Source organism: Eubalaena glacialis, chromosome 7 (assembly GCF_028564815.1).
Source record: "Eubalaena glacialis isolate mEubGla1 chromosome 7, mEubGla1.1.hap2.+ XY, whole genome shotgun sequence".
NCBI lineage: Eukaryota > Metazoa > Chordata > Mammalia > Artiodactyla > Balaenidae > Eubalaena > Eubalaena glacialis.
The window spans coordinates 14,326,327-14,470,505 of NC_083722.1; the positions used below are offsets into that span (position 1 = coordinate 14,326,327).

General features: G+C 39.7%; 1 protein-coding gene across 1 annotated transcript; it reads left to right on the plus strand.

Annotated features, from left to right (window-relative positions):
• Positions 1 to 24,025: 24,025 nt before the first annotated feature.
• Positions 24,026 to 103,335, plus strand: RNF144B (ring finger protein 144B). Its single transcript, XM_061195758.1, has 8 exons — positions 24,026 to 24,382; positions 36,651 to 36,854; positions 67,182 to 67,286; positions 77,102 to 77,162; positions 92,317 to 92,521; positions 94,441 to 94,585; positions 97,960 to 98,049; positions 99,557 to 103,335. Exons 2-8 carry the CDS (start codon positions 36,687 to 36,689, stop codon positions 99,695 to 99,697), a joined length of 915 nt encoding a protein of 304 aa, XP_061051741.1. The 5' UTR covers positions 24,026 to 24,382; positions 36,651 to 36,686; the 3' UTR covers positions 99,698 to 103,335.
• Positions 103,336 to 144,179: the final 40,844 nt, after the last annotated feature.

Below are 144,179 nucleotides of genomic sequence, written 5' to 3' on the forward strand. Positions count from 1 at the left end.
GAATTCACTAGCTTTCTTAATACTAATTCCCCTGTATTTCTCTACAGTTTGATAATCTCTGGACCTCCCTTTTTTTTTCTCACTCTAAAGAAGGTAGGGAGAAACCATGGAGGTGTGCAGATGGACGATAGGTGTGGGCTCCAAGTGCTGAAGGATGCAGGGGTACCAGATGGCACAAAAGGAAGGGTAGGATGGAGAGTAGTGAGTTTGATGTCCTTAGTGACTCTCACAGGAAAGATAGGGAAGTCTTGTGGGGCGAAGAGTAGAAGGGGGAGAATAACTGGCTGCAACATTTGATAAATAGGTATTGTCATTAGTTAGTCAATGCCTGCGTGTAAATATTTTTTCTTGTATGCAGTTGAGTCGTTCTTTGCCTTCGATCAGCCTGTAGTAAATTAATAATGAATTTTACAGTATTCCCCATTGGTTTAGCTGAATTCCTGAACTCCCCTCCCTGGGCTGAGGCAACATGACTGGATAGAAGTCCAGCCAGATAACGGAAGGTGTGACCTGGCCTCTAACTGCACGGCCATGTTAGGTAATCACTGTGTGCCTTCGTGGGGCTCCTGCATATGCGGCTTTAGCAGATGATTTCATCCCCTTTTTTGACTTGGACCCAGACAACTTTACATTCTCGGCAAAACAGATGGACAAGGGTGAAACAGGATCTTGTACTAAAATAGTCTTTGAGTCATACTCTGACTGTTCACTCTTCCAGGAAACTTGCCCCTTCCTTCTTGCAGAAGGCTACTGCTGAGACGTAATGCACTCAAGAGTTGCAAAACTCTCAGTGTATGTTTTCTGTTTTTCTTCTTGGTCGAGATTGGGCTTTTGCTAAGATAGGAGTATTGTCTAATTTGTTTTGGTACAACACCTGGCTTTTTGCCCAAAGTAGAGGTTTAAATAGGAATAAACGTTTTACATCAACCTTCTATTTTTGTCCTCCTTCCAAAAAAGATCCTGATATGAGAACAAGGGGAGCTTGATTTCACCTATAAGTTTATTTTGGGAAGCAAGTGATGCGCTAGCAGAAGATCACGTGACTTGGTTATTAGGTTCTAGTCCCTGTTGTGCCAGTAACTGCCTCTTTGACCCCAGGAGGGTCAGTTCATTTTTCAGTGCTCAGTTTCCTCATCTGTAAAAGGGCAGTGATACAACTTCAACTGAGAGGCGGCTGTGTGTATTCAGTGAGAGGATGTTTGTGAAAGCACTCAGATGAGGTCACATTGCTATAGTAACCTAGGTTTTGATTAGTTTTTAGAGATTAGAACTATCTTTCCTCTATAACAAAATACTTTATATTATATTGTAACAAGGATTAATTTGCTTAAAGGTTTATTTGTTTTAAACCTAGGGTATTGTGCTCAACGCCTTTTATTCAGTCCTTGCAGAAAAGAGGTAATAATGTTCACTCCTTTGTCATTTCATCTTCCATTTGACTGTCTTTTTATTTATTTATTTATTTATACATACTGTAGTATAATTGACATAGAGCATTATATTGGTTTCAGGTGTACAACATAATGATTTTTAAAAAAAATTTTATTGGAGTATAGTTGACCATTTGATTTTCTTGAATGCAGTATAAAATAAACATAGTATAATTCAGGGCATGATGCGGATCGGTGCCTCTGCTTATTTGGGGCATTGATTGTTACCATGCTTTCTGATAAGAGACATAAGCTGACGTGATGGCAAAGGAACATCTGGAGCAATCTGTACTGTTCAACTGAAACAATCAGCATGAACGGGGCAGGCGGCCACCCAAGTTTACCACATTCTTTTGGGGATGATGTTATCTGATTTCTGCTTCCTCATTTCTAATTTTGGTAGCTGTAGGTAAGTACTGCAACATCTATGTTGTCCAAGGTAGGTCCTTGACAAGCCCCCCCTCCCCACGACCCCAATCCCAACAGAATGGTCTAGGAGCCTTGCACCCAAGTTTCTACCATTTGTCTTGATTTGTTCTCATCCTTCCATAGAAAGGTGAGTGACTCTCTCCTGTTTAGCCCGTTTCTCAGTTTGCTATGTTAATATCTCACATGACTGAACGATTTATCTTTATTCACTGATGCCTATAAGAGCAGTCATAAAATACCCTTTTTTTGACATATATACACTACTGTGTATAAAATAGATAACTAGGGACTTCCCTGGTGGCACAATGGTTAAGAATCCACCTGCCAGTGCAGGGGACATGGGTTCGATTGCTGTTCTGGGAAGGTCCCACATGCCGTAGAGCAGCTAAGCCCGTGCACCACAACTACTGAGCCTGCGCTCTAGAGCCCATGAACCACAACTACTGAGCCCACATACCACAACTAGTGAAGCCTGCACGCCTAGAACCTCTGCTCCACAACAAGAGAAGCCACTGCAGTGAGAGGCCTGCGCACTGCAACGAAGAGTAGCCCCCGCTCACTGCAACTGGAGAAAGCCCGTGCACAGCAACGAAGACCTAACGCAGCCAAAAATAAAATTAATTAATTAAAAAAAAACATATAACTAATGACAACCTACTGTATAGCACAGGGAACTCAGTGCTCTGTAGTGACCTAAATGGGAAGGAAATCTAAAAAAGAGGGGATATATGTATACACATAGCTGACTCACTTTGCTGTACAGCAGAAACTAACACATTGTAAATCAACTATACTCCAATAAAAAAAAAATAATCTTGGGAGGAGCTTCAAGATGGCGGAAGAGTAAGACGCGGAGATCACCTTCCTCCCCACAAATACATAAGAAATACATCTACATGTGGAACAACTCCTACAGAACACCTACTGAACGCTGGCAGAAGACGTCAGACCTCCCAAAAGGTAAGAAACTCCCCACGTACCTGGGTAGGGAAAAGAAAAAAGAAAAAACAGAGACAAAGAATAGGGATGGGACCTGCACCAGTGGGAGGGGGCTGTGAAGAAGGAAAGGTTTCCACACACTAGGAAGCCCCTTCGCGGGTGGAGACTGTGGGTGGCGGAGGGGGGAAGCTTCGGAGCCACGGAGGAGAGCGCAGCCACAGGGGTGCGGAGGGCAGAGTGGAGAGATTCCCGCACAGAGGCTCGGCGCCGAGCAGCACTCACCAGCCCGAGAGGCTTGTCTGCTCAGCCGCCGGGGCGGGCGGGGCCTGGGAGCTGAGGCTCGGGCTTCGGTCGGATTGCAGGGAGAGGACTGGGGTTGGCGGCGTGAACACAGCCTGAAGGGGTTAGTGTGCCACGGCTAGCCGGGAGGGAGTCCGGGAGAAGTCTGGAGCTGCCGAAGAGGCAAGAGACTTTTTCTTGCCTCTTTGTTTCCTGGTGCGCGAGGAGAGGGGATTCAGAGCGCCGCCTAAACAAGCTCCAGAGACGGGCGCGAGCCGCGGCTATCAGCGCGGACCCCAGAGACGGGCATGAGACGCTAAGGCTGCTGCTGCCACCACCAAGAAGCCTGTGTGCAAGCCCAGGTCACTCTCCACACCTCCCCTCCCGGGAGCCGGTGCAGCCCGCCACTGCCAGGGTCCCGTGACCCAGGGACAACTTCCCCGGGAGAGCGCACGGCGCGCCTCAGGCTGCTGCAATGTCACGCCGGCCTCTGCCGCCGCAGGCTCGCCCCGCATCCGTACCGCTCCCTCCCCCCGGCCTGAGTGAGCCAGAGCCCCCGAAGCAGCTGCTCCTTTAACCCCGTCCTGTCTGAGCGAAGAACAGGTGCCCTCAGGCGACCTACACGCAGAGGCGGGTCCAAATCCAAAGGTGAACCCCAGGAGCTGTGCGAACAAAGAAGAGAAAGGGAAATCTCTCCCAGCAGCCTCAGGAGCAGCGGATTAAATCTCCACAATAAACTTGATGTACCTGCATCTGTGGAATACCTGAATAGACAATGAATCAACCCAAATTGAGGTGGACTTTGGGAACAACAATAAATATATTTTTTTCCCTCTTTCTCTTTTTGTGAGTGTGTATGCATATGCTTTTGTGTGTGATTTTGTCTGTATAGCTTTGCTTTTACCATTTGTCCTAGGGTTCTGTCTGTCCGTTTGTTTTTCTTTTTTAAATATAGTTTTTAGCACTTGTTATCATTGGTGGATTTGTTTTATGGTTTGGTTGCTCTCTTCTTTCTTTCTTTTTTTTTAATTGAAAAATATTTTTTTTAATAATTATTTTTTATTTTAATAACTTTTACTTTATTTTACTTTTATTTTATTTTATCTTCTTCTTTCTTTCTTTCTTTTTTTTCTCCCTTTTATTCTGAGCCGTGTGGATGACAGGCTCTTGGTGCTCCAGCCAGGCGTCAGGGCTGTGCGTCTGAGGTGGGAGAGCCAAGTTCAGGACACTGGTCCACAAGAGACCTCCCAGCTCCACGTAATATCAAACGGCGAAAATCTCCCAGAGATCTCCATCTCAACACCAAGACCCAGCTCCACTCAACGACCAGCAAGCTACAGTGCTGGACACCCTATGCCAAACAACTAGCAAGACAGAAACACAACCCCATCCATTAGCAGAGAAGCTGCCTAAAATCATAATAAGGCCACAGACACCCCAAAACACACCACCAGATGTGGACCTGCCCACCAGAAAGACAAGATCCAACCTCATCCACCAGAATACAGTGACAAGTCCCCTCCACCAGGAAGCCTACACAACCCACTGAACCAACCTTAGCCACTGGGGACAGACACCAAAAACAATGGGAACTATGAACGTGCAGCCTGCGAAAAGGAGACCCCAAACACAGTAAGTTAAGCAAAATGAGAAGACAGAGAAACACACAGCAGATGAAGGACCAAGGCAAAAACCCACCAGACCTAACAAATGAAGAGGAAATAAGCAGTCTACCTGAAAAAGAATTCAGAATAATGACAGGAAAGATGATCCAAAATCTTGGAAATAGAATGGAGAAAATACAAGAAACGTTTAGCAAGGACCTAGAAGAACTAAAGAGCAAGCAAACAGTGATGAACAACACAACAAATGAAATTAAAATTCTCTAGAAGAGATCAATAGCAGAATGACTGACACAGAGGAATGGATAAGTGACCTGGAAGGTAAAATAGTGGAAATAACTACTGCAGAGCAGAATGAAGAAAAACGAATGAAAAGAATTGAGGACAGTCTCAGAGACCTCTGGGACATTAAACGCACCAACATTCGATTTATAGGCGTCCCAGAAGAAGAAGAGAAAAAGAAAGGGAGTGAGAAAATATTTGAAGAGATTATAGTTGAAAACTTCCCTAATATGGGAAAGGAAAGAGTTAATCAAATCCAGGAAGCACAGAGAGTCCCATAGAGGTTAAATCCAAGGAGAAACATGCCTAGACACATATTAATCAAACTATCAAAAATTAAATACAAAGAAAAAATATTAAAAGCAGCAAGGGAAAAACAACAAATACCACACAAGGGAATCCCCATAAGGTTAACAGCTGATCTTTCAGCAGAAACTCTGCAAGCCAGAAGGGAGTGGCAGGACATATTTAAAGTGATGAAGGAGAAAAACCTACAACCAAGATTATTCTACCCAGCAAGGATCTCATTCAGATTTGACAGAAAAATTAAAAACTTTACAGACAAGCAAAAGCTAAAAGAATTCAGCACCACGAAACCTGCTTTACAACAAATGCTAAAGGAACTTCTCTAGGCAGGAAACAGAAGAGAAGGAAAAGACCTACAATAACCCAAAACAATTAAGAAAATGGTAACAGGAATATACATATTGATAATTACCTTAAATGTAAATGGATGAAATGCTGCAACCAAAAGACATAGACTGGCTGAATGGATACAAAAACAAGACCCATATATATGCTGTCTACAAGAGACCCACTTCAGACCTAGGGACACATACAGACTGAAAGTGAGGGGATGGAAAAAGATATTCCATGCAAATGGAAATCAAAAGAAAGCTGGAGTAGCAATTCTCATATCAGACAAAATAGACTTTAAAATAAAGACTATTACAAGAGACAAAGAAAGACTCTACATGATGATCAAGGGATCAATCCAAGAAGAAGATATAACAATTGTAAATATTTATACACCCAATATAGGAGCACCTCAATACATAAGGCAAATACTAACAGCCATAAAAGGGGAAATCGACAGTAACGCAATCATAGTAGGGGACTTTAACACCCCACTTTCACCAATGGACAGATCATCCAAAATGAAAATAAATAAGGAAACACAAGCTTTAAATGATACATTAAACAAGATGGACTTAATTGATATTTATAGGACATTCCATCCAAAAACAGCAGAATACACATTCTTCCCAAGTGCTCATGGAACATTCTCCAGGATAGATCATATCTTGGGTCACAAATCAAGACTTGGTAAATTTAAGAAAATTGAAATCGTATCAAGTATCTTTTCCGACCACAACGCTATGAGACTAGATATCAATTACAGGAAAAAAATCTGTAAAAATTACAACCACATGGAGGCTAAACAATACAGTACTTAATAACCAAGAGATCACTGAAGAAATCAAAGAGGAAATAAAAAAATACCTAGAAACAAATGACAATGAAAACACAACGACCCAAAACCTATGGGATGCAGGAAAAGCAGTTCTAAGAGGGAAGTTTATAACAATACAATCCTACCTTAAGAAACAAGAAACATCTGAAATAAACAACATAACCTTACACCTAAAGCAATTAGGGAAAGAAGAACAAAAAAACCCCAGAGTTAGCAGAAGGAAAGAAATCATAAAGATCAGATCAGAAATAAATAAAAGAGAAATGAAGGAAATGATAGCAAAGGTCAGTAAAACTAAAATCTGGTTCTTTGAGAAGATAAACAAAATTGATAAACCATTAACCAGACTCATCAAGAAAAAAAGGGAGAAGACTCAAATCAATAGAATTAGAAATGAAAAAGGAGAAGTAACAACTGACACTGAAGAAATACAAAGGATCATGAGAGATTACTGCAAGCAACTCTATGCCAGTAAAATGGACAACCTGGAAGAAATGGACAAATTATTAGAAATGCACAACCTTCCGAGATTGAACCAGGAAGAAATAGAAAATATGAACAGACCAATCACAAGCACTGAAATTGAAACTGTGATTAAAAATCTTCCAACAAACAAAAGCCCAGGACCAGATGGCTTCACAGGTGAATTCTATCAAACATTTAGAGAAGAGCTAACACCTATCCTTCTCAAACTCTTCCCAAATATAGCAGAGGGAGAAACACTCCCAAACTCATTCTACGAGGCCACCATCACCCTGATACCAAAACCAGACAAAGATGTCACAAGGAAAGAAAACTACAGGCCAATATCACTGATGAACATAGATGCAAAAATCCTCAACAAAATACTAGCAAACAGAATCCGGCAGCACATTAAAAGGATCATACAGCATGATCAAGTGGGGTTTATCCCAGGAATGCAAGGATTCTTCAATATAGGCAAATCAATCAATGTGATACACCATATTAACAAATTGAAGGAGAAAAACCATATGATCATCTTTATAGATGCAGAGAAAGCTTTTGACAAAATTCAACACCCATTTATGATAAAAACCCTCCAGAAAGTAGGAATAGAGGGAACGTACCTCAACATAATCAAGGCCATATATGGCAAACCCACAGCCAACATCATCCTCAGTGGTGAAAAACTGAAACCATTTCCACTAAGATCAGGAACAAGAAAAGGTTGCCCACTCTCACCACTATTATTAAACATAGTTTTGGAAGTTTTAGTCACAGCAATCAGAGAAGAAAAAGAAATAAAAGGAATCCAAATCAGAAAAGAAGAAGTAAAGCTGTCACTGTTTGCAGATGACATGATACTATACATAGAGAATCCAAAAGATGCTACCAGAAAACTACTAGAGCTAATCAATGAATTTGGTAAAGTAGCAGGATACAAAATTAATGCACAGAAATCTCTTGCATTCCTGTATACTAATGATGAAAAATCTGAAAGTGAAATTAAGAAAACACTCCCGTTTACCATTGCAACAAAAAGAATAAAATACCTAGGAATAAACCTACCTAAGGAGACAAAAGACCTGTATGCAGAAAATTATAGGACACTGATGAAAGAAATTAAAGATGATACAAATAGATGGAGAGATATACCATGTTCTTGGATTGGAAGAATAAACATTGTGAAAATGACTCTGCTACCCAAAGCAATCTACAGATTCAATGCAATCCCTATCAAACTAGCACTGGCATTTTTCACAGAACTAGAACAAAAAATTTCACAATTTGTATGGAAACACAAAAGACCCCGAATAGCCAAAGCAATCTTGAGAACGAAAAATGGAGCTGGAGGAATCAGGCTCCCTGACTTCAGACTATATTACAAAGCTACAGTAATCAAGACAGTTTGGTACTGGCACAAAAACAGAAATATAGATCAATGGAACAGGATAGAAAGCCCAGAGATAAGCCCACGCACATATGGTCACCTTATCTTTGATAAAGGAGGCAAGCATATACAGTGGAGAAAAGACAGCCTCTTCAATAAGTGGTGCTGGGAAAATTGGACAGGTACATGTAAAAGTATGAAATTAGAACACTCCCTAACACCATACACAAAAATAAACTCAAAATGGATTAAAGACCTAAGTGTAAGGCCAGACACTATTAAACTCTTAGAGGAAAACATAGGCAGAACACTGTATGACATAAGTCACAGCAAGATCCTTTTTGACCCAGGTCCTAGAGAAATGGAAATAAAAACACAAATAAACAAATGGGACCTAATGAAACTTAAAAGCTTTTGCACAGCAAAGGAAACCATAAACAAGACCAAAAGACAACCCTCAGAATGGGAGAAAATATTTGCAAATGAAGCAACTGACAAAGGATTAATCTCCAAGATTTACAAGCAGCTCATGCAGCTCAATAACAAAAAAACAAACAACCCAATCCAAAAATGGGCAGAAGACCTAAATAGACATTTCTCCAAAGAAGAGATACAGATTGCCAACAGACACATGAAAGAATGCTCAACATCATTAATCATTAGAGAAATGCAAATCAAAACTACAATGAGGTATCATCTCACACCGGTCAGAATGGCCATCATCAAAAAATCTAGAAACAATAAATGCTGGAGAGGGTGTGGAGAAAAGGGAACACTCTTGCACTGTTGGTGGGAATGTAAATTGATACAGCCACTATGGAGAACAGTATGGAGGTTCCTTAAAAAACTAAAAATAGAACTACCATATGACCCAGCAATCCCACTACTGGGCATATACCCTGAGAAAACCATAATTCAGAAAGAGTCATGTACCAAAATATTCATTGCAGCTCTGTTTACAATAGCCAGGACATGGAAGCAACCTAGGTGTCCATCATCGGATGAATGGATAAAGAAGATGTGGCACATATATACAATGGACTATTACTCAGCCATAAAAAGAAATGAAATGGAGGTGTTTGTAATGAGGTGGATGGAGTTAGAGTCTGTCATACAGAGCGAAGTAAGTCAGAAAGAGAAAAACAAATACAGTATGCTAACACATATATATGGAATCTAAGGGAAAAAAAAAAAAAGAGGTCATGAAGAACCTAGTGGCAAGATGGGAATAAAGACACAGACCTACTAGAGAATGGACTTGAGGATATGGGGAGGGGGAGGGGTGAGATGTGACAGGGTGAGAGAGTGTCATGGACATATATACACTACCAAATGTAAAATAGATAACTAGTGGGAAGCAGCCGCATAGCACAGGGAGATCAGCTCGGTGCTTTGTGACCACCTAGAGGGGTGGGATAGGGAGGGTGGGAGGGAGGGAGATGCAAGAGGGAAGAGATATGGCAACATATGTATATGTGTAACTGATTCACTTTGTTGTAAAGCAGAAGCTAGCACACCATTGTAAAGCAATTATACTTCAATAAAGATGTTTAAAAAAAAAAAAAAAAAAAGAAAAGAAGAAGTAAAGCTGTCACTGTTTGCAGATGACATGATACTATACATAGAGAATCCTAAAGATGCTACCAGAAAACTACTAGAACTAATCAATGAATTTGGTAGAGTAGTAGGATACAAAATTAATGCACAGAAATCTCTTGCATTCCTATACACTAATGATGAAAAATCTGAAAGTGAAATTAAGAAAACACTCCCATTTACCATTGCAACAAAAAGAATAAAGTATCTAGGGTTAAACCAACCTAAGGAGACAAAAGACCTGTATGCAGAAAATTATAAGACACTGATGAAAGAAATTAAAGATGATACAAGCAGATGGAGAGATATACCATATTCTTGGATTGGAAGAATCAACATTGTGAAAATGACTATACTACCCAAAGCAATCTACAGATTCAGTGCAATCTCTATCAAACTACCACTGCTGTTTTTCACAGAACTAGAACAAAAAATTTCACAATTTGTATGGAAACACAAAAGACCCCAAATAGCCGAAGCAATCTGGAGCAAGAAAAACGGAGCTTGAGGAATCAGGCTCCCTGACCTCAGACTATACTACAAAGCTACAGTAATCAAGACAGTATGGTAGTGGCACAAAAACAGAAATATAGATCAATGGAACAGGATCGAAAGCCAAGAGATAAACCCATGCACATATGGTCACCTTATCTTTGATAAAGGAGGCAAGAATATACAATGGAGCAAAGACAGCCTCTTCAATAAGTGGTGCTGGGAAAACTGGACAGCTACATGTAAAAGAATGAAATTAGAACACTCCCTAACACCATACACAAAAATAAACTCAAAATGGATTAAAGACCTAAATGAAGGCCAGACACTATAAAACTCTTAGAGGAAAACATAGGCAGAACACTCTATGACATAAATCACAGCAAGATCCTTTTTGACCCACCTCCTAGAGAAATGGAAATAAAAACAAAAATCAACAAATGAGACCTAATGAAACTTAAAAGCTTTTGCACGGCAAAGGAAACCATAAACAAGACCAAAAGACAACCCTCAGAATGGGAGAAAATATTTACAAATGAAGCAACTGACAAAGGATTAATCTCCAGAATTTACAAGCAGCTCAGGCAGCTCAATATCAAAAAAAAAACCCAATCCAAAAATGGGCAGAAGACCTCAATAGACATTTCTCCAAAGAAGATATAGAGATTGCCAACAAACACATGAAAGAATGCTCAACATGATTAATCATTAGAGAAATGCAAATCAAAACTACAATGCAATATCATCTCACACCGGTCAGAAAGGCCATCATCAAAAAGTCTACAAACAATCTGCTGGAGAGGGTGTGGAGAAAAGGGAACACTCTTGCACTGTTGGTGGAATGTAAATTGATACAGCCACTATGGAGAACAGTATGGAGGTTCCTTAAAAAACTAAAAATAGACCTATCATATGACCCAGCAATCCCAGTACTGGGCATATACCCTGAGAAAACCATAATTCAAAAAGAGTCATGTACCAAAATGTTCATTGCAGCTCTATTTACAATAGCCAGGACATGGAAGCAACCTAAGTGTCCATCAACAGATGAATGGATAAAGAAGATGTGGCACATATATACAATGGAATATTACTCAGCCATAAAAAGAAACGAAATTGAGTTATTTGTAGTTAGGTGGATGGACCTAGAGTCTGTCATACAGAGTGAAGTAAGTCAGAAAGAGCAAAACAAATACCGTATACTAACACATATATATGGAATCTAAAAAAATAAATAAATAAATAACCTTTTTGTCTTTAGATAAAAGTTGAAAGTTTTAACATATCAGTGATAAGCCTCTTTGGGTTTAAGAAAGCCCTGGATATTAACAACAATTAGGAATAAAGTTAGGATTGACTTTCTCTGATTTTCTTTTGCTTTTATAACAGGTTGAACAAAGTTTTATAAGTGAGTCATTCTAGTTTTTTTTTTATAATCAAATGCCTTGTCTAGCTATTTTTTTCTGCCATTAACAAAGCTTATCTGTTATCCATCTCTATACCATTACTCATGCAATTTCTTTTTCCCAGTCTCTCACACTTCTACCCATTCAACTCTTCCTGTCCTACAAGGTGGGGCTCACAAAACTGCCTTCCTGGATCCCGTGGCACTGCTCTGACTCGTATAGGTGTTGTCTTTTCCTACACCACTTGAAGTCTGATGTTTTATTTATTTTTATAGTCCCAGTGCTTAATAAAGAACCTGGTCAATAACAGGAGCTTAATGAATGTTTACTGAAGAAAGGAATGTGTGCTGTAAGAGGGTGAGAGCATTGTACTAACGGAGGAAGACCAGAGGAGGCCATCTAACTGGATGGGAGAGGAGTTAGGTAGAGGGAGGTGGTCCCAGAAAAGATACACCGCGAGTGACATTTTGGGAAATGAGCTCTTCATTCGGTGAAAAAGTGGGGAAGAATGGCATGGGCTAATGAAGGACCGGAGGAACATCTGAGTGGGAAATTCAGAGTGCCTGAAAATAGCTTAGTATGGCTGGAATTTAGATGCAAAATGAAAAGGGCAGAAGATGAATCTAAAAGGGTAGGCAGGTTATATGTTACTTTGAATTTTGTGCCAATTAAAATTATTTAGGGTATTAGCCAGAGTTACCTCTGTAATGTGCTGGGTCAATTGGATAATACCAGATGGGATTAAGTCTCCTGAGGTCATTTGATTAGATGACTTATTATTTAATTAATTTTTTTGTAACAGTTATTTCAAAGGAAATGGATGGGCATATCGGTCCGTGTTTGAAACAAAAGTTTGCTGAAATCAAAAAATGAAATCTTAGAAGTTTTAAGGGGTTCTTCTCAACTTAGAGGTAAAAATATTGGAGTCTTAATTTAATTCTAAATGGACTATATCATGAGAGAAATTTATAGCCGAATTTATGTTTTATTTATTTATTTTTATATTTATTTTTGACTGTGTTGGGTCTTCGTTTCTGTGCGAGGGCTTTCTCTAGTTGCCGCAAGCGTGGGCCACTCTTCATCGCAGTGCGCGGGCTTCTCACTATCGCGGCCTCTCTTGTTGCGGAGCACGGGCTCCAGACGCGCAGGCTCAGTAGTTGTGGCTCACGGGCCTAGTTGCTCCGCGGCATGTGGGATCTTCCCAGACCAGGGCTCGAACCCGTGTCCCCTGCATTGGCAGGCAGATTCTCAATGACTGCGCCACCAGGGAAGTCCCGAATTTATGTTTTAATGAGCCTTTCCTATATATCCGTTACTAACCATTTAAAAATGCACGCACATAAATGTAGATTATTTTCTGTAATCATGACTTTTGTGCAGATTAAAAGAGATAATGTATGCAAAATGCTTAGTACCAAGTACCTTGCCTGGCACACAGTAGATGCTCAAGAATATAATCTATTTATTCCTCAAACACACCAGGCCTGGGGGAGTTTCCACTTTACCTTTATGAACTTTCAGGAAAAACTTTAAAAAAACAACTCCTTGCCTCCAAGTATATCTATGCTAAAATATCTGCTAATTCTTTTGTAAGAGTTTGGAATTTCCTTGGTGTTTTTAAACAAGATTTCCTCTCTTAAATGTGCTCATTGTCTGCCTCTTAGATCACCAAGGCTGATCTGATTTGAGTACAGAGTCTTCAAAGCTTTGGTGGGACTAAATATTTTAGCAGTTACTTGCATTTAAAATAGTACTAGCCCCTTTCAACTCCAGGTTTCAGTGAATCATGCTGAGGCACTCTTGACATGCAAGACAAATGTGTTTCTCTTGGATTTGTAGATGGACAGCAGGTTTGCCTGATGCTTATTCAATGTCTACTAATGCTGTGGAAGAATTGAGATGCCAGGTTGGAAAATGAAAACTTGAACCAGGTGCTTGCTGGGCACCATTCAGGAGTATTGCATGTCTTTGGTTTGTTTTGATTAAATTCCCAGGTGAAACAATCATCTGCTGTTAAAAATAATTAATTGCCTTGTTTTCTACTTAGAGATGTAATGGTTCCAGATTTGCAAGTGAGAATTCTTTTTGCAACATGAGCCGTTGTTACTTCTGGGAGTTAGCCTTTAGGTGAGCAGGGCAGGTTACCTGGTCACATCACCTTTCAGGGAGTATTTCTTTGGAGATGTGCAATTTTCCAAACACCAATGACTAGAAATAGAATTATTAACCTACTTGGCAAAAACAAAGCAAAACTATAACAAATATGAAAAGTAGAGTATTTTTTTGGATCATATTCCCTCAACATAATCCAATTAAATTAGAAATTAATAGTAAAAATATGACCCCCTCAAAACCACTTGGAAACTAAGAAACTCTCCCAGATAAACCTTTGATAAAAGAATGAAAAAGAAAGCAATAAAAAATTGGAAATACCCAAATCTTTAGGGCATAGCATATACCCTAAACTTTACTCAAAGGAGAACTTATAAAGGAAAACTTATAAAGGAACCGATAAAGTTTTAAAAGTTGGAATTAATGGAATGGAGAAAAAAATAGATAAAACGGCTATAAGACAAAAAACTGGAAAAAGCAAAAACATACAACATTAGGAATGAGGAAACAGACACGACCACAGAAGCAGGAGAGTTGGAAAAATTATAAGAATTATACATGAAGACTATGTGCAAAACTCTGTAGAAACAAGTTTGAAAATATTGAAGAAATGGACAATTTTATAAGTAAAACATAAATGACCAATGTTGACTCATGTAGAAAATTCAAACAGATCAATTACTATAGAAGTCCCAGTTTGTGCCAGTTGTAGTGTCCCATTTGGCATTGGTTCTGGACTTTATTTTTAAGGAAGTATTATTATCTTAAAATGAACTAAAATAAGATGAGATAGTAAGCCTCCACCTTATAACATCAGGTTTTACTGTATGGTCTCCTCTAATAGCATGTGAGATGTATCTGTTGAAAAGAGTGCTTTTACTTTAGCACATGCTTAAATGTGAAAGATGGTAGTATAACCCTGTTTTTACCCCCAATTCTGTCCAAGTGCAAGTTAACTTATACCTCCCTTTGAAGAACAGCATGCAAAGCACTTACTGAGAAAATGAAATGCATTCTAACACTGGTGGCTGAGAACAACTAACTCATTCCAGTCTTCATGGTGGTGGGAGAAGTTCTTGACGTTGCTAACCCTGTCAGCTACTTGGTAGACCAGTTATGCCACGCTCCCCACTGTGACCTGTGAAAAGCAGGAAGCTGCCACGCTGACCACTGGTGAGGTCAGTGGGAAGTGTAGAAAGTCTGACTGCTCCTGGTACAGCAGTTTTGTCATTTTTGTAGGGTGCAAATTGATAGCTATTTATTTTATTGTTTAAAACTTTAAAATTTATTTTGGGATAATCCCCTTTGGCAGAAAATGAGCTAAAGAAGTACAAAGTTTAATGAAAAATTAAGTACTGAATTTCTGTTTCTTAACAACGATGGTGATGAATGTATAATTCACACATCTACTGGAGCAGCATCCATATCTACTTCAAAAATTTGTAATTATTTTAAGAATACTTTGCCCAACCATTGTAAAGCAATTATACTCTAATAAAGATGTTTAAAAAAAAAAAATACTTTGCCCAGAGACCATGATTTAACACAGGCAGTCACAGAAGGTGTCATCATATTTCATTCTGTGAAGCATGGCTTTTCATTTAGATCAAATGACTCTTCTAAAACTATTCCACCCATTTTCAATGTTAAGTTTTCTTATGCATGTAGAAAAGTGAAGTAATAGCTGTTAATCTGTTGGCCCCATTAGCAAAAGAGGAATTTTCACAGATTATGCTAGATTTATATAAATATTATCAGATTCTTCAAATAGAAATTCAGTTAAACTTTTTACCTGAATGGTTTAATTATTTTCATATAATTCATGGAATCAAAGTAAAGCTTTAGAATAGTTATTCTACTGAAATTTACATATTTAATATTATTGTGAATTCTATTGTAAATTTGTTTTAAAACTATCATCAAAAATAAAATTACTTTTAAAACAGCTTTATTGAGGTAGACTTTATATACCAAAATTTCACCCATTTTAAGTTTGCAATTGGAAGACTTTTAGCAAATTTATACAGTTGTACAACCATCACTACCATCCAGCTTTAGAACACTTCTGTCACCCCAAAACTGCAAAGGGTGCTCCCTTTGCAGCCAATCCACACTTTAACATTCAGCCCCAGGCAGCCACTGAAAATGATTTATTTTTTAAAATACAAATAAGGATTTTGGTGGCACACAATGTCAGAATACATACAGTGGAATTACTAAAATAAGAAATCCACGGAGAGAAATTTGCACAAATAACTGCACATATAACTCAATATTTCTTTCAAGCAAACTGCAATAGAAATAGAAATCATTGCCAAATTTTACAAATATTTTTCTACATTCACTAAGTAGTTGAACTACAACATTTTTGTGGTGAAGCTGATGTTGAATATAAAAAAATCCTTCAGTGTACGGTATGTGTTTTCTCTTTTTTGCCGTCCACTGTTAGTCAGATTTTAGAAATGTTTTGTGTCTTTGAAGAACTACTTCAAAATAGCTTTGGCCTTGGAATCAACAAATCGATTATTGGAAGAGAATAGGTTCAGGAACAGATCATTCAAAATATGGAAAACTGAATATTTGATACATGTTGCAGCCCAATTCAGTGGGAAAATCCTGGTTACCTAATAAATTGTTCTGCTTATAGGTAATTCTCTATCTGGTTAAAATATAACAGCAATCATCATATACTATTTAAAGATAATTCCTTGATGGATTAAAGACAAAAAACCCCAAAATCTCACAAGAATCTGGGGAAGCCCACATGTACAATCTAAACCTTGGGAGACCTCTTTAATCAAGACTGGAAACGCCAGAAGCTCTATGAGAAAAGGAAGGTATATCAGAATATATACCATCCAAAACCATTTCCTGGAAATAGTAACATAAAATAAATCAATAGAAATCAGCTATGTCTGGAAAAAAGTATTTTAAAACTATATTGCAGGCAAAGTGTTAATGTCTATAATTTACAAAGAGCTCTTGTAAATAGGAAAAATATGAACTACCCTAAAGCAAAATGAAGACTATGAATAGACAATTCACAGAGCTAAGATAAATTGTGTGTGTGTGTGTGTGTGTGTGTTTAGCAAACATCAGTGTGATGAAATGAGCACAGAGGAAACGTTTAGAAGACACCATAGGCTGTTAACTTTGGTACATGATGTGAGTAGAAAGTGGGAAAAATATTATGACACTGCTCTCACAGACTACTCAGGGAGATAGACAAATCAATAATTTGAGTGCTGTGTAAGTTCCATGGTTGGGGAATAAGGGGACCTGAGTTAGAGGAGGAAGGAAAGACCCATGATCTGAATAGAGACACTCTGGGCAGAAGATTATTTTCTTTATTACTGGCCTTATGAGATCATTAACTATTTGCAACTAGTAACAGTGACTTTCATGAGATAAGTATAGTTTTGTGGGTCAGGAATATATTAAAATGATTGTGGGACTCGTGGAAAAAGGCACTTTGTAACACCGTGGAGCATGATTGCAATTATTGCTTATTTAAACTGATCTTTGTATATTTAATCTGAGTATGATTCCTCTCCAGAGGCCAAGGGGAATGAGAAGGATCCACTAAAGGAACACTGATTTGTAAAAAGGCTCTCTGAGATTTCATTTTGTTCGGGATGCAGGCATTGTTGCACAGAGTCTGGTTTTTGCTGCAATTGTTAATATCTACAAAAGTCCCTGAGGTGCTCTGTGGGGGCTTGACTGTGGCATGTGCTGTGAGGGCACTATACTGAAACAACAGCCAACCCTCCGATGACCCTCTGAGGAGGTTATGGAGGACTTTAGGTGGAGGGTGGTAGATATGGAAGGGAAATCAACTTTCCCAGGAGGGTTTTTTTTTTTTTTTTCTCTCGTGGGATTCAGAATAGGATGCCTGCCTTTCAAGGTATGTGCATTTCTTCAACCAGCATTCACGGAGCCCTCGCTTCCATGCCCTTAACTTTGGTTTCTTTGATCTGTTGCAGATGATAGAATTTGTTAGCTCTCTCTGGCTCCTGGTTTCACTGGGGACTTTATGATTCACTGTTTTTCAGGAAGAGGGAGGAGATGAAGGAAAGGGAGAAGGCAGGAAAAGAAGGGAATCAGCCAACTACATCATAGAGAAGACAACTTTTTAAGGTGCCTTTCAAAATAAAGTCCCACTGGAAAACTCAACATTTATAATATTCCCATGTAAGGGTAATTTGATCCTTGTAGATTGGAATCTTAATTCCAAGAATGAAGTTCCTCATGATTTAAGGCAGGAAATAGTTGGACTTTTATTTCAGCTGAGTCCTTTTATCTATAGGATATGGGTACACAGCACTGAGTCCTTAATTTTCTACAAACCAATTGGTACATTGGCTGGGCTGATGATTTATGGGAACATTGGGGAATTTTTTCATTGATTGTCTGATATGCAAGAATTTGGAGGAGATGGTAATTTTAATAGAAGGATTAATGTAAACTTTGCAAACATAAGGATTCTCAAGATGATTTCATCTGACTTTCTAGTGGAGAATTTAAATTCAGGGCTAACACAGTCATTTTTTTCTAGAGTTAGGTGATGAACAAGAGTGCTGAATTCCATTTTCTCATCAGTCCATAACCCCAGCTTGCTAGTGGTGTTATATGTAGGATGTTAGGAGTCTTGTTGTTCAGCCCTCCACCTCGGGTCATGATGGGCTCTTGTGTGGAATGATGGCAATGGCAGTTTCAGATTATTCTGGTCAGGTTTTTCTTTTAAAAAAATTTTTTTTAATTTAATTTTTATTTTATATTGGGGTATAGTTGATTTACAATGTTGTGTTAGTTTCAGGTGTACAGCAAAGTGTTTCAGTTATACATATATCCATTCATTTTTAGATTCTTTTCGCATATAGGTTATTACAGAATATTGAGTAGAGTTCCCTGTGCTATTACAGTAGGTCCTTGTTGATTATCTATCTTATATACAGTAGTGTGTATATGTTAATCCCAACCTCCTAATTTATCCCCTCTCCCCCACCTTTCCCTTTTGGTAACCATAAGTTTGTTTCTGAAGTCTGTGAGTCTGTTTCTGTTTTGTAAATAAGTTCACTTACATCATCTTTTTTAGATTCCACCACATATAAATGATATTTGTATTTCTCTGTCTGACTTACTTAGTATGATAATCTCTAGGTCCATCCATGTTGCTGCAAATGGCATTATTTCATTCTTTTTTATATTCCATTCTATATATGTACCACATCTTCTTTATCCATTCACCTATCGATGGACATTTAGGTTGCTTCCATGTCCTGGCTATTGTAAATAGTGCTGCTGTGAACACTGGGGTGTATGTATCTTTTTGAATTATAGTTTTCTCTGGATATATGCCTAGGAGTGGGATTGCTGGATCATATGGTAGTTCTACTTTTAGTTTTTTAAGGAACCTCCATACTGTTCTCCGTAGTGGTTGTACCAATTTACATTCCCACCAACAGTGTAGAAGGGTTCCTTTTTCTCCACACCCTCTCCAGCATTTATTGTTTGTAGACTTTTTGATGATGACCATTCTGGTCAGGTTTTTCTTATTGGGTCCCAGCTGGTTTTGACTTGCTCTGTGAGACGTTGAGATGCTCTTGTATGCATGAAATAAACCAAAATGATATGTTTCCAGCTTTTTGAAAACTTTTGTTATCAAGTCAGATGTAGCTGGGTGATCATTTCTGGGTCATATTTTGACTTTCCATGTAGTTTGACTGTCATGCCACCCTGAACGAATCTCTGGCATAGTTTCTTTTACATTATTTTGTGATGTTCTTAGTCTTATTTTTGTATTGTGTCTTAGTCTTAGTTCTATACTCAATACCCTCAATAAATGTTGAATGTATGTATAAGATGAGTCCCATTAGATCCAACAGAAAAATGTGAATGAAATGGTAGCTCTTTGGAAATGAGAAATGACCAAATTGTCACTGGCAGTATACCATGACCTTTGCCTTAAATCTTTTCCCATGGAGAGAGAATTGCACCTACTGCAGAAGCTGGTTTCCCAATACTTGTGTTCTTTCACCTGATTTCTTGAAACTCAACAAATCATTAAAAAAAATTTTTTTAATGTTTTATCGCAGGATGTAATTAAGATGTCAAGTCTAAGGTGTGTGTTACTAACATACACTAAGGTAGATGAGAAGAGTAATTTCAGTGGCATCAGAATGAATCTTGATATTTCTTTATATTAATTAATGAGAGTAATTTTCCAAAAAGAAATTCCATTGTTGATTTCCTTCTTATGTAGGACTACAGTGTATGTTATATATATATATAATCTGTTACATGTTACATATTATATAATATGGCATATATTACATAAGTATCTTACATATACATATCTAGTAATCTAGTAATTATATTTCTATATTTGCTTTTTGGCTATTTAAGTATGCATTAGATTCATCTTGATCTTGCTTTTACATGACTTTAGGTATGTTACAAGTTAATACAATTCCTATGGTTTGGATTACTTACCATTAATGCTGAGATTTTGTTTGCCTTTTCTTTAGGAAGGTCTGTGAGTCAGATTAGGAAATTCTCTATTGTGATGAAGTCAACATGACTGCAATCTCTGGTGAACAATTTGTTATATTATGTCTATCATTGCTCAGAAAGATAAAAAAATATTTTTGTAGATTGAGGTGACTGGATTTTACTTCTCAGTCTGAGATATCAAATGTTACATCTACTTTTGTAGTCTGAGAGAAGCAGTTCCTTCTTAGGCTTATATGAGGGCTCCTCTTTTACCTACATTTTAAATAAATACTGGTGTTCCTTTGGGTTCTCTTTTCTGATCCCTTTCTTTTCTTTTTTCTCTCCTTTTCCCTTCCTTCTAAGGTGAGCAACGCTGATTGAGTTTCTTTTGTGTATCAGGCCAGGGCCATGCTGTACAGCTGAGCGGGTTGTGTACTGCACAATTCTAGGAGGTGACATTCACTTCCCTACCTTCACAACTCAGATAGTGCCATCAGACACTGTGCTAGCTACTTTACAAACCTCTCATTGAGCCTCACAACAACCTATGAGATGAATATCATCATTCCTATTTTATGCATGAACAAACTGAGTTTTGGGTATGTTAAATAACTTGTTTAAGGTTATGTAATAATTGGTGGGTGATAGAGTGTGTATGGGTCGAAAGCCCCTTTGTCCCTCTACAGCTTGCTACCTTTTGTGGGTGACCTCAGCTCTTGGTAATCTCATCCGTGGTCACCACCTATATGGCAGTAATTCCTAAAAGACCCTCCACTCCAGATCTCTCTCTGTTGACAGCCTACTAGACAAATCTTCTATATGTCCCAGAGACACCTCAGATTCTGCAGGATTTAATGGAATGATTTTGCTTATGCTGCTCCTCCTTTATTCTCACTCTCAATTAGTGGTACCAGCAGCCTGGGCTCTGCTTTCTCCCTCATTCCCTACATCCAATCAGGTATCAGGTCCCATTAATTCTGTTTCTGAGCTCTCTCTCCATTTGTTCATTTCCTTTTCATGCCAGTTGCCACTATGTTAGTTCAAGCCCTCATCCTTTAATTCTGAATGCATCTGCTCTGTCTGAATTATGAAAAGTGTCACCTAAAGTCTGACATCTCTAGGCATTTGCAGTGGCTCTTGCCTCTGACTGGTTCACCTTTTTGCACCTTCCCCACTTGCCTCCTTGAAGTATCAGCTTTAAGTCACTTTCTCAGGGAAGCCGTCCTTGATTCTTTTTACCAACCCCTTTCCTTTAGTTAAATTCTTCTGTGTGCTCCTAAAGCACATCATGTTTCAGTCTATTGTATCACATACATACACACCATAGTATCCTGATAATTGATTTGCTTGTCTGACTCCTTCCCTGGACTGAGAGCTCTTTGAGGACAGGGGCCGTGTCCAACTTATGTCTGTCTTTCTAACATCAAGCAGCTTGTCTGGGAGGAGATCAATACATGCTTGAGAGGATGATGCACACTGTGGATTCGTTAGGCAGATCTGAAAGAGTTTTGATTACCATAGCTTTGTAATATAGTTTGAAATCAGGAAGTGTGATTCCTCCAGCTTTGTTCTTCACAAGATTGCTTTGGCTATCTGGGGTCTTTTGTGGTTCCATACAAATTTTGGGATTGTTTGTCCTATTTCTGTGAAAAATGCCATTGAAATTTTGATAGGATTGCATTGAATTTGTAGATTGCTTTGGGTAGGGTGGACATCTTTACAGTATTAATTCTTCCAGTCCATGAGCACGGAATGTCTTTCTACTTATTTCTGTCTTCAATTTCTTTCATCAGTGTCTTACGGTTTCAGTATACAGATCTTTCACCTCCTTGGTTAAATTTTTTCTTCTGTATTTTATTCCAGATCTGAAAGAGTTGTTCACGTAATACTATAGTGTTCTACATGTTTATTTAGTCCTATTAAAATTTGCATGCAGATTTTATAAACTTGAAAATAATCAGTGCTGATATTATTTAATTATACAATATATTTTTCTTCCCATCTGCCAGTTGCAGCAACAGGCAGCATGATTATTGCTTAACCCATGTTTTCATTCATATTAGCAGTAGCTTCTTCCCTTATCCTGTTGACAAGAGATTGTAACTTCATTGCATGGTAATTGAAAAAGTGGACTCTGTTGAACTTTGGTTTAAGGCACCAAAGTTTTGTATTGACACTAATGAATAAAGTAACCTCTTAGAACGTGCTTTGTTTATCTTTCCTGATTCCTGTCCATCCACAATGGTCACTACACCAAGAAAATATCTTGAGATTGTTTATCCCAGAACCTAAGCTACTGTTAAATTTGAAGTTAGACATCCGTGAGGTGGTTTTCATTAACAAATACCTTTTTCATCTAACACAGCTTTAGGTGTCGTTCCAGCTCTGCCCCTGTCTGGTTCAAGCCGACCACTTAAATCTCCCTGGACATAAGTTTCCTCATCTTTAAAGTTAGGTGTCTGGACTAAACTAGCTAGAAGGACTTGTCGAGCTCAAATATCCTTCAGTTCTATTATTTTGGGTCCCCACTCTATGTTCTCTTACCATCTTATCTCCCTTGTCCTCCTTCCCTTCCTCCCCCACTAGTGGACTGGTCCTCCTGCCTGTCCTACCATCATACACAGAGATACACTGTGTGCTTCGGCACTTGGCTTTGACCTCGAGGTTTTCTTCAACATGGAGAGCCGAGAAGCAGTTTGCTTGTGCCCTTTGGCACTGTGCCTACTGCTGATACTTCACTGGCATGCTCAGATTCCTTCCGCAAAGGGCTGAGAGTCCCTTCCTTTTAGGAAGCACGTTCCTGACTGTGGTTGCAAAAGTAGAGTGAGGGTGCGGAGTGAGCACAGAAAGATTCCCGATCGGAAGAGCCACGTTTCTAAATGGGAATGTTCAACAGAGTTGGGGCTGTGATTGTGACCTTTGGGGGGTGTAGGGAGTGAGTAGGTATGTAATGTGTTATAAATATCACACAGACTAAGTGTCTGAGGTTTTGGAGTGAGGAAGGCGCATCCTAGTACCCCCCAGTTTCTGAATTACTTTGTTACATTTTCTTTAGTTGGAGTACAGCCTGTTAGGTTACTGAGCAGTTCCCCACATACCTTGTTGACAAAGCACTTCCAGCAAAATCATTGTTGCATAAAAGTGTGCCTGTATTATATGAGGTAAACTGAGACTGTCCTGATTTGATTTGCCTGCGATCTAATTTTATCATTAGACGCAAAAGGACAAATCAAGTACACGGTGTTTTGGATGAGACGTGCATGGGAAGTGTTTCTACAGAAACAGTTTTCTGGCAAGGTGGGAAGGCAGGTCTGGGTTGTTAGAAGTAGAAGCAAGAGACTTAAAGAGCTGGGAAGGAGGGAGGCAGGCGTCCTGGGAGGACGCGTGCAGAGAAGCAGCAAGTTCTGAGAGCCAGTAGGTGAAGTGCCCCTGTCTGGGCAGAAAGAAGGACACTAGGGGCTGCTGCTGGCTTCCCTGCTCGGCATTTCTGCAGCAGCCGTCCAAGAAGGACAAGAGAGAGGTCCCGCTAAGTGGAGCGAGTGCAGGAGGGCGGGACTGCTCGGGCGCACTGGCAGCCGGGTTCAGACAGGGTTAAGACCATCACCTGCAGTTGAAGAGCGACCCAGATGGGAAGTAGGAAGTGCCGCGCCTGAGCTTCCTGTATAAATAAACGCGCGGCTCCCGGGGCTGCTGCTGGCGTGCGGCGCCCCACGCTCTGCAAGGTTCCCGGGCATCGCAGCTGTCCCCCTAGTCAGGAGGCGGTTACAGGTACTCCTCCTCCTCCGGCCCAGTAGGTCTGGGAGCCCGAGCCCCGGTGCAGTCCTGCAGAGCACGAAGCTGTCAGCGGCAGAGCTCGGAGGCAGAGGGAGAGAATGGACCAACTCCTCCCCGGGGTGCGAGCAGCCCCGGCAGGCGGTGAGCGCGAGGGAGTCTGCTGAGAAGCCCGGCGGCCGGGAGGAACGTAGCTCTCCTGCCAGGTGGGTTTAGCGAGCTTTTTAAACGCTGCAGGCATTGCAAGACAGCAGTGGGGTTGGACTAAGAAAAGAAAAAAGGACGGGAGACTAACTCTGATACCACGGTTTTTAGCTTTGTTTTCTGCCTTCAGTGCTTAAAACGTACAGAACTGAATTCGTTCTGAATGCCTGAAACACCTGTTAACCTTAAAAAATAGATACCTTTGTAAAGGTAAAAAGAAACGAGTTTAATTTCTAATAAAACAGTCTCTGCAGAATGTATTGCAAAATTCCAGATTAGATCGAACCTCGCAGTGTCTTCAGAGACCAAACTTAGCATAATCTCAGATGTTTGCCTTCTGCTATTTGGAAATGCACAGCAATACGTTGACATACCTAGATATGGATAAGATGTTTTATTATCTGTGGGATCTTGGTCATATATTATGCTGTTTATTTTGTCGTGTAACTGCTGATAGAACAGGGTGAAACTCTGATCTTATACTGCTGTTCTCGAGTTTAAGTTAAAATGAAACCGATTCCTGTATCAGCAGACTAAAGGTATCTTTAGCTTACCCCTTCCAGGGTACCTTTTGTTTTTATTAGTTTCAGGGATTCTGCTGTAAGTCTACTCCTGAAGCATATACTTCTCACATTTGGATTTCTCAGAAATGACTTCCCCTTTCTGGAAAAATGTTCTCTGTCTTCACGCTTGCACTACAGCCTCGCTTTCTTATTTATGTCTGCAGCACATATCTTTTCAAAACATTAGCTGGGGCTCACAATAGGACTAGCAGTGTTCTTCTGAATTGGCATTTCTGGAGGTTTATTTGAACGTTGCCAGGTATGAATTAAAGAACAATGTATCTAACGTTTCTGAAGCAGCCGATTGTGGGTGTCTAGTCCCAGAAGCAAAATAAATGAACTTTGAGATGACTCAGTTTTTAGGGTGTGGGTAAGTGGCAAAAGGAACCCAACCAGTCTTCAATGAGTTGCTGGCTAATTAAAGTTTCTGGCTGCTGTAGCTTTCACTGAGATGAGCCTCTTGGTCCCCAGTCCCTTTCACTGATTCCTCTGCTGGTCCCTCCTTCTCCTTCCTCTGTCCTCCCTTTTCGACCCTAGTCCTTTTCATGGGTAACAGTCCCTTCAGTATTTCTGAAGCTATCTTGAAGAGGAGAGAGAGGGAGAAAAAGAAAGACATCTATAGCAGATCCACAAGGCCACGTGGAGAGAATTGTATTAGGAAGTCCAAGGCCACATTTTCATAAAACTCCTGCCTTCCCTTTTGCACACCTGTGACTGGGATTTTATTCTTTGTGCTGCGCGTAAAGTTAGGAAAGTGGGAAAGAAAATAAATTGGAACTGTCTTGATGAGTAAACAAATTCAAGGTATAGAAAATGTAAAAAGATGTCAAGTAGCCGAATTGAATTGCTTGGCTTTTTATTTAAAACAGACAGAAAAAAAAACCCCTCAACCAACCGCCACCCCCTCCCTGCCCCGCCCCCAAACCAATCACCCTAGATAACTTACTCCTACAGTACTGTGCTGGACGTGAGTTCTGAGTGTGGTCAAACACTGTCCATTTACCCAGAGTTTTACAAATATTTACAGTCATCTATGCCAAATATCTTTGTGCTGAGCCCCAAAGAACATTCTTAGCATTCAAAAGCCCCATTCTCATGAATGGTTTCAGTTCATTGGCAATTTAAAGGCATCCAGGCTTCCAAACTAGGTCAGTTTAAGACATGTCTTTTTTTAAACATAATAATTAGTTTTTGGGTCTCCCAGATTATGATCCAGGTTTTCAGAGCCAAACCCTACAGCAGAGAGGAAAGTATGCTCTATCAGAAAGAGAAAAGCTCATTTTATTTAAATGGTAAGACCATTTAGCTTTCTGGAAACTATCTTTCTCTTGAATAATACAAATATTTTAATCTGAGAAATTTATATTTAAGTTTTCCTTTTTGAAAAGTTGTTTCAATATTTTAGATGTTTAGGAACATTTTTAAGGACCTCAGAATCATTTCTCTGTACTGTTTCTGCTGGTCCTGACTTCTGTGTTTCCCCTGGCCTTGACTTATGATATTACTTTCCTGTTGAGTGAGGTTCTTAGTGTTTGAAATCTCTAGTTTGAGGTAGAGGTCAGGAATCATGTTGAACCCAGATGTTGGTGGAGGAACAAAGTCCAGACAGTTTGGGGACTAAACCTACTTTGTGCAACTGATTATTTCGGAGATGGGAATTGGGCCAAGCTGAGCTTTGGGGAGCAGGTATCTGCAGCCACTGCTCTTGAGTACTTAGACTTTTTTTCAGGGATGCCTGCCTTAATTTATTGAAGTGCCTTAGCTATAACAGATTATCAATATTTTCAGCTTTTGAATTGCTGGAAACGAATCCAGATGAGAATCAGGCCCTGAATATTTCTTCTCCTCCATGTACATTAGAGAAGTTATCTACTGTGGTATTGAGTGATTAGAGGCTGAGGATATAAAGATGTATAAGATGTAGCCTCTGTCCTGAAAGAATTTGAATAAGCTTGGAAGTGAAAGTGACTTTGGACTAGAATAGTAATGTTTAATTCTTGTTGTTTTACCTGAGAATGAAAAATACTTTGATGTTTGTCCTTTCAATTATGTTTTTGGTTTTTGGGCTTTTTTTTTTTTTGGATAATGTTTCCCTGATGTCACCTGAATGTTAAATAATTTAAAGAGGCATACTAGCAGACGCAGTCTGACTTTTTGGCAGGCCGGGATGAGAAAATTCCTAATCCCAACCTAAAGGTGAGTTAATGAAAAATCACCCCTTAGCTCTTTACTTTCTGAAAATAACCAGAGATCAGGACATTAGATGCCTAATGCTGGCCTTCATTTCAGGAACACATGGAGACCTTCTCATTTTGCAACTCTGCCCACCCAGCTTCTCACCACCCAGCAGACACCAACTGGCACCCAAAAGCTTGGGGCAAACACATCATTAAGACACAAATTAAGGCCTGCTTTCCTTCAAAAGAAAAAAAAAAAAATAAAGAGGCATAAGAGCATCTAAGTTAATTTATTTAATTATTTTAATTTTAAATTTGTTTTTTCACCTTTAGGCATATGTGGGAGGTCTTGCACTAACATTTTATTTTTATTAACATTGGCATTTGCTATTTACGTGGTGGATGAATACTCCTAAACCCAATGCATTATACCGTAGTAGTTATTAAAAAATGGAAAACTGTACATTAAAGAGAGTGAAAGTGATCAATGCTTTCGCAACATGAAATGAGAAACTTCTCATCTGTGATTGGCTCCCTTCCTTGAATTGAAAACACAACAATATAAGTGAAATACACTTCTCTTATTCATAGCTGGGGATACTTCTGATCACATGGCTTGTGGTATCTATTAAAGAACATGCTTTGAAAGCTATGTCTCAGTGGTTTATAATTCCTCTGCAGTCATGAGTTTGAGTCTCAGACCTTAAGTCAACTGGTTCTTTGTCTTTCTTGGGAAGATAGAGCAAGACCATCTCATTTCTCTTTTTCGTTGGACTTGTGGCTGAAGCTATAAACCCACAAATTGTCCTGTGTATGATTATATGAACCTGTCTGTTGACAACCTCCTCAACCAGTTTACGCTTTATAAGTGGGGACTATGTTTAATCACCTTTACATCCATAGCACCTAATGTATGGAATTCGATTCTTTGTGGGTTGACCTTATTTTCTGCGTTTTGCATTTTTCTGTATTTGATTCCTTGAGAAACTCATTTGGCAAAGATGTACAAAAATACACACCCTGCACCTTGCTTAGTGTGGGATGGAGGAGTTCTTTTCCCAAACTGGTTTTAAATTTGTGTCTATAAAATGTCTGTATACAACTTTTAACTTTCACAGGAGAGGGTAATATTTACACATACTTTTATTCATTTGGAGAAAACATTTTGGTTTAGATATTCATTCTTTAGCCACTGTAGTTTCTTGGTAGTGTCATGACCCAGGAAATCAGCCTGTCTCTTGCTCTATGGGGCTTTCTGAAATAACACTTCTCCTTGATCTGTTAATTACATCATTGTCTGACCTGCCTGTAAGTGGCGTTCCTTCCTGCCTCTGAGCTTTGTTGTTATGCCAGGCAGGGGGAAGGCAATTATTCAGCAGGGCTGTATGAATAATTGTGGGAGGCAAGGGACCCACTGATTAAATAAGAGGTGGGCAGGGCACAGCGGTGGTGTTGAGGAGGGACCTACAATGATGAATGTAAAATTACAATGCCCAAAATATCATTGAGCTGTTATTCTCATATTCACTCCTACCTTCTTTGATAAGTTTTTATTGTTAGGAAAGCTGGGAATGGTTTTCCGCCTCCTGGGCCTTAACTCGCAGTGGTAATGAGAATACAGAAAGGAGGCAAGAAAAAAGAAATGTGCTTTTTAGAAGAAGGATAGGTGTTTTGTAAATGTTAAAACTTGACATCCCAGATGCCCTGTACTCTGTAAGGTATAGAGTTAGCTTATCACAATATCATGTACTTTGTTGGTCATGATCTCATGTATCTTTCCATATATTTCTCCTATGTACTTTGTAGGAAAAAATATAAAAATTAGATCTGATTATTCTCATCTTAAAAAAATGGTAACTGAGGTGATGGAAGTGTTAACTAACCTTATTATGGTAATCATTTCACAAAATATGTCTATATCAAATCATTACATTGTATACATTAAACTTACACAATTTTTTGTATTAATTATATCTCAAGCTAGAAAAAATAGATCTTATTAAAATAATGGGCTTTATTCATTACATAATTTCAAATAGCAAAGAGACTGCCTAGAAAACGGTTTTTGGTAATATTTAAGATTCCTCTCCTAAGGGAGTGTCTGTCCTTTTCACCCACAAAAAAATTAGTAGCGATATATTTGCATATCAGTTCCATTTTTAGAAGAAACCGGGTCTCCAAGTTACAGAGATATAATCTTATTGACATCCTGGAACCTGTTGAGATGAAGATGTTAAAACTAAAAGAATTTTAGACTGAATATTTTTTCATCTCTTGATTTCCCCTGAATGAAGCTGTGAAACAGTGGGGAAGAAAACCGAAGTTCCCTTTCCTATCACAGTGATAAACAGTGTTTTGCAGCAATGCTACCACCTCACAAAGCCTGAGTAGGTGAATATTTACCTCCATTATTGCTAAGAATTAAGCATTTCTTGGGTTTGTTTTTACAGTCAGCCCTTCATATTGGTGGGTCCTGCATCGTGGTTGGTGAAACCTGCGGATGCAGAAGCCGCGGGTACGGAGGGCCAACTGTATTAGGCCATTTTATAAAAGGAATTTGAGCACCTGAGGATTTCGGTATCTGCCAGGGGTCCTGAAACCAATCCCCCATGGATATCTAGGGACGACTGTACTAGAAAATAGTTTCTAATATATTTTATTGTTTTCAAATAATGATGAAGTATCTTATGTGTGATGCCATGCATCTACTCATTCTTTTACAAAACAATTAAATAGACATAAAATATACTTGAGTAATTCCATTTCTGTGATTACTAGTGAGGCTGCCTGTGTTTCCATTTGTTCTTGCCCTCTCAAGGCATGGATTAGAACTGTTTTTCTGATATTACTGGTTGTGCACTGGTTCATCTTGTCCCTGAATGGCCAGATGAATGGCCAGAGAGTGGGTCAAAGATGTAATAAGGGAGTAGAACCACAACACTGGCCAGTATGGAGGTCTGCATAAGCCCTTGCCTCACTTACCACCAATGTCCATAGCCCTTGGTACTCTACCAGCCAGCTGGTCTACCTTCCATTCCAAACTGTATTAGGGTAGAACTTCAGCAAGTGGGTAATGGCTGATGATGGTCAGCACTTTATTAGGTTCAGTCAGTACCATTTGAGTCACTAATAGCTTTTGTCAAGAACATGAACCAGCAGTGAAATAAATCATTGCATTGGGTAGAAATGCCAAGGTCAACAAAATATTAATTTTTGGATTGTGTTGAGCTGGTTGCCTGACATGTCAGTCTTAGTTGATATTGGGAGGGCTTTCCTAACAAGGCAGAGATGGGACCTTTGGATTACTGTTTCTTTCTGCTCTGCTAGAGTATCTCTGCTCTGCTTCCTGAGAATCTCTCTCCATTATACAGGCAGCACTTCAGCCCTACCTTCCCCACCACCTACCCTTCCTGAAAACGCTTCCCTTTGTTAGCTCCCTGTCACTGTGAAGCATTCATACCTTTTATGAATACTTTGCAGGGATGACTCAGTGTCTTGCATGGGCATGTAAACATTTTGAGAACATTCATGTGTCTCCTCTTCTGTTTTGTCCCTTGTTCTTGAGTAACTCTTAGACTTTCATATCATGGCCTGGAATTAAGACCCCTCACCACAGATCAACTGGATTTTTACATAAATTAATATTTCTATTACATAAGTAACATCCAGCTGTTTCATTGTATTAACTTTCTTTTTCTCTTAGTCCCTTTAATTGTGCTTTACCAATTTATCTAAATCTTAAAGTTTTTACAGATGGTGTAAAAATTCCTAAATAACTAGACAAGTATCCTAGTAAAACATTATCCTCTCCAATCACGTTATCTTTGTGCAGTGGAATAACAGCTATGATTTTGGGTAGTGAAACGGATATAAACTACATTAGTTAAAAATACTTTGAATGTTGGCTCTCTCACCCACTGCGTTTTTGGAGCAGATTGCTTTTTCAGGCCGCCAGCAGAATATGAAAATTCCTTATACATCCTGAGCTTTCCAGCACCGTTTCTGAAGTATTCCTTTCTTTGGCAATTCTAATGAAAACACAAGAGGGAAAAAGTGTCCTGTTCTTTCCTATCAGAAGGTGGTTGCTTCTCATATAATGAATACTTTGTAGGGTAAGAGACACTCAGAGAGTAGGCAGAACTGCTGATTCCCCTTTCCTGGTAATTTAGTGCAAAATCAGATGTTTTAGAGTGGCTTTCCTTCCTTGCATGCCCCAGCCAATCTGTCCTCTTATGTGGTTACTTATAGTTAAGCAAGTGAGACTTCTACAATCTGGGTGAAGCCTGCCATCACCACTCCACCCTCAACCCTGCCACCAACTTTAGAACATTTGAACTTGAAGTCAGCTTGTCACATTTTTCTTCTTTCCAACATGGCTCTTACATTCTCTACCGAAATTCTTTTCTCATTGGGTTCTTGACATCCAAAAAGAGGCTCAGTCGCACTTGTAATAACTGTAAAAGTAATTATAATTGTTACCATTTTAAATCAAGCAGGAGGATGGAATATTCAAGTCACTTTCTTATTTTAGGTAAAATGTGAAGTATGAGGCAAAACAAGTTGAGCAAGCCAGTAAGAATGAGTTACTGGCTTTCTGGAAGGAAGACTTTTCTGGAAACCTGGAGGGGAGTGTGTGTATTTTCAGTGTACCTACGAGGATGTTGGTTCCGTGAGCAGGTCAGGAGGAACTGCGAGTGTGTGGTTGGTCTTCTGGCCACCCCTCTATGCTTCATGCCATTTAGTTTAGTAGTTTAGGCGGGGGGATAGTTCTGCCAGTGGTGGTTTCATGTTGTAGAGAGGAGTGAATTTTTTTTTTTTAATTAATTTATTATTTATTTATTTATGGCTGTGTTGGGTCTCTGTTGCTGCACGCGAGCTTTCTCTAGTTGCGGCGAGCGGGGGCTACTCTTCGTTGTGGTGTGCGGACTTCTCATTGCGGTGGCTTCTCTTGTTGCAGAGCACGGGCTCTAGGCGCGCGGGCTTCAGTAGTTGTGGCTTGTGGGCTCTAGAATGCGGGCTCAGTAGTTGTAGCTCATGGGCTTAGTTGCCCCATGGCATGTGGGATCTTCCTGGACGAGGGCTTGAACCCATGTCCCCTGCATTGGTAGGCGGATTCTTAACCACTGCGCCACCAGGGAAGCCCGAGACCAGTGAATCTTAATAAGACATAAATGAAGAAACACTAGGACACCTTGGAGCCATTCACAAACATCTCAAGTGTGGGGGAGATTCATTTAGAGGACTTCGGGATTCCCCTGACTATTGCTTGAAGAGCTCAATTTCTAATGAATCAATGGTGAACAGATTTCTTGTTTGATGCTCTTGAAGTGCTACTGTGTGTCATTTATTTCTAAAACATTCATTACTGATTTTGCCCAGAGTGAAAACCAAAGGGCTGGTTTTCGAACTGTGCATGGTGAAGCCTTCAGTTTCCGTGATGGTGCCTGGGAGGCTGCTGAAGGAAAGGTCAAGGGTACCTGGACGGGGTCTCCCAGTGTTGTTTCAACTGGCGCTAGTCTACCTTATCTCTTTTATCCAATGGCAGGGTGCTTAAGATTTTGTTTTTATAAAATTCCACTGCTTTAAAAATATTCAAAAGCCATCACTTTGGGGAACTGGGGTTCTGGTAGACAGAAAGATAAATCACTTCTTTTTGAAGAATTATTTTGGATTGTTCACCTCTCAAAGAGATGAAATATGTGACTTCTTTCCTCTGTCTCAGTCACAAGTTCTGCCTTGATTGGAATGCTTGGAAGTTTTTTTTAAACAAAATTGGTCTCTGCTTTGTAAAAAGTTTTTATGTTATAAGAATATATTTATATATATAATATATATAGTTTACATTTATATGTATAAATTTTAAGCCACTTTATTGAGGTATGATTGACAGACCAAGAAGTGTACATATTTAATGTATAGAATTTGACGAGTTGAGAAGTAAGTATACACCTATGGAACAGCATGGTGCCTGTGGTTAACAATACTGTACTGTATACTTAAAAATTTGCCAAGGGTAGATCTTTTTTTTTTTTTTTAATTTATTTATTTTATTTATATTTGGCTGTGTTGGGTCTTCGTTGTGCGCGGGCTTTCACTAGTTGGCGTCAAGTGGGGGCTGCTCTTCGTCCCGGTGTGCAGGCTTCTCACTAAGGTGGCTTCTCTTGTTGCGGAGCATGGGCTCTAGGCCCGCGGGCTTCAGTAGTTGCGGCTCGTGGGCTCTAGAGCACAGGCTCAGTAGTTGTGGCGCACGGGGCCTTAGTTGCTCCGAGGCATGTGGGATCTTCCTGGACCAAGGTTCGAACCCGTGTCCCCTGCATTGGCAGGCGGATTCTTAACCGCTGCACCACCGGGGAAGTCCCGCCAAGGGTAGATCTTATGTTAAGTGCTCTTAATCACGCACACACAAAACAATGATAAATAAAGGGGGCAGGAGGAAACTTTTGGAGGTGATAGATATTTTTATATTTTTACAACTTTGATTTCATAGCCTATAGGCATGTGACTCACAAACTGAGTAAAACCTTATGTATATGGCAAGGGACAAGATTATGTTTCAGATGGCCTTGATTCACACAACTTCTCGCCCTGCCTTCAAAAGACTATTTCAAAGAGGTAACCTTTTAAGAAGTATCCCATTATGTCTTTGTTTTTCAAGTACATCGGCCTGTTAAATGTCCCCTTCTAAAAAATAGATTGAGACTGTGAGAAAAAAAATGACTTTCTTGAAGAACACCTTGCTCTCTTGCCTAGGCTGGGACAACAGGATTTATCTATTCTCGACACCTTCCTCCAAATGGGCTGTTAGTGTAATTGACATTTGTGGTGTGGGATGTTTCTGGCCTGTGTCATTTCCCATCTGCCCTACACAGGAAGCATTTACTGGCTACATTTCTTCTTCTTGTGTGACTCGGGATTTCTCTTTTTGAGTGGGAAAATAACTCAGAATATGTTGTATGAGCAGTGTTGGGAAAATAGAGATGAAAAGACAGGTGAAAAGACGTTTTTGATAAGGTGATGTGTGTTATCAACGGGGGAGTCTTGGAGAAGAAAACAGGCGATAGTTGTGTTAAGTATAAACTGGGAACAGGGGAGAAGTAAAATCATTCACTTTTACCCCTAATTGACCCTAAAGGGATTTTTTTTCTTTAAACTTTAAAATCCTGGATTTGATGTGCAGGTTGATTTGAATTTAATTTGCTCTTGGATGATAGATCGTCAATAGTTAATTGAATAAGAACACTGTGTCTTGAACCATATGGTCTTTTCCCGAGAAATATCTATCATATTGGAAGCCAGTCATTGGTTAGCTTCCTATTTAATTTATTTTTGATCAAGTCTTTTACTACTACTTAAGGAGTAGGTGATAAACCGTAAACACTTCAGGTCACTAGAGTTAGAAACTGTTGACTCTTTCTGATGTGACACTAAGAAAGTTAGTGCAGTTAGATCTCATAGATTTTTTTCTTTCTAATCTAATCTGTTTTTTTCTCCCGTATTTTAGTACTTTTGTACTAATATATGGAGACTTAAGTCGCTGTGGGGCTGTATAACCAATTCTGAATATGTAAAATAATTTCTTTTGCCCAAAAATTGGGAGGAAGAGAGTCTGGTTCTTCTGGGGGAAGAGGATACAATTATTTCTATGGCCAAATTTATTAGAATTGGCCATACTCTGTTAAAATAGTAAGAACTTAAGGATTTTGCTTTTATTTAATCAGAACATGAAATTTCTTGATGTGATATAAACTATGGATATGTAGGGAAATTATTTTCACAATTATCTTACCTCTTTTAAAGATATTCTGAATAAAAACAATCTAGTGGAAGGGCTTCGGTTATTTTTATTTTTCGGTGTAGAAATATCCTTTCCTATGGTCATGCTATGTGTAGAGACAAATTTTATTCTTCAGTGATCTTATGATAACCGTAGTCATGGAATTCACCTCTCTCTCTTTCTCTCTTTCCCTCCCTCTTCCTATATCTCTCTCTCCCTGCTACGTCCCTCCACATCGTATCCATTTGTGAGGCAGTTCTTGTGTAATGGACCAGGCACTGGACTTGGCCTTGGAAGATGGAGGTTTGAGTTTAGCTGTGCCGTGTATAAGCTCTGAGAACTTTGGCAGATTACTTAACTTCTCAGGACCTCAATTCATCTATAAAATGAAGGAAATAATCATTGTGGTTGCAAAACATTAAACGAAATAATGCATGTGAAGGAACACAATTAAAACTGACACCTTATTGAAATTTTTTTTAAATTAATTAATTTATTTTTAGTTGTGTTGGGTCTTCGTTGCTGTGTGCAGGCTTTCTCTAGTTGTGGCGAGCGGGGGCTACTCTTCATTGCGGTGTGCGGGCTTCTCATTGAGGTGGCTTCTCTTGTTGTGGAGCACAGACACTAGGCGTGCGGTCTTCAGTAGCTGTGGCGTGCGGGCTCAGTAGCTGTGGCACACGGGTCAGTAGTTGTGGCTTGTGGGCTCTAGAGCGCAGACTCAGTAGTAGTGGCGCACGGGCTTAGTTGCTCTGCGGCACGTGGGATCTTCCCAGACCAGGGCTCAAGCCCGTGTCCCCTGCATTGGCAGGTGGATTCTTAATCACTGAGCCACGAGGGAAGCCCTGAAATTTTTTTTATTGGAGTAAAATATACATAACAAAATTTATCATTTCAACCATTTTAACTGTAATTCAGTGGTATTAAGTACATTCACAATGTTGTCCAACCATCACACTATCCATTTCTAGAACTTTTTCATCGTGCCAGAAACTCTGTATTCATTAAGTGATAACTCTCCATTTGCCCTTCCTCCAGCTCTTGGTAATCACCTTTCTACTTTCTGTCTTTGTGAATTTGACTGTTCTAGGTACCTCATATAAATGGAATCATACAATATTTGCCCTTTTGTGTCTGGCTTATTTCACTTAGCATAATGTCTTCAAGGTTCATCCGTGTTGTAGCATGTGTCAGAATTTCATTCCTTCTTAAAGCTGAATAGTATTCCATTGTACATTTATATCACATTTTGTTTATCCATTCATCCGTTGATGGACATTTGGATTGTTCCCACCTTTTGACTGTTGTGAATGATGCTACTATGAACATTGGTGTGCAAGTATCTGTTTGAGTCCCTGCTTTGAATTCTTTTGGGTGTACACCCAGAAGTGAAATTTCTGGATCATATGGTAATTTTATGTTTAACTTTTTGAGTGACATTCTCTTTTTAAGTATTTTTTGAATCTGTTGAATTGGTCATAGCAATGCGATTCCTAAATGGTGTGTTTGTTCATAGTAGTCTTTTAATTTCCATAGTTGACTTGATATGAGTCAGGACAATGAGGTCACCTTACATTTCAGGACTCTAGGAATAGGTTGCCAAGGTGATAAGCTCTCTAATCCATGGTTCTCAGAAATGCATTTGCTGTACACTTAGATCATTGAGGGTGAGGATTTGCCCTGCTGGTGCCCAGATGTGTTGGTTAAACAATAGCTGTATCAATGGATATAATATTTTCTGCTTTGGGCCTTTCTGTAGGGATTGAGGAGACTGAAGAACGCTGAAGACAGGCTGATGGGCTCAGTTGGTAGGCTCCACTATCTCACCATGACCGCTGCCGAAAATCCCACACCTGGAGACCTAGCTCTGGCCCCCCTCGTCACTTGCAAACTCTGCCTGTGTGAACAGTCTCTGGACAAGATGACCACGCTCCAGGAATGCCGGTGCATCTTTTGCACAGCTGTAAGTTTACCCTGATGTTTTCATCGTGAGAAAATACAAAGGGAAGAATTGTAAAAATACAGGATATACTTCTGTGACTTCCCGAGAAGCCAAAGTTTGCTACAATATGATTCTGCTTGGGAGAGCAATTCCACATTTGGATATGATTCCAAATACTATCTTGAATAGTAAACCCGATATTTACTGGGGTTTAGGCAAAGTGTAACACGTATATGAAGTTTAATTATTGGTTGAATAAGCAGCATCTTTCTGTTCTTAAAGCTCTAGCTAAGGAACAAAATAGACATTTTAAACATGCCTTAGTTAACTACCATCTGTAAGAAGCTCATCAAGTGTTTTGAATGATGGAAAAATCAGGTAGCAATTTGCTGAATTTTACTTCATGTACTTGCTCGTCTCCTACAAAGCACATGGTATACAACTGTTTTACTTTGTCGAATTTCCTTTTTAAATTTTTTTTCCTATTTTCACAATATGCCAAATGCTGCTTATTCTTCATAACAAATATAACCCTATAGATCTTCAGGGGTGGGCTTGTCTCTTTTAGTTTGGCACTTGGTATCAAGGCCCGTGACCTTGATTGCATGTATCCCTGAAGGTTGGTTGGTTAAAGAATAAAGATAGGAAATGGACTCATGGGTTCACGGGGCCTCCTAGAAGCGTGAACCAGGTGGTCTCGTTCAAATTTTCATTTATTAAAGCATTTTTTGAGCTCCTACTCTGTGCTAGGCACTTGATGTTGGGAATATAAAGATAAGTAAAATACTCCCCACAGAAAAGATGGACACGTTGCAGGAACTATACAAGAGTTTGGTGAAATCAGGGATGGCTAGACGTAACATACCACAGGAGTGCCTCACCCACTTTAGGAGTGGGAGGGGGATTCCTGGTGGCAGTGCTCTCTGACCTGAGGCCTTAAACAAGAGATTGTAAACTGATGCCTGTGGGCCACATCGGGCCTCAACACATTTTTGTTTGCATCCCCAACTGGGAAATTTCAAATAACAAATTGGTAAATTTTTCATGAAAAAATGAAAAAGTAGTAAGATATACCTACTCTGGGCCTGTATTCATAGGCCCAGAAATAAATGGTCTTTCCTCTATTTATGGTACCTACCTCTCTCCTGTGTGTTTGAATTAGCTACACTTTTAAACTAAGGACGGATTAAGAGTCAGCTAGGAAGAGTGCTGGGCATTTCAGCATGGTAGAGGGGAGGGCCTTATGCCTAAATTACAGTAGTCACTGTTTATCTTTGCTTTGGTAGGCCTTGTATGGGCAGACTGTTAATATTTATTATACAGTAAGTATAATAATCACCAGCCAAATGTGGGTTTAATACCCCTGACTTGTGAAGGAAATTGACCAGTTTAGATACAGTGATCAGTGCTTAAATCAACAGGAGTAAGGAGAAAGAAATCATTTAGGAAATACTGGAATAATTTATAAAAAGACATTTTACTAAGCATACTTTTTTAAAAAAAACAGTCAAGGTGAAATAAATTCTACTCCATCTCTTTTTGTCTAAGTTAATTTAACTAACATGATACATTTTCTAGCTAGTTTATATCAATTTTCTTAAATTCTTTTGGATTGAGGATTAGAGTAGAGAGAAAGGTGGGAATAATTTTTAGGTAAAAAGGAAAGTGACTAAAATCCTTTCCTTATGTTTTCAACTGTAGGATCCAAAGATGGCAAAGAATAGTATCATTTATCCCTTTATTCAACAGATATCTAGTGAGCAGCATTTGTGTGTCCCGGGAATTGTTCTAGGCACCGCGATTTATCAGTTAAAGAAACAAAACCCAGCATAGATCCTTGCTCTTAGGAACTTATATGCTATCAAAGGAGTTACATAATAAATAATTAGCATACTAAATAGGTAAGTTACATACTAGTGGGTAATAGGGGCTTAGAAAAAAAGCAGAGCAGCAGGTTAGGAGTGTGGGGACCAGGATGTTACACTGATAGTTGGGTGGACAGAAGGAGGCTTCAGTAAGTGATGTTTATGCTGGTTCTTCCTCATCTTGTCAGCGTGTGTTACTTGGCAGGAAGTAAGGAAATGGCCTTGTCATCACGGGGCAGCTTCAGTTTCCTTTGGTCTTACTTTGTTTCTGAGTGCTGTGCTTCAAAACTGTTTTCTTTGACTTTCTCACATCGCTTTCGGACCTTTGCTAATCCTTGAAACAAATGAGTCAGAAGCAACATTTGGTTAAAGCCAGAGTGGAAATTTTTGTCTGAGGGTTAATGATGTTTCAAAGCAGGATATGGAATTCACTTTTTGCAATGAGATCTCAAAGAGCAGAATTCAAATTTGTGCGTCAACGTTGGAAAAAGAATACACAGACAAGCAAAGGCTGTGTTTCATAGTCACAGATTGCTGCCACTGCCATATTACTGTTTCCATAGATCTTAGTTCCCAGTTAAAGACAGCACAACTGCTTCTTATTTCTCCTTCAGCAGTTGGGGGGTAGGAGTTAATACAATTAGATTATTCTGTCATTTAGATTCATACTTCCTCATTGTTGGGGAGTACTCAAAAGCAGAAAGACAAATGGCTTGGTATTTTTGGTATCCCTCCAACTTGGGAACTTTTCATCGCTGTAAACATTAACCTTCCCTGGCTTCCCAATACCCCATTTTCTATGATCTGCCAAAATAGTAAGCTGTGTGTGTTTGATTACATTAGTGTCTATAAATTTGCAGTTGATACCAGACTCACCTGAAATACTATTCTAACGTTTCTGTTAGAGCTCTTATTTCTTCTTTTTAAAAACCAGTTTAAAAATGTATCTGAGGGTTACTGATGTTAAAAACCAGTTAAAAATACCAGTTAAAAATGTGTCTGATCCCCCCAGATTTTGATTTGCGTTCGAATTAAAGATATTAAATGTGTTTTATGTTTTCAAGGCTGAAAAGAAACCTGTGACATTTTTTAATAGGCTGTATACTACTAATTCCCAATTTTAAGTATGATTGGATGACATCTTCCAATTATTGGCTGGGAAAGCCTTCTTGTGCATGCCATATATTTAAAATGGTTTTGCTAAGATAGTTCCTTCTTCCCCCTCCCATGAGGAGAACGTCCAAATGTAATGGTTCTCCTGCTAGAGATGGTGCTATACTTGTATATTTTCATCAGTTCAATAAAGCTCTTTATACATTCTGTCCTTGTCCTGTTTTCCCTAAGAAACAGTGTGATCAGTGTGCTTGGAGAGTACAGGATGGACAGTGTCTGACTGGACCATTGGCTGTTGGCCGGCTCAGACCTGGCGCTTAAGCAGGTGTTCCCTAACCCAAGGGTGTTCCATGACCCTCCAGCTCTGTTTCCAAGTCAAATTAGCTTGGAAACGTGTATGTTTTCTAGTCCTCTCTTGGAGGCATGTAAAGCATAATTGCATTTTAGAGACTCTGTGAAATCTTGTGGTTAGAAAGAAAGCAAAGGGACCCTGTTGACCTCCTGATGAAGCATTTCCGTTTGACCAATGCCACCTTTTTTCTTGAGTGGAATACCTATTAATTTCCCCACAACCAGTGCATGGAAGAATGCCGCTTTGACTTACCCCATGGATGTAATTCTTGATTTAAATGACATCCGGAGAAAGGAAGGGGACAGATGTTGCTTCAAATAATCCATCGATGTATCTAGTTTCTTGTTAAAAGAAGCTTTACCGGGCTTCCCTGGTAGCGCAGTGGTTGAGAATCTGCCTGCCAATGCAGGGGACACGGGTTCGAGCCCTGGTTTGGCAAGATCCCACATGCCGCGGAGCAGCTGGGCCCGTGAGCCACAATTACTGAGCCTGCGCGTCTGGAACCTGTGCTCCGCAACAAGAGAGGCCGCGATAGTGAGAGGCCCGCGCACTGCGATGAAGAGTGGCCCCCGCTTGCCACAACTAGGGAAAGCCCTCGCACAGAAACGAAGACCCAACACAGCCATAAATAATAAAAAAAAAAAAAAAAAAAGAAGAAGCTTTACCATGTTCTATTTGAGAAGATGGTTTCTGTTAGACTGTTTGCTCAGATTTAACATAGAGAAGAAAGTATAGTATGAAGCAAGGGAAGCTAAATATATGGACAAAAATGGGTGGAACTCTCACTAGCATGACTTAAGTCATGAATCATTAGGTGCATCACGGAGCCAAAGAAGTTGATATTGTGGGGTTACAGAGAGAGGTGTTGTAAAATTACTTGTTGTACTTGAAAGTTAAATATCTCAGGGACGTTAGTCTACTAATTAATAATATGGAAAAAGTCTCTCTCTCTCTCCCCACCCTCCCCCATGGATTTAAATAATGCAAATATGAAAATTCAAATTCTCCTTTTCTAGCTTTTGCAACACACTCTTTCAGATAATACCACACAATTATAATTCAAGGGAAAGAAAAAAAATTCACAAAAATCCATTATCAAAGGAGGGAAAATTTGTGGGTTTCTCCCTTGTGAGCGATATTTGCCTCTCTGATTTATTTTGGAAGCTATTTCTGTCAGCCACGAATTAAAGAATAATGAAAACACAGTTGTTGCTTGTTTTCATAACCTAGATAATTTCACCTAAAAAGAGTTAGTATGTTGGCATGGCCTATTTACCTTTCACATTAAAGACAGGATGTGCTGAGCAAAAAGAAAATAAAGTCCAGCCATATTCTTGCCTTTTTTCCATTACGTTTTGTTGGCTCTAAGTAGTTAGAACTCCTTTTACTATTCATTTCTCTGAGCCAAATGGATTTTCCAGTGTTTGAAAAAGTGAGAGGAAATATAAAGCTTTTTAGACCAAGCCCTTCTTTTCCTTGGGGCCTGTTGGGTGACCTTTAAGCAAGGCCCACATATAGCCTGGGAGACATTTACAGTGTGGGAAGATTTGCAGTGTGTGTGCGTGCATACGTTGTGTATGTTTCTGAGTACATCCAAACATACATGCGCACGCACACGGATTGGTAACTTTCAAATGAAGCAAAGAACCTGCAGTGATTCTTTCCTGGATTCTAACCGATATCTACATAAGGAGGAAGGAATGTCATTTTTCTATTCCCACCTCCATTCTTCCCTTCCAGTGTTGCACTCATAGTGGTTAAAAGTGCAGATGCAGAGCTAGGAAGACCCAGGCTCGTGTTCAGGCTTTGCTGTTTACTGGTGTATAACTTTAGGCAAGTTCTTTGGCTTCTGTGAAACTTAGTTTCTCACCTGTAGGATGAAGGGGGGGGGTAGTGGATAGTAGTATCTATCTTAGAGCGTTGTAGGAAGCATCGAATGAGAATCCCCGCGCAGCAACTAGCACAGTCCCAAACCCCTAGTAAGTTAACATTATTATTCCTCTCTTTCCTAAGTTCTGTCAGTATGCTAAGCTGTTCTGTTCTTCAAAAATGTTTTAGAGGAAGGAAATCCTGTAAAGACTTGACTTGCTTCCTCATTAGCCTTTTACAAAAAGGTGATTATACAATCCAAAAATGGGCAGAGGACCTAAATAGACATTTCTCCAAAGAAGATATACAGATGGCCAACAAACACATGAAAGGATGCTCAACATCACTAATCATTAGAGAAATGCAGATCAAAACTACAGTGAGGTATCACCTCACACCAGTCAGAATGGCCATCATCAAAAAATCTACAAACAATAAATGCTGGAGAGGGTGTGGAGAAAAGGGAACCCTCTTGCACTGTTGGTGGGAATGTAAATTGATACAGCCACTATGGAGAACAGTATGGAGGTTCCTTAAAAAACTAAAAATAGAACTACCATACGACCCAGCAATCCCACTACTGGGCCTATACCCTGAGAAAACCATAATTCAAAAAGAGTCATGTACCACAATGTTCATTGCAGCACTATTTACAATAGCCAGGTCACGGAAGCAACATAAGTGTCCATCGACAGATGAATGGGTAAAGAAGATGCAGCACATACATACAGTGGAATATTAGTCAGCCATAAAAAGAATGAAACTGAGTTATTTGTAGTGAGGTGGAAAGACCTAGAGACTGTCATACAGAGTGAAGTAAGTCAGAAAGAGAAAAACAAATACCGTATGCTAACACATATTTATGGAATCTAAAAAAAAAAATAAAATGGTTCTGAAGAACCTAGGGGCGGGACAGGAATAAATACGCAGACGTAGAGAATGGAATTGAGGACACAGGAGGGGGAACGGTAAGCTGGGACAAAGTGAGAGAGTGGCATGGACATATATACACTACCAAATGTAAAATAGATAGCTAGTGGGAAGCAGCCGCATAGCACAGGGAGATCAGCTTGGTGCTTTGTGACCACCTAGAGGGGTGGGATAGGGAGGGTGGGACGGAGACACAAGAGGGAGGGGATATGGGGATATATGTATACATATCGCTGATTCACTTTGTAATACAGCAGAAACTAACACACCATTGTAAAGCAATTATACGCCAATAAAGATGTTAAAAAAAAAAAAGGTGGTTATATAGGTGATTTCAACTCACTAGTATTCTGAGACACCCACAGATTAGCAGTTAGGGTTGAGAAAGAGAAATTTCTCTGTTGGATTTGTCCAAAGAGTGGCTAATGGCTGCATGTTTCAACTGAAGATCTAGCAGTAGGACTTACAGGAAAAACCAAAAACCAACACAACTTGGAAAGTCAATAGGTGAGCACATTTCTGGTGGATGTAAAAGATTCAGATGGAAGTGTCTCAAGCTAACATTTAAGAGCTGCTGACCCCCAATAAGAATATAGTAATATAATTACTTACTGGCTTGATACGTTTAATCTAGTATCATTTTAAGTATCTTTTACTGAGAACTCTGTGGAACTGCAGGAAATAATGAGGCATCTTACTCCAGCAATGTTATGGAACAATTTTCCATCCCCTCTTCTGGTCATGTGACCTGCCAGCCTTTCCTGAAGTTTTAAAATCTCCAGCTCCCTGGATTCCCATGTCTTCTAGTAGTACTAATTAGACAGAAGTAAAATCTGCCAGTTCAGAGCCCTCTCTTGCTCTGTTGGTTTCTGGCACTAAAATATACTGGCTTGCAAGGTTGGTTTTATGCTTTCCCTTAACTTTATCTTGGATGATCAATGGTGAGTTGGTAAATTTATCTTTGTCTTTGTTTATTTGTAAATGACCTCAATATTCTTGCTGCTTATGCTTGATTGGAGTTTTAATTATAAAACTATGATGACTTGTATATTTGGCAGTCAAGCCACTGGTTTAAAAACACAAATTTTGATACTCTCTTTTTCCACTGACAGCTGAGTGGCTGCAGATCAGATAGCATCTGAGAAATAACAGCAAACTATAGTAGCGTGAGAAATGGATTAGAGATGACTTAAGGAGGAGCTGGCTTCCTGGACCTGTGATCTCATCCATTGCCTAATGCTTACCACTTACTTATTCAAGGAAAGTGGTAAAAGGTGGCCAAAGGAAAGAGCAGCAGAGAGAACCATGCTCTTAAGGCCCTAATGATGGTGTCATGGCATCATAGTCCTAGAATTGGAAGGGACCTTAGATCTAATACACCTGCCTTTCTAGTGAAAGCAGTTCCTTTCCTGGATGCCAGAATGGCTTGACATTTAAGAGAATAGATTTCAAATCTGGTTGTCTGGGCTTTATTTATTCAACAAAGATTTATTGTGCCATGCACAGTTCTGATGGTGAAGATACAGTCATAAATAATCAGATCAAGGTCTGGTTTTCAAATAGGTCACAGGTTAGTGCAAGACACAGACACTAACAAGTAAATACAGAAGTCAGATGATGATATATGCTCTGAAGAAAAACAAAGCAGGCGGAAGGGGATAGGGAAAGCTAAAGGAGAGGGGGTTTCTATTTTACGTTAGTTGGTCAGGGAAGTCTCACTGACAAGGTGTTATAGTTAGCCCTCTGTATCTGCGGATGCAGAACGGAGGAATGTGGAAGGCCGACTGTACTATGCCATATTATATAAGGGACTCGAGCATCAGTGGATTTTGTTATCTGGCGGGGGTGCTGGAACCAACCAATCCGCCCACCCCATGGATACAGAGGGTTGACTGTATTTAAGCAGAGACCTGAAGAACATGGGGGACAAACTGTATAGATGCCTGGGAGAAGAGAGTTTTTGGTAGAGGGAAGCAAAGGTCCTAAACTGGAAGTGTGCTTGATATGTTCAGATACAGCAAGGAGGCCAGTGTGCGTGTGCATGCGTGTGTATGTGCATGCGTGCATGTGTGTGTGTGTGTGTGTGTAGGGAGATCAGACACGAGGTCAGAGAGATAGTGGTGTTTGTGGGTAGGACCTTGCAGGCTATGGTAAGAATTTCGACATTAGGTTGATGTGAGAACAGAAACCTTTGGAGGGTTTTAACCCACAGTGTAACATGATGTAATTTTTTTTTCCCCTTTTTATTTTATATTTTATGGTTTTTTTTTTGGATCTAATGTTGTTTTAAATGGATCACTGTATTAATAAGTGTTCTCCAGAGAAACAGAACCAATAAAAATATGTATGTATGTGTGTATACACATGCTCTTACATATATGTATATATATGCATATGTATGTATGTATATATATGTAAGAGCATATATATACACATACATATATATATACACATACATATCTTTTATTGGTTCTGTTTATTATTAGGATTCTGTTTTCTCTTAGATTTATTATAAGGAATTGGCTCATGCAGTTATGGAGGTGAAGTCTCATGACCCACTGTCTGTAAGCTAGAGACTCATCAGAACCAGTGGTGTGGTTCCACTCTGAGTCTGAAGGCCTGAGAATGAGGAGAGCCAGTGATGTAAGTTCCAGTCTGAGGGCAGGAGAAGACCAATGTTCCAGCTCATACAGTCAACCAGAGAGAGTGAATTCTCCCTTCCTCCACCTTTTTGTTCTATTCAGGCCCTCAACTGATTAGATGAGGCCCATCTGCATGGTGGGTTGGGGGGCAGGTGGATCTGCTCTACTCAGTCTACCAACTTGGATGCTAATCTCGTCTGGAAACACCCTCACAGACACACCTAGAAATAATGTTTAACCAAATACCCAGGTATCCCATGGCCTAGTCAAGTTAACACATAAAAGTAACCATCACAATCACCCTGCCAGCTGTGTAGAGGATGTACTACAGGGGCAGGGGTGAAAGCATGGAGACTAGTTAGAAGGTAAATATGATAATCCAGGCCAGAAATGATAGTGGCTTGGACCAGCAGGTGGTAGCCATTTATGTCTTTGGATAGTCTGAGTCTTCATTTTCTTTTATATAATTTAGGGATAATAATAAATCATCCTTTAAGGTTAGAGAGAAGATCTAGATAAAGCATGTAGTACAGTGCCTGGAATACAGCTAGCATGTGTAGCTCTACTGGTTTTGGTGTGATCATCTAGATTTTGCTTGAAAACATCCAGGATTGGGACATAACATAACACTAGCTCTTCAGTTATTGGAAATTCTAATTCTAAATTATCTTTTTCTTCTGCATTGATTTGAAACCTGTTTCTATATAAATTCTACTTATTAGTATGAGTTCTATTCTCTAGAATAAAATTGGTTGAAATCAAATTTTTATTCTACTCACTAGCCCTATATTATTTGAATGAAGGTTATCTTTCTGTTAGAGGGCAAGGACAAGGTTACTCATTAAAAATTCACCCACAGGGCTGTGGGAATGTTAATAAATTTGTTCCCCCTTCCCCTGGTTTGGTTGACACAATTCTTTTGGAACAAGCTTCATTTGCACAACATTCTTGACTTTGATCATTGGTTGAACAAGTACTTCAGGCTTTTCTACTTTCTTTTAGAAAAGCATATGGTATCAGGGTAGCAGGGTGGTTCTAGAAAATGGACCAAGATTTAATTTCTTTTTCACAAAGAAGGTTATAAACAGATGGTATGTTGATAATCTGCACTTATATTTCTTTTTTTTAAAGCATACCTTGCCAGTGCTTAGTTCTTTGAACCACATAGCAGAATGTGATAGGCTGGCCAAACATGCAAATCATGACCAGAGAGTGGGCAAAAGTGGGTGTCCAATGAGAGGACTTTCCCTTCCATCCACTGAGTCACCAAAGTTTATTCTTTTGAAGTATCACCTTTATTCCAATTTCCTCTAAGTCTATTCCCATCTAAGTCCTGTTTCTTCTCTTCCATTTAGTACTACTGTGTACCAGCCACTGTGCTAATTGTCTGCATAAGGTATAATCAGTCCAGCTCTCATGTGGGAAGCAGATCCACTGATAGAGGAAGTACAGTGTGCTGTGGGTTCATATGGGAACCCACTTAAACTAGACTTGAGGAGGTCAGGGAAGGTCTCCTGAGGGGATAAGACCAAAAGATGAATAGGAGATTGATTGATGGACGTGCTACAGGGAGGAGGGGCAGCCACGTGTGAGGCACAGAACCAAGGAGGAGAGGTCTACTGAGGAACCCCACTGAAAGACATCCCTGAAACATGTTGTTGGAAGTATGGGTGTTCTTGGGCAGGAGGCTGGAAAGGCAAGCAGGATCTTGTATGCCATGTTAAAGAGCATTATGGAGGCACTGGAATGCTTTGTTAGGTTGTGGGGTGGGGAGGATGGCTTTGGCATAGGGTTGAGAATGGTCTGAAAGTGCACAAAACTGGAGTAGGATGAAGGAGGGGGTGTGGGTAGATCTCAGAGAACACCCTGGTCAACATATGCTATATTTATCATGGTAGACTGTACTTTTGAGGTATGGAGTATTTAAATTATTTTCATGTCCGCAATTTCTCCTCCTTCCTATCCATTTGGATACTACTGTCAGATTTCTTAAAATGTTGCTGTCATAATGCCACTGCCATTATTAGGGATTCACGTGATCCTATTTGAATCATATTCCTTAGTGCTAACATTCAAGTTCCTCTAGGGACCGTTGCACAGTGTTTACCCAAATCACCTTCTGCTACTTCTTGTGTGTGAGGTATCTCATACCTCCAGGTCTTTACTTCTTCCTAGAATTGTCCTCTTTTCTTTCTTTTTTATTCCCCCTGCTCAATTTCTAATGATGTCTCATTGCTTGGTCAGGGCATACCTCTGCTCATTATTCAACAAATACTTATTTTGACAAGCAGAACACTAGATTGGGGAGGATTTGTTGATGAAAAGCTCAAACATGGTTCTTACCCTGGTAACATTTGAGTTATGTTACCTGAGTGTAAAATGATCATCTTCTCTCTGAAAGCATTTAGCATTTAAAATCTGATTTAAAAGATTTCAGACAAATATCTGTATTGTCTTGTACTCTAGCTGTTTGGCATAGATCCATTTTATTTTTCCACCTAGACTTGAAGTTCACTGAGGGCAGAAAGCCAGGAAGGTAATTAGGTATCATTAATCATCATTGTTGTTGTCATAATAATAGCAGCAAGCACTTATCCAACTTAGTGCAAAGCATCATTCTAAGTACTTTAACTTATTTCATCCATATCATGACCCAAATCAGTCATTAAAAAATATCTCTATTTTTGAAGATCATGAAGTAGATATACAGTAGTTGCCTCTTTACTAGCATAACAGTTTTTTGGATTTGTATGCTCATGTTTTGAGGCCCAATCAGCCATCCCAAGCAAATCATTCACCTAATTGCCAGTTTCCAAAAGTACTGGGACGGGCAGGGGCAACTATGCCAGGACCAGATGGCTACTCCAGTTAACTTCAAGTACTTCTTCAAAGTTTGCAGTAATTTCAGTGTGACATGTGGAAGATTTTTGTTCCTCTTTTATCTCTTTGTAGAAATAGGAAGCCAACAGGCAAATGAAGGCCCCCAACAGAAGAGTGAGAAGAAAAAGCTACTTGGCTGAATTCTCTCTTCCCTTCAGTTGTCAACTCAGAATGGCTTTCAGTCTTAGACCTCAGCTAAATGCAAAGGTTTTGGTGACCAGTTTCATATATGCTGATGGGGGTAGAGAATTTAATTAGAAATATAGTGAAATCTCAGTTACTTATTGTCTTCTATTCCATTTTTCCTTGTTCTCTTCTTTTTAAATTAAAAATTAATTTTTAATCTTAAATGTGACGTGCTGGTTTTAAAACAAAGTTAAAAACCTTTCAAAGTATTGATTATATGAACAGTTCACCTGTACCCCCTTCTAGACTCTTTTTCTGTGTTAATATATAGAAACACATGGATGGATACATATTCATACACATCACGTAATAGAGAAATGGGATCTGTAACTTGAGTTTTACAAATTGAACCTAGTGTTTTGTGGACATGTTTCTATATAATAATATACAGACCTACCTTCCTTTTTAAGTGCTTCATAATGTTCTATGGTATGGCCGTTTCAAAATTTATTGAACTAGGTCCCTCCTAATGATGGTCCAGTTTTTGCTATTATAAATAAACATTTTTGTACTTACATAAATATGAAAATATATCTGAGATAAATTTCTAGAAGTGGAATTGCCTAATTAAAAGGTGTGTACATTTTAAATCATCACATGTTGCCACGTTGCCTTTCCAAACTGTTGTGTCAGTTTACATTCCCACCAATGGTGTAGAAAAAACCCCTTCTTTGACACTCTGGGTATTCTCCAAGATTTCACCTTGTCTAATCTGATATGTGAAAAGAACATACTATCTCATTGTTTAATCCATGCTTCCTCTTTTAAAGGAGGAAGTTAATTGCAGCAAAACAAACTCATTTCATGAATCTATCTTTAAAAAATATGTGGCTCGTCCAGTGCCAGTACAGTTTTGGCTGATTTTATACCTTGGTATTCACAGTGCTGTCAAATTAGAAAAATGGGCCCTGTCTGGAAAAGTATACACATAGGAGACATGAATGAATGAAAAAATAACGCTCATAGCGGTGGGCCTAAGGTGGTGGGAGATGCGTTATCACACACACACAAAAACTCTATGTTCAGAGACAAGATGTTACTAAGTAGGAAAAGAAACTTAAAAATTTAGACAAGTGGCAGCCGAAAAGGTTGTGAGTTAACTAGAAAATTCAATTAACTCTAAAACACCATTTTCTGAACATTTAAGTTAATCAAAGTTTGGTTAGGATATGGATTTCAGATATGCATGGAACCTCTTGGAATCAGGCTGGACACAGTCAGTGCCCCGTTTCTATGGAAGTAAATAGCTCTGTGTTAACCGAAAGCCTCAGTGGTTTTGAATCATTTCCCACCCCCAGTAAGGAGGTCCTTTTGGTTTGCCTCTTCTGGAAAGTGTTTGTGAGTTATTAGCCACGTGAATGTAGGGTTTTAATTCAATCTTTTTGACCCTCTCTTTATTTACCTTAAAAAAAAAAAAATCAAGGAAGGACAAGCAAGAGCATTTGAGTACCTACTATGTAATATTTATATTGTAAGAGAATTATTTTTTCCCCCATTTACTCTTACCTTGCAGTTTACAGATCAAGAAACCAGTGCAGAGTTAAGTTGCTTGCCCAAGATCCATACTCTTAATTCCTGAATCATAGGGTAGTTTTGATGAAATAAGAACAATCTCTGTGAAAATACATAATGTACTGCCTAGCACATAGTATGTGCTCCCTAAATTTCATTTGTTAGCATGAACAATGGATGAGGCCCATATTAGGTTTTTGTAATCCTAAACGTTTCTAAAGCTGGACAATGGCCTTTCTAATGCAAAATTGACAACTGGTTTTTATGTACATAAAAGGTGAGTCAGTACAAAGAAGATGTAAGTAGCAAATGATTTTAAAAAATCCAAGGAATTCCGGAGACCAGAGAGTATATGTATAATCTGAATACACTGGTGGCCATAGCCCCAGGTTGAAGGGATTGAGGGGTGTGCTATGAACTTTCAACTGTGTGACCTCAGTCAAGTTATTTGAGGAAAACAAGGGCTGAGAGATTAAGAGGTCTGTTTTACACACCTGGAAGCTTCCAGTACACTTAGTGTATATTTAGATGTTGAAACTGAAGTCAGGGTTCAAGCCCAGCCTTCCTAATTCAAAGATGAGTGTTCTTTCACCCCCTCATGCATCATGCTTGTGGAGTTACTGGCGTTCCCTAGAGGACGTCAGTCTTCTAATTGTTTCCAAGTGCTTCCTGTGTGCTGAGGGTAATTAATGAATGAGGGACTCGAAAGCAAAGAGATCTTTACTGCAACTGGAAAAAAATATTTTATAGCTGTAAAAATTTCCTGGGTATGGTCTGAAATGCAGATCATTTTAATATGGAATGGTGTCTAGTTTTTGAATAATTGTGTGGTTTATGGGGTCAATAACCTTCAGAAGGAACAAAAGTAGTGTTTTCAAGTTATAAAGATTCCAGTATTTTCTCCTGCTTTCGTTCTAATGACACAGAAATCATGGTGAGGTAGGGGGGAAGTAAGCAAAGGCTGTGTCTCCATTAGACCTTGGTTTAAATCTCAATTCCTATATTTACCAGTCATGGGAATTTAGGGTAAGTTACCAAACTGCTTTGTGTGAGGTGGGAATAATTCCGTCTCAGAGTTGCTATGAAGATTAAACGAGATAATTTTAAGACGCGTACCATAGCTATCATAGGAGCTCGACAAATATTCTTATTCCCATCACCTCCTCCTTTCTCCTGCCTCTCATGTAATGAGTATTTTAGTTCTAGGCCAGTGGTCCTCAAACCAGCAGCATCAGGAGCAGCTGTGAACCTGTTAGAATTATAAATTCTTGAGCTCCACCCTAGACTTACTGAATTAGAAACTCTGGGGATGGGGTCCTGTGATCTGTGTTTCAGTTCCTCCTCCAGGGGTTTCCGATGCACTGGTCCAGAGTATTTGCAGAGCACTCTATGATTGAAGTACATATGAGTTGCTCACTATCATGTGCTTTGAAGAACCTAGGGGCAGGACAGGAATAAAGACGCAGACGTAGAGAATGGACTTGAGGACACGGGGAGGGGGAAGGGTAAGCTGGGACGAAGTGAGAGAGTGGCATGGACATATATACACTACCAAATGTAAAATAGATAGCTAGTGGGAAGCAGCCGCATAGCACAGGGAGATCAACTCGGTGCTTTGTGTCCACCTAGAGGGGTGGGATAGGGAGGGTGGGAGGGAGATGCAAGAGGGAGGAGATATGGGGATATATGTATATGTATAGCTGATTCACTTTGTTATAAAGCTGAAACTAACACACCATTGTAAAGCAATTATACTCCAGTAAAGATGTTAAAAAAAAATCCTTTAAAAAAAAGCGAAAAATTTTTTTTAAACAAACTTATTTATTTATTTATTTTTGTCTGTGTTGGGTCTTTAGTTGTGGCACACGGGCTTAGTTGCTCCGTGGCATGTGGGATCTTCCTGGCCCAGGGCTCGAACTCTTGTCCCCTGCATTGGCAGGTGGATTCTTAAACACTGCACCACCAGGGAAGCCCAAGACGAAAGAATTTTAACAATGAATATCTATATTCCCACCACCTCATAGCTTCTAACATTAACTTTTTACTGTTCTTGCTTCGTCACACATCTGTTGTCCATCCCTTTAATTTATCCTTCTGTCCTTTGTATTGTGTAGTTTTGTTTTGTTTTGCTTTTTGGCCACACTGTGCAGCAATGAGGGATCTTAGTTCCCTGACCAGGGATCGAACCCGTGCCCCCCGCAGTGGAAGCGCAGAGTCCTAACCACTGGACCGCCAGGGAATTTCCTGTATGATATAGTTTTAACACTCACTGTGAATTCTCTTGTAGAATGTAAGTACTGCATTCCCCAGTTGTTTGCTTAGACTGGTTGATTGGTTGTATTTTATGCAGATAACTTGCTTAGTCTTAACGTCATGGCTAAAGGAGTTTCTTGACCCTTTATTATTTTGGGATTTGTTCCTTTCTGTGTTGCTAAGACCTTGTGTGCATTCTGAGAGAGTCAGAAGGGCTGCTTGAGAGTTCAAATAGGGACTCTTTAGGGACACAGGAGGAGGAGGAAGAACGTGATAAATGAGTTCAGTGGAATCTACTGATGTTTAATCTGGGATGTGCTTATTCTCACTGCCTGTCCTGGGCCTGTTGGCTGGGGCGCTGGGGCCAGCTGAGGGCTGGCAGTTCTGAGGTCTAATGTTTCTTTGGAGGAAATGGAAGGATGTAAACTTGGCAAGCCTTCTTGTTGTTTCTTTTTTTCTCCTGGAACCATTGGTTGCTTTTCTGGGTGTACTGTGTCGTAAGATAGCACGGAGGGATCTGGCACAGAGGGATCCCTTTGGAACTAGTATCAGAATTGGGGCCTGCCTCTGTTAAGAAAGGCAGCACAGGTGAGACAAAAGGGAAAACCTCAGAATGGTCAACTGAAGCGTTATTGAATTACTCATGTTGGAAGCAGGTCTTTGCTCTCCTAGCGCCTGCTCCCTGCTCTGATTGAAATATTCTTCCAGGTTAGCAGATTTAATTGGCTTCGTTGTGAGGACTGACGGGACTGCAGCATTTCCAGTGGATTTATCTTCAGAGCTATTACTTTCTCCAAGTTTCTTAACTTAAATGTTTCATGATCACTTGAGATCAGGATAGAAGCTTTTGATCATTCTTGCTTGGTGGGAACTGGAGGTACTTTTAACTGGGGCCCAGATTTAATCTACCATATTGAATGACTGTTCTCAAACTTACGGGGTGGATCTGAGTACCCTTTTCCAGAAAAAGTAACAGCACTATTTTAAGGTAAAGTGTTTCAAGATACTTTAAATTTTTATATATATTTAAAATTTGCGTATATAATTTCCCCTTTAGACTTCCTTTACTATTTCTTCTGGAACTAGTTGATGCATGTATTCTCTATGAAGATGAATTTTCCAAAATGATATAAAGGCAGTGATGATGGACATATTTTCCTTCATTAGACCTGAGGGCATGGATGGTATTGAACCTAGTGGTTCTGACTTGGTTGCACGTTGGAATCACTTTGAGAGCTTAAAAATACTGATGCCAGTTCAGCAAGGTTTCAGAATACAAAATACAAAAACCAATTGTATTTCTATGCACTAGCAAAGAATAATATGATAATGACATTAAGACAACAATTCTATTTATAATAATATCAAAAGGAATAAAATACTTGGGAATAAATTTTAAAAAAGAAGTACAAAGCTTATACTCTGAAAACTACAAAACATTGTTGAAAGAAATTCAAGAAGACTAAATACCCCATTTCATGGATTAGAAGACTTATATTATTAAAAATGACAGTATTCCCCAAAACGGATGTACAGATTCAACACAATTCCTATCAAAATCCCAACCATCTTCTTTGCAGACATTGACGAGCTGATCTTAAATTCATATGGAAATTTGATGGACCTAGAATAGCCAAAACAATTTTGAAAAAGAAGCACAAAGTTGGAGAACTCACTTCCTACTTTCAAACTTACTATAGTGCTATAGTAATCAAAACTGTGTGATACCATCAAAAGGATAGACAGATAGATGAATAGAATAGAATTGAGAGTTCAGAAGTAAATTCTCATGTTGTCAATTGATTTTCATCAAGGGTGCCAAGGCAATTCAAAGGGGACAGAATAGTTTTTCAGCAAATGGTGCTTAGACAACTGGATATCCATTTGCAAAAGAATGAAGTTGGACTGCTTCCTCACACCATCGACAAACGTTAACTCAAAAATGGATTATAGACCTAACTATAAGAGCTAAAGCCAAAAAAAATCTTAGAAGAAAATATAGGAAATAGAAAAAATTTAATGACCTTGGGTTAGGCAAAGCATGAACAAAAGGAAAAAAATTAGACTCTATCAAAACTAAATACCTTTATACTTCAGTGGATGCCATCAAGAAAGTAAAAAGATAACCTACAGAATGGGAGAAAGTATTTGCAAATCATGTCTGATAAGGGGCATATGTAGAATAAATAAAGAATTCTTAAAACTCAATAATAAAAACAATTAAAAATGGGCAAAGGATCTGAATAGACATTTCGCGAAAGAAGGTATACAGATTATCAATAAGCACATGAAAAAGTGCTCAAAATCATTAGCCATCAGAGAAACGCAAATCAAAACCACAGTGAGATACCACTTTACACACATTAGGATAGCTAGAATAAAAAAGACAGTAACAAGTTCTGGTGAGGATTTGAAGAAAATTGGAACCCTCATTCTGCTGGTGGGAATGTAAAATGACACAGTTGCTTTGGAAGATAGCCTAGCAGTTCTTCAAAAGACAAACACAGAGTTATCGTATACCACATCCACTCCTAAGTATACACCTAAAAGAAATGAAAACATGTATATACTACTGAAAGAAGCCAGTCGCAAAGGACCACATATTGTATGATTCAGTTTATGTGAAATATCCAGAATAGGCAAATCCATAGGGACAGAAAGTAGACTGGTGGTTGCCTAAACCTGGGGTGGGAGGATTTGGGGGGAAATGGGGAGTGACTACTAGTTGGCATGGGGTTTCTTTTGGGATTATGAAATGTTCTAAAATTGATGTGTGATAGTTGTACAACTATGCGATTATGTTAAAAGCCATTGAATAAAAGCAATAAAACATATATACATATATAAAATACACATATGTATATATATGTATAATATACACATGTACATATATCAGTACATATACATGCGTATATAACATACTGATGCCTGGTCCTTCCCTCTGAAATTTCTGAGTTGATCAGTCTGTGGTGTGGCCTGGGCATTGGACTTTTGGAAAGCTCCCCAGGTGATTCTATAAAGCACCCAATGTAGAGAGTCTTTGTTACTAGACCTTGTTCCTCAAGAGTGTATTCTGTGTGCCAGCAGCATCAGTAAGACCTGGGAGCTTATGAGGAGGGCAGAATCTCAGACCCCACCCCAGATCTACTGAATCAGAATCTGCATTTTTAATAGGATCCTTGAGTGATTTGAATGGACATTAACGTTTAAGAAACATTTTCAGTAACGTATTTGAATAGTAAGGCTGGTGAGTGTTATCTTTGAAATTCACTACCTTCCTGTTGAAACACCCTTCTTCCTTCTGCCCAGGGCTTCTCCTTAAGGCTACTCTTTGGGGTTCCTGTACCCTGTTCCAGTGTGTGTGTATGTGGGGGCCTTCCCCACGCACTACCAACCAATTTTCAGATACCAGCAGAGTCTGGAGATGGTGTTAGATTCCGAAGGTTAAGGGTTCAGTTGTGCAAGACTCCCCCCACCCCAACAGCACACACACCTGCCCAATTCAGACACCAGTCATAAGCCCAGGTTGTTACTTGGGCTTCTGACCACTGGCTCAGATGTAGATTCCTACGACTCCCTCCATAGACTTCGGACGCCAGTCTCAAGCCCAGGTTGTTAACTGTTCTGCTGACTGATTGGCTGTAAATCAGAGGTTCCCATGATCTCCTCCTTGAATTTGATTAATTTGCTAGAGAAGCTCATAGAACTCAGAGAAACATTTTACTTACTAGATTACTGGCTTATTATAAAAGAGTATAACTCAGGAATAGCCAGATGGAAGAGATACATAGGGCAAAGTATGGGAAAGGGCATGGAGCTTCCAAGCCCTACCCAGCTCACCACTCTCCCCAAATCTCCACGTATTTACCAACCAGGAAGCTTTCTGAACCCCATCATTTTGGGTTTTTATGGAGGCTTCATTACATAGGCACAACTGAGTAAATCATTGACCATTGGTGATCAATTAAACTTCCAGCCCTTTTCCCGTTCCTGGAAGTTGAGGGTTGAGAGTTGAAAGTTCTAATCCTTTAATCATAGCATTGGTTCCCCTGGCAACCAGCCCCCCATCCTTAGGTGACCTGGGGGCATTCCAAAAGTCATTTCATTAATCTCCAAAATATACAAACAGCTCATGAAGCTCAATATCAAAAAACAAACAACCCAATCAAAAAATGGGCGGAAGACCTAAATAGACATTTCTCCCAAGAAGACATACAGATGGCCAAGAAACACATGAAAAGATGCTCAACATCACTAATTATTAGAGAAATGCAAGTGAAAACTACAATGAGGTATCACCTCACACTGGTCAGAATGGCCATCATCAAAAAAATCTACAAACAATAAATGCTGGAGAAGGTGTGGAGAAAAGGGAACCTTCATGAATTATTGGTGGGGATGTAAATGGATACAGCCACTATGGAAAACAGTATGGAGGTTCCTTAAAAAACTAAAAATAGAACTACCATATGACCTGGCAATCCCACTACTGGGCATATATCCAGAGAAAACCATAATTCAAAAAGACGTATGCACCCCAATGTTCATTGTAGCACTATTTACAATAGCCAGGACATGGAAGTAAGCTAAATGTCCATCAACAGAGGAATGGATAAAGAAGATGTGGTACATATATACAATGGAATATTACTCAGCCATAAAAGGGAATGAAATTGGGTCATTTGTAGAGACATGGATGGACCTAGAGACTGTCATACAGAGTGAAGTAAGTCAGAAAGAGAAAAACAAATATCATATATTAACGCATATCGGTTAATATCTGAAAAAATTTGTATAGTTGATCTTATTTACAAAGGAGAAATAGAGACACAGACTTAGAGAACAAACGTATGGATACCGGACTTCCCTGGTGGCACAGTGGTTAAGAATCCGCCTGCCAATGCAGGGGACACGGGTTTGAGCCCTGGTCCGGGAAGATCCCACATGCCGTGGAGCAACTAAGCCCGTGTGCCACAACTACTGAGCCTGTGCTCTAGAGCCTGTGAGCCACAACTACTGAGCCCGCGTGCCGCAACTACTGAAGCCCGTGTGCCTAGAGCCCGTGCTCCACAACAAGAGAAGCCACTGCAGTGAGAAGCCTGTGCACCGCAACAAAGAGTAGCCCCCGCTCACCGCAACTAGAGAAAGCCCGCACGCAGCAGCAAAGACCCAACACAGCCAAAAATCAATGAATGAAATAAACAAATAAATAAATAATAAAAATAAATTTCTATTAAAACAAACAAACAAACCAAAAAAACGTATGCATACCAAGGGGGAAGGTGGGGGGAATGAATTGAGAGATTGGGATTGACATATATACACTGTCGATACTATGTATAAAATAGGTAACTAACGAGAACCTGCAGTATAGCACAGGGAACTCTACTCAGTGCTCTGTGGTGACCTAAATGAGAAGGAAATCCAAAAAAGAGGGGATATATGTATACGTATAGCTGATTCACTTTGCTGTACAGTATAAACTAACACAATATTGTAAAGAAACTATACTCCAATAAAAAAAATGTAAAAAAAAAAGTCATTTCATTAACATAACAAAAGACACAATTCTCTCTCTTACCACTTAGGAAATTCCAAGGGTTTTAGAAGCTCTGTGCTAGAAAAAGGATGAAGACCAAGTATGTTTTTCTTAATATAAATCACAATATCACAGCTGCCCTTCCCAATGGGGGTCTCGTAGTTTCCAGTGTTTCTTGTCTATAAAAACATATTTGTCTTATATCCTTTTCTTCGGGGCTCTGTGCTCTGCAGAGCCCTGAATGAAGTGAGAGTGAGCCATCTGGGGGAAGAGCATCCCAGGGAGAGGAAATGCAAGTATCAAGAAAGGCCTTAGGACAGGAACAAGTTGGGCATGTTGGAGAAGTAGAAGGCTCGTGTTCCCAGAATAAGGGAGGAATGCGGTAGGAATGAGGTCGGGGCAGTAGCTTGGAGTTGGAACGTGTAGGACCTTGTGAGGCATGGTAGCGAGTTTGAGAGGCAATCTAAGTGAGGTGCACATTCATTGGAGGGTTTGGGGCAGGAAAATAATATATGATTTTTATTTTAAAAATGTATAAAGAGCACTCTGGCTGCCCTATAGACTAGAAGCCAAGAGACCCCTGAGAAAGCTCTTGCAGGGGTCTTTGAAAGAGTGATGGTGACTTGAATTGCAGTGGGTGTGGTAGGAAGTGGTTAGATTTGGGACCTGTTTTGGTTGTGGAGTTTGAGGAAGAGAGGAATCAGGGATGTTTTTGTTTTGGCTCCGCAAGTAGGTAATTGGTTCCAGTTACTGAGATAGGAAGCCTGGGGATGTGGGGAAACATGTGTGTTGATATGATGGGGCAAGCGGATTCCAAAGCTCTGTTAAGTCAAGTTTGAGGCTGTGATTAGACAACCAGGTGAAGATGTGTAGTAGGCATTTATTGGATATAGGGGTAAGAGAGAAAGAGGTGTCATAGGTGACTCCTAGGTTTCTGGGTTGTACAACAGCGTGGATGGAAATGCCATTCCTAGAGATAGAAGACACAGGACAAGGATTGGATTTGGGGGAGGGGATCATGAATTAAGCTTTGCATTTGAGTGTGAGGTCCCTATGAGCCATTCAGGGCCCAGTATGCTAAGTACCCAGTTTGATGTGCAGCTTTGGAGCACATGTGGAGAGACCTGGCCCGGAAGGGTAAATTTGAGATTCATTGATTTATTGGTTGAGATTTGACCAGGAGAATGGAAATCACCTCTGGTCTTTCAAAACAGGAAGTTTCATTCAGGTGATTGGTTATAAAGGTGATGGAGGACTGAGAAGCCAAATAGGGCAGTGAAGCACCTAGATATTAGCAACAACAGGAAGCAGCACTCCCCTGGAAGCTAGGGGACAAGAGGAAGAAAAGGTGTTACTAGAATAGGAGTTAGGGTATCTGGTGAGAGCTAGAGCCGTTGTGGGAGCTAGAGCCATGGGGAAGGGTCCTGTCCAGGGGGAGCAGGAGAGGCAGCCACTGTCGGAGGTCAGTACAGAAAGCAAAGGGGTAGAGGTGGAAATGCCCAGGCTCCTTCTCTCCTCCCACCCTCTGGTTTTTCAGTAATGCCTCCCATTGGCTAAGTCTCCCTGCTACCCAGGAAATACATTCTCTGCGTTATGGAGCAGAGCAGGAAGTGGGGAATGGACCTGAGAACAAATAGGCAGTGGACCAAATAAATAACTAGTTATATCTAGTTAATGAGGTGACCAAAAAGAAAGTGTGAAAAGAAAATAGTTTCGATCCCATCCTGAAATTCCAGCTTTTAAAAATTGAGTAGAGGAAGTAAAAGGGATTGAGGAGGAATGGCTGGAGAGGAAAAATGAAACTCAGAGAAGTGTGGAATTCTGAAGGCAAGGGAGGAGGAAGTTCCAAGAAAGTAGGGGTGGTTCATTGGGTCTTAGACCGCCGAGAGGTCAGGAAGAAAGAAAATGTGTATGGATGTAGTGACATGGAGGTGGCTGCTGGCTTTAGCACCCACTTCAGTGAAACTGTAGGGGAGGAATGGGGATGGGGCTGGTGAAGGAGGTGAGGGCAGACAGCTCTTTCACACACTTGACTGAAGAGAGGAATGAAGAAGGCAGTGTACAGCCAGCAAGAGGAGTAAGGGAGGGCTATTTTTCTTTGCTGCTTTATTATTTTTCTTTAAGTAGGATATTTTTAGGCATGTTTAACTGCTGGAGAAGAACCCAATACATGGGGAAATATTCAAGACATAGGAAAGAAAATAGATGATCAATAGGGTAAATCTCCTGAAAGTCAGCAGGGAATGGGAACTAGAAAACAGTGGAGTTGGCCCTGGAAGGTGGTATCGGCTCATATGTGTCAAAGGAGAAGAGAAGAGAGGAATGCTGCAGGTGGGGGGGGTTTATGTTTCAGTGATTGGAGCAGAAGGGGGTTTTGCCGCAAAGCTGGTAGGTGGTAGATTCCTGCTTCCAGCTCCCACAGATGTCTGAGTGTCTACCATGTACCAGCTCCTGTGATGGGTGTTTCCAGAGGATATGAAGAGGAGTAAGACAGGATCCAGACCTTGAAGGGTGCCTGGGCTACTGGAGAGACATGCAAGTTCACAGTCTCCTGCAATGTAGGATGATAATCGCTGCATGATTTCCATGTACAACGTGCTTCAATTGTTAACATCTAGTGTTACCTAAGGTGTTGATGGGAATATTGGCAAGTAGGGAGGAAAATCCGAGTCTTCTGGAGAATTGGAGGAGAGGAGGCGGTTGTATCGTTTATAAAATTCTCTTCGGAGGGCTTGATAGTCTAGTACATCCTCAAGGGAAAATGCCGTACTACCAGCCCCACTGCCGTTGAGAATCACACTGTTCTCCTCCTTTTGATGGATTTGTAGGGATTCCTTTTGAAGGGGAAAATAATTTGAACCCCAATATTGAGATAGGCTAAAATAAAAATAATTTTAAACTTACTTAAACTGATAAAACATAATACAAGGGATAAGCACATTAAACTTCTATCTCAAACAACAAGAACATCAGAATAAATGCATAAGCTGAATATTAACTAAAATTATAGACCAATAAAATTTAAGTTAACATTAATGTGATGGGCGATGTTTAGTTTCCACTAAATGACTTTTAACAGTTAAGCTCTGAGTTTGGTGTGTTCCAGTGAACAAGTGGTAATTCAGTGATCTTGCCACTTTTCTGTGTTGAAATCACTAAAAATCTTGATTTGTACAGCTTTCACTCGGCCCAGATACTTCCATTGTTTTTTCATCAGCCTGTGATAATGAAAGCATTCCTGCTTGGCAAAACAGGACTGCCCCGCCAGCACAAGTGTGAGCGTTGACATTGAGTGGAAATGGGTGTTCTCTGCTTTTATTAATACCATTAAATAAACATAAAATGGGGGGAAAAACCTAGCCATGGAGAACTTGGGAGCTCCCAAGAATGCACCTTTGCACCCAGTTTGAAAAGTACTGTGCTAGCTGGTCATCAAGGTGCTGTGAGAGCAGACAGTCTGGGCATTGCATCAGACTGGGGTCCAAGGCAAGGAAGGCTTTCTCGAATAAGAGAAGCTTAAGGATGAGAAATGTAAAACTAAGGTCTCTTTTTAACATTAGTTATGGTTTATTGTTTGATTTGGGGCTTCTTTGTAGTCATCTGGTACCAGGTTTTCCTATCAGTCCTCTGATGTCCTGTGTAGTTGGCAAAGGGGTATGAAGGTGATCCCCATCACTAGGAATATCGTATTTGTGAAAAGTCAAGATTTCTGAAAGGGGTTTTGTAAGAAAAAAGTTTTAGGATCATGCTATACCAGGAAACAACTTACTGCTTAGCTATGGGTTGTTGATTTATTTGAATTTTTTTGAACCCATTATATGTTTCCAAGCCAGGATACTTTGGGTGTGTTAAAAGGCTTTTTGAATTGGAAGAGATACCATCTTGAGTTGTACTAATAATTTAGCTCAACGGCATCCAACAAAGAAGGCATTATTCTTGGATCATGTACATACATCATAGTCTGAACTGGAGTAAACAGAATATTGGCTTCAATAAGAGATGTTATTTAGAACACACTTGAGACATTGTGATGTGATTGTGTACCAAGGCCGAGAAGTGTTAGTCTGCATTTTATTAAATATCCATTTTAGTGTACAGCATTGTACTAGGAATGATAAAAAGCAAAACAGACACTTACTCAAGGTCTGTCTAGATTTTGGCCTCAAGTACTTCCCCCTCATCACCTTCTTTCCCACCCATGGCTGAGCTAGGGATGAGAAACCCTAGGTCAATAGGTCCACCAACTCAGCTTCAAGCCATGTGGGCTGCCAGTTTTTATTTGACCTCAGAACCCCAGCACCGGCACCTAGAAGTGTCCACGATCCTGGGACTCAATTTAAACTTTCAGTTAATGGCACTCATTACCTCTCTTCTCCCAACAATGCCTATTGTCCTCTTACCTCCCCTCCCCACCCTCTTGGGGTCACATCTCTTTTGGGGCTTTCATTTCTGCGTGCCTGCCTGAAGTTCAGAGACTTCTATTTCATCCTCTTCTTCTTTACATTTGCATGCCTCTTTCACTTTTCAGAGTATTTTCTTGTATTTATCCTCATGGAGGACTCTCCATTTCCCTGAGAGTAGGCTAGGCAGGTGGTATTGTCCCATCTTATAATTGTGAGTGCTGCAGCGAGAGCGGTTAATGACTTGCCCAAGATGTAGAGGAGACTTTTAGAGCTTGTACTTCAATCTTGATCATTAGAATCCAGTTCCATCAACTATTCATTGTGATGCTTTTTTTTTCTTAGAAAAAACCTTTAAGAAAGCTATAATCTAGTAACAGAGAATGAGCAATTGTGTAGTAAATATATTGGTGTGTGTGTGTGTGTAATTCTTGTGGTGGATACATAGGAGCTTTGTCTGAATGTTGTAGCCCTTTTTGCCTTGTCCACCTAATAGATGAGAATACCTAATAAAGAATGCCCTTTGGTCAACTGGAAGATAACATCCCTGAAAGGGGCCTAGAAGAAACCCCTTTCTGGGAAGACTCCACTGTACATAATTCATAGGCTCTCAGGGTTGGAAAAGACACGTCATCTGGTTCACCAGGTGTTTGATGGTTAAATCCTTGGTTAGATCCCATCTGAATCCTTGAGGGCTGTGGAATGATTTTGAGGAACAATCATTATTATACATGACCCTTAATGACCTAAAGATGTTTCTATGTTCTATCAAACTAAATGGAATATTGGCAATTTAAAAGAAAAAATTGTTTCATTATTTTTTGGGTCATCGGGGCAGGAATAAAGATGCAGGAAGGGGAAGCTGGGATGAAGTGAGAGACTAGCATTGACATATATACACTACCAAATGTAAAATGGATGGCTAGTGGAAAGCTGCTGCATAGCACAGGGAGATCAGCTCGGTGCTTTGTGATGACCTAGAGGGATGGGATAGGGAGGGTGGGAGGGAGGGGTTATGGGGATATAGGTATACATATAGCTGATTCCCTTTGTTGTACAGCAGAAATTAACACAACATTGTAAAGCATTTATACTCCAATAAAGATGTGAAAAGGAAAGATTTTTGAAAAGTTCAGTTTTTGAAACATTTCCCTTAGAATTTGTTAGCTGTTATGAAAATTGCATAGGCATTTGTTTAATGCTGTTGTTTAATGGAATGTGATTCTTTTTTAATGTGACTAAATGACGGTAGTTTTCTTTTTTCTCTTTCTGTGTTTCTCTGTCTTTATTTACAAGCTAGATGCCATTTCTCCCAGAATTGTTAACCATTGTACGTAGGTTTAGTTTGTGTAACGTGCACAGGGGTTCGTGTGAATGCTTATGGTTCTTTTGTGCTTTAGCCAGAGGTACTAAAGAAGAGAGGGAGGGTTTGAGATTAAATTTTTGTGAAAGCTAATAGAAGACATATAATGAACCTAAGTTACTTGAAAATTCAGTAACATGGGCTGGTTGTTTTCCCTCTTTGCCTTTGAATAGAAATGCATGCCTGCAGTGAGGGAGTGTCAAGTACCTGTGCTGTAGCATCACTTAGCAACGTGCACTTACAAATCTCTATTTTGAACCAGTGTTTTTCAGAATTTAAAAAAAAAAAAAAAGTCATATACTTAGACCCTGTAGTCAGTGTATGCACCTCTAACTTCTCTCCTAAAAGCACAGGTCAGATAATATTGTGGTCAGGAGAGTCTTTGTGGGAAGCTTCAAAATTCACTGGGTTTATGTATCCTGGTTGCAGTGTATCTAAGAGCATTACATTAGCAAATAGGACATACATTATAAACTCTTGGGAAAGCTTAGATTTCAGCTTTACAAATTTGCAGTATAAGTTGAGACGAATTTTTTTGCCTATAAAGACTCACATAGTCTCTTTAGTTCCTATTTAACTCTAAGCCTTTTCTATAGATGCAAATAAATAGTTCTACAGAGAGATTTGAATAGAGGTGTGTGTGATGTTCTCTTATAAATATCTGCTCTGTTTATGGAGCTTCTCTACCACAAGTGGTTTAACGGGTTTCCTGAAGGGAGTGGAGAAAGAATAATCTTAGAAGGCTAAAGGATTAACATTTCTCCACAAAGTTTTTGGAAGTCTGAGACCAGGTGAAATGCAGTAGAAATATGACTAAATATTCTGCATTTTGCACACTTCCGAAGGGCTTCCATGTACAAAATTTTAGCTTTGTGTTTGTGCGTATGAGTGTTTTAAACCCTGTGAAGTAGCCGTAACAGGTATTATTGTCCCCATTTTAAAAATTAAGGGAGGCAAGTCGGGGTCATGGTTTAGGTAATGTTCCCATTGTCACCTGATAGAGTGGCACTGAGGCTAGAGCCCAGATATTGGGATTTGACGCTCATTATACTGTTCACTTTGTTCTTCTCAGATATCTTCCCTTTGAGCCTAGAGACCATACATTTTCACTCTATCTGCATCAGTTTCAAGTGGCAGCTGGGAGAGATCAAGGCAGGAACGCTGGAATCTGTGTGGCAGTTGGAAGGCCGAGAGGTCCTCAGGGGCAGAGCTGGCTGGACAAGGCTTCACATCATTTACTCATTTATTTGTCCCTTAGTGTGACACTGTTTTTCTTGAGCCACTTTTGCAGTTCCTCGCGAGTTTTGCCTGTACATTGAAGTTCTTCCCCACATTTCCTTGCTACTGCTTTCTTATCATTCTTCCTCGTACTGGAGACCTTGTCTGGCGTAGTAACTCCTAGAGCAAGTAATTGTTCACTCTTCTCTTGAGCAAAAAAGTGAAAGTTAAAATATTATATCTATACGTGGTCAATTGTAGGGGCAGAGTGACTTAAGAGGGCTCTGTTCTCAGATATTGTTTATTCTCCAATTCACACTAAATCATCTTTTATTCCCCAATTCACACTAAATCATCTTTTATTCCCCAATTCACACTAAATCATCTTTTATTCTCCAATTCACACTAAATCATCTTTTATTCGCCAATTCACACTAAATCATCCTTTATTCGCCAATTCACACTAAATCATCCTTTATTCCCCAATTCACACTAAATCGTCTTTTATTCCGCAATTCACACTAAATCGTCCTTTATTCCCCAGTTCACACTAAATCGTCCTTTATTCCCCAGTTCACACTAAATCGTCTTTTATTCCCCACTTCACACTAAATCATCTTTTATTCCCCAGTTCACACTAAATCATCTTTATTCCCCAATTCACACTAAATCATCTTTTATTCCCCAATTCACACTAAATCATCTTTTATTCCCCAATTCATACTAAATCTTAAGCATTTTCCCATGTCTTTAAACATCATTTGAAAATATTTTTCTTGATTCTTCAGCATTCTATTGCATGAATTTAGTATAATTTATTGACGCATTTTTCTATTTTGGATATTTAGGTTATTTTCTAGTTTTTTCTGTGATAAAAAACTGACTCCTTGGAAAAGGGAATTTTTAAGTACTTACAGAGTTAAAAATATGGTTTAAATGGTTTGCCTTAGTCATTAATTCATTAGTACATTGTAACAGTAACTTCAGTCAGATAAATACATGATTGTTTTTCTGAAATAATACAATTGTGATAGTTTTATTTTCAGACAGGGAAAATGCATAAAGATGGTCAATGAAAGGAAAAGATTTCACAATTATGTCATTAGGATTTATTTACTAGTTAAGCTTTTATAAAAGATGTGACAGCAGTATTTTTAATGTAGCAGGTTGATACATAAATGTATAGAGTTGTAAAAATTGGAACCAAATTATGACTAATCATTACTTTGTAAGAGTCATTAATTTATTGACGCTTATGTATTTTGGGGGGTGTCCTCCTCAAACTTTTGAGCTTGACTTTTTTTCATCATGCATATAGAAAAGAGCTCACCAATTATAAGCAAATTAGTAGAAATTGAGGAGCCAGGTTTTGAATTTCTTAAGAGTTTGATCTCCCGGAACTATGCCTTTTAATTCCCTGTGGGCCTGTGGGGATGGGTTGGAAGGAAGAAGGGAGGGGTCAGAGGTCTTCATAATGCTCTCAGTTCCTTTTCAATCTGACTCACTTCTCCACCCAGTGCCCAAGATCCACATGCAACAGGCAATGAGTAGACGAAGTTTGTCTACGGTGTTCTACTTCTTCTCTCTGGATTTCTTATCTCCTATCTAATTTTTTCTCTCCCCGGGTTCTCCTCAAACTTCCTCATCATAGCATCTACCAAGGCCTATAGTTCTGGGAAGGTCTCATTCTTCCAAATTGTCTTTGACACTTCTTCTTCCAGGTGTATTTGCTATTGAGAGTATTCATAGGTGAGCCAGTGCCTTAATCTTATTTTGATTCTGATGGGCAAGCTCAGCACGAGGGTCACAGAGTTCTACTTCCTGGCAAATTTTGAGGGAGAGGACCACTGGGTAAAAATGGAACCGGGAAGTCATGTAACTTAAAAAAAAAAAAAGTACAAAGAAGGCTTTTGCCATTAGTGCAAAAGAACATTTCTCCTTTTCCCAATCTATGGTGGATAAAATGTGTGAGCATACAGGCATTGACTTGTTGCCTTGGATAAACTCAGTATTCTTAGGATGAAGTCATACATAATTAATTACCTGTCTCTGCATTCTTTCCAGAGTGATAGCTCTTAGTATTCACACTCATGATAACTTATGTTTCCTGAGTACAAGAGCCCCAGGTCTGCCAATTAAGGAAGAAGAGGCAGTGGTGGTTATATAACCTTGGTGCTTCTGTAATGTGGTGGGTAATTATCTGTCTTTTTTCTTCTTAACTCCTAGTGTCTGAAACAGTACATGCAGCTGGCAATCCGAGAAGGATGTGGGTCTCCCATCACTTGCCCAGACATGGTGTGCCTAAACCACGGGACCCTACAGGAAGCTGAGGTATGGATGACTGCACTGATTTTTCCCTCTTTCCTGTTGACATGATTTCCTAGGATCTTGACTCTTTATGTACTTCTCTGCCAGGGAGTCTAGAAACAAAATACAGAGGTTAACTTTTTAAAGGAGTACTTTATTGCTACATACCTTGGATTCTTTATAGAAACTGTTAAAGCTGTTATTTACTTTGGTTTTATTTCTAAATGCCCTCTGAGTGTTGAAGAAGCTCTAGAATAGGCTAAGGTGCTAGAAATTTACCAAATGTGAGGTTTGGAGGCTGAATAGTCAGTGGCCTTATCTTAATAGTCAGATAAACAGGTGACAGATTAGCCACAGTTATAGATAATATAAATTATTGTGATTCTGCAAAGGTAGCCTGAGTTGAACCATTTCCAAAGAGCAGAGAAAGGCCTTTCATTCAATATTTATCAGGCATAGAAATGTCTTTTTTGAGTGAGTTCTTCTCCCACTGTATTAAGACTGTGATGTATCTCTTTCCTTTGTTTTTTCAATCCCTGATTAGTAGCTTGCCCTTAAATCTGCTTTTAACCTTCAGGCCCTGCTCACTTTAAATCTTGTCTGTGTTCATGTAGTTGCTTTCTTAGCCAGTATACCATCTAATCCTTTCAACAAACTTATAAAACTGAAGCCCAGAGTGTCTAAGTAATTTGCCTAAGAGTGCATATCTAAAAAGCAGAAGAGCTAGAATTCCAATCCAGTTCTTTCTGACAAATTACATGGCTTTAAGAGTAGAACTAGGTAGATAAATAGAATGCATGATAAAGGACTTGACAATTGAAAGCCCAATAGAGTGCATATATGTGTGTAGATATATAGGTGTGTGGATATGTATGTATGTGTATATGTGCCTGTGTGTGTATGAATATGTGTATGTAAACATGATACATACACACACATATGCTTTGTATACAAATATATATGCTTTACATATATATCCTTTGCTTTGTAAGCAAAGCAGTCAGAAAGATGTTATAGCCCATTTTTAACCAATCTGCATCTGGGCGCCCTGTGTTTAGCTTATGAAATATCGGGTAAGTGGTACAATTGAGCTTGAAGTGTTTTGGGGGGAAGAATAAAAGGAATACATAATGGTTTAGAAGTTGTTCATTTTAGGAAAATCATGAAATAAATTGAATTTTTAAAATAAAAAGGCAATATTGAATATGTACATCCTGTGTTGAGAAATGTTTACTTTTGTGTGAGTAGTGGGTAGAGGAAATTAAAATGGGGAAAAATTAGGTTATCTACCAAGAATACTATTGATCTGTGCAACTTGGAAGTGGTTTTTAAAATGAGACCTAGATTTGCAGGAGCATCTTTCTGTACATAAGCCTTCCAGGGAGTATGCTTCCTTTTTTTACTGAGTGTACAGTGTGCCAGGCCCTGTTCCGGGCCAGGACAGAGAGGTGAATAAGACAGTCCCAGTGCTGTCCTCCTGGAGCTTCTGATCTAGCAGGGAGACATTAAACTGATAAAGAGCCAGATAATTATAAGAGCAAAAAGTGTGAGATGGAACAGGCAGCAAGAGCTGTGTCTGCCATGGAATCTTATTTAATTCATGTATGCAAAATCTATTAAACATAAATGAAGTGACGTTTCTAAACAAGCCTTTGAAATTAATCCCAGTCTCTCTTCTAGATAAGCCTACAGGTGTCTATTTACATCTAACTAAAATTAAAATTAGAGATTCATTCCTTTGTTTGCACTGATCACATTTTAAGTACTCAGTAGCTACATGTGGCTAGTAGCTAGCAGGTTAGACGGCACAGAACAGAACATTTCCATCTTTGCAGAAAGCTCATTACATAGTGGCGTTCTAGACTTTGAATGAATGGTAACCATTAGCCATTGACACTTTGGATATCAAGTGTTAGGGCTAATGTTGTACAGATGAATGAAGACAGGCCATGGTTTGTCTGAGAGATCTCTAGAACAGAGTCTAACTTTTCTGGTTTTCTTAGTATAGACATTCCCTGGTCATCTTCCCCCATAGTTCTCTTCTTCTTAATCCTTTCTTTTCCCTCTGTTCACATGCTCATTCACACTTCCCTAGTGCTGATTCCATTTACCCAGCTTTACTCTAAAAACAATTTTACTTTTAGGCTGCATTAAAAGCAAATAAACCCATAATGGCTCTTAAAAATGACAAAAGGATATTTGAAAAACAGAACGAAAACATACTCCAAACTAAACTATGGTACTTCTTACATTCTCCAAAGTCTGTTTCCCATTAGGTAAGTAAGAGACACTCCAGGACATTAAAGGACCATTTCTGTACTCATAGGTCTGGCTAAGAGCCTGACTGAAGATGGGCGTGAATTACAGTAATCAAATGTTCTTAATTAACTTGCCCTATTTTTTTTTTCAGAGTAAAAAAATGTGGTGGTAGTGATTGTCTCTCATTTTTGAACTGAGAAATGAGTAGGTTATAATGGAGCTATTGGTGGCTTTGACAGCCACCAATGGGGCTTATCCACATTGTGCTTGACTGGATTCTGTCTCTATGACTGCTTCTTCCGTCATTTAAAAAAGTGTTTATTTTTATAGGTAACACATAAATATACTTTGCTTGTTAAGAATAATTCTGGTTAAGGCTGAGGTTCCCTTTGTGCTGCAGCTATTTATAGTACAATATATGGTTCTTCACCGTTCATTGTCTTACAAAATGCATGTAAGTATAAAATTTTTCATCTTCAGAGGACACCAGGAATTTAAGCTCTTTCCTCTGAATGCTTTCCTATGTAGGTCTAGCTCACAAAGTTGACTGTGCTTCATATGTGTGTCTCCTGCAAGCTGTAATGCTTCCAAATTGGCTCAGTTGTGGCTCTGCCCCTTCACTTCTATTTATCAGGAGCAGCTTCATCAGCAAAGCATTCAATGCCCAACCCAAATAGTGCTTACGTAAGAAACAGCAGAAAAGGCAGCTTCCCTTCAATGTCATGGAAGCTGGCGGGAGTCAGTGACTGGAGGACTTGTGTCCTAGAGGCGCAATTACTGGGACCCGGGGAAAAGGAAAACCTTTCTTGCGTCATCTGGTACTTTCAGCTGTTGCTCAGCAGCGTTTCGAATGCACTTGATCCAGGAATCTTGTCCAACATGGAATTATGAAAGGCAGGACACAGATGGTTGGTTCTGATAGCATTTCTTCAGGCAAGACCTTTGCTTGAAGTTAGTAGCCCTGTTAAAAAGGTGATGACTCATTTAAGCAGTTTCCTTACTGTGTTAGGGAAGTAACATACCACTACAGGGAGAACCTGACCCATTTGTCTAGGCCATGTCAAATTTGAGTGGCGAGGGACTTCCCTTGTGGCGCAGTGGTTAAGAATCCGCCTGCCAGTGCAAGCGACACGGGTTCAATCCCTGGCCTGGCAAGATCCCACATGCCGCGGAGCAACTAAGCCTGTGTGCCACAACTACTGAGCCTGCGCTCTAGAGCCCGAGAGCTACAACTACTGAGCCCACGCGCCACAACTACTGAAGCCCGCGCACCCTAGAGCCCATGCACTGCAACGAAGAGTAGCTCCCACTCGCTGCAACTAGAGAAAACCCGCACGCAGCAATGAAAACCCAACGCAGCCAAAAATAAATTTTAAAAATACATATTTAAAAAAAAAATTTTAAGTGGAGCACATACCTACCATTACACGGCCTGAGAAGTTGAACTTCTACCCCTTGCCAGCTGGCAGTGGATGGCAGGGAACAGCTTCTCACCCACCAATCCTCCTTCCAAGTCCTGGCGCACTGACACGACCTGCCTTTACTGCTGGTGCCACAGCGCGCACCTAGAGGATGAATGGGTGCAGCTGTTCTTGTCAAGAACGGGGGCTCCAGAATTGCTATAGGAAGGGATTTAGGGTGGGGCACTGTGGAAGGACTGGGATGGGGGGATGGAGGAGTGGAGTGCCAAGAAATTTGAAGTTATATTTGCAAAATAAACACAGTTTTTACTCATATCACGTGTTTGTTTAGGGTGGTTTATGTAAAGGCTGCTGGAATTATAAGAGATCCAGTTGTTCCCCCCAAATTACCCTTTAGCACTGTCTCCACTTGCCATCTTTTCATTTAACTCCTTTTTCTCCCCATTATCTGAGTATGAAGCTGGGGCAGAGGAAAAATGAGGATGCCCAGGCAAATGGCCATATCGATGTTCTTGTAGTTTAAGGACCTGAATGGGAAGGGACTGAGCATGTCTATAAACAACCTTTGGCTGTGATCCCTGTTGGCTGGAGAAGAATAAAACTTTGGGGTGGCACAGGATAAAGGAATCTGCCATGCTGGAGTTAATAGACGTTTTTGAGATTCCAAGCTGAATTTTGTCTTAGAACATATTTAAAACATATTTAAAATGTTGTTTGAGGGCCTGCACACAGCAGCGAGGACCCAATGCAGCCAAAAATAAATTAATTAATTAATTTAAAAAAAAAAGGTATGGCTATATAAATTTTTTTAAAACTGCATATAAGTGGAGAGTAATGTTTCTAAGCTTGTCCTTTAAGTAAAGGCAAATATAAGAAGACTCAGCAGCGGTGGGGTGAATGTGTCACGTGGATGTGCACGTGGGCATATCCCTTTTACTCATTGATGGGCAGAGGGAGAGAGGCGGGGGATGATGTGGGAAGATGTACTGAGGCCTCTGCAGAACAGGTGGAAAAAGAGCAAAAGCAGCCCTTTCTGAAAGATTCCTGGCCCTGGAATTCCAGGTCTCATCCATCTTTTGCTTCCCCAATGAGCCCTACCTTCCGGCTCTCAGACAATGATGCCCTCTTGTTTTTTCAGCTAGGATTTGATAGCTAGTGTGAGCTTGGTTTATTACAGTCAGATGAATGGGTGGATGGGCCAGTTCTTATTTTCTGGGTTGTGATAGGAAACATTCTTAGTTTCTGTGTTAGTGGGATAGGGCACTTATCCATAAGGCCAGTACTATTTCTCTTACCAGTATTTTTGCAAGTTGCAGCCCTTCAAAAATTGCCAAAACCTTGACATGCTGTAATGATCAATTTCTGTGGTCAATTTCATCTCCAGATCTACTGATCTTTTGTATTCTATGTTCAGCCTGTTCCTTTAATTTTTAAGAGCAACCATAGCAGAAGTATGACTTAAAGGGTCAAACCTAAGTAAAGTCCAGCCTATTTTTTCCCTCTTCTGTCCTGGCTTTCCAGACCTTGATGGGTAGTACATACATGAAAGCCAATCCCTAGCTTTTGTGTTTTAACCATTTTATTTTTCTAACTAAAAGACAGCATATATTGTATTTATCAATATAATGAGAACACACTGTACTCTTAGCATTAATGCTTCTCTGGCAAGCAGGCTTCCCTGTAAGCTCTTTCTTTTCCTTTGGTTTTTGTAGGGTTAGTGTCAATGTAGGTGGTGATGTCTGCTCAAATATTATGGTCATAGTTAGTAATGGTCCACAAGGGTGTGCCTTTTTGTTTCTTCTGATTTGTGGATTTTAGCTATATCCAATTAACTGTTATATATAATAGTTCCAGCACCCCACATATACATATATTCTGAATTCCCTGCCTATGCTCTGCTATAGGTGGAGCAGGGTGAAAAAGTGAAGACTTTCATCAGAGTAGGAACTGGGTATTGAATAAATACCCCCAGGTTCATTTTTAACAAAAACAACAAAAAAGACAGTGATTGCAGGTAATTAGTAGCCTTTTGTTGTTATTATTCTGATATTATTGTTTTTGTTCTATTAAAATGAAACTGAATTTGCCTTCTCTTTGAATGAAAAATTTTTTTCTTTTTGGAAAGTTTCAATAGTGATGAGGAGAAAACGTGGTCTTTGGATAGGAGGAGAGGAAAATTTTTGTTTAACAGGTAGATTAGTACAAATTTCAAAGGAGAAATAACGAAAAATCACTTTAAATCAAGTTCAGGATTTTTTAGTAGTTGATTTGAGGGGGGGTGTTCTCTCAGTAGTTGAGAAAATACTTAGAAATTTTTGTTTCTGTTGTTTGAATATGAGTCTGGTTAGTAATGGATTAGAACTCACTGAATAAAATAAGTCTTGTTAGTCTATATCGACCTAAATAAATAAATGAATAAACAAATACATGAGGGATAAGGGACAACTCTTACTTATAATAGAATTCTAATTAATAAATGCAGAAATGAATGATGGAAATAGAAAATCATTATTAAGCAAATAACACAGTGATAATTATTATAGGCAAGAATTATTGATAGATACAAAAGTTAGTGGGAAAACGTATGATGAAAAACAGTGTATTTGCAGAATCTCAAAATATCTCACTACAAGATACTTGCTGGTTACAAAGGGTAGAGAAATCTGGCAGATATCACCTTAATCAAGTTAAAAAGTTAACATCGACAGTAATGAGACAGGTTGTCCTCATGTATCTCCTGATGACACAACATCACTTCTGTGATATTCTTGCTAAAAATGCACAACCTCAACCTAATCATGAGAAGGCATCAGACAAACCCACATTGGAGAACATTGTGCAAAATAAGTGGCCTGGACTCTTCAAACATGTCAAGGTCATAAGAGCCAAAAACAGACTGAGGAACTTCCATAGACTGGAGAAGGCTAAGGAGACGTGGCAACTAAATGCAAGGTGGTATCCTGAATTGGATCTTGGACTGAAGAAAAAAAAAGACATTAGTGGGACAATTTGTGAAGTTTGAATATGGCCTACAGATTAATTATTTTGTATCAATGTAAATTTTATTATTTTAATAATTAACTATGGTTATGTAAGGTGTTCCCATTAGAAGAAGTTGGGGGAATGGCGTTTAGGAAATTTATACAATTTTTTGCAACTTTTTGTAAGTCTAAAATTATTTCAAAATAAAAAGGTTTAAAAGGAATGTCTTGGTGTGGTTTTGAATGATTTGGAATTTGTTTGTTGGCAGGAAGAGGATAATTGAATACATAAGACACCTCATTATATATAATCTTTTATTATTCTCTAGGATTTTCAGTTTTGCAATCAATCTTAGTGTCCTTTTGATTTGTTTCTTTTTTCTAAGCAGTAGCCCCTTAACCTGTGGCCTGATTGAACCTTCAGTAATCATCCTAACACATTTATTTTAATTTTATAATTGTAAAGACCTTGAGCAATAGTGACTTAGCTCTAAATAGCAACGGAACCAGGAATTTAATACTCTGGATCAGCTTTTTTTTTTTTTTTTTTTTTTTTAAACTGGGTTCAGCTTTCTCTCTTCTAAAGTCAAAGTATATAAAAATATTTCAGAAAATTACCTCTAATCTATGAAATCTAAAAAATGATAAGATCAAGGAATAGATCTTTTTCTAAACTTATGTGTACATATTGCCTCCTGAGTAACTTAAGTTTCTTGAAGGCAGCTTTGGTATCTCCTTCCTCTTTTGTATCCCAAGCTTCCAGCCAATTGCTTTGCCTGTAATAGACTCTCAATGGGTATATGGAAAAGAAGTCCAGGAGGTAGGGGCTGGAGAATAGACTGGTGTGTTTTGTGTTAACTTTATTCCAAAAGGATCAAACAGAGTGAGAAGTGATGGAACTAACTTTTTGTGATCACACATTTCAGTAGAAAAATTGATATACCATATTAAGACCTAATTCCATACAAACCTTTGAGCTATAAAATAATAAATAGGAGATACAAGGTAGAGTAAGAGACAAAAAAGTTAGAGACCTCTGACTTCCCTGTTGGCAGTAATGTGTCCTCAGATGAAATTTATCTTTCTAATTTAAAATTAACTTTCATCACTATCATTGTTGACTTTTTTTTACTGCATTCATTTCTGTCATTTTTCTCATTAGAATTTCATCTGTGTCTAAAATATCTCCTGTTTGCTTTGTCTTCCATCAACTCTGTTGGACTTAGCTGTTATATAAATTGCTTGTCATTGAAAAAAATCATAGTTTTTAGGGGTTGCCTTTCAGGGGTTTGAAGAAGGTCTTCATCAGTCCAGAAACTATTTTAGGTGGTGGCAGTTAGAGTACAAGACTGTCCCATAGAATCAAAGACCTCAAGTAGCTTCTTTTGGGGGGGTGGCGTGTTGTTAAAAATAGATTTCTAGAATATCACTGAGGTCTCTCGGGCCCAGATGACATCATTCCCCAAGTACTTTTGGCCCAAAAGTTAATGTAATATTAGATTATTTGTCCTCCACCTGCAGTGAATCAGTGACTAAGTCAAGAATTATACTCTGATTCTTAATGCCTCCGATCTCTTCACGAGCCTGTACCTTCTGTCTCCAACTCTGCATTTTATTGAGACACCTTTGTCTTTCAGGAAAGATGTCCAGATAGTATTATAACAGATGAAACAAAACTGGCTTTCAGTATGAGAAAAGCCTAACCATACTTTTTAAAAAATTATGGTAAAATACGCATCATGTAAAATTAACCATCATTTTTTTTTCCAGTGATTGCTAAGGAGCTTTTATTTAAGGTGCCAGATGAAAATGCAACATTTTCCCCCCAACTGGAAAAAATGTTATAATTAAATTTACGTTTTAGGAGATTTTACTTGGCACATAGAAGACTGAACTTGCCCGTTTTGTGGTTCTTCATACATTTTAGCTAACTTAGTTTAATTCATTTGCAAAATAAACAAGTTGAATTTTTTTGTGAGGAGGAGAATTAGGTTTTCATTCCCTTTTAAAATATATTTGTTAAATACCATTTTAGATGCCTCATTTTTAAGGGTTTTCTCAAAGCAGACTTCCTTCCATTAGTTGCAAGAACTTTCATCTAGATATATTTTATACCAAAAATATGTCATGTTTTACAGCTGGAATTGCCAAGGCTAAGACTGTGTCCTTTATCAACTTGCTGAATGTCTGAAAACCTAATCTAAAGTCCTTTGATTTTCTCAGTTATAGGTCTTTTAAGCAATGTCAATATATTTATATGTTGACGTCAGTGGAATTATTATTTTTAGAATGCCAGTTTAAGAGCAGTTAGCTTTTCCTGCATCTGCCTTTGAAATGCAATTTAAAAATTATTAATTTGAAATGTCATTTAGTTAGATGTGAATCAGTGTTTTTTCCTAGTGGCATCTGAAATGGAAGTGGGAGTCTAGCCACAAGAAATATGTCAGGCATTTCTTTTCTACCGGGGCATGGATGGCAATGAATGATCACCAAAGGCCCCGTGAGGTGATTTTCGTCAGAAGAAATTATTTTTCTGTTGCTTAGAAAGTACTCTTTCCTAGGTGATTAATGAAGTTCTCATTATTCCTGAGACAGTATCTACCTGATCTTAGTCTTAGCTTTTCTTAACTTAGTCTTAGTTCTTAGATTAGAACTATAATCTTTTTTTGTTGTTAGTCACCCCAGCCACTCCCTACACTTGAATCTTCAGGCTTTGTTTAAAGAATGATGTCTTTAAAGACTTTAAAAACTTTGTTTAAAGTTTTTGTTTAAAGACTTTGTTTAAAGTCTTTAAAGACTTTGTTTAAAGACTATAATCTTTTAAAAATGTCTTAAAAGAGAAGAGGAGCATCATTTGTATACGTGCACAGATAATTTGGGAAGTCCAAAAATTTGGTTGTCTGGTCTTGTTAGATGCTGATGAAAGAACAGGAGGTGATCACTGAGTTCTGTAACTGATGCCTTGAGCAGCGAATCCTAGCCATGGCGGAGGACTGGGGATGATTTGGGAATTGCTGCTTCTGTTACTGCATGAACAGTATAAGGAAAAAGAAGTTTGTGGATAGCTGGTATAGAGAGGATATAGTAAGCCAAACAAGAAAAAGGGATTATAAAAAGACTGGTAACTCAGGGCTCTGTGATGACTGAAATCTCATCTTTTAAATGTCTCTGGTTTCAGATTGCCTGTTTGGTATCTGTGGATCAGTTTCAGCTTTATCAGCGGTTAAAATCTGAACGAGGTATGTACACACTCTTCTTTTTATCCTGATGGTGAATGTGGTTTTACATGTGTCCTCTTTACACTAACCTGTGTGGAAGATTAAGGCAGCTGTGAGCTGTCAGAAAAGCCACCAGGGTACTCAGAAAAAGACAAACGGTAATTGCAACATAAAATTTCAACTTTCTCAGCCACAGCCAGGAAAAAAAAAAAAAAATGCAGACTGGCAGGAAACAGAACTTTCCTTATGTTGGTTGTTTTGTATTTTTAATTGGGCTCACGTGAGAGAAGTTCTGCAAAAGTTGGGTAGTTTCACAATAACAGTACGACAAAGAAAGTGACCGTCAAAATGGGTTTTACCACCATTTTCCCTGCTCTTGAAGATCACTTCAAAACATTCATCCACCCAAACATTTTCACTGCTCATTGTAGTAGTCACCGTTTGTTCTTGTTCAATCATAGTGACGGCTGAGTAATCATTCTAATGCTATTTCCAATGTATTGGACTAATTTTCTTTCTGACTTTAGACTTGGGGTAATGTATATAGCTTTTCTATTTGTACTGCCTTTTTATCTGTAGGAATTATTTTTTGGTGTACTTTTCCATATCTGAGAAGTAGAAGAAAATTGTTTCCCCTGGAACTCATAGGCCTCGTTTAGTATATAAAATAAACTCTAATCTAGCATGAATGTACAGTTTTCTGATTGCTAGCTTTTTAATCTGGATTAATAAAGTCTAGAGGTAAGAGGGTAGGGGAAGAAATGAACTTTTTTTTTTAATGTGCCAGTAAATTTGATAAACAATTTATCTCATTTAGTTTTTGCAATTACCCTGACAGATAATTCTTACATGAAAAAAGAAAGAAGAGCATGTGGCGCATAAAGGGGGTAAGAATAGGAATATTTGCAGGAGAGTCACAGGATGGCATTCACTACCTTTGACCAAAGTTTGGTTCAGTCCATAGGCTTATTTTTTTTCAGCAAGCCAAAAGCAGATTCATCTCTCATGGGTATATCATTTAACTAAATTTATAAGACTGATATATGGAATTTATTTAAAAATTCTTGGACTACATTACTTGAATTACATTTTTGCCCTATAGGAAGATGCAAAAAGGATGTTGTCGAACATAGAATCAAAACCAGAAGAGTCAAATGAATTTTAGGTTTAATGGATGAAGACATAGCCTGATACACCATCTACACTGTCCTGTGTAGATTCTGAGCTAACTAGAGGAATTAATGATGGGATAGTTTATACTGGCCCTCCCTAATCCATCCACATGGGCTGATGAGGTTGAGCATCATAACATCAGATGCTGATGAAGGGTATCAAACATCTGCCCTGCCATTTTCCCACTTTATCATCCCTATATCCTCCATTATAAAAATAAATTACTGCTGGAACATAGGCATTAACCCTGTGGATGGGTGTGGCTGGTAGCAGTGCCACGATTTGAGGGATCTTACCTGGAGAAAGTCAAAGGAGTTAGGTTGGATTTTCAGACTTCTTAAATAGTGAGACCTGTCAATCTTACCAGTCCCACTCAGTAACCAGGGCTCAGCCCATTTATAGGGTTCCCTTGCCCCAGATGCATCTCTCCTCCAGACCATCGACCTCCTCCCCACCCACCCATTGCCCCACCTTGTCAGTAGCAGGCCTTATTCCTCATTGTTTACAAACATTTTATTAAATAAAATGTCTTTTGCAATTAATTAGATAGATTCTAATAGTACCAGGAATTAAAACTTTCTGTGAGTTGGTTCTCACTGATGAATATAAATTTTTAGTGTATTCTAAAAATAGTGGCTAAGAGCCTGTGTGGGAATGCAGGCTTCACTCCTTACTAGCTGTGTGACCTTAATTTCTGTACCTCAATTTTTCACCTGTAAAATGTGGACATTAATAGTCCCTATACCACGGGGTTCAGATGAGGATTAAATGAATTAATACATGTAAAACACTTCCTTGAGTACTTCCTGTGTCTCAGTGTTCAAAATATTAAGTTGTTGGTAATAAAAGTGCTAATAACTAAGTACATTCAATGTTCTGCTTCTATTCCCTTTTTTCTAAGATGAGATAATCATAACAGTCTCTAGGAGATATCCTCATATTGAAATACATGTTATGATTGTCTTGTTGTCAATGGGATTAGAACACTTGAAATTAATTGGCCACATCCATTTTTTTTTGGTATGGTACATTCTGTGAGTTTGGAAAAATTTATGATGATATGTATCTACCAATACAGTATCATACAGAGTAGTTTCACTGCCCTGAAAATCCTCTGTGCTCTGCCTGTTTGTCCCTTCCTCCCCCTTAACCCCTGGCAACCACTGATCTTTTTACCGTCTTCATAATTTTGCCCTTTCCAGAATGTTATGTAATTGCAATCAAACAGTATGTAGCCTTCTCAGATTGGCTTCTTTGGCTTAGTAATATGCAGGTAAGTGCCATATCCATCTTTCCAATAGGAATAGCCTTGTCATATGCAAGATGCACATGGAAGATTATTGGCCAGGACTCTTACTCTGCCCCGGATAGTGCTTGGATAGATGCTACCACACTTTGCCTTGTGACTTGGACTTTTCGAGGTTCTTGTTTTCAACCCTACTTCTGACTGGCTTATTTCTTCATTAGATGTGATAATATATTCAGTCTGGTTACAAGTTAAGCAGGTTTTGGAGTCAGTCTTTTTTATAGGTGGTCTTCCATATCTCTGGTGCATTATAGATCAAATAGTTTTACTCATACATGGAATTTATTTTTTCTCGCAAGTTCTAGGCAGATGCCCCATACAGATCCCATGAATTGACAACTGATTTTATTATTCATATTTTATAGATGAAGAAACTGAAAATTGGAGAGATTGAGACTTGCCTAGGACCACATAGGTGTGTCCAAGCTTCCTCATCTATAAAATTTTTTGAATTCTATAATTTTTTATTTTTTATTTTAAAATAAATACAACATAAAATTTACCACTTCACCATCTGAGGTGTACAATTCAACGGCAATAAGAACATTGACAGTGTTGTGCAGCCATCACCGCCATCCACTTGCTAAACTTTTATCACCCCAAGCAGAAACCCTGTAACAATTCAACAATAATTTCCCATTCCCCTCTTCTCCCAGTCCCTGATAACCTCTAATCTACTTTCTGTTCTGTGAATTTGCACAGTCTAGACATTTCATATAAGTGGAATCATACAGTATTTTCCTTTTGTGTCTGGCTTATTTCACTTAGTATAATGTTTTGAAGGTTCATCCACGTTGTAGCATGGATCAGAACTTCTTTTTATGGCTAAATAATATTCCATTGTGTACATATACCACATTTTGTTTATCCATTCATCTGTTGATGGACACTTGGCTTGTTTCCACCTTTTGGCTATTGCAAATAATGCTACAGTGAACATCGGGGTACAATCCCTGCTTTCAATTCTTTTGGGTATGTAGCTAGCAGTGGAATTGCTGGGTCATACGGCAATTCTATGCTTAGTTTTTGAGGAACTGCCAAACTGTAAAACTCTGTAATTTAATTAGACATTTATACTATTGTAAAGGATGGAAGTATTTTTTAATTTATTTTTTATTAAAAAAATTTTTTTTGGCTGCATTGGGTCTTTGTTGCTGCACGTGGGCTTTCTCTAGTTGTGGCGAGTGGAGGCTACTCTCTGTTGTGGTGCGCAGGCTTCTCATTGTGGTGGCTTCTCTTGTTGCAGAGCACGGGCTCTAGGCGCGCAGGCTTCAGTAGTTGCAGCACGCGGGCTCTAGGCACGGCACGTGGGCCCTAGAGCGCATGGGCATCAGTAGTTGCGGCGCGTGGGCTCAGTTGCTGTGGCTCGCGGGCTCTAGAGCGCAGGCTCAGTAGTTGTGGCACATGGGCTTAGTTGCCCCGTGGCATGTGGGATCTTCCTGGACCAGGGCTCAAACCCGTGTCCCCTGCATTGGCAAGCGGATTCTTAACCACTGCACCACCAGGGTAGTCCCGTATGGAAGTATTTTAAATTTGGAAGTTTGTTAAATCTGATGATGATTTGGTTCAACTTCCTCATTTTATAAAAAAGGAAACTGAGACCCAGAGACGTTTTGATCTTAGGTGATTTTGGAAGGCAATTTGTACTCATGTAATTCTTCCTCAGCATCCATTATAAATAATTATTATTAGAAAATAGACATTCCAAGTAAGAATAAGTTTAATAACATTCCAAGTAAGAATAATTCTTAATTCCAAGTAAGAATTAAGTAAATGCAGTTTACTTGATAGGGATAATCTTTATCTAAATTGTATACCTCCGTTTTACATAATAGACTTCATATTCACCTCTAACTCAACACTTACCAGCTAGGTGACTTTGAGGTCTATGTCATGAAAATATTTTATGTGGAACTCTTTAAGAGGGGATCTTGAGATGTATTAAATACTAATATTATGAATGGGTTAAATGACTAACTGGTGGAAACTAAAACTCATTGGCTGGACTCAGATAGAATTGGAGAGATTGTTTTTACTCTGAAAAAAATGTAGAATCAGATTAGTGGCAGCTCTATATCTTAGTAAGAAACATTATCATTAGTTTTGTCCAATTCTTATTGCCTACCAAGTTCTTTTTTAGTTTTTAGTTTGTCATCCAGTGTTTTAGTTTTCTTCTACATTATGTTACATATATGATTAGCTTGTCTTCTGTGTCTTTGTTTTCATCTGCATCTTTGTGGGGAAAATCTTTTGAACAGAAATGGTCCCAAATCACCACTCTGTTTACACAAAGCGGAGAAGTGTCACTTGGCATTGATTGGTTATTCTGTGAATCCACTTTTCATCCATCTGTGATTTTTCCATTGGCTACTGCTGTGTTTGTGGGTTTTCTGTGTCTGTCTTCCAATATTAACAAAGAAAAGGGAATACTGAGTTTGGCATGTGTTAGTGATTATTGCTTTACTTTCTTCTGGTTCTCAAAGCACATGTCTGATTATTAAGACTAGAATTTTGTTTGTCTCTTGTTTCCAGAACCTACTTTTTCAAATTAGTTTTTTGGAAAGCTGGGTTAAGATTATGCATCTCTAGTCCTTAAGAGATTTTTCTAATTTTCGTGATCCTTTTTACTTACTGTAACTGCAAGTTGCTTCAATTCCTTGGTGGGTGAATGTGTCTGTTCTTGGATATTTGTATAATTACCAAGTGGTTAGAGACTCTTACAAATGGTTTAAATGCCATTATTGTTCTCCTTCATAAAAAAAGTGAATACAATAGGAATTTATTTTCCTGTTATCATCCGTTAATCCTACTGTATTCACTCATGTATTCAATATGTACTTATTTATGTACTGAGTATCTGTGTGTGCCAGGTGCAATTCCAGATGTGGCTTCAAGCTGTGGTTCCATTTTTCTTTGAAAGCTCTTTTGTTCTCAGCATTTTTCACAAAAGCCTCCTTTCTTTCTTTTTTAAATTAATTAATTAATTTATTTATTTTTGGCTGTGTTGGGTCTTCGCTGCTGTGCACGGGCGAGGGGGGCTACTCTTCGTTGTGGTGCGTGGGCTTCTCACTGCAGTGGCTTCTCTTGTTGTGGAGCACGAGCTCTAGGTGCGCGGGCTCAGTAGTTGTGGTGCACGGACTTTGTTGCTCCGCGGCACGTGGGATCTTCCTGGACCAGGGATCGAACCCATGTCCCCTGCATTGGCAGGCAGATTCTTAACCACTGCGCCACCAGGCAAGTCCCTACAAAAGCCTCCTTTCATTTTGAGCCTTAACATTTATGAGACGGCTCTTCAAATTTCATCTTGCTCTTGCATTTGCCCTTGGTGAAATGCTCCCACTCCATCATTTCTATCTAATTATTAAGGTCTTATCTCACCAGAGCTCCCTGTGTAGCTATTTGGTTTCTTTTAGTGTTTTTACTTTTTAAGACTGGGTGATACTAGATGACTTTATCATCAGTTCAGTTTTATTTTTTAACACCTCCCATCTCTCATTAGTCACCTTCCTTTTCATAGTTTCTGATCACAAGCTCATTCTTATCATCTGTGTGTGTGTGTTTTCTTTTTAAGCCTGATTTTCTGGTGTTTTGTGGTAAATGTATGACTAAGTCAAGGGTTTCCTTCCCACGCTATTCTGTGCTTTCAGATGGTAACACTTTCTCCTTGGCTTCACGCTTCTTCAACTTTACCATCCCATTCTTTTTTGTTGATCAGTTTTAAACCTAACACAGCACCCTCTAGATGTTACAGCTCTCCTCTGAAAAACTGAAGTGTCTGCAAGAAAAGACATTTATTAGCAGGTTGGGTGAGATTTCTAAAGGGACCTGAATAAGAGGCACAGTGTTCATAAGTGTTTTCCTCTTCCTCTCTGCAAGTCCATTTCCTCATCTATGAAATGGGGATAGTAATGGAATGATGGTCCCAGAGCTGCTGTAGAGAATAAATGAGTTAATATTGTGTATGTCACAGTGTGCATTCAATAAATTATTACTGCCATTATTGTTATTCTTCTTGTTGTTATTCATCACTACCACCCCCAAATCTTGTCCCCAGTTTTCTAAACTAAACTAAGAAAGAATCTTCCAGAATCCAGATCATGTCTTGGCGTGAGTGCACAATAATATCACTCTGTTTTCTTTTCATCTTAATTCAAATCTTTTTCAGTGTGTTTCCTTCCTTATTGTCCTAGATTCTAGAGAGTTGTATAGAAACTTGATAATCAAGGCAAATTCCTTACCCCACCTATCATATCAGTTTCCTTCATACAGTATATTCTTACTCAAAGCATCAATCCACCTTCTCTGAACACCTCCAAGGAGATTGTGACTTGCTGAGATGGAGCGTTCAAACTTGCTGCTTCAAAGAGAAAAAATTCCCATGGTGATGGGGGGATTAAAATCTATTTAATAACATGATTATGTTTTTACATAAATAATGGTATTCTAGGAGTAAAAAGGCCTGATCCCGTCACATACTCACTAACCATGTGTTATGCAGACTCCTAACTTCTGTTGGTCTCAATATAACAGTGTTAGACGAGATAACCTCAAAAGTTGTTTCCAAGTTTGAAATGCTGTGGTTCTCATCAACTATCTTGAGAGCAACCCCTCTGCTGATGGCCACCTCTGTTGGGGTATATTTACTGTAGCAGATGTTAATTCCAATCAGTTTAGTTTAATTGCATTTTAACTATCTGCAGAAGACCTTTGTTCTTTGAGATAGTAGAAAGCAAATTAATTTTGGCATAATTAAAAATGCAGTGGGTCGTAAAAGTTAAAACAGTTTGATTTAGCTCAGCTGATAATTAAATCAGCTTGAGTGCATGGCATTTCCCACAATAATAAACATGCCTTCGATGTCTTTTTTGGTATAGCCTCACAATGGTAGAAGATGGCAGAAAAACAACTTGTGTTAGCTGAGAAAATATCTAGCCGAATAAAAAGTAAGCTTCACATATCTAGTTCCAGGTGGGAAAACCAAGGGTCTGGAGTTTAGTTTTTGAAAGCTGAAAACAGTTATTGGGGTCAGATGTGGTCTGTAGGTTTCATGACAATTTTATTTTCTTGGAATGTGTCTATGTCCTATTAATTGTCAGAGTATAGAAGCAGAAAATAGTTTTAAATAGCATTTCCTGCCTTATGTAATTTACATGAAGAAGCAGAATCTGAAGATCAAATAGTCATGGGGCTTTACTTCAGTAATCAATTCTAATTTTCATAAGTAGATTCCAGTTCAAGTCTGTGACTTCATCTATCTCTGATGTAAGTATGTTACAATTAATCACTTTTCAATCATGTCCATATTAAAGTGTTGAGGGTACTGTTCTCTTTTTCTAGGTTTCTGAGCTTTGCCCCTTCTCAAAGCTGCAGAAAGCTTTCATCACTGCTGATACAGAAGAAATTATTTGAATATGCATCAGTTCATTTTTTTTTTTTTTTTTCATCTTTGGAATAGAAATTGGAAGGAGGAAGAAACTGAACCTTAAATGTTTTGGATAATGTGCGTTTTGTTTATCTACATAATAACTGTGTTTCCTGAGCCCAAAGCCAGGAGGTAGAATTGAATTCACAATAATAGTAATAAAAAGTGTTTTAGAAAGTCCTCCATTCACCCCAGGGGCTCTCCTGCCCTTCAAACTCCTCTCAGATAATTGGTGTGGAGGAGAAGACAGCTCTTGCTCATGTGATAGCGATTTGGCTACCACCTGGTATCCATTAATCTGTTCCTTTTTGGCTTGGCTTCTGGGAAGTCCTGTTAGCTGCCGGGGCTGCCAGTTTCTGATGACTCTTCAGCTTTTTTCACCTTTTTACCACTCTGGCTTCTAGGCCCCGCTTGTGGTATACTCTGTTACCTGAGGTATATGAAGCAAAATGGTGCTCTTAATGGCACATTGGAATGTTAATAATTTTTAAAAAGCAAGACAACTCTTTTAGCTTCTTTGGACTTTTACTTGTAGCTGCTTTTCTGGGAGCCAGGCTGAAGGATAATGTGAAGGACAGATGCCATATTGTATTCAGATCCCTTTTCAGTGTAACCCTGGCCAGACTTGTATGTCTAGATCCCTGTTCTGTTGTGGGGAGCTCTTCTCCAAGAGACTCCAAGATGCCCTATACAAATATCTCTCTGAAGAGTTGTGTCTGTTCTCTGAAAATGTCTAGACGCAGGGCTGAACAATATAGAACCTTGCCATAGATGCTTTCGTTATCTTTTATTACCATAGGGAATTGATCTACAGATACTATTTCTTACACTTCTGTTATGTTGCTTCACTCATTTATTCAATGAATGCTATGTTCTAGGTACATGTCTAGGTCAGTAGTTGTCAACTGGATGACTACATCCAACTGCATCTCTACCAGGAAATCTTGACAGTTTCACCTTCAAACTATGCTCCGCATTTTTAGTACTTCCACTTCTAACATATATCATCTTGGATTAGATGTATCATCTTGGATTAGATAACTACAATAGCCTCTTACTAGATCTCTGTGCTGCCACTGTGTTCTGCTACCACCTATTTTTCCTACAGTAGCCAGAATAATCTTCTAAAAGTGGAAGTCATATCACAGCACTCCCCTGATCAAAATGGCCTTCTCCTCCAATGGCTTCTCATCATGTTTAGGCCTTATCATCATAATCTGCGATCAGACCCTTGATGACTATCCCCAGATTATTTCCTGTGGCTCTCCCCTCTGCTTACTTAGCTCCTTGTAAGACTGGACTGCCTTATTACATGTGTAAATCCCTTCTTTTGCATTATTTGGATAAAAATGGGAAATCTTTCAGACCAAAAACCATGTGTAGGTTGGCTGCTTATTCACGGTTCTCACTTATAGACTTAAATGTGATTTTTAAAAATGCACAGCTATAAAAAACCCTCAAAAACAGAAGTGATGTTTGCTCAGTATCGTCTGGTTCTTACAAATGTAACAGTCCCAAAGGCTTATCTTTCCCAATTCTAACCAAATTAATACTGTAGTCCCCCAGTTGAAAGAGTAGAAAGTATGCATTTGAGCTGAGTGGTCTCTGTCATGAATCAAAAATAGAGAAGGCAGAGAGAAAATCAAATTAAGTATTCTTCGTGTCTTCAGGCCCAGAGACACCAGTGTACCTTTTCTTTTCATTCAGAAATGTCCATCATGAATTTCTGCAGCGTGTGGCTATTTGACTATACGGGAGAAATCTCTGCGGTCCCGTCTGTACATCCAGTAAGAGAAATTGAGTCACTACTCCTTTGAATACTCATTCCCTAACTCCTTGCTAACTTACTTCTCTCCTTACTTTAACATAGAAATATAAACTGAGAGGACTTTAATGAATTTGGCTAGATTGCCCCCACCCCATCCCCTACCCTCCTACCCACCAGAATAGTCATTTACTCTGCCTTTAATGGTTTATCAAGAAGGCAATAATAACACACCTTTTTTGGCAAGTATCTTTTACATAAGCAGAGCAGTATTTAGAAGTTGTAGGACAAGCTCAAGTACCTGTGTAAAAAAAAAAAAATCTGTGCCCCAAAACAAACGTTCCATAAACAAAAGATATTGTATTGCTACTGTGGGTACCTCCTGTATGGACAGACATTTCTCCAGGCTTTAATCATGTGATTCTAACTAGCAGGGCTTTCTTTTTATTGAAATTATTTAAAAGGGAGGCTGATGGGAGAAGGGGGCCCTGTTTGAGAGAAGTCATTGGTTTAAATTAGTAGATATCTGGTCTTCGTTTTCTCCCCAAGCCCCCTGCATTTATAAAGGGAAATTTTTTGATCCGCTGGGATGGAGGGGAATATACTGAATGCATCCCATCTGATGGTGCTGATTGGCCTAGTGAGGGGGCTTGGAAGCCTGCTAGGGAGACCCAGAAACACCTCCTTGTGACGTGCTGTGTTTCTAAGTGGAACCTAAGCCTGTCCTCTAGGGTAGCTCTCCCTGGAGTTGAAGATCCCAGACAGATATGCAAGAAGCAGTTAATGAATAGTAAACTAGAATATATAACCAAATACTAAGTACTCTTTAGAAGGAGATGTAGACATTTGTGAATGTGACTTTCGGGATAAATACCTGTCTGTATATAGGATGTTCAGGAAGTGGGAAAAGTTGATCAGCAAATCTGGTTGAAAGAACCATCCCTTCTATTATAGTTTTGACTTCTTTTTGTGCTGTGTGAGTTCTGTCCTTCACGTTCCCACACGGTGCTCCATACTTGTCTGTGCTGGAGTTGGTTTTATATATTTATGTGTTCATTCTCAGTTTGGCTTGCTTTCAGTGATGTATTGTAAACAGATTTTAGGGGGGTGGGGAAGGCTTTGATTTATAGTGCTTACCAATTTCTGTGGTGTAAATACTTCCACTGTGGCTGATTTCCAGCAGCCAATGTGATGTCGCTGAACATGGAGTTGGAAAGAGATGCAGTGGGTTTTTGTGAACTGGCAAGGACCCACTGCTGCAGGTGACTGCCAGTATCCTTGCTCAGTGTTTCCTTTAAGTGCAGAATCTTTATTCTAATATCTGGAAGGAGACTCTTCTTTCACTTTTACACCTTGTAAACTCTGGCTGCCTACAGAATTGCTATTCCAGGGATTTCTTTTTTTTAAATCTCTGTTTATGTGATGCTTTAGCTCTTTCTAACTTAATCTCATTGTGTTTCATCTCAGCATGTGTCACCTGCTTTGTATTGTGATTAGGAGGGACTAGTTTTACCTTCTGATTTTAGAGCTGATTAAAAGGGGAAACTTTAATTGTGGATACTTGGACAAAAAAGCATAAAAAACATTCTGTATATAAGAATGTTTCTGTATTTTAAAAACTTTCTTACTTCCATCCCCTAAGATCTGTTCACAGATATTTGTTAATAGTTTTATTTTTGTTATCTTGTGAGATGTTTTGTCAGTTATTATATAGCTTATTATTATTACTTTTTACATTGTATTTAAACATCTCTTTCCCTTTTCATACTGTGAGATTTCTCAGGAGCAAAGCCTCTATACACAGGGTGTCCAGTAAGTAGTTGAAATTGATCATTTGTTGAATGAACAATGAATAATAGACATTTGTCTAATTTTCAGTCTTATCATCACAAGAGGTCAGACCTGAGGAAGAAATTTGGAATAGTCCAAATTAAAATGAGAGTTGAGGCTTAGCCATGGCGTGAGCTCTATAAATAAGTAAAATCTAGGACTAAGTCTTACATACCATCCATCATTGGAGCAAAGGAAGCAGTATTGATGATAAAGGGGAAAGGAAGACTGTGGGAAGAAAACAGAGAGGCCAGTGCCTTAGATAGAGTTACAAGAAGAGTATCAGATAAAAGATGGATTGAGAAACATTTGTTGGATGTGACTAGAGGGATGTCAGTTGTACCTTTCAGAGAGCAGTTTATTTAATGTGTTGGGAGTAAAAACTTTGTTTTAAAGACTTAAGGAGGATATGAGGGGATAGGAATGGGAATCAGAGAATGTGGATCACTCACCCAAGGTTTAAGATGAGGTAGGAAGTGAATGAATGTTAGGTATAGAGAGGAAGTAGGATTCTAGAAGGGGTAATTATTATTCATTTTAATGTTAGAAACATTTTTCATCATTGCCCTTATAAGTGACACTTCATAAAAGAGGTTTAGTTTTGAAAGTGCTATATGTAAAAGTCCATGTTTTGCCAAGTCGACATCTTTTCAGATGTAGAGAGCCCTGATTGAGGTGGATGGAGATCTATGGTCTAATATAGATCATCACATACTTTCAACACCAGGACTGATATTAGTGTGATTTTAGTGTGCACATCTATTGATGAGAGTCCCAGAAGAGAATTTTGGTGCAAGGCAATTCAAGATGGTATTATTACTGTATGTATTATAAATCAGTTATTTGCAGAGCAGTCTGTCTATGCTTTTGAAAAACCCAGGAATTACTACTTTTAATCAATAGGTAACATCCCATCACTGTGTCAGGTATATTGGAGCACACAAATAGAATAAGAAATAGCTCTTGCCTACAGTCTGAAGAGAGAAAGGCCATCTTTACGAAATGAATAGAGAACAGCAGTGAACAAGATGCATGTTCTGTGACTCCAAAAATTAAGACAAGCACGTGAAAGTAGGTCCTTTAGGAATGGATAGGCTACAACTTGGTAGAGAAGAGAGGGGGTTTTTAGGGGGAAGGAAAAGCACAGAATGAGAACTGTATATTTGGAAAAGAAGGTGAAACAAAGGGGAAATTTGAATATATTTCAGTGTTATAAAAAGTAAATGATTTTCCAGGGAACAGCTTAGTTCCAAAATTATTTTATTATTTTATTATTGTTGTTCATATGCCAGATTGAAAGTAGCCTTTCAGTCAGCTTTGAACAGCTGTGTTCAAAGGCAGAAAGACCAAAGGATGATTCCTCCCGCTGTATCAGGGAGGAGATCTTGTCCCAGCAGCCCCTTGGTGAACCTCCCCTGACCTCCCGTTGGCAGGACTCGTGTCACATACCCAAGCCTTAGCTGCAGGGAAGGCGGAAAAAGCAAGTCTCTGGAATATTCCACCTCTATAGAGATAGATAAGAGTTCTCAGCAAGGAGGGTTGACAGGGGTAAGGATAGATATTGAGTAGATAACACTAGAATTGGCTGAAGTAGCCAATTTCATTTCTGAATAGAGTCACATCCACCTCCTAGTAACTCCACTTTTGGTGTTTGTTAAGCTCTATAGGTTATTCCTACAGAACAAGACTTCTAATGAAAGAAATGAGTAGAAGCCTGTAATGTCTCGCTTCTGCCTCTCCTTCCACACTCCTTTTCATTGTCACTTATGTACTGTCATAGTGGAGAAAACTACAGACCATCTCTGTTTTCTGTGTCTCCGACTCTTTCCTAGCGTTTGCATTGGACTGTGTGTCATAGCTGCACTGCATACTAAGGCCCTTTTGTTAATAGGAGTTCATCAGAATCTTTCATTGCTCCCCTATTTATTGTTTCTGTTTCTATTGTGCCACCCAGATACCTGAAATAATAAGGGGGTAGAAACAAGTCAGAACATCCACCAAATAATTTTAATTGATTAGAGATATGAAGACAGGTTGCATACTTGAATCTTTTTAAGGTGATCAGTAGGGATGCTATAAATTTTATAATATCTCTTAATTTTCCTTTCCTTTCCCTCCTTTATCATCAAACTTTTAAAAGACCTGTGATTTAGAATGGTAAGTAGATATTTAAGGTGGGAATCCTTAGTGCTAAGTTACATGCCAGACTTCATTTCTTTGGGCTTAGTATTTGCAAAGCAGTTTAAAGAGTTTGGAGAAAACATAAATGGTGTGGAAATCAAAGGTCAAGATCTTGGAGCATACGTGTGTCAGTGTTCCCTTAACTTTTTAATCATCCTGTCCCAAAATTTTGGGTATCTTAGAGGGGTTCACCTCTCGGAGTCTGAGGACCTGTGAATCATAAGCTTCCCTTTTCTGATTATATTTGGCCCATCATTCTCTAATTCCTGCCCCCCAGAATTATTAGATAAGAAAATATGTTTAAGGATGCTCTTTTTGAATGAAAACCTATAATAAGCATAGGTCCAATTGTTGCATTTTCTAGATGAAACATTATTGGAGACAGTGTTTCCTGGAAGATTTCAGACATTTTCCCCCCCCTGATACTGAATTTGTAAAATTATTACCTTTAAAATTAAACTCATACTTAATACTTTCATTTTGTTTTTGCACCACTCTTTGGGGTTTTTTTTTTTTTGCTTTCGGCATGGAAATTTCCAAGAATCGCAAGCCTTAAGAGATTTGAAACTAGAATCTCATCAGTTCAAAATTTGCAAAATACGTTGGTTCAGGGAAAAAAGGGCTACTCTACCTCTTAAATAACATCATTTTCCACATGATATTTTCCACTAAAGGTTATGTTATATGGCAAGAATATGGAGTCTGTTATTGACTAGAAAATGGAAAACTGAACAAGATTTGTAAACACTCGCATAGAAAGACAGTTGCACATCTCCCAAACCATATCTTCTTTTCTGCATGCCACGTGGATCTAGCCAGTGTGGTGTATGATGATCATTTTATGGCCTGTGAAGGTCCCTACCTTTTGTTTTTAGAGCATGTGGGTCTTTTACAAATCGTCCCTCACTAGCACATTGGCAGGGCAACAGAATATCCAAATTGACAGCTAATCTGACTTCTTGGCTGAGCCACACCAGACACTGTTTGGTCCTAAAACTATTTGATTCTTCTTCTTTAATTTCTCTCTAAACAACAAAAGAAACCTCACTACCTATTTCTCAGTGCCTGAAAGGACAAAATCTTTTGTGGAGTTTTTTTCTTTTGTTTTGGTTGGTTCTTCATGTCCAATTTTTCTCCAAGATGGTATCTAAAATAATTGTAGAAGGGACTTGAGCTTTTTGCCTATTTCAAATGCTGAAAGGTGAGAAATATTCCAAAACAGTTGTACATTTTGATTAATAAGAAGCCTCCTTATCTGTTCATAAGGGCAATGGTGGCCTATTCCATGAGTACGTACTTTGGGAAGTGTGTCAGGGCTGGGTGACCTTGTAGGTCCGGATCCACTGTGAAGACCAATAGTAGAAATCATCGCCGTTGGTTGTACTAAGCTTCCATAAGTGTCGGCCTATAAAAGAGAATAAATGTAGGAGAGAAAGCAAAGCCTCAAGCTTGAATGAAAGATAGATAGACCACCACATTTTCTTTCTTTACGCTTTAGAAGTTCACCTGGACCCCTACAGAATGTGGTGTCCTGTCGCAGACTGTCAGACAGTATGCCCCGTCGCATCAAGTGAGCCAGGACAGCCCGTGCTCGTGGAGTGCCCTTCTTGCCACCTGAAGTTCTGCTCGTGCTGCAAGGATGCTTGGCATGCAGAGGTCTCCTGCAGAGACAGTCAGCCTAGCATCCTGCCAACAGAGCACGGGTAAGGAAGGAAACTTCGTCTTGGGATTATTCACTAGTGTTCTTAGAGATATGTTGCTTGGAGAAGGAGTTATATTGTGATGAAATTTCAAGGTAAGTTATTTCCCTGCAGAGCTTTCCTGAGAAGTGTCTCAGAATTGGTAAGTTATTAACAAAGAATAACCAAATAAGCATGTCTAAAGGGATTTTAGTTATTTACTCCCGGAGAATCTTCCAGATACGGCTGAAGTTAGAGTCTATATGAGTTTTGATTTCTTTTTAGGTAGGAGGCATGTGGTCCCTTGGTTCTCCATAGGAAGTCATGACTTTTGTCCACAGCCGTTTGCTTAGGTACCGTGACCACCTACAATTGATACACCTCATTGTTCCTGCTTGCGAAGAGGTGCAGAAATGATTTTCTTCCCTGACTCAATTGCCAGCTTGTGAGGTGTGCCAATCATATCAAAAGGAACACAGAAGTAGAAACAACAGCCGTTCAGTGTAGTACGCTGCTAAAATTAGTGTGTACTAGAGAAAGAGAGCTTATCTTTCAGTACGTTGTGCTCTGAAAAAACAGTGCTGAGGTTGAGGTTTTGTTATGATGAGAAGCAATGCACTCTGTCCCGTCTAGGACGGAGGGTTTTTATGGCAGCAGCAGGGCCCAGAGTGAGAGACCTTTGTGTTTGATCCCTTGCTTTGCTTGAGGCTGTGGCTGTTTTGCATCAGCAAGATCAGAAATACCAGTGTTACCGTCCAGTTGGCTTGATCACCCAGCACCCTCGGAGTGTGGAGGGCCATTCTCCAGGAGCAGAAACGCTACCTGGCTGTGATGCTGTGCTTGAACTGCAGACCAAACACATCAAGAGGAGAAAAAGAGCTAACACACGTGGCAGGCATGTGCCCGCTTAGCCAGTACCTGCTACATTTTCACTGCCACGCGGCAAGGTCCCCGGGGAATCACAGGACAATGTAAAGATCTAGAGGAGAGATGTATTGAGTTCTGACATTGTCACTTGGTATCTGTGACTTCATGCAAGTCATTCAGCCTCTATGAGTCTATTTCTCTATTTGAAAAAAAAAAAAAAAAAGGAGGAATGAAAATGGTGGCTGTCCCCCTGCTGTGTAGGGTGATTATGAGCACCAAATCCAGTCATAGGTTTGAGCACACTTTGTGAAACTGACGTTTCCATGTGCTGGGTGGTGGTTTTGATGAACAGTAGCTAAAATGCAGCCCAGTGCTCTGGCTCACCCAGGCCTCCCTCCACCTCAGTTTGTTCTACTGATTTTCTATGCCCCTTGAGCCTGTGAGCCTTGCTGGCCTATTCGTCTATTTGGAGCAGGTCTTTTCAATGATATTGGGCATTTATTTGAAAGAATTGATGATTGACTCCCTCCTATCCCCTCCGTTTGTTTATTTGCACAGATCATTAGATAGATGATCTCTACCCCCGCCGCCCCCCCCTTTCGATCCTGAGCTGTTTTTTCCACTGTGTGGCAGACTTCTTGTACTTTTTATTCAGACAGGGTGTGCTCAGAGAATGAAAGACTAATTTGGCAAAACAATGAATTCAATCAGCTGTGGAAAATACAATTATGTAATTCAAAGCCAAAGATAAATAAATTAAGGTTCTTCTTTGTTTTGAGTTATCTGGACAACAAATAAGCGGCATCTCTCCTACTGTTACCCGCACCCTTCCCCTGGGATGGGGAATCAAGCACTGATAGAAAAGAGTTCACTCCCTACCCAATAGGAGCCCTGGGAATTCAGTTGATGACCATAAAGTTGAGTCTAGAAGAGCATATTTAGCTAATTAATTAATTATATTCAGCCCACTTTTCCCATAACTCTGGTTAGTGCACACCTTGCGGTCCTTGCTTTTTAAAAAATCAGGCAGCGTTCTCCATCCCTCCCCTATAATTTCTCATTCATTTCGTTTCTAGGACCCTCTTCGTGATGGAGGCAGAAGCCCCCATTAAGCAATGCCCAGTGTGCCGGGTTTACATTGAACGCAACGAAGGCTGTGCTCAGATGATGTGTAAGAACTGCAAGCACACGTTTTGCTGGTACTGCCTCCAGAACTTGGACGTAAGTTCCACCTGGAAGAGTCTCCCCGTGTGGTCCTTCTCCATCCTGTATCTGTGCGACAGCCAGTATCTGATAGGCTTTCCTTTTAAAATATTGAGCCTGTTCTTGTTCGCCAAAGAAATTTATTTTTCTTAATGAGACATCCTGAGCCTGCTACTTGAGATACCTCTCTTTGATTACCTTAGGTGTGTCACCTTAACTTTAAAAGCAAGCTTTTGTTTTAGGGACATTTCCTGCTTTGGGGGCATTGTCTCATTTTATTATGTAAAGGACTATTAGTGTAGTAGTTTTATATTGCTTTTGTAACCAACTATCACAAACTTGTGGCTTAAAGCAACACAAATTTATTATCATTAGTTCTGTTCATTGGAAGTCTGATATGGATCTCACTGGATTAAAATCAAGGTGTCCTCAGGACTGCATTCTTTCTGGTGGCTCTAGGAGAGGATCCATTTCTTTGCCTATTTTAGCTTCTAGAGGCTGCCTGCATTCCTTGGCTTATGGCTCCTTTTTCCATCTTCAAAGGCAGCATCATCACATCTCGCTGACCCTTCTTCCATGGTCTTAACTTCCAGAGTGATTCCCTCCAACAAGCTGGGAAAACTTCTCTGCCTTTAAGGATCCATGTGATTAGGTTGGGCCCATCTGGATAATGCAGGATAATCTCCCCCATCTCAGGGTCGTTAATCACACTTGCAAAATCCCTTCTGCCATGTAAGGTAACATATTCACAAGTTATGGGGAATAGGCCACTGGCATCTTTAGAGGAGCAGTTATTCTGCCTACCACGATTAGATTTTTTTTTTCTTTTTGAATTTAAGGAAAAAAGCCATTCAAATCAATGTTATCTCTTAATTACTATCTCATTCATTGGCGTGACAGCGGGATCGTTACTGCTTTCTCAGAGTTCCCTTCCCACATAAAGGGGTCTCGTCTAATTCTTTTCCCCCGCCATTCATGAAGTGTGTCTTCTCAAATTCAGGTGCAGCTCCATTCAGTCCAGTGCTGAGGCTAATGGTAACCTCACAGTTAAAAGGTGATGTGAAGGATTGGTGAGAGTTTTTTCAATTCTAGTGTTTTACAGTTTGGGGTGGCATAAGTTGTTTATAGATATTCCCTATTTTGGCAATTTGGACCTATAAGATATGTTCATATCAGTGTAAGCCCTCAGTCATGGTTGGATGGGTGGTCGTTCTTTTCTCAACTTTTCATTTTAATTGCTTAGTTTGCTTTAATTTCATGGGCCATTTGTGTAGTGCTTTAGTATTATACACACTCAGTGAGTGAGTGCAGTTAACATGGCATGCATGCTGGCCACCACATGCCTGATTTTTAACTGAAAATTAGATAAGTTGTTTAGGCTGACATCTATGAGTAAGAATCTTAATCAGCTTGATGTCAGGATTTCAGGAAGAGGTATGCACTGGGGAGGAGAAAGTTGACATTTTAGACTCTAGAAGCCTAGCAGGTCAGGTTGAAAGACATGTTTTCATTCTTTAAAAAAAATCCTATTTATGATAACCCCTTGAATTACAATTATGTTTGATATTTGAGACCTCTCCTAATTCCAAATGAATGATACTCTGGATGAGGGTATGACTCAATGATTGTACACCCCTCATGCTTTATAAATGAAAGAAATCTTTTTTGATTTCCTTCAGGTTTAACCAAAACAGTAATTGGATTCATATCCACTAGGAGGCTGAACCCATGAGGTTCTCTTTAGGAGGCAAGAGAGTAAGGGAATAAACATGTGTGCCAGATCACTCCTTCCTTTGGCTGAAATATGTTTTGGGTATGTTGTTGCAAAGAACACAGTGTTCTGTCACTTGTGCTGTTCTGGTACGTGAGTAAAATGCTACAGATGTGAAATTGCTAGATACACAGCATCTTCTTCTGGTCATTGTGTTTTGAGGTTTCATTTTTCTCAGTTTTAGCCAGGGGGCATTGGCTTGTGGATAATGATGTTTTCCTGTAGACAAGTGTTCCACGTCAGATGGTGGTGTTGATCTTTGTTTATAGGAAAGTTTTAGAGCATGGGTCTAGGAGGAGGGTGATTATCCAAAAACCAAGCCTGAGACAGACACCAAAAAGAGTGATTTTGAGTTTTGCTGTGGGGAGTTGGGTTTGTTTCTGCCTTGATTCTCATCTCTGCTGTTTCAAGGATGAGATAGTCTTCATCCTCTGCTTTGGGAACCTCAGAGACTTGTCCCCTTCATTTATATCTTCTCTCTCCTGTGACTTCAACTTCCATTCTCTACTCTCTAACCTACCCATACATTCAACTGTATCCCATTTAAAAACGAGTAACACTTTTCTCAAGCCTACATCTTTCCCTTACTGCCATTCTATTTCTCTCCTTCCTTTAGAAGCCAAGACTCAAAAAAGCATAATCGCCTCTAGCCGTTGACACTGCAGTCATTGCAGTGACTCAGATTGCTGCCTAGACACACCCTGACTGTATTCTTCCAAGACTGTGGGAGATTCCTTTTGGGTAAAATCCAGTGGATACTTCATTCCTCATCTTACCTGGATTCTCCGCTGCCTTTGACATCTCAACCACCTCCGTTCCAGTGATACCATCTCTTCTGATTTCCCTTCTTTGTTTCTGGCCACTGCTCAGTTTCCTTTCCAGGTTTTTCCTTGGCCCTCTCTTAAATGTTTGTGTTCAATAACCTCTTCACTTCTCAGTCTACACCCTCTGTCTGGGTAATCTCATCTACTTCTGTGGTTTCTTCAACCCAAGGACATTGCTTCCCAAGTCTTTTTCCCCAAATCCAGATCTATGTAATCAGCTGTCTTTTGAACAGTACTGCTTAAATGTCTCAAGTATCTCTCAAGTTCAACACGTCCAAACTGTGGTCATCATCTTCCCAACAAAATACATCTCTATGTTGGCACTTCCCTCAGTAAAGCCTTCTACCCAGTGCTTCTCCCTCATCTGTGATTTCTTCTCCCTGTTTCCCCGTCTAGTTAGTTACCTTCTTAATTCTTCATGGCTGTATTTACCTCTTCTCCATCTCAGCCACTGGCATTTTATCTCAGCTGGTTGACTACGAAGCCTTTTAGCTGCCTCATTCGTGGTCCTCTCATTCCATACTGCACCTCTGCTAGAGCTACCTTTCAAAGATAATTGGTCTGGTCATTAATCTTGTTTAGAATCAATGGAGTCTCAAGGACTATCATCTGTTTTCACTCGATGATTTGTAAAATTACTAAGATACTGTTTAAGGATTGTCAGCTTGGAGTTCCTACAGGCTGTCATTAATATCACCAGAAAGAGCCTTTGCTTCCAGTGAGGTGATCTGATGGGGTTAGTATCCATTTCTCAACTCAGAAGTGCATGTTTACCGAAACCTCTCTTTGCTTTTCAGAATGACATTTTCCTCAGACATTATGACAAAGGGCCGTGTCGGAATAAGCTCGGCCACTCGAGAGCCTCAGTGATGTGGAACCGAACACAGGTACCCTGACCTTAAAAGGAGCGTGAGAGAAGCCAGACTTAGGATGGGTTAAAAAGCCCACCTACTCATCCTCCCCACTCCATTCCCTACTTACCCAACCCAGCCTGAGAGGTTCTGGGGAACTTCTGGTGCCTGAAGTTAATTCATGAGCACAATCTCCTAGAGGAGAGGTGGAGGGGCAGGGCGACAGAGCAGCCAAGTAATTAACAGTGACCAGCAGAACGAAGACGAATGCTCGTTCTTCCTGAAAAAACGGAGAGAATGACCTTCCCAAAGCCCTTTGAGGCATATTTGCTATGAAGGGCAGGGCTCTAAAATCCCATGAGCCGGACTTCCCTGGTGGCACACATTGTCCGCCTGCCAATGCAGGGGACACGGGTTTGAACCCTGGTCCAGGAAGATCCCACATGCCGCGGAGCAACTAAGCCCGCGTGCCACAACTACTGAGCCTGTGCTCTAGAGCCCGCGAGCCACAACTACTGAAGCCCGCGCGCCTAGAGCCTGTGCTCTGCAACAAGGGAAGCCACCGCAGTGAGAAGCCCACGTACTGCAAAGAAGAGTAACCCCCGCTTGACACAACTAGAGAAAGCCCGCGTGCAACAACGAAGACCAAATGCAGCCAAAAATAAATAAAATAAATAAATTTATTAAAATAAAATAAAATCCCATGAGCCCCTGCTGGGGCTTAGATCCCTCTGTACATATCATTGTGTGTTTACGTGGCAGGTTCAAAGGGAGTCCTGGTTTATTTTTAATAGTGTTTTATTTATTTATCTATTTATTTATTTATTTATTTATTTAAGGCCGTGTTCCTTTTGAGGGAGTCAGTGTTCATAGCCTAGTGACCATTATTAACATCCCTCTAAGACTGTTGAAGAAACAGGTAGAGAGGGAGGCAACACCAACAATTCATGATCCCACTGGGCTTGCGCCAGAGCCTGAGTTAGCATTTGCTTTGTCCTTCTCACCTTCACTTTAGTCCTTGGTATCTCCCTGATTTATATCCAGTTCAGACCATTGCTGGGCACTGGCTAGAAGGCCCCATAATTGTAACTGCTTTATGTGCCTGAGATGGTGTCTTAGTTCAAGCTGCTATAACAAAATACCCTAGACTGGGCGGCTCAAACCACAGATTTATTTCTCACGGTTCTGAAGACTGGAAGTCTGAGATCAGGGTGCCAGTGTGGTTGGGTTCTGGTGAGGACCCTCTTCATGGTTTACAGATGGCCATCTTCTCACTGTGTCCTCACATGGCAGAGAATGGAGAGAGAAGAAGCAAGCTCTCTGCTGTCTCTTTTTATAAGGGCACTAATCCCATCATGAGGACACCACCCTCATGTCCTAATTACCTACCAAAGGCCCCCATTTCCAAACATCATCATATTGGGAATTAGGGTTTCAACCTATGAATTTGGGGGGGGGGGACACAAACAGTGCACAGCTGATGGTAGAGTGTACACATAGGAAGATTGAACTGCTGAAATAGGCTTTTCTTCTACATTTCCAGGTGGTCGGGATTCTTGTGGGGTTGGGCATCATTGCCTTGGTGACTTCACCCTTGCTGCTCCTGGCTTCCCCATGTATAATCTGTTGTGTCTGCAAGTCCTGTCGGGGCAAGAAGAAAAAGCATGACCCATCCACAACCTAAAGATCTCCGTTCGTATCCATGTGCCACAGATGTCTGGGTTATACGAGACAGCACAGTGATAAAGCCCCACTTAGTGAACTCGCCTCCCCTTCCTTGCCAAACTTTGGAAGTGCCTCTGTGTCCAGACTTTGAACTTGCCTGCCCACCTTTGGCATCCAAAAAGGCCAAGCGCTGGTGTGTATGTTCCTGTGTAAGAACCGAGTTCAACCGTCCAGGCCATGTCTATGGAGCGTGTTGGGAAGCTTTGGGGTTGATGGGGAGGAACTAACACATCATCATGCTATCGTCTGAAGGATCCCGCTGGACTGTTCAACTTCCAGACACATTCAAGGAGCCTGAATGAACACTTGGTGTAATAAATGTGCTGCCAGTTATGACAACACACATGCTAACTGAGAAGCCAGAGTCTGTTGTGTTGATTTGACCATCATGAGAAGCATGAGGAAAACCTCCTGTAGGAGGGGAAGAATCAGGATGTTTAAGGGGAAATTCTTGTAAGAATTGTAATTCTTGTAAGAATTATAAGAGAGCTGCTTATCTTAGGAGCTGGTATGGCGGTTCTGCCTCTGCCGGTTACAGGGTGTGCTGATTCCCCAGGAACGTGGTGGAAACACAATAGGTTTCTCCTGTGTGGTCTCAGTGTCAAGCAGGAGAAACTGCTATGCAGAGGGAGTTGTCCCTTCCCAGGAAAAGGGCTGCAGCAGGAAAAACAATCTGGTCTAATTTAGTATCTCTCCCCTGGATGATAAACTTTTCTAACAGCTAGTAGCTGTGGTCTACAGGATTGTTTTATATGAAGTATGGGTAAAGTGGCAGAGATTCAAAATCATCATCATAGGTATCAGGGACCTTTCTTGAGCTCTCTGTTCATGCACCCAACAGATTTAGAATTGGACCTGCAAGTACACACCGAGAGTGAATATTAAAGTCCATAGGTATATCTAGAATCTGTATAACTTGCTGCCTACCTAGAGTTTCTATTCATTGGGCATGAATGAATTTACCCAGTAGTACACACAAAATAAATGTTTACTTAAAAGCTATTCTTCTGGGACTAATATGGTTTATTATAAATCAACCTAAATATTTTTTGCATATTATATATGTAAATTTTGGTTACAAGTTCATAAGTTACCCGAAGGTTTTGACTCATAAACATAACTCTTTTAAAATAGTACAATGTGCCATCCCAGTTTGTAAAAACACTAATTGATAATCAAGTTGTTCATGTATTTTCAAACACAATTCAGAGCAGCTCTCTTCCCAGCAGCAAAGTTTTGCTCTTTCAGCATCTGTTAGGGCAATCAGAGTACTTTTTGTATGTACAGGGCACTGATAAAACAACAAAAAATATCTGAGAAACAAAATGTAAATGCTTTATATATCTTAAATAGTTTGGGTTTGTAGCACCTCATTGTGGCTTATTTTTCGCATTATACTATTAGTCACATTTTGAATAAATGAGTTTTGAAAAGACAGTAACTTTTACTATAGTTGCCATTAGCAAAGTAACCTGGTGCTTCGTGAGAACCATATTAAATGTTAGTGGACTGCTCTCCTTGAAGCTAGGGGTACCACATCAGGACCTATCAGGACCTATTTTCTGAGGTAACTGGGTAACTAGACTATTAAATTGCTGCTATCCTGGACCTGTTATTAAAGAACGATGCTTTGCTTATGTAATGGATTGTATCCTAAGTGGGCATGTGTATATTTAAGAAACTTTAATTCACATGTACATATTGATATCTGATATATGTATAGTACATCTATTGGTTGTGTACATTTTAATTTACTGTTTGTATAGAACATAGATGAGAACTCTGGGAAAACTTTTGAATGGCCACCAACCCCAAAATATTTTAAATTATTCATTAGGAATTTCTCAATATTAAGTGTCTTTATTTTCCTTTGAAACTCTAAACAATTCAGGAAAAAAAATCAGTCTCTTCTTCTAGCACTGTATTTCATGTTAGTACAAATATAAATGGATATATATTTGAGTAATTTGCTTTTTCTTACACTGCCTTATTATAGTACAGGGCATTTATAACTGCTCAGGGGATCACAGGAACTCAACTGAAATTGAATTTTTGTACCAAGAATGTCAGTCATGGCAATGTACTCCCCCGTATTAATACAGTCTTCAAGCTGGGTTCCACAAAGAATCTTTAAACAGGGGCTGATTTCAAGTAACCTAAAATTCTATGTTATCTGAGGCAGAGCTCCTGAATTTGGAGTAAAAGTGGGAGAAAGCATCTATGCTATTTCCTTGACAAATTGAAGGACTATGTCTTCTCACAGAGATACTATAAAAGAATTAGATTACTTTTTTGTGGGGAGTGGGAAGTGTTTGTCAAATAGATTTAAAATAACTGGATTTAGAGGGACTTCCCTGGTGGTCCAGTGGTTAAGACTACGTGTTTCCACTGCAGGGGACACGGGTTCGATCCCTAGTCAGGGAACTAAGATCCTGCAAGCCATGCAGTACAGCCAAAAAATATATATAACATAAAATAATTTAAAAAAAGAACTGAAGTAGAGAATAGCTTAAAATAACTGGATTTAAGTTTTTAAATGTTGAAAAGTGCCTGAAAACTGGTGACTTCTTCCTTAAAGCGCTCAACGATTTGGCCTGTGTGAGATTGTCGGAATCAACAGGAGCAGGTTGGTTGGTTAAAACCCACATATATCTCCAGTGCATCAAAGGGTGAGATGCAAGCCAGTCTAGAGATTGTGTTTATAATGGGGAAAGCTGGCAACTTTGATAACAGAGACTGATGTTTTCATTTTGTATAACTGGCCAGAGAAAGGGTTTACACTTGTCGCCTTCCCCTGTTTGTCAGCTCTGTCCTTCCCTAGTGATTCTCTGTCCGTCCTAGGAAGAAATATGGGTCTATGTAATTATCTTTGGATGTTGTGGCAGAAGATCGTTTTGTTTGAAGTAGTGTAGTCCATTTGAAATAGAAATTAAACAAATCCTTCGCCACATTGTAATCTGGATGGGATAACTCACCATCCAGAAAAGCTATTGGATGTAATTCCATAACGTTTAGCTGTTGCCCCTTCTAGGGATTTTTTCCATTGTTATTAGGCAGGGAGGTGAAGAGGAAAACCACATGGAAACAAGTTTTAGAATCTTAGGCATCCTATTTGTTCATGCCATGGATGTTTGCTCCCGACTTGAAATCTCTAGTTTGAAAGAGGCCTTTGAAAAACCAACAATTCACAGTGTGAATTTTCTTGTCGCTGGCATCACAAAAATCTCACCTATTCAGGTTTGAAAATCTACATGTTTATTTGAATGTAAATCACCATTTCTTAGAACCCCAATTGTCTCTTAAAAATTATACAGAATCTAGATATGTATTACTTTAGCCTTCCCTACGCAGTGCTTCTAAAAGACTTTGTGTTCATGAATGGATGCCTTTATGTGTATAGAATTTGTGTATATGTGTAGCTTTAAAGATAGTTTCAGAATGCCTTCGATGAATGACATTTTATAAAGCTGTTACGGTTGATATCTATAGGCTGTTACATCTCATGTTGATTCATGATCCAGAAAGTTTTGTTATGTATTTAAGAAATTGCTGTAGTATTATATTTTTCCAAGTATTTGAGAGGAAAATAGCTGTTTTCGTCTCTCTGGCCCCAATAAATGTGGAGCAGGAAATCAAGTGTGTTATTTTTTGTTATGCTGCATGTTTTTAGACACGTTCAATTTTATCATCCAGGAGCCAACCAAGTCATTATTAAATCTTAGGTTCAGAACTGACAAAAAAGTAACCTAATCTGCAATACCATATATGGAAGTAACTCTTGCTACCTTGTTTCTTAAAAGAAATAGGAGCAAGTGTGATGCCTTCACTTGTTGCAGACTTTCTGTTGTGTGTGTGATACTTCACACTGCCAATGCACAGGCATTGATCATTATCCAGAAAAATAACCAATAATTTAGGTCTTTGATCATCCTAATAAAAAATGCTGCCAGGCATCAGAGCTATCAGTTCTGTAAAATACGTGTTGGGCTCCGTGCGCTCTAAGGTCAGTTTTAACCTCCCAAAAGTATGTTAGAGGAATGTGTTTCCTTCTTATGATTTTTAAAGAAAGGATTTACAGGTAGAGGGTTAACTTCAGGTCATTTCCATTTGATTAGTATTCAAGGCAGGGCTCGCCTGAAGTTGAGTGCCAGAAGTTGGTGAACAACTAGGACTTGTGTCTCTGCAAAACTGGAAACTCACATTCCTATACTGGTGTTGATGCCTTTTTGCTGAATGTTATTTGCTTCTAATATGATACCTGAGCACAAAGGTTTACAATTGACTTATAATTCAAATTTCATTTTCTAAGCATTCAGTTTGGAGGAAATCAATAAGATCATTTAAAAACATTTTTGGGTTATCATTTCTTAATTTGCTTAATCGTCTCCTAGAATGTCAACATTATTTCATTTTTAAACTGTGCTTATTATTTGCTGAACTTGAATTTGCATTTCCAAAGAATTATTGAATGAACCATTTTATACAGCAGTGATTTTAATTAATCCCCTAACCAACAAACTCATTGCAATGTAAATTATGAATCTAGTGAGTTTGGAGGGAATTATAATTAGGTTTTCCTGTAATTCAATTATTTTCATTTGTTAGATAATAAATCTAGGTGTTTTTTAGACCCTAAAGATAGTATCCAGCTCTACATTATGAGAAAGAAATGAATTTCTTTGAATAATTTAATAGTAACTATAGTATGTTTTATTTATATATTTTTGTGTATGCTTTTTAAAGAACTTTTGAGAACAATATTATGAAATAAGTGGGGCAGATATTGGATCTACTTCATAGAGAAAGCAATAGTTTTGTGTACATGTCCTGCCAGGGGTCATACTATTTATAAGTGACAGATAGAAAAAGAATGCCACAGGAGTTCCCTGGTGACCTAGTGGTTAGGATTGTGGGCTTTTTACTGCTGTGGCCCGGGTTTAATCCCTGGTCGGGGAACTGAGATCCTACAAGCAGCGTGGCCAAAAAAAAACACCAGCTAGTAATTCTGAGCTTGCCTTTACTCTCAGGTCTGTGAGTCCCAAGAAAATGTCCTCCTCTTCCAATTGCCTGCATCAATGGAGGTATGTATAAGAGAATGTGTTATTTCAAATAATCATTTAGAGTCTGTGTTTTGGTGTGTCTGACAACATGCCTAGGGCAAAGGGCCACCCCCTGAGATCGACCCCAGTCACTCCTTGGGGTTCATCTAGAGAAGGGCAGGAGACGGGAGACAGATGGTGATTCCTTAGAGAAGTAGTGCAGGGGTGTGTATCTGATTTGCTAATATTGGAACTAGAATTATAGCTGCGTCCATGTACTTACTCCAAAAGCCAAAGTGTTTACCTCTTCTCCACAAATACGAGGTCCAATGTCATCAGTTCCTTTTAATGTTTACAATCAAGACTCAACATGATTAACTCAGATCCAAATTCTTCCCTATTAACATTACTAACTTGTACTCTAAAGTGTATTTGTGGCCTAGAATTAAATAAATCAGTCGATTGGCAGTTTCAAAAGCAAGAAAAGAGGCTCTAAATAATGAAATTAATGAATTTCTGATCTGTATAAAGACGTGCTTTGAATTCCATTTTCTGCATAAACTTTGTCTTTCAGTTTTATCAGCTTTCCTTTTTCTGTGTGTTAAAACTAGGATTCAGGCTTTTGATGAGAAGCAGATTAAGTCTAATGTTAGCCATTTTATCCTGTGGTTCCTTACTGACCTGTCATGATTTGAGGGGGTATATTTTCTTTTGGGGGGAGTGGATGGGTGGTTGACATTAATGCTATTGAACATATTTAGATAAAACAAACATGAAGATTTTCTCGAGGTGAGTTGTGAGACATCTGATTATTCATCAGCCTGGACTGATTTTTTTGAAGTCAAGCCAGTTTGTTTCACTAAAAGCAAACAAGTCCAGAAATCCACACACTGCCCTGCATGGTGTGTCCCAAATTCCAGTCCATCCCTAGGACTTTGGCACCACAAGGGCACGTGAGCAAAGTTGGGAGAGTGTTGGTAAATCTGTGTCACCCCAGGCACAGAACCAGCAGGCGACGTCCTCTGTTCTCCCTGCCTTCTGCTAATCCAGGTGGTGTGGGGTTGGGGGACAGACAGCCAGCTTGTAGTAAGTGGCTTCAGTTCCAGGCCTGGCTTTGCTTGTGACTGCTGGTGTGGTTTGGGGCCAGCCATTTATCACATGGTGTCATTTTGTCCATTTTAACTCAGGCTTAGGAGGATAGGATGAGATCATGAATGTCAAAGTGCTTCTAAGTGTTCTTTGTTAGGAGGGGAGAGGAGGGGGAGCCATTGTACTGTGTGTGCTGTGGCTGTGAGTGTGGGTGATGAGTTTGTAGTCAGACACTCTTTCCAAAGGAGAAAAGAGAACTAAGGGGGGGGAGGGGTTCCCAAAATATATTTCAAGCTTGTGAATGTGTGTGAGGTAGGAATGACCTCCTCAGTAAATATGTTGTCTTTTTAGATTTAAAATATTCCTTCATGTCACTTTTTCACAAATATTTCACAAGCATGTAGCTAATTTTATGCTCCATTAAAATGGAGGATATGTGGAGAAAGAAATGCGTTCATAAAAGCACAAAAAAGTTTTTCTTGGGGGAGGTTTATGGTAAAAACTTGCATTTACAAGATTTCTTATGGTGTGCAAAGTACTTTGAATCACATTTCCATTGGCTCTTCATACTATTCTGGGAAGTAGCTATTAATATGCCCCTCCCCCGATTTACAGATGGGAGCTGAGACTCAGGGGCTAGGTGACATGGCACAAGTTCATAAAGCGGGTTGGTGGCAAAGCTAGAATTTGAACCCACATCTTGCATGAGCCAGCTAAGGGCCTCTTAGCATTATTTTAATTTTTAAAATAGTGGCTTAAAGCAACACATTAATCTCAGTTTCTGTACATCGGAAGTTTGGCATGATGTAGTTGGGTTCTCAGCTCAGGCTCTCACTGGGCTGAAGATCAAGGTGTTGGCCCAAGTGTATTTTAATTTGGGGCTCGGGGTTCTCTTCCAGGCTCACTGGTTGTTGGCAGAATTCAGTTCGTTCTCATGCCTTCTGTGTGGTGCCCTCCATCTTCAAGCCACATCGAGTCCTTCTTATAATTCAGATCTCTTTGACATCCTCTTTGGCTGCATCTTTCTGACTTCCATAATTTTAAATTATAAAGTGGCCAATGGGAACATGTTTGTCATTTTCAATAGGAAATTTAACTTTTTGCCGTTCTGTTTCCCTGCCCCTTGAAGCCAAGCAGTTTGCAGACGTGATAGTATCAACCAGAAGAAATCACAAACTCAGGGAAGAGTTGAAAGCAATATCTAGCTTTCTACAAGGGAACTGCTGATCTGAATTTTCAGTTAAGCCTAGCATGGCCAAGGTTTTAACAGTAACCCTGCTTCTGGCTGGCGTCCTTGAGAGGTCTGCTTGGTCTTTACGTGAGACAGATTTTTCCACATGGGCTTAGAAGAAAAACTGATCTCATCTTTCTGAAAAACCTTCAGAAGATTCAGGATTGGACTGAATCTTGTGTTGGATTCAGGAAGGACAACTCCTTTCAAGAGCTGACTTAAAGTACAGGATGGTGTTTCCACCCAGGTCAGACCAATAAAGCACTGGATTTCAGTTAACCAGTTGCTGCCTGTTGTTGAAGGACCTGCCCTGAAAGTCAAGGTCATCACCTCTTCCATTTTCCTGCCCCAATGCAGGAATACAGACCCTGACCAGACACTTTAGATGTTTTAAAGTAGAATGGCCATTTTTCTGACTAGAAATGGAAGACTAGAGGGAGGTGTGAGACCTCTACTAGTTCCTTTTGGCTTTGGACATTTTACAATTTATCTTGGCCTCAGTTTCCTCATCTTGAAAATTGGAAGTGATTATTTTCTAGGTCCACTTCAAATCTAACCTTTTGTGTAAGATGGAAAAGATTACTAGCACCCATCGTGAGCCTCATATACATGAGAATAGTACACAAAAGGGAAATTCTCCTTATTAGACAAGGAACTGGTAATTACTGGAAGAAGCTTCCAGGCACAAAATTATAGATAATTCCAGAAGCATGTGAAATACACTACAAGTTTATTTAAAATAAGAAAATTCAAAGAACAATGGTTGAACTTTGGTTTGTTTACAGCTCTTGATGGCTGAAAAGACTTACAACAAAAGTTGTTTGGGGAATTTTCAGGGATGTGTTTCCTCTAGTACTTATATTAAAAACATCAGAACCTCAGTATCCTTATTTTAAACACACAACGGACTATTTATTCTGAGTGCGTCAGTCTGAGGAGTCTTTTTAACATTCAGTTGCTTGGTATTGATTAATTTATCTCTATGTTTCCTGTACACATGGCATGTTCTGTGAATTGAATTAAATTTACGGCACATATGTACATGTGTTAATGGATGTGTTATAGGATAGCATATATGATAGTATATTTACCTATCTATATATCTAGTGTGTGTGTGTGTGTGTGTGTGTGTGTAGTAGATAGATAGGTGGATGGATGGGCACATCTACTTAGGAACAAAGAAATTTTTATTCAGACTTAATAAATTTTATTTTCAAAAGTAGAACACAAAACTACTTCTGGATTTCAAAAACAGTAAACTAAAAATCAAAAGCTAAATCAATATTCAAAAAATTCTTTAAAATTTTGACTTTTAAACATTTGAGATTTAATTTTAAGAATGGTCACACTAAAACTCATTTCTAATATTTAAATCTGATGTCACAAATATATCATAACCAAACAAGTAAAATAAAGACTTAAACAAATCTTCAGGTTTAATTTCTATTACCCATTTTAATGAAAACAAAAATGTGTGTTGATTGCATCTTAAAATAAAAATGGGGAAATAAAGAGAAATTATTGTATTCTTTCCTTACTGCTCATTTATAATCTACAGGGTATTTCTCGAATGTTTCCACATAAACATCCTCAACTGATATAAGAACACGAACTCACCCTTGGAAGGAAGAGAATGACCTGAAAGCATTGCCCAAAGTGAACTGCTGAGGACTAGAAACTTTTTGACATCTCCTGTTTTATTTTTTAATTTTGTCTTTAACATTCATCTAAAATTATAATCTGCTCCATATTATTTTGATTTCATTTTAAAGATGACATTGTAAATTACCTAAGTAAAATTCACTTCTTAAAGATGCTTCACCTTTGCCTTGTTTCCTCCAGGACATGGCCCATCTGTAGCTGAACACACTGAAGAAGGCAAGTCTATTAGGTTACCATTCTCATCATGAAGCATGTATTCAGTGCCGTCTTTGTACCAACACATGTGTGGCAATTAGTTGCCTAAAGTGACTTAGTCTGGTTTAGGAGAAAGAACACATCGGGCTATAGAAAGATGAATAACCATATCAGGTCATGCCTGATAGATGCCAGGTGAGTGGCTGAGGTATGTGTTAGGAGCATGTGGAGGAGGATAGATATTGCTGAAACTTTTTGGTTAGAGCTTTACAGATATAGTACTGGATCAGGGCTTTGAAAGGTTGTTAGGATTGTGATTGCAAAGAAGGAGACAAGGGCATTACGGAGAGGGGGCATGATGAGAGCAAGGTGGCTTGAGGATTGATAACTAGCCTAATTAAGCTGAAACAAAGCACTTGTAGAACAGAGGAAAGCCAGAAAATGATGAGGAAAAAGGGACTCTTGGGTGCCAGGCTCAGGAGTTGGCGGGTTCTTATTACATTGGGGAGCTGAGTAACAGTTCTGAGCTTGAAGGGTGATATGTGCAAAGGTACACTTTAGCAGGTTAATCTAACAGCACTGTGCTGGTTGAATTGCAAGGGGGAAAGCTGGAAGTAGCATGACTAGTTGGGGGGACCCTGCACTAGTCTAGAGGTATCATTTAATGAAGACCTGGTCCAGAGAAAGGAAAAAAAAACAAATGAGAAAGATGTTTATACACACACATATATGGCAGTTTGTTATATATATATATATATATATATATATATATACATATATATATATATATATATATATATATATATAACGGTAGCATTTTGGTGGTTATATCACCTACAAAATAAGTACTTTTAAAGAGTATTACACTATCATTTTCTTAGTTGAACATTATTACTACATTGAATCTTAAAGCCTCCGTACAATTGCTATCAGTTTTTACCTAGAGCCAGTTTAGAAAAGGTTATATTGATGTGAGGCTTACTCATAGGATTTTCCCTTAAATCGTTTTTGAAACAAAACAGAGAATAAGTAAAATTACTCATAGGGCATGATGAGAGAGCCAGACCGAATGTAGAAAAATTGTATGGGGGATATGTTTCTACTTGGTTTTATAACTTTAGGTAATTCCTTAGAAAGTAGAGAGCACAGGAGAGTTTCTTACATTAATGAATTCATTAGGGTTTAAGAAATGCTTTCAACCAAACTACCTTCTCCTTTTTTAGGGAAAGCTGGAAACACAAAGTACACAACCAGCTTGACAAAGACTGGAAATGGAGCTGAGTTCTGAAAGTCCTTTGAGGAAGTTAATTGACCATGTTGTTTTCATTTACTTGGAAAGGAATTCCCTTTGAAAGTGCAGTGAGGTGTGTCTTTCCCCTTTCTTAGCTGCCACTCTGTCTGATAGTAAGATAAACTGATGTAATCTTATGTTATATACTTTAGTATTTATTGTATGTGAAGGACTAAAGCTTGTAGCAATATCACTTAGCTCAGTGATTCTATTTTACAAAGGATGATTAACCCATTCTCATTAGAATATTCTTTTGCCCTTTGCCCATGGAAATCTTTTGCTCTCTGTACATCGAACACAGTAGCTGTTGGAGCTCTGCTTACTACAGCTGAACACAGACGCCAGGGAGGAGAGGGGAAGAACACTGAAATCTGGCCAGTTTGGCGGTTTGTTAATCAATACCCATTATTTCAGGAGGAAAAAAAGGAACAGCTGCATATAATGATCAGAGACCAACATGGCCATCCCTATAACAAATAGCAGGAGAGCTCAGCCTCCGCCACCCACCCCCACCCCCACCCCCCCATCGTTCTTTTTTTTTTTTTTTTATAAATTTATTTATTTATTTTTGGCTGCATTGGGTCTTCGTTGCTGTGCGTGGGCTTTCTCTAGTTGTGAGCGGGGTCTGCTCTTCGCTGTGGTGCACAGGCTTCTCATTGCGGTGGCTTCTCTTGTTGTGGAGCACGGGCTGTAGGCGCCCAGGCTTCAGTAGTTGTGGCATGTGGGCTCAGTAGTTGTGGCTCGCGGGCTCTAGAGCGCAGGCTCAGCAGTCCCCCCACAGTTCTTGCGTGCTGATCAACTGATGCTCGGGAAGGAAAAGTAAAACTTGGAGGTATGCTTGGACAGTTTTCCTAAGTTCTTCCATAGACATTGGTATATGTAAATCAATTGTTAATAGTTTTGTTGTATTGAGAGGGTGAAGAATTGAGTGATATAGAGACATGTTTTATAATTAAAAACAATCTCTGATTCTCAGAATGATGCTTTTGTCTGGTTTCCTCTCAGTTGTTTCTTTTTGTTTGTTTGTTTTTGTTTTTTGGGGTTTTTTTGTTTGTTTGCTTTTTCTTAATAGCCAGATATTTGTCTGTTTTCTTAGTTTTTTCAAACAGCTATTGGATTTATTAATTTTATTTTGCTTTCTAATTCATTAATTTATTTTAAATATTTATTATATTTTCTCTACTTAATTTTTTAATTTTATTTACTTCTTGGGTTAAATGCTTCACTTATTTTCGTTCTTTCTTGTTTAGCTATAAAAGCATTTAAAGCTATGATTTTTCCTTTCAATACAACTTTGATAGCATCCAAAATATTTTAATAAATGCCACTTAAGAACTATTTCTTTGGGGACTTCCCTGGTGGTCCAGTGGTTAAGACTCTGCGCTTCCAATGCAGGGGCTGCAGGTCCAATCCGTGATTGGGGAACTAAGATCCCACATGCCGCATGGTGCAGCCAAAAACAAAAGCAAAAAAAACTATTTCTTTGTTTACTATAGTCTTGTGGGTCTTGTGGACACAAACCTCACTGGCTCTCAGAGCTAGGTATTTTGGGGGTCATCCTTCAGGTGGAAGTCCTAGTTCTAAAAGTTGAGGTGCTAGATGTTTGGTCCAAACTCTGATTCCTCAGAGAGAAGCTGGGAGTTGTGCATTCCTCCTCAATTGTATGTCACTATGCCAGGGGTGGGGTTTACGGTGAGAATATATCTCAGCCTTTCCTACCCATTTCTGTATGGGTGTTTTCTTGTTTGCCTGGTGTATAGGATTTGATCAGCTCATTTCTAGATTTCTTTCAGAGGGAATTGCTCTGTGTGTAGTTGTACATTTGTTGTGTCTGTGAAAGGAAGTAGGTTCAGGAGCCTCCTATGTCACCATCTTCTTCTTCTGAAGGGTACAAAGTTTGATATATAAATATCAAATCTTGCTTATTAATGCTATTATACAATTCTGTTTTATCTTTGTTTGCTATTAGTCTACTTTATCTACATGAGAGGAAGGTATTCGTTTCCCTCTCCCCCATGCTCTCATTTTTATCAATTCCCTTGTATTTCTGGTGGCTTTTGCTTATGTGTTTTTAAAACTATTTTATTTAAGTCAAAATAAGATTCATATTTTAACACATGTTAGCATATATTATTAACATAAAATTTAAAAATACAATAGCATAATAACAACAGAGCCTCTGACCTCTTCTTTCCATCTTTAGTCCACTCCCCAGGCAACCTTTAATCAGTTTGGTTCTGTGTTCATCTAGTGGTGCCTCTATAAGTCTAAATAGTATGTATACACCACAAATTCTTGTTTGGGAAGTTCCTTTTAATATAACCACAATATGAATTGATTTCTTGCTACTAGTTATGAGGATTTAGCTCACTTACACAAACTCCCTCCTATCCTTCCTACCTCCTCCCAATATTGTTACATCATTACTTTTAATTCCTTTCTTGGTTACCTTTACAAGCTTAAGAATTAAAACCTCCATTTCCCTTCCCATCCACTAGACTGTATCTTGACTCCCTACTTTGTAAAAAAGGCTGTTAACATCCTTAATCCTTCCTTCCTCCTTTTCTCCTCACCCTCTCCCAGTTTTAATTTGTAAAATCTATCAGTTGTACTTTTAATGTTTTTAGTAAAAACAAAGGAGAAAGTATAGTATAGTGGCAAGAACTCTGCCTCTAAAGCCAGAGTATCTGGAGGTTTGACCCACACATTACTATCTGCATGACCTTGGGCAAGTTATACAACCTCACTATGCCTTACTTTTTCTACCTAAAAGATAGGAATAGAGGCTGATTCTAAGTTCAGTATCTGATACATAGTAAATTCTCATTAAATATTTGTTGTTACTGTTATTTTTATTATTATCAATACATTTCAAGACATATTTATTTTTTATTTTGTCTTTTATGTTTACACTTTCAAGAGATTGTTTCTAAAAATTGAAACCTAGTAAATATTTTCATTTTTATAAGTACTTATTTTCTTTATAGAGTCAAGCTGTGTGGTATGATTATATTTCCTTAATAAAAGAACCACTTAAAGGAGAATGCTCAAATGGATTGTTCTTTCCTATACTTAACTAATTGTTAAAAATGCTACATTTTCCATACTTTTTTGCATAGTTTTTGTTTATCCTGGAGTTTCTGATTGCCTTTTCTTTCTCTAATTGATAAAAGAAACATGTATCTATCATTAGATCATTATCACTTTTAAGAGTCATTAAGAGTCATTTAAATCATTCTGTATTTTACTTGAGACTTATTCTGTTCTTTGTTACAGAATCCATCAAGGTACTGTTCTAACTGGTTAATTCATTCATTTAAGAGTCATTCATTTAAATCATTCATTTAAGAGTCATTTAAATCATTCTGTATTTTACTTGAGACTTATTCTGTTCTTTGTTACAGAATCCATCAAGGTACTGTTCTAACTGGTTAATTTCCTTTCTATTGGTACATGACTTCATTATATAACTTTCTGCTTTTCCCTGAGTATAGTTTGTATGTTTTTTATTGCACTTGTGAATTTTATCGTATATTCAGGTACTTCCTCTTCTCAAATCCTGTCTATTCTATGGTGTGTACTCTTCCCTCAGTGACTTCCCTCCCAGATCACCACTTCTTCCTGCCTCAACTTATACTTTTAGGCCAGCTCCATAGCTGTCATGCTGAGACATCTTTTCTTATTCCTGGTTCTGATCTACTATTTCCTGGGTCTCTTGTCTTCTTTTTCTTGGTTAATCCCCTTGTTTTGCTGGAGTAAATCTTCAACTAAAATGTGTGGGAGGCAAACTTTCTTAGTCCTTCCTTGTCTGAAATTTTTTTAGTCTTCCCTCACAATAGAGAGTTTGGCTGAGTATTGAATTTTAGGTTGTAAATGCTTTCCCCTCAGAATTCTAAAGATATTAATTCCATATCTTAGTTAGTCTGTAGGGGATTTACCTTTCGCTGTTCTTAACTTTCGCAGTAATGTTTAGAGTTATGAGTCCTTTTCCTTCCTCCTTCTTCTTAGTTGGTAAATCTTTTCAATGTGAAGACATGTTTTCTTCTTAAGCCCTAGGAAATTTCCTTCTGTTATTTCTTTGCCTCCATTTTCTCTTATTAAACTCCTATTATATATTAAATCATCTGTTTTAATCCTGCATGTTTCACCTTTCCTCTCATGTTTTCCATCTTTTTGTTCTCCTTTATGGGAGACTTCCTTTCAACTGTTCTATTCAACTGTTCTATTTTATTGTGTATCTTAGCAATCATATTTTTAATCTCCAGTAATTGTTCTATTTTATTGTGTATCTTAGCAATCATATTTTTAATCTCCAGTAATTATTTTTTATGTTCATATTCTCCTTTTGCAGAACATCCTGTTATAGGTGTAATATCTATTCTAATCTCTCTAAGGATACTAGTCAGAACTGTACTTTTAAAAAAGTTTACCATAGTTTACTTCTTTTGTGCTGCAGACTTCTCTCAAATGTTTGATGTTTCTTAGTAGTCTGTTCATATTTAGATGAGTGAATTAAATGATCAGATATTCCTAGGGGTTCTCACAGTGGATGATATTAGATAGGCAGTAATTTTTGATTGGTGAGCTGGAGGTCCTTGTAGGAATGGGCAATTGGCTATGACTGTCATAAATTAGAAGTAATGACAGACCTATAGTGGTAAACTATCATTTGGCAAATGGTTTTGTTCTTCTGTTTAATAGATTTAATACAGTAATCTTTAATCTAGGAAGTATAGAGCCCAAGAGGGTCCCTGGGAGGTCCTCAGGAAGTCTGTCAGTACTGAAATTGTGTGTAAAATTGTGTTGCATATATATTTTTCTGGAAAGAGGTTTCCATAATTTTTAGGAGGCTGTGACACTAAAAAGATTAACAATATTCAATGGGAGCATTTATCATTTAAATTCTGGTGGATAGGTATTTCTGCATAATGCTGGAATTAGAAAAAAGCATTCTTTTTGTTGGTTTTTAGTAAAAGGAGAAATTTTGTTTTCTCCTACAAATAATGGATTTGAGTGTTTTTAGGTATAGTTGACATTTCTGAGCTTGAGACTGAGGCATATTTCTTACTGAAAAGCCTAAGTCACTCATTACATGGAAGCCCAGAAGAGAATATTAATTTCCAACTTACGTGGTGGCAGGATGAACATAAGCTGGTCTCTCCTTCTGACCACCGAAGTGGCCAGCTACTCTGAATGCTTTTTCTTGTACCTTCATGTTTTGGGTCCAAACTAGCTAAATCACGGTCTTCTAGAGGTTTTCTCTAAATAAGCTAGTGAGCATTTACCTGTCCCTAAACAAAACCCACAGATCTGCCTACCTAATTTTGGCAATCAAAGCCCCGTGGCCACTAGCAAGTTTGCCTCTACTTTGATCTGTGATGTGTATGACACACACAGATATGTATATTCTTTGGCTACTCTAAAGCAGACTGCCAATTAGATCCAAACGTGTCAGCCTTGGAGTGGGTACTAGTGACCAAGTTTCCATTAGTGGTTACTACTGATTGATGCCTGCAGCATTCTGTTCATTTAGAAATAGAAACCTATTCTCATGTTTAATCTTGGGGTTGGGAGAGGAGGTAATGGTGGGGTTAGGGCGAGAAAATCCCAGAACACAATTAAATCTCTTTATATCTCTCAGCTTTTAACTTCTGTTTTTCCTTTAACACAGGAAAGACTCAAAATAGTAGGAGGTTGTGATTCCGTTGTTCAAATTAGGGTATGCTTTTTATTTTCTGAGGTATAGAAGGTTGAAAGGAAGAGGAAAGAAAGCCACGTTTATTGGAAAACAGCTCTGTGCCTGCAACTGTGTTAGATACTTTCATGTGTGACCACACACGTGTTCTCTAACAGTTCTACGAGTTAGTGTCTGCATACTGTTGAGGCAATCACGGTTCAGAGAAGAGGAATATATTCTTCTATATTGCATACATTATAAGTGCCAAAACAAATTCACACAGGTATCTGTTGGATTCAGTAGTCTGCTATTTCTATTCCACTGTATAACAATGTTAGTGATTATGGGGTTAATCCCTCTAGCATCTGAAAAGAGCTTGGAAAAAGCTTCTATTGCATAATGAAAAGGGGGATATTTAGGCTAGAAGCTTACCTGTGGGTCACCATAGACCAATACAGAAAAAATTAAACCAGGGGCCTAATTTCTAGATTTCAGCTTTTGCATTCATACTCAGAAATGGACTGGGGTTTACTTTTCTTTTCTAGTCTTGGGCTAGTTCCTTGAAATCAAATCATTGTTCTGAGAAGTAAACTACACCAGGGGAAAGGATGGAGGAGAAACAAACAAACCTCTCTTCTTTGTTAATGAGTCATATTGTCTACACTTGGTTTTTCATTGACACCAGCTGGGGTGGTTTTTGCCCATCTCTCAAGGAGGATCCTAATGATGATTCACGGGGTCTGCATCTCATTTGCAGTACCAATTAATTCTGGAAACTCAAAATGCATTCAACTGAATGTATGTTTAAAAACATTTTTTTCTTTCTCCCCCATGCTTTTTTTGGGAGGAGTGTAATTTGATATTTGGGACTGTGTTACACAAAAGTTGGTGGAGTATACTTCACTATGGCTCTTCAGAAAAGGGAGGTTTATTGTAACCAGAGTTTTAGCAGTGGTGAATAGCCTGGAGCAGAGGTTGGCAAACTTTTTCTGTCAAGAGCCAGATAGTAAATATTTTAGGCTTTGCAGGTCTATGTTTTCTGTGGCAACTTCTCGACTCTGCTGTTGCAGTGTGAAAGTAGCCACAGACGTTATGTAAACACATAGGTGCAGCTGTGTTCCAATAAAACTTTATTTACAAAAACAGCAAGCAGGGCCAGATTTAGCCTGTGAGCTGGAGTTTGCCAAACCCTAGCCTAGAGGATGTCTCAGGTTTTTCTACGTATATAAATACCTACTGCCAAGCAAATAGTAAGTACCCACTAAAAGATTTTTTTGTCTTTTTTTTTTAATGACTAAATGTATATACAAAGGAACAGAAGAACTCTTTCACTATGGTCTGAATTCATGTACTGAAATTCATATATTGGAAACCTAACACCCAAGGTGAAGGTATTTGGAGGTGGGGCCTTTGGAAAGTGATTAGGTCATGAGGGTGGAGCCCTCATGAATGGGATTAGTGCCCTTATAAAAGAGACCTCAGAGAGTTAGCCTGATTCCCCCCCGCCCCACTACCATGTGAAGTCACAGCTAGAAGTTGGCAGTCTGCAACATGGAAGAGAGCTTTCACCAGAACCCTACCATGTTGGTACCCTGATCTAGGACCTCCAGCCTGAGGAATGTTGAGAAATAAGTTTCTGTTGTTTATAAGTCACCCAATCTATGGTATTTTGTTATAGCAGCCAGAACAGACTAAAACATCTTCCAAGGCTTCATTACTATCAACTGTGTTATAAAATAAGGAAGGAGTTGGTAGGAATAGACTCAATTTATAGATAGAAGAATAAAGCATAAGAAATTAGGGCCCCTAGAAGTTGTGGGCAAATTTTTATTTAGAATTCAAGCTTTTTTTTTTTTTTGGCTGCACCATGCAGCATGCTGGATCTTAGTTCCCAGACCAGGGATCAAACCCCTGCCCCCTGCATTGGGAGCGTGGAGTCTTAACTGAACCACCAGGGAAGTCCAGAATTCAAGCTTCTTGACTCTATTCAATGCTGCATTTGCTGAACTCCCTTGGTTTCATATTATTTTATCATTTATTCTAAGGAAAGCTGCTTCTTTCAAAGATAATACTCTTCATTTCTGCTGTATCAGATAAGGTTCTCTGCATTGTAATAGATGAAACAGCCTTCAAACAGGCTTAAACAATACAGGGAATTTACTGCCTGATGAACTTGAAAAGTCCAGATATGAAGTAGGCTCCAGACAGGCTTTACTCAGTCACTCAAAGTTACCAAGGACCCAGTTCCTCTTTGCCTCTGTTCTGCCTGCCACCTGGTCATCTTTACTCTTAGATTCCACCCTGTGGGATATCCCTTAAGGTTTTCTTGTTTGGGGATGGTGGAGTGGGCAAAATGAACTTCTCAAACTTCTGCTAACCTTGACCGATTAAGGAAACAACATAGATAAGAATGGACTAACATGTGTCCTGGTTTGGTCATGGGGAGCAGAATGAAATTAGGTAAGTTAATGGAATATTTGGCGGTCTTGAGCACTGGGAACAAACCAGAGAGTAGATGCATTCTAGGGAAAAGAGCACCTTTGGAGGTATGTAACAGCCTAGCAGGGATGCTGAGCCCAAAGCCATTTAGAGTCACTGGAGTCTAGGGAGAAGTTGGGATATAAGGGTGGATGAACAAGTAGGGAAGAACCAAATCCTGAAGCCACCTGAAGCAGTCAGCTTTTATCTCCAAGACAAATGGGCATTGCTGAAGAATTTTGAGCAAGGGAGTGATGGAATTGGACTTGAACGTTAGAAAAATTATTCTGACAGCTTTGTGGAAGGAGGTTCAGGGAGAGGCAGGAAGAAAAGCAACGAACTTAATACAACCAGCTGCATAGAGCTTAGCAACAACAGGATGGAGAAGAGGGGAAGAGGAAGAGAGCCATTTAGATAGAGTTAACCCACTAGATATGGGGAAAAGTGAAGCAGCCAGAATGACTTCTGGGCTTCTATTTCAGTAGCTGGGCCCAAGGTGGTGCCATAAACCATGATGGATATGAATAAACATATCCCTGTGCCTTGGTTTTTGAGGACGTGTATGTGGGGGTCTGGGGTGTATTGTGCATTTTTCCAGATATATTAACCCTAATAGAGGTGACAATCCCCAGATATTATCCTAGCTGCGCAAGCCAGGGTGGGATCTCTGCAAAGGTCTATAACTAGTTTAAAGCCTTGGTTTCTACCTCCTTTGAGAAGTACAGAGTGCTGGCCAGATTGAAATCAGATGTAGCCACAGAGCCCCTGGGCTACTGAGCCTCTTCAAATAAGCACTGGGTGAAATCATTGTGGAGGGAAACTGGCCTTTCTGTCTAATCTCCTCAGGCTGCTCTTGTTTAATGGAACAAACTAATCGTCAAAGCCACCTGGCCCTGAAAGGAAAACAATGCCTTTCTTTTGCTCTTGTAAAGAGCCTGGCAGGAGGATTCACCATATGCAAATGCCTTAGGCATCCTGGTGGGGAGGGATGGGAGGGGGGCAGTCCTGAGCCCTGTGTCCATCTGTGACTCAGCCAGGCCTCACAAAGAGCATTCTCCAAACCTGCAAGGGAAGAAAGCGAGTTGAAAGGAGCCTTGTCATTGTTCTGGCCATGGGAACATATGTCAGAAACATTGTTCCAGACGCTGCAAAAAGGTTCCCAGCATTGCTTCCCGGGCAACATCATGCATTACATTGGTGACAGTAGCAGCTGCAAGGCCAGCCTGTGAGTGACCAGAGGAAGGGTAGATGCACGGAGAGAGCCGAGTGGGCAGTCACGATTTTGCAGGACACCCTCTCCTTCTTCAGGGTCTCAGCTTAGCCTGCCTCCAAAGACCTGAATGTTAGGAATGTGGCTGGGAGGCAAACTGAACGTGTGATTTAATCAAGTTTTGTTCTTCAGCTAGAAAATGCTTTGAGATGATGGTAAAAAGGACCCTAAATTGAAATGCAGTGTCATTCTCATTAGCAATCCAGGAAGCCTTTGAAAGCTCCAGTGTGAGGGAGCTGATTTTCAGGTAAAGCCAGTCTCTCAAGCATAGTTGAGGAGATGGTGAATGGGCAAATGGGCAGATGTGGCAGACAGAGCCGTGAAGTACCGCTATGAATGTTACAGAAGGAAGTTTTTTTGGTTTTGCCTCTAGCTTCCTTTCTTCTCTGGCCCTTCTGTTTCTTTCCTGTCTTAAAGTGTTCTCTCCTGATATTACGGAGAAGAAAGAAGTCCCCAGGACTTGGTTTTAGGCACAAATGCGCAACTGAAGCGGTACAGAGAACGCTGGTCAAGCCAGTTCAACAACCTGCGATGAATGTGCATGATGGGTCGGGCACTGTGTTATGAATGGAGCTCAGGGGAGGAGTGATAACAGTTGAGACACAGTCCACGTTCTGAAGGTGCTCACTGTCTATGGGGGAGGATGGGCATCTTTTCAAGTCATTGTAACACACATCCCAATGTAGTAAGGGATCTGGGGAAGGTATAAACAAACTAGCAAAGCGATGCAAAGACAAGTAGAAGTATTCTGACAAGAGACCTGGGGAAGGTTTCAGGAAAGAACTGACATGCGGAGAGAGAGCCAGGGAAAGACAGCGACGGTGAGAACAGACAGTATTCTTGCTGAGGAGCAACTAGAAGGTTCTGAGAGGAAATATAGCTGCGAAAACTGTTGGGATGGGTGATACAGCAGGAGGCCACCTATGATTAACTTGCTTCCCTCAAGGTATTGGAATTTGGGACAGTTAATCTTTCATAGTTAGGAAAAGTTAACACCTCACTGAGTGTTGGAAACAGGCTAAATCGGGTTAGATTCTCACTGGGGGGTTTCCATAGGAACAGATGAGGCCTCTGACCTTTCAGAGTTAAATGGCTAAGCCAGAAAAGGAGAAGAGTAGAGTTTTTCGTGGTCTGTTCTTCCCTAGTTAATATTTATTGAGAGTCCTTCCTGGGTGCTGTGGAAACCACCTGATTACAAGGAATGTGGAGTCAGTTGGAGGAGATACAGAAGTCGTTTTTATTGCTTAGAATATGAAACTGATGTTTTTCAGAGCCCCTGAAGGCACTGAAACCATTCACCTAACAAAACATTTCTCTTAGACCTTTACTCTGTGCAAGCCAAGACAAATAACAGTCCTTCTGGAGGTCTTGTTTCACATATTCTTTGAGGCATGTGTTTCCGAACACTTTGAGTGAATTATGCGTTCGCCTCATTTTGAGTCAGTGACTGCTTCTGGAGATGACTCGGTTGGATTGTTTGGTAGCACTTTTCAGGGTCAACAGAGCCCCGCCTAAGAAAAGTGGGAAAATGCAGAGGCCATCCCTACAGCACTACAGAAGGGGTGGTGTGGGGTGGGAAGTGTGGACAGGGCAGGAAGTCACATTTATTGAATATCTTTGTAGGTACTTTGCTAGGTACTTTGTAGGCAATATATTCATTACTTTTTGAGACTCTTGAAGGAAATAGCAGGTATCCCTATAGAATGATGAAGAAAGACTCTGAGAGGTGAAGTAACTTGCCTAAGGCCTATCTACTGGGCAATGATACAGCCATGATTCATAGGCCAGAATCCAGGGCTTATACCACCCTGCCCGGGCTGCTCCCAGGGCAAGTGCTCCTCTATCAGAAAACAAACAATACTGTTCTTTTATTGGGCTAATACCAGGAAAAAAGAGAGCGCAAACAGTACTACTCCACCAGCAACCTTGCTACAGCTAGGGCAAAACTTTCAAACATTTTTTTGTTCAGCACTGTAGTAAGAAATATATTTGACAAGAAGATCCTATAAAGTTTTACATATAAAATTTCAAAAGTTTTATGAAGCAATTCTTACTTTCTGACTGTGAGGTGCTCTGTTTTCTGTTGAAGTAATCTGTTCTATTCGTTTAGTTAAAAAAAAAAAAATGCTGATCCTGAATCTCCAATTTGGGGGTGGCCTGCTTAGTGAAAGCACTCATTGGGGGTAACAAATTGGAGATTTGTTTGTAACATTGGACAAAGGAATTTTGGCAAGTCTTTCCTCTTTTGCATACACCCCTCTGGCTAAAAATACAATGCTACCCTTTTATGATTTATTTTTCCCCTAAAGGCTGTCTGGTTCTATTGTTCATAAAAGAAATAGGTAAACCATTTACCTGTCTCCAAGAACCTTTCACTCATGTGTAGGGTTCCACGGCAGGGTAGATTCTGCTTCTTCTACCTTCCTAGGGACAAAGGGCTCCAGTCAGCCCTCAATCAAGAGGGAGTTTTGAATGTGAGGAAGCTGATTATGTCTGCTTTTTAAATTATTTTCCTTGTCCATGTCATGTATAGAGATTTTCTCTCATGACTCCTATCTGTGAGTAAATAGAATTTTTAAAGCCTCACCTTTTACTTTAATCATGGAAATATTGCTAGATTTGGTTGAGAGGATTGGAGAGAGATAGGTGGTATTTAATGAGGTGGATTTTACAATTCCATTCACCCTGACAGGAGGGGCTCTGATATGAGGATCATGTTTGCCAGGTTTGTGGGAAGAAACCTGTAGGAATCAATCTTTTTGAAGGCACTTTGTATGCTATGAAGTGCCAGGCAAATATGAGCAATTATTGCTATGAGGTGCGATGCTGAGTAAGAGCAAAGCTCTGTATCTTGTCTGTAAAAGATGGCAGGTCTTTTCTTTTTTTGTTGTTATAAATTTATTTATTTATTTAATTTATTTATTTCTGGCTGCGTTGGGTCTTCGTTGCTGCACGCGGGCTTTCTCTACTTGTGGTGAGTGGGGGCTACTCTTCGTTGCGGTGCGCGGGCTTCTCATTGCTTTGGCTTCTCTTGTTGAGGACCATGGGCTCCAGGCACGTGGGCTTCAGTAGTTGTGGCGTGTGGGCTCAGTAGTTGTGGCTTGCGGGCTCTAGAGCACAGGCTCAGTAGTTGTGGCGCACGGGCTTAGTTGTTCTGCGGCATGTGGGATCTTCCCGGACCAGGGCTCGAACCCATGTCCCCTGCATTGGCAGGTGGATTCTTAACCACTGCGCCACCAGGGAAGCCCTGGCAGGGCTTTTCTTGACACAGGTGAGACCTGTAGCAAATTTTTGCTCTTTGCCTGACCACAAAAATTGTTACTCTTTATTTGACCAATAAATCCAAGACATACTGATTCCCTATTACATACTAAATATTGTGCTGGACTTCGTGGAGGCTGAAACCAAATGAGATGCGGTCTCTGCACTTTAGGTGCTTATAATTGATCTTCAGGGTGAAGAGACATTTAAGGCACAAAACAAAAACATGAAAAGTCCATGATGGTGTGTAACTCAGTGCTGAATGGAATGCTACAGAAAAACCAAATGGTCAGATTTGTCAGAGGAATCCAGATCTGCCTCATGGTCTGTGAAGGAAACTCCACGTTGGAAATTAGACAGAGGAATGAGGAGGCAGCAGAGGTCTGTTTATCTGGAAAACTCTACTCAGTAACCTGCAACCCTTGGGATTTATTTGACCTGATTTGTGGTGTTGATTAAACTCAGGCTTCAAGACATCCCATGCACTATGTCATGCACCAAAGCCTTGGTAAAGAATTTAATTGAAGGACTGTGACTTCTGGGTCTTGGTGTATTTGTCAGCTTGGGCTCCCATAAAGAAATACCACAGACTCGGGGGGGTCAAACAATAGAAATGTATTTCTCATAGTTCTGGAGGCTGGGAAGTCCAAGATCAAGGTCTTGGCAAAGTAAGTTTCATTCTGAGGCCGCTTCTCTTGGCTTGTAGGCTGCTGTCACTCACATGACCTCTTTGAGAGAGTACTGATCTCTTTTCCCTTTCTTATAAGGACATTAATCCCATCATGGGAGCCCCATCCTCGTGCCCTCATCTAAACCTAAGTGTCTCCCGAATACCCCACTTCCAAATAACATCACATTGGGAGTTATGGCTTCAACATATAAATTTGCGGGGCGGGGCACACAAGCATTCTGTCCACAACACTCTGTATGCTCAAGTTCTGAGACGAAAGGGAGAAAGGGAAAAGCACAACAGAACTTCGGCCTCCTCTGCCACCTTTGAGCTTTGTTATAGCAAGGATGCATCCTAAATATTCTACTATCAGTGATGTGGTCACTTCTTTAAGGCCTCACTGATTTCAACATTTTTGTCATATCTGAAGTTGAGGCATGTTGGAAGGCTGCCAGAGTGCCATGCACCAAATTATGTGTTGAGTATTAGGGCCTCTTGAATGCATGCACTTGAGAAGTGTATACTCTGTTAGGCAAATCATACAACTTACCCATCAGCTTCCATAATTAATCTGACATATAAATAGTAGAGAGGCCACTGCTTGGTTCCTTCCCAATTGACTACCTATTCCTGACTTAGGAATAGCCAAAAGTTATGAGTACTTTTTTTCCCCCTTTGGTTCTTCCATTATTTCCAATGCCATCTTCCTATTTGAGTCTTCTCTTCTGCCGCTTCTTCCTTGCTCAGAAAGACATAAAGTAGCCATGAATTGTTTGTCTCCTTATTTTTCTGGCTATGGACCAAGAGGAGCCATGCCTGGTACACTCATTTAAGATAAGCAGGGGTGGGATGTAGTTAAATGTTTATAAAGAAAATTTTAAGGAAAACAGAGTGTAGGGGGTTAGTGCCCTCTGAGCCAGTATTAGAAGAGGCCCCTGATGTGCTGGGCAAGACAACACTTGGGTTGTGAGGAAAGAATCCCACAGCCTCAATAATGACCCACGGCCACCGAGCTTCTGAGGTTTTCCTTCCAAGTAAAGCAGGCTCCTGGGCAAGTAGGGTGACCCTAATTTTCAACATTAATTTTTCTTATCAACATTCAGTTTCTTAATATGCTTTGCCAAGGTAACCCGGGGAGGCATGTCCATCCTTTTTGATGACCCAACCTAAGTCACATCACTCAGGATATCACAGAGGATATCTGTATGATTATATGGAGTCAAAGAAACTTGTGGATGGAGGAACTTTAGGAATTCTTGGTCTGGTTCTTGATCTCAGGTAAGGAATGCAAGGCCCACTGGGATGGTGTCTTATGTCAGTCAGCAAAAGAGCTGACACTGTATCTAGGCCTCCTGACTCCCACTCAATTCACTGTCATTTTTCACTGTGCCCAGCTTGGAAAGTTTATACTTTTTTGTGTGTGCGTGCGTGCATGTGTGTGTGTGTGTGTGTGTGTGTTTGAGATAAACTTCTTGGAGGATTGCCTAGTGTTTTATCAAAATGCTGGAAATTTTATGTTTATGGTTTAATAGGTAAGGTTGGCACTGATTTACCTTTTTTCACATTTTTAGCAGAGCAAGTAGCAGATCTAGAGGTGATAAAGTTTAGAAAATATGCTGGGATAAAATCTCTTAAGTCACCAAAACTAAGGCCATGTTTTGTTCAGGGCTCTGTGTTTTGTTATTAATTCATCCTGGGGTCAGACTGAATCATTGCCTTTTTCTAGGCGGTTTTCATGGGCAGTTGTCAGAAGAGAGGCTCTGTTTTCAGGCATTGCGATATATATTGGGTAGGGTGGGGGTGGGTAGATGGATATGGTATCAGGGAGAAAGAGAGAAGAAGATGGCAGTGTAGCCAGAAAGGAAACGGCACTTGTGTCAGGAAACATACTTCTTTTCCATCATGATTTTGTTATTGAAATATAGTTCATTTCACATCTTAAGGCTTCTTCTACTATTACGGAGAATAAAGATTAATTAAAGGTACACTTTATGACAGCTTGTATGTTCACAAAACATCCCACAACAGGAAACCAGGAGACAAGTTGCCTCAACTCTGCAACTAAGAATCCAAGAGCATCCAAAAGACCCCAGTTCCTTTATGTCGTGAAGAGGTGAATTAGATGACTTTTTTAGTTCTCTTGTAGTTCCCCAATTCTAGGTCATCCCTCATGGCAAGATACCCTGTTTCTGAAATCATCCTGATTTGGTTATGTACTCTGCCAAACAGTGCAATAGATACTACTACATACAGTCCAGAATTGCCAGGTTTGCTAGTTAATACCCTGAAGGTCATGGGTAGGAGGCTGCCTTCCTTCGTTATCAAAAACCGATGAGGAAGATTTTGTAATTTGGAGATAGATGGGATGTCTGGAAGGCATCTTGGCCAAAGAATTCCATCATACCCTATCTTGAAGGCTTGTGATAAAAGTACCCAGCTCAGTGTCTGGCACTGCACAGCTTCCCTGGGAGTGTAGATCCCCTCCTGGTAAATATTTTTGATTGCTTTCGGAAAGATCTTAGGTTGCCTTAAATGAAATTGGCCTTGGGACATTCTCTGATGGTTCAGCGCTCAAGCACTTCACCTTTGGCCCACCAATTAGCCTTTTCTGGCTGCTCCTTGAAATTGCCTAATTCTCTCAAGATGTCTCCACATGTTTTAGAGTTGTCTCTTCCCTATGGACTCTCCAAAACTTGCCTGTCATGTCCCTTGTTTCCTAAGGTTCTAACCAGTCTTCGACATGACAGCCAATGATTGCCTGCCACATATATATATATATACACACACACATATACACATATATATACATATATATATACACATATATATACCCATATATACGTATATATATGCATATACATACACACATATATACGCATATACATATATATACATATACACACATACATACATATATATGCATATATATACCCATATATATGTGTATATATATGCATATATATATATACACACACACCTATAAATTACATATATAAATATATACATAAGAAAGTGGTGAGGGAAGGGATCACAGTCTACAAACTCAGTCTGTGACAAATCAAAGAAAAACAGTAACTTCAAAGCTTCTGCCAGGTGTTAAAGGTAATGAATTTTTTGTTTAGGAAAATACTGGATAGGGCTTCCCTGGTGGCGCAGTGGTTGGGAGTCCGCCTGCCAATGCGGGGGACGTGGGTTCGAGCCCTGGTCCGGGAGGATCCCGCATGCCGCGGAGCGGCTAGGCCCGTGTGCCACAACTACTGAGCCTGTGCTCTAGAGCCCGCGAGCCACAACTACTGAGCCCACGTGCCACAACTACTGAGGCCCGCGCACCTGGAGCCCGTGCTCTGCAGCAAGAGAGGCCACCGCAATGGGAGGCCCGTGCACCACGGCAAGGAGTGGCCCCTGCTCGCTGCAACTAGAGAAGAGACCACGCGCAGCAGCGAAGACCCAATGCAGCCAAGAATAAATAAATAAAATAAATAAATAAATAAATAAATACTGGATGGATCATTTCGGTTAAAATTAAAAAAAAATTAAGTGAATGTGAGCTTGCTTGGGTGGTAGCTTGGTAGAAAAATGGTGAGGACCCCTGGGACTGAGAGAAGACAAAGGATGATAGAAAAGTCTGGTTGAATATGGTAACATAATAAATTGTTGTTGGCTAAGGGAAAAAATCCAGCCAGCAGGAATCCCCTGTGACAGGATGGAGAAACTTCAAGAACAGTAATGCCTAATACCCGGTGATAAGTTTTTCTTTAGGATTGGTTGTGTTCTTCTATTAAACCTAAGCTTTTAGTAAAGGCTTGTTCCATGAAGTAGTAGTGATACAGTTGCTTTGGGTGTTGAAAGGAGGTAGGAAGGTGGTGGCCAAAGGTGAGGGGATAGAATGAGGAAAAAAGTCAGCATTTTCAGAAAGCAAGATGGTAAGTAGGACTGAGAAACCAGCAACAGCAGGAATTTGGAGTGATATGAACCAAGAGAACATGGTTCCTAGACTCCTTAAAAATATCAGGGAGGTGATTGGATTTCTCAGCCTATGTTAGATGGTAACTCATTTTATTTGAATATTGATGAAAAGGGTGACCCTGAATAGCCGGTAAGCTTGGGGACATTTGGATTATAGACCTGGGACATGTCCATGCACAAAATGTACAAAATGATCTGGCATTGATTGACATTGTGTACTCCCTTGCCAACTAAGTTTGTGGTTGCATATTAACATCCAACAAGGAGCTTTAAAAAATTGCTTTGCTCTGTCCATCCCCAGATGGTCTACTTCAAATGCTCAGGGTTGTGAAGCCCAGGCACTGATATTTAGAAAAGATCCTTAGTTGATTCCTAATATGCAGGTAGGGTTGAGAGTAATAGATCAAATGGCTCTTTTAGGATAGGTAGTATCCAAATAATTTTTGCTCACTTCTACTCCAATTTTAATTATAGAGATAAAAAGTGATCTGCAGGGGGTATTATCAGCAACAATAATTCTTAAAATGGGTTTATATCAATAAAACATGGAATTTTATATCTCAAACTGCACCACATTTAATTGTACAGTTACTAAGCAATATCTGTTTGGTGCAGGATGACATGGATGTCATTCAACCTGGATTCTAGTTATGACTCAAACCAACATACTGTATTTGAAGTTTAATCTCCTTATCTGTGAAATACGACTCCTAATAACATCTGTCCAATCTACCTCATGAGTTAGGAATGAAACAATACCGTAATAGGTGTAAAAGTTTTTGATAAAGGTAGAAAGTTTTACAGAAGTATAGTGTATTGTTATTTTTCTTTTCCTTTGTAGTCCCATTTAGTCACACACTTGAAGGATTACGCGTCAATTTCAGATCAGTGGGAGGTGGAACCCGCGGGGGCGGAACCCTCGGGGGCGGAACCCGCGGGGGCGGAACCGGGAGACGGTACGGTCATTTTATGTAAGGGACTTGTGCGTCCACGGTCATTTTATGTAAGGGACTTGTGCGTCCACGAGTTCGTATTCGTGTGTGTCCTGGAACCAGTCCCCAGAGGATACCGAGAGCCGACGCTGTATGTCTATATGTGCATATATACACAGAAATGTATATAAATATATGTATACCGGTGTACATGGGTACATATATGTCTATCCGGTGCCTATACGGGCCTTTGGAAGCAAGGCTATGCCAAGGCAGCGGTAGGCCATGCAGAAAGAAACCGCTAAAGCGCAGCTGTTGTCCCAGGGCAGCAGAGACCACAACCTCACCTTTGTGCTGACAAGGCTTCTGGATATGATCTTAATTGAATAAGCTTCGGGCCTGCTTCTTTTTCTGCCTTTGGATGCCTGTGTGGAAGTTATCTCTAGGTATGCAGTATAACAGGGGAGGGTAGTGTGGGCACTGGGGTGCCCTAGAGAGCTGGGGCCACTTGCCCAGCTCTCAGATGAAAGCAATTCACATGGATGTGGAAAAGAGTTTTGTTTTGTTTTTTTTTAATATTTTGGGGATTGATTTTACTTTTTTTTTTTAATTTTTACTGATTATTTATTTATTTATTTATTTTTGGCTGTGTTGGGTCTTCGTTTCTGTGCGAGGGCTTTCTCTAGTTGCGGCAAGTGGGGGCCACTCTTCATCACGGTGCGTGGGCCTCTCACTGTTGCAGCCTCTCTTGTTGCGGAGCACAGGCTCCAGATGCGCAGGCTCGGTAGATGTGGCTCATGGGGCCTAGTTGCTCCGCGGCATGTGGGCTCTTCCCAGACCAGGGCTCGAACCCGTGTCCTCTGCATTAGCAGGCAGATTCTCAACCACTGTACCACCAGGGAAGCCCCTGGAAAAGAGTTTTAAGAGGGGCCACTGACAGGACTGCACTCTCAGAAATGGGTGGCCCTTCTCAATAACTCTTTCCAATTCTCCTATTCCCCTTTACCACCTCCTCCTCCATGGTGAAGCACTCAGGGCTGAAAGGTGTTCAGGTGCTTCCTTCCTGGTTTAGGGCAGAGAATCTCTTCCCAGGTCTTGGGCTCTCCCCAGCCGGGAAGGAGTGCCAGCTCTTACAAAGGCTTTACTGTGTGGTGTCAGGAGGGGCTGGCCCAGGACGGGCAAGGCAGCTCTGTTGTGGGCCAAAGAGGGAGCCCTAGTAGGGATGGTCTAATGGGAGGAAAGGATGTTGGTGGGTGTATGGTTAAATCATAGTAGGGGATTTCAGTGAAAACCCAAAAATTATGTGGTGGTTCCCCTTCTTTCACAACAGCCTAGAATGCTCTTTTGCGTGAGCTGTCCTCAGGGAGGATTGAGAAATCTGGAATCAAGAACATGGTTTTACTGCCCCAATTTTTTGCTTTCTAGAGCTCTTCTTTCTTCCCCTGTCTCATGGTTTTTCAAGGTTGAATCTGGATGTGGAAATGGTACTCTGGGTCCTGTTCTGCTCAGGGTGGGATATGTCTTAAGTATTTAAGGTCCCCTTAAATCAGGGGCTATCTCGGGGCCTGAGATAGTACAGTACTTCTATCTTCCATCTCCTTCCCCCAACCCCAGTGAAAGTGAGGGCACCAGTGCTGGCTGTAGATATGATTTGCCTTTGGTCCCCATGGGAAGTCTGTGGGCCTGGAGGTGTGGGTGTGGGACCTTAGGGCATTTCTGTGGCAGTGTCATTCTGGTCTTCAGGTTCTTCTTCCGTAGTTTTCAGAACAGTCCTTGGGTTGCTGGGAGCCAGGGGTCTGTATTTGGGTCTGAATCCTGCTGCCAGTTAGTCCTGTGACCTCAGGTAATTTACTGCATCTCATTTTCCTCCCGTTACCTGTTGGATGGGAACACTTTGTCAATTATAAATTAGTGTAAAGAGCTATAATTCTGGTACTTACATGGTGGCTAGCTTGATTTTTGTTAAGCATGTATGTATAGGGATGGAGGAGTACGTCATCATTGAGTTTAGGGTCAGAAAGAAAGATCCTCTAAACTTAAAAGTGTGGTTGCTGAGGGGTATAGAGGAAAGGAAAGCACAGTAGGTGCATTTCAGAGTGTGGTCAGTTGCATAGACCAGAGAGAAAAAGTTGGGGTGGGGGAGCAGAAGGAGAAAAAGCTGTCTGGGCCTTCTGTTAAAAGCTATGAGAGATGACTTTTTTGGTACAAAGAGATAACAAAATCTCTCCACAGTGCCTCACATTCAACCATTAGAGATTTATTCCTTTGGATGAAACACTGTCTTTTTGGTTACCATTCTCATTTAAAATATAGATGTTTCTAGGGGTAACATGTTAATCTATATATACCTTTTTCTGTTCATTTCCCAACCTGACAGGGGCAGCCTGGTTAAAAGTGATGGTACAGGATTAACTGTGAAGGATAAGTTAAATCAGGCTATGGATGAAGAGGAAAACTTTAGAGACTTCTTTTCACTTACTTCACCATTTTGCTTAGAACTCAGCTTCACGTGGAGTTTGCTGAGAGGACAGGGAATGAGTGTGCCGAGGCTTCTGCCTGATACTAGAATTGAGTTGGGGTGATACTTTAAACAGAGAGTGGCGAGAACAAATCCCTGGTGTCTAGATACCGAATAACACTTCTCTTCCCTCACTGTATGCTGTTGAGTATGTTGGCCAAGCTCAATGGAAACACTGCATACCCAGGCAGAAGCACATCATGCCTTCTGCAGAGAAACTGCTTTTCCCTTCACAGCCTGTGTTGCCTCAAGACAAGCTCTGATCTCAGGGGGAAATGTGTACTAATGGCAATTAATAAATAACCCGTCACAGTTCACAAAAGCCTGTCAAATCCATTATGGCATTTTGTTCTCACACATTCCTCTCAGGGAGGTAGACGAGATTCTGGATCTAATTAGTATATGAGAAAATGAGAACTCTGAGTTGCTGGGAAAATCATGAAGTTGCCTTGAAGCCACATTGCTGGCCCCTAGCAGTTGAATCAGTGTTGACGATGATAATGGTAGGTGCTTCTTCTGTTAGAATATCAATTTATTTTTGTTTCTTTAGCTCCTCTCTGATGAAGATGATACCTACAAGGGCAAATTTGAGGCACCATATGTGAAATGCTGGGACCCCTTGATGAGAAAGGAGACATCGAAAGCCAAGGATGCTTGTGCAGTTTCTCTGATGCGGCAGTTTTCTGGTGCCATCTAGTGCTTCACGGAAGCAATGGCAGATGAATGGCTCAGTCGTAAAAGGACACAGGTTGCAGCAAAGTGAGTCTTTAAGGTGACAGAGTTGAGTTTTTCTTAAACTGGGTCTGTGAGTCATTGTATTTATTTTCAGAGGTTTGAGAGAATTGTTTTCTTTAAAAGTTGTCTTCTCCCACAGATACTTTAGGATTGGGAGGAAAGACCTGATGAACAAATTCATAGCATGTTATATTATTCATTTTACCCATGGGTAGTTGCATATTAAAAGGGCTACAGAGAAAGAACAATAATTAACCCTAAAAAAGGGATCCCTTTAATTGACTCTGAGTCCTTTGAGGGTAGGGACTAAGTTGGTTATCTTCATACCACTAGCCTAGCAAACACTGGCCACATAGTAGGTACCAGTGAATACGCGTTCTGTCTCTCATTGATGGTATGATTTCACCCCAGTGGCATCTGGATGAGGAAGATGCACACCCTGTTGGCCGGTAGTCTTCTCAGATAGTGAGTGAGTTATGGGATTCTTCGCTTATTTTCACAGAGGCAGGTAGCCTGAGAATGGGAGGCATATATCTTTGAGACAAATACCAACCTGGTCCTTTTCCAGAAGCAGGGCTGAATTTTTATTTTAAAGGATAGTTAAGGAATATGAAAATGTAAGAGCATTTAAGGCATAAAACAGAGAGAATGTTAAAAATCCATTTATAGGCCCCATCCTTAAAACTGGAATTAGGATTAGAGTCAGGGATCCTAGCTGAACGATAGAACAGGCATGGGCCTTAATTTTAGAATGGTTTCCCCTGAGGCAGAGCTTTCGGAGACACAACTCTTGCCTTTAAGGGTGAGCTTCAGAAAAGATACTTGGAAACAAATATGGTTGACCCTTGAACACTGGTTTGAACTGCGGGTCCACTTTTACTCAGAGTTTTTTGATCGTAAATACTGCAGGGCCCGAGGTTGGTTTAATCTGTGGATGTGGAACCATGGATACAGAGGAACTGAGTATACAGAGGGCCAAGTATAAGTTATACTCACGTTTTCTACTGTGTGGAGGGTCGGTGCCTCTAACCTCCTCGCATGTTCAGGGAGGGTCAACTGTAGTTTGCTCTTTAGACATTTTAATTCTTGCTCTTGGTGACCCTATGCACAGGGCATCACTAAACATCCCTAGCCCTAGGTTTCACCTGGCTACTTCTTGTTGAGCTATGGTGAGGGCATGTAGCCATGTCTGCTAATGTTCAATCTAACATCCACATGGAAAGGTACATGCTTTGAGCCTTTCTGTTAGGAACTGGGAGTCAGACTAAGGAGGCAGTCTACAGGCCCAAAATAAGTGTGATGATACTTACCCTTCATTTCTATTTCATTTTTACATTTGCTTTTAGCAACAGCTGTGTGCATGAAAATGTGTGTGGGTCAAACATGGGACTAAGTAAAGGAAACTGGTTAGTTCTTTTGAAAAGCAAAGAATCTTTTTGCAAAGTAAATAATCACACAGTTCAACTTGATAATCTATGTGTTGGCCAAGATATGTTCATTAAGGGTCTCTCTTGTTAAATACATGTTCCATGTTTAAGCGATTACAGAAATTCATTTAGTCCTTGAACAAGAAATGGATTGGCTTGTAGATATTTGTTGAGGCAAAAATGCATATGTCCCTTTATTACAAAAATTATAAATCATGAATAGGTTTTCAGATCAATCCTCCAAAAGCTATTTAACCCAGGAGGTAGGTTAAGTAATGCAATTTGTAACTGAAGCAAGTAAAAAGAATACAGCTATAATAGTCAAAACTATGAAGGAGATGCCAGATTCAGTAGAAATATATTTTTAGTTATCAAGATGTTTCAGTAAACGTAGTGTTAGAGAAACATGAAGAAGAAAAATACCTTTGTATTGAGATGTTGGTGGCACTGATTCTTGTGTCTAAGTTAGTCTAAAAATGGGTAGCCTTCTTGTATTTGTTCAGAGTTGGCCATTTTTCCCCTCAGAATTGAAACAGAGTAAGAAGAGGAGAGATTTTTTTTCTGGACTTAGCGCATAAGATCTAGAAGATAAAGATGGAAGAAGAGAGTTGAAAAAAAATATGTGTGGGTGTGAAAAAGAGATATCTTGAAGTTAGCAAGTGGCCTATAAGTAGAGAAATTAAGAAAATCAACTCACGAGAGTTTGTACAACCTCCTGATTCCCAAAGGAAGTGAATCTATGTCTGCTAGTTTCCATGTTGGCTGACAGTTATGTACGTTAAAAGGAAAATAGTATTTTGCATGTTTAATGACTTTTGAAGATCATTTGCAAAGTTTTTTTTTTTTCACATAGCAACATGATACAGTGGTTTGGGAAAGAAATTTCAATTCAGGAATTTTCTTTAAAATCAAAATCTAACCCCCCTCCCTAATCCCCGTTAGTATTGCTGTTTTGATTCCTATACCAGTAAAGAGCCTAGCTTGGGCTTTTCAGGGTGACGTCCCATCCAAAAATCCCATGGCAAGCAAGCTTTTCACAAGTATCCAGCTGTCTTTCTGTCTCTCTATGTGTCAGATAGGCAGGCAGCTGTGAGTCATCAAATACACATTGGGGTCATTTGGGAGATAGTCTTTATGAAAATAAAAAATGGGTTTGAGTGTTTATTGGTTTTTTTCTCTTCAGTGTGGAATGAGAAAGCTCCGTCAAGTAAAGCAGTGGATCCTTAAAGTGTGGTTCAGGACTAGCACCGTCAAAGTGATGCACTTGGGAACTTGTCAGAAATGCAGTTCTCAGGCTTGATCCCAGACCTACTGAATCAGAAACTATGGGTGTAGGACTCGTTTTAATATGTTCCCCAGGTGACTGTGATCCACACTCAAGTTTGAGAACTTCTGAGTAAGTTCTGCGTGGATGAGGTGGGGAGAACTAAGGGAAGTAGGTTAGGGAGTGAAACCAGTTCAGGCCAACTCCTTCCAAAATACAGTCATTATTATATGGCTGAAAGAAGTTTGAAAGGAACATTAAAGGTGGTCTCCTGCAGGGTTAGGAAATAAACCAAACACAGCTCGAGGGAGAGTGGAAAGGGATGGCGAGAGTACTACTGATTTTCTCTTGGGGTTGAAGCTGAAAGGTTAATCAGGTCTACAATCCCTTATCCAAATTTCTAACTCACAAAGCTCTGAAAACCAAGAGTTTTAATGTAAGTTTGGCACCAAAATTCACTGGTGGCAAAACCTGTCTGGAATTCATATGAGATTATTTATGATCATTATATTTATCCCACTTAGAGTGAATATTTGTGTTTTGTTTTGATAATTTTTGATAAAATATTAGTACATTTGATTATGGGGTAAGGCCCCAGATTCTACTGGAGGTCTTAGTAATTCATTATATTTGCTTTCTAAATTCTGAAAAATTCTCAATTCTGAAGCATATCTGCCTCAAAGATTTCAGAAGAGGGATTGTGGATCTGGATAGGTTTAAGAGCCTCTGGTCATTTCTCAGAGCCAGCCAACTGAGCCAACTCCTTTTTCTCCCTTCCTCCTGTCTCCTCTAATGACCCAACTGTCTGAAGTAAAGGGGTCCTCCAAGCCAAGGACGGAAAGCTCCAAGCCAAGCCCCAAGGATAGATCTCCTGGGGAGGCAGTGGGTCTAAGAGCCACTGTTGGAGCCAAGAGACCCACCCTTTCTGTCCGGTGCTACCCAGACTGGAAATTCCTTGAGAGTGGGCCCATAGCTTGCACATCTTTGAGCCTCGGTAACTTGCACAGAGCGTGCTGTGCTAAATGAGAGGCCTTGTGATGAAGAGGTATAATCCAGGAAGATGGAAGCAGCTGCCGTTGCTAGAGTTGAGGCCGTTCTGCTTTGCCATCATCTGCCTAGGCCACACAGCTGTCAGAGCAAAGACTAACTGGTAGTAAATGCAGAGGTTATTCCCTCCCCCACCCCCGTGCCCCCCTTTTAAAAAATTAGCTAAACTCCATATGTTATTCATATTTTGTTAATTTCTGCATAATGTCCTTTTTCTGTTCCTGGATCTCGTCTAGGCTACCACATTTACATTACATTTCGTCATCATTCCTTAGGCTCCTCTTCCTGTGACAGTTTCTCAGACTTTCCTTGTTTTTGAAGATCTTCCCAGTTTTGAGGAGTATTGGTCAGGTACTTTGTAGAATTCCTCTCTACTGGAATTTGTCTCATGTTTTTCTTATGATTAGCCTGGGGTTATGGGTTTGTGGGAGGAAGACCAGAGAGGTGAAGTGCCATTCTCATCACATCCATATCAGGGATTGTCGTTCCTTTTGACGGGGCTCTCCTAGGCTGTGGTTGTTCATTGCTTACTGTCGCCTCATTTTCTTTATATTGGGATCTCAGGTAACTCTCCAGGGTTAGGCTCACTTCCACAGAATTCAGAGCAGAGTTCTAGCTGGCTCAGCTGTGCTGACCTAGGCAAGTATTTCCAGTGGAAAAACCCAACTTAAAAAAGGAATTTCTTAATTCATGTTTTTACAAAACTCCAAATTTTGGTTTCAGGCATTCCAGGATCCAGGAACTCAAGCACAGTCATTAAGAATCTGTCTCTCATATATTGGCTTTGTTTCCTTTGGGTTGGCTTCATTTTTAGGCTGGCTCTCTCCAAAATTTAGAAACGAGGATTCCTAGAAATTCAGAATCTTTATATTATCCTTAGAGCTAGGATTTTCAGGAGAAAGAACATGCTTTCATGAAAGTCCAGCAAAAGCACTTAGGGGAGGAAATTCTTGTCTCAGTTTAGGTGGATGCTTGTTTCAGACTCTGCAGCAGGCTCTGCACTGCTCTGATTGGCCAGGCTCAAGTCATGTGCCCATTCCCAGAGCTTGAGGGGTGGGGCCAGCCCCATCTAAACCACATGGGCTGCAAAGCAAAGAAGGGAAAGAAAGGTTGAATGAGTTTCCTAAGCTTGTTTGTTAAAATGGAAATAGTAATATGTACAGGAGATGTTCTGAGAGCAGAAAGAGAAAATTGGTATCCTAACTAACATTTATTTGATGCTTACCATGGTATGCCAGGTGCTTTTCTAAGCATTTTACATATACCAACTCATCTAATCTTCTGAGCCACCCTAGGAAGTAGAAATCATTATTACCTTAATTTTACAGACAAGGGAACGCAGGCACAGTCATACTACTGGCAAATGGTGGAGACAGGATTTATGCAGGCGCTCTGACCCAGCATGTTCTTAACAATCTTATGATGCTGCCTACTGAGAAAGCATTTGGCACAGGTAGTGCTGTGGTGCGTCGCGGAGACTTCCCTCCAGGACCACGGTGTTAATTCACTCATCTCTGCACTTGTTGGGAGTGTTGGCTGCTCTTGGATTGAAGTCCCTCACTTTCAGTTGCCCTCTGCAGAGGGGAGCAGCCTAGCCAGAGTTCAGTTTGTCCTTAGGGACAGCCTGCATCCAGTGACTGGTTGATGCAAAAGTTCAAACGCCTGTCTGCCTGGCCTCTGTAGGGCCATCCCAGCTCTAGAGCTCCCTATAAGACTAGTCAATATGTCCTTCTGCCCAACGCTGCTTCCCTCACTGTCTTACAGTGTTGTCCCTGGAGCACTCCCCATAAACTCCTTTCTGCACACAAATCTCAGTCTCAGAATATATTACCCAGGGAACCAACTGAAGACAGCTAGTTGTTATTCTTCATCTTTGTGTCTTCCACAGAGTCTAGCATAATGAAATCTGTCTAAGGTACTCCAAGATGAATGAATGAATGAAGATATGTAGACATTACTTTGGGGATATAATATTGACCCCATCCCTTCTCTGATATGAGGACCCAAAAGTACATGAAATAAAGTCTGTGCTTATAGGTCACTCTGTTAGGAAAGCGTTTCCTTAACATCTAATATAAAATTCCATCTTCCTCCCTATACTCTGTCGCTCTCAGTCTCTCTTACTCTGCTTTACTTATCATAACACTTATCACCAAAGCTTTCTCTCTTTCTCTCTGCATCTATCCATCTATTTGATGGATATATCAGATATATATCAGAAAGATAGATGTAGATATCTTTTATAGAAGATGTCTATAGATAGATATGTCTATAGATAGATATCTATATTAAATATATATAGATAATAGAGATATTTAGATATCTCTGACTATATATTTCACACACACACACACACACACACACACACACACACATACTTCTCCTGCCCCCAACAGTATACAAGCTCCAAGAGAGAAAGGATTTCTGTTTTGTTCACTGGTTTATCCTCAGTGCCTATGTCAGTCTCATTAAATGACTGCTGATGCGTAAAAGATAAAACAGATCAAATAAAGAGAGAGGGCAAAAAAGGCAGCTAGCAGAAAGAATGAAGTGATGGCACAGAGAACAACCACAGCGCCAACCCTACTGAGCTCAGACGACAGCTGTGCCCTGCACAGTGTGCTGCCGCCCCTCCCTGGCAAGGGCTTGCACCCTGATCTTGACTCCTAGATCCCTTTCCAATAGGAAATCTTGAGTTTGCTAGTTACAAAGTATGAGATACTTTCACACTTAAATTTTTAATCTGAAAATGGCAATTCTGTGCTTCTTATCTGATAGGGACTAAATGTGATACCTTACGTGAAGCGTTTAGGAGAGTCTTGTACAGAGTGTATGTTTAATAAATACTACCTCTTACGGTTGTGATATTTGTGGCATACTAGGAGAAATAAGATCTGTCAGGAGGTTTATAAAAAGGATTTATGCTCTGGACTGGGGATTGGACAAGGTGATGGCTCAGCCTCTTATTAATTCTAAGCCTGTGGCTCTGGGTGACAATCTGAGTGGAGGCTAATTTTCTTTTTCTAACCAGAGCAAAACTCACTCTTTCTTTTGATCTTAGTAGAGCATATTTCCTTAGAAACATACATAGGTAGTTTTGCAACACAGCACAGTGCACTGGTTGAGTATGAACTCTGGAGCTAGATCACTCGGGTTCAATTTTTTGGCCCTACAACACGCTAGCTGTGATTTTGGACAGTTATGTAACCACCCTCTGTCTTAAATTCTTCATCTGTATAATGAGGATAATATAAAAGGGGCTAGGTCTGCTGTGCTCAGTTTTTCTTAGATACCTGTTTGGGCAAGCATATGGCCTGGTCATGTCACAATTGTCATGTGACTGCCCATCTATTACTGTAATGTCTTGGACAAGAAAGCAAGATAGTGCCAATGGGGTTGTAAATAAGTACACTTAGAACTGGATGGTAGAGCCAGCTGATGTAGCTAACTAATGTTAGTTTTTGCAGCCATATAAAGCAGTTGTTCAGAACTTCATAGTGATAGGGTCTTCATGCAACCTGCCAGGATCTCTCGCTGGACAGGTAGAATACCATTGTCACCAGCCTGAGCCCATCTGCTATCAGAAACTGAGGAGACCTGAGAATTCTCCCTCCCCTCGGATCACCCCACCTTGATGTTCACTCTTAACATTTGCTGAAAATGTATTCTTTGAGCTTTGTAGTAAAGTGGGTCTTTAAGATTTAAGTCTCAGGATACGCTATTCTGCCAGGCCTCCAATCCATTCATTTGTAGTTCCACCTTAGCCCTAGGCAGTTCTGGAGTAAACATTTCTTGTTTCTCTGACCACCTTTTGCTCACCCTCCTGAAAGGAAGATAAATAGCTAATTGGGGAGTGTAAATCTAGGGTCATGTACAACACAGTGGGTAGTTAATATGCCTCCAAAGTGAGAATCTGACTTTACTCTTTTTCTGCTTGTCTTATAATTCTGCAAGAAGGGCGGAAGGGATTAGCACTGCCTTTCCCCATGAGGTAAGCAGACTGAACAGGACCTGTTTCAGCAGATTCGCCGTTGGGCCCAGCTTCTTCGCCAGTACCTGACAGGATGTATGAGGGTGATCTCGCATTTCAAGGAGAAGGTTGCATTTCAGAAAGGAAGTCCAGTCTTGGCCTTAGAGATCTGCCTTTATTTTGTGTTTTTAAAGATTAAATATCAGCCGTTAATGAAGCTGATACTCTGATTGCCATTTGGTCTAGTGAACTTTGTGAATATTCTGGTAGATTAGATTTGTGAGGAGTGGGAGTGAGGTAGGAGGGGATATTGATTTCCTAGCAGTGTGAGGTGCAAACTTTTTTTTCCGTTTTGGAAGACACAAGACACACTCAGGATGGTGAAACTATTTGTTGAGAGGTGAGGCTAACTTTTAACGTGGATGTTTCTTTGAAGGAGAAAAGAATTCTGCGTCTTCAAAATTCCAATTGGCCTTGTTACCTTGAGGCCAGTGACGTTGCTCTCACCTCTCCCACATATCTCTGGAGAGGGATGTTAGCTCGGAATACACGGATATAAATGACAGGACTCTCCGGAGCCAAGAGGCTGTGACTCGATCCCAGCCCCCTTCTGTGGTTCAGGATCTGAAACTCTATGTGTCGGGGCATGCGGAAGTGGGAAGCACACATTTCCCTTTCTGTAAGGTGTCTCTTTTCCCCTTGATATGTCTGTGGCATCTCGTGGAGCCAGAACTCTCTTCAAAGGCAAATTGATGTAGAGCCATTAAGTTTGTGCTGTGTCTGCAGGCAACATTTGGGTAGTGAACGTATTTAAAAAAAAAAAAAAAAAGCAGCGATGTCTCCAAAGGGTGATATTCCAAGAGGTTAACAAGGATTTCTCATGCATCGCAGAGCTGTGGAGCAGCAGTACACTGCTGCTTGCTTTTAGAGCCTGCCCGTCATGGCTGTCAAGGTCACACTGTCCTTGCCATCCCTCAGTGCGCATCAAAAAGGTACACAGGTAACAAAGACTGCAGCTGCTTGATTAACACCTCCCGTACCCTGGACTTTTTGGCTAAACTGCAAGAGGCTGCTTTGATTTTCTCCGGTGCACAGAATAACCTCCATTCCCTGCTTATTAGGAGAAGGCAAGGATTTGTGGTAGATGATATCAAAGCTGAATTGAGAGCATTATTACAGAAAATTAATTATTCTCTAAGCTCTCCTTCATTCCCTTTTCTCTGGACTAGCATGGTTTCTTCTGAAATCTTTCTCTAGAGCCATGTCAATGTTCATGCACAAATTTCCTCTTGGTATTCAACTCTCATCAAGCATTTGATACTTAACAGGGTTTATAGTATTTATAAGATCTTTTAAATTAGTCTTTTCATTAAACATTTATTTTTAAAATAATTTTTATTATGAAAGGATTATATGATCACTATAGAAACTTTGGAACATAACTAAAATATGAGAAAGAAAATAAAAGCATCCAGAATCCCAACATCCATAGATACCTGTGAGAGGGAGTGAAAATTAGGATCTAAATAACTGGAGAGATATACCATGTTCATAATAAAATTGGTCTCTCTCTTTGGTTTATTTTCTTCCTTTAGCGTTTTGCTTAGAAAGTCATTCTAAGTCTTAGATGATAAATTCACATGTATTTCTGCTAGGTTTCCTGAGTATAGTTTTTACACTTAGCATTTTAATCCATCCAAAATATGTATTGTTGTACATTGTGAGGTAGTGATTTATCTTCCTCCTAAAATAGTTAACTTGCTATTTTTAGTACCATTTATTAAATAATACTTTCTCTTATCCTATGATTAGTAATGCCACCTTTACCATATACTAAGTTCTTTTTAAATAGATATGTATGAGATTCCATTTCTAGAGTATTTGGTTCCACTGTCTATTCTTACGTGTGTACCACATTACGTTATTGTAGTGTCATCATGTTTTATTATCTGGTAGTGCAAGTTCACTTAATTACTGCGAGAATCACAAAACTTGTGCTAGTAGCTGCTGAAGTTCTGGCTGACTCATGGGATTGTATGGTTTTGTGATGTTATATCAAGATATTAATGTTAAATAGTTTACTTTTTTCAAAATGAACTTTTTTTCATCTGACTATAATGTATCACAAGTTTGTTGTAAAAATTTGGATGCTTCAGGCAAGCACAAAGGAGAAAATAAAAATCACCCCAATTCTATCACCAGAGAGAGCCATTTAAAGTATTTGAATCACAGCTATATGGCTATTAAAACAGTCACATTTAGGTGACTCACTCCTGTTCATTTTTTAAAAAATAAATTTACTTATTTATTTATTTTTGGCTGCGTTGGGTCTTCGTTGCTGTGCACCGGCTTCCTCTAGTTGCGGCGAGCGGGGGCTACTCTTCGTTGCAGTGCGCGGGCTTCTCATTGCGGTGGCTTTTCTTGTTGTAGAGCACGGGCTCTAGGCATGTGGGCTTCAGTAGTTGTGGTGCACGGGCTCAGTTGTTCCGCAGCATGTGGGATCTTCCCGGACCACGGATCGAACCTGTATCCCCTGCGTTGGCAGGCAGATTTTTAACCACTGCGCCACCAGGGAAGTCCCACGCCTGTTCATTTTTAAACTTCACATTCTGTTCAAGCTCTCCTCCTTTATCATCCAGCCCCAATCCCGATCTCCCAACCTCAACCTTCTCCCACCAGTCTAGACTCTTCCTTCTCACTCACCTTCCTCTCCTTCCTGGCACTCATGCTATGCTGAGAATCCTCTACTTAAGGACTTTTTCCTGGCAGCACAGGCCCTTCCTTTGGCTTGGTAGTGGGTGGAACATACCCTTTCCTTTTTTTTTTTTTTAAATGGAGGAAGTAGTTTTTTTTTTTAAAACCAAATATTGAATTCTCTCAAAAGGTGATCTCCAGCTCCCTTGCAGTCTTCCTATTATATGGACCAGGATAGGAGCAGTTTTTTTTTCCTCTAACATCTTTATTGGAGTATAATTGCTTTACAATGTTGTGTTAGTTTCTGCTGTATCACAAAGTGAATCAGCTACATGTATACATATATCCCCATTTCCCCTCCCTTGCATCTCCATCCCACCTCTCTAGGTGGTCACAAAGCACCAAGCTGATCTCCCTGTGCTATGCAGCTGCTTCCCACTAGCTATTTTACATTTGGTAGTGTATATATGTCAATGCTACTCTCTCACTTCATCCCAGCTTACCCTTCCCCCTCCCCATGTCCTCAAGTCCATTCTCTATGTCTACATCTTTATTCCTGTCCTGCCCCTAGGTTCATCAGAACCTTTTTTTTTTTTTTTTTTTAGATTCCATATATATGTGTTAGCATACGGTATTTGTTTTTCTCTTTCTGACTTACTTCACTCTGTATGACAGACTCTAGGTTCATCCACCTCACTACAAATAGTTCAATTTCGTTTCTTTTTATGGCTGAGTAATATTCCATTGTATATATGTGCCACATCTTCTTTATCCATTCATCTGTCGATGGACACTTAGGTGGCTTCCATGTCCCGGCTATTGTAAATAGTGCTGCAATGAACATTGTGGTACATGACTCTTTTTGAATTATGGTTTTCTCAGGGTATATGCCCAGTAGTGGGATTGCTGGGTCATATGGTAGTTCTAGTTTTTTAAGGAACCTTTATACTGTTCTCCATAGTGGCTGTATCAATTTACATTCCCACCAAAAGTGCAAGAGGGTTCCCTTTTCTCCACACCCTCTCCAGCATTTATTCTTTGTAGATTTTTTGATGATGGCCATTCTGACTGGTGTGAGGTGATACCTCATTGTAGTTTTGATTTGCATTTCTCTAATGATCAGTGATACTGAGCATCTTTTCATGTGTTTGTTGGCAATCTGTATGTATTCTTTGGAGAAATGTCTATTTAGGTCTTCTGCCCATTTTTGGATTAGGTTGTTTGTTTTTTTGATATTGAGCTGCATGAGCTGCTTGTATATTTTGGAGATTAATCCTTTGTCAGTTGCTTCGTTTGCAAATATTTTCTCCCATTCTGAGGATTGTCTTTTCATCTTGTTTATGGTTTCCTTTGCTGTGCAAAGCTTTTAGGTTTCATTAGGTCCCATTTGTTGATTTTTGTTTTTATTTCCATTTCTCTAGGAGGTGGGTCAAAAAGGATCTTGCTGTGATTCGGGTCATGGAGTGTTAGAGTGTTCTGCCTATGTTTTCCTCTAAGAGTTTTATAGCGTCGGGCCTAACATTTAGGTCTTTAATCCATTTTGAGTTTATTTTTGTATACGGTGTTAGGGCATGTTCTAATTTCATTCTTTTACATGTAGCTGTCCAGTTTTCCCAGCACAACTTATTGAAGAGGCTGTCTTTTCTCCATTGTATATTCTTGCCTCCTTTATCAAAGATAAGGTGACCATATGTACATGGGTTTATCTCTGGGCTTTCTATCCTATTCCATTGATCTATATTTCTATATTTGTGTCTTGATTACTGTAGCTTTGTAGTATAGTCTGAAGTCAGGAAGCGTGATTCCTCCAGCTCTGTTTTTCTTTCTCAAGATTGCTTTGGCTATTTGGGGTGTTTTGTATTCCATACAAATTGTGAAATTTTTTGTTCTAGTTTTGTGAAAAATGCCATTGGTAGTTTGATAGGGATTGCATTGAATATGTACATTGCTTTGGGTGGTATAGTCATTTTCACAATGTTCATTCTTCCAATCGAAGAACATGGTATATCTCTCCATCTATTTGTA

Bases quoted from the DNA above. Each gene is read 5' to 3' on its own strand.
- RNF144B (XM_061195758.1), top strand. From the start codon at position 36,687: ATGGGCTCAGTTGGTAGGCTCCACTATCTCACCATGACCGCTGCCGAA. The intron at 67,287-77,101 runs GTATGGATGACT...CTCTGGTTTCAG, and splicing joins GGACCCTACAGGAAGCTGAG to ATTGCCTGTTTGGTATCTGT. The intron at 94,586-97,959 runs GTAAGTTCCACC...TTTGCTTTTCAG, and splicing joins ACTGCCTCCAGAACTTGGAC to AATGACATTTTCCTCAGACA.